This window comes from Rhinatrema bivittatum, chromosome 1 (assembly GCF_901001135.1).
Source record: "Rhinatrema bivittatum chromosome 1, aRhiBiv1.1, whole genome shotgun sequence".
Taxonomy (NCBI): Eukaryota; Metazoa; Chordata; class Amphibia; order Gymnophiona; family Rhinatrematidae; genus Rhinatrema; species Rhinatrema bivittatum.
Genome location: NC_042615.1, coordinates 502,849,558 through 502,993,736, shown reverse-complemented (window position 1 = coordinate 502,993,736; position 144,179 = coordinate 502,849,558). Strand labels below are relative to the sequence as shown.

Below are 144,179 nucleotides of genomic sequence, written 5' to 3'. Positions count from 1 at the left end.
ACGTCCCCTGCGTGGTGCTTCGATCGCAGACTGCACCCCAGCCTGCTAGACTGGCATAGGTGGTCACCACCACCCAATTTGGCAGATCGAGGGACACGCCACGGGCCAGGTTCGGCAGATCCAACCACCAGCCCAGACTGTCCCTGGCATTCTGTGGGAGCGGGAGAATCATCTGATAGTCCTGCAATACTGGTTTCCAACGGGAGAAGAGCGCCCACTGTAAGGTCCTGAGGTGCGCGAAAGCCCAAGGTACAAGGTCGATGGTGGACCCCATCACTCCCAGGAGTTGCAGGTAGTCCCAGGAGGTGGGCTCTGGTAACGCAGAGAACCGTCGTGTGTGATCCCGCAAGGATTGAGCTTTGTCCTGGCGCAGAAAAACTTTGCCCAGTAGGGTGTCGAAAGTTGCCCCCAAAAAAACCCAAGCGTTGCGAGGGCATGAGGGAGCTCTTGGAGAAGTTCACTACCCATCCCAGGGAATGTAGAAACCGTACTACTCGAGTCACCGCTGAGCGTCCATGATCGAATGACTTCGCCCGGAGGAGCCAATCGTCCAGATAAGGATGAACCAGGATGCCCTCCTTCCGGAGAGCTGCCGCCACAACTACCATGATCTTGGTGAAGGTGTGCAGCGCCGGCGCCAATCCAAACGCGAGAGCCGTGAACTGAAAATGCTGGTCCAGAATTTTGAAACGAAACAAACTGTGGTGGTCCGGGCGGATGGGAATGTGCAGGTAGGCCTCCGTTAAGTCCAGGGAGGCGAGGAACTCCCCCCGATGCACCGCCGCAATCACTGACCGGAGCGTTTCCATGCGGAACCGAACGACTCGAAGGGATTTGTTGACTTCCTTGAGGACTAGGATAGGCCGGAAGGAACCGTCCTTCTTTGGTACGACGAAATAGATGGAATAGTGGCCCGAGCCCACCTCTCCGAAGGGCACGGGCGCAGTAGCGCCTATCTCCCGGAGTCTGTCCAGAGTCAGCTGCACCGCTCCTCTCTTGAGGTCCGAGCCACAGGGGGAAAAGATGAACCTTCCCTGCGGGGGGCGGACAAATTCCAATGCGTAGCCATGTTTTATGGTATCCAGGACCCACTGGTCCGAGGTGATCCGTGCCCACTCCGCTTAGAAATACGTTAGTCGGTCCCCAATCCTGGGGACAGGGGAGTGGGCGAGACTGGCATCATTGTGAAGACTTGGTATAGGGGTTCCCGGTTCCGGGAGTAGTGCGTGCGGGCCGATGCCTGCGGAAGGCGCGCAACCAGGGCTGAGACCTGGGGGCGGATGGCCGGGAGCCCGTCTGTCTGTAGCCCCTGTAGCGCCGTTGCGCTCTGGCTCTGGTCCGAGAAGAAGAAAACGCTCTGGATGGTCGAAACCTATCCTCCGGCAGCCGATGAACAGCGTTCTCCCCCAGGGACTTGATGATCTGGTCCAAATCCTCCCCGAAGAGGAACTTGCCCCTGAAGGGAAGAGAGCCCAGACTGGACTTAGAGGACGTATCAGACGCCCAATTGCGTAGCCACAGTAGTCGTCGTGCTGCCACTACCGAAACCATGGATCTTGTGAGGACCCGAAAAAGGTCGTACGAGGCGTCCGCCCCATACGCCACTGCGGCTTCTAGCCGATCTGCCTGGGCAGCCTCATCGGACGGCAGGTTCTGAGACGTGAGGAGTTGTTGCACCCAAAGGAGACTAGCCCGCTGCGCAAGCGAACTGCACATCACCGCCCGCATACCCAGAGCGGAGACCTCGAAAACCCGCTTAAGGAAAACTTCCAACTTACGATCCTGTGTGTCCCGCAACGCCGCACCTCCCGTCACTGGGATAGTCGTCATCTTCGTGACCGCCGACACTGCGGAGTCCACCTTTGGGACCTTGATGAGGTCCAGAAAATCTTCGGGGAGCGGGTACAGCTTTTCCATAGCCCGGCTGCTCTTCAGGGAGGCCTCCGGGGTGTCCCATTCCCTGGTGAGAAGTTGTAAAAACGAGTCATGAATGGGAAAAGCCCGAGCCCTCGGCCGGAGTGCCGCCAGGACAGGATCTCCCTTCCTTGAAGAAGTGATGACAGCGGGAGCTACTGGGGCAGGCGGGTCTGGTGGCGGATCCAAATCTAATTCTTGGATGATCTGCGGGATGAGGTCGTCCAGCTCTTCCCTCTGGAAGAGGCGTAGGGTACGCGGATCATCCCCCTCCTGTGTGCCGTCCCCTTGTCCCCCGTCCGGGACCGCCCCCACTGCCGCGGGCGTGGATCGGACCCAGGTAGGAAGGCGGGAGGCCCCCACTCCCGGAGGGTCGGGGGGGGCCGGCGTCGAGGGCGACATCCGAGGGATCTTAGGAGGGGGGGGTCCCACAGGTGCTTCCAGCCCCTGCAGATAAGCGGTATGCATGAGCAGGATAAACTCCGGAGAGAACCCCGGCCTGCTCGGGTGCGCTTCGGGGGCGGCGTGGTTCCTGCTCCCTGGCTCTGGGTGCTTGGTTCCTGCACCAAAATCGGGGGAACACCCCCGCTGGTAGAGTCCTCCAGGGATCCGTTCTCCCTCGTGGCCTCCAGGGATCCGTTCCCCCTCGTGGCCTGCGCCTCAGGGCGCTCAGAATGTAAAATGGCCACCGTTCCCGCCAAAAATGGCGGAGTGGCCGGCCCGCACCGCCCGGGCAAAAAAGAGAAATCAGTCAGGGACTGTGAGGTACCTTCCCCCCCGGGAAGGCATCGTGCACAGATGCCCTCCCGGGAAATCCGGGACCCCGGGTCTCCGCAGGCCGCACAGCGGGACGGCCGCGGCATCGGGATCGCTGCAGGAGAAAAGAAAAAGCCACGGGGGGGGGCCATGCGCACAAAGGCGCCGCTGCGGGGGGGCCCGGTCGGCCCGCTCTGCCCGCTGTCTGAAAATAGAGGAGGGTGCCGCGGGGGGGCCTTCCTGGCCACACGACTCGCCCCAGACATCTTTCCCTAAATGGCTCAGCAGCCCATGAGGAGCTGTAAAATGGCCGCGGGTGAGGGAGTAAAGAGCGAAGAGGCCGGCTCCACCGGCTTTCGCGGGCACCGGGGGCTGAGCTGTAAAGGAAAAAACTACAAAGGAAAAACAAACTTACCCCTGGCTGCAACGAGAAATAAACAGCAAGGCTGCAGAGAAGAGACAAGGAAGATAAGCCACTCCCCAGAAGTTGAAAGAACTCTGCCTTTTTTTTTTTTTTTTAAACTTAATACAAACTTGATACAAACTTGATCCACAGAAAAAGACAACAACAAGCCATAATCAAGCAAGAAAGTGAAGGAAAAGGAGGGGAAGCCTGATTCCCCTACTCGCATCTGCTGGAGTCAGAAGATACTGAACTCCTGCAGAGGGGGTAGTGGTATATATGGATACGCCCCCTCAAAGCTTGTGCTGACTCCATCTGCTGGATTGGGGACATAACCCACTGTCTGGACTGATCCAGGTACGTACAGGGAACTCCCATTCTCCCGGATCAAGAAGACTGACTGAGAAAATCTGCTTGTACATTTTCGATTCTTGCGATATGAGATTCAGCTATCTGAAACAGGTGATGTTCCGCCCAAAGGATCAGCTCCTGAATGGCTCTTGGTGCCCCCTGCCTGTTGATGTAAGCTACAGCCATCGCATGGTCCGAAAGAACTCATACCGAGCATTCTTGAACCAAAGGCCAAAAAGCAAGAAATGCTAACTGCACTGTCCTGGCCTCCAAGCGATTGATAGACTAAGAAGCCTCCTGTGCCGACCAGGTGCCCTGGGCCGCTTGTCTCTGGCATACTGCTCCCCATCCAGAGAGACTGGCATCTGTAGTGAGGATCACCCAATCCAGGACCTCTAATGTGACCCCCAGCATCAGGTTGGGTGTCTGTAGCCACCAAGACATAGTATCCCTGGAAGGAGGAGGTAGAGGGACAGGTTGGTGAAACTCCTCTGACAATGGACTCCATTGAGCCAGGAGAGCTCTCTGAAGCGGGTGCATATGAGCAAAGGCCCATGGCACCAGATCCAATGTGGAAGTCATCGAGCTGAGGACCTGTGAAAAGTCCCAAGCAACTGTGACAAGCGCAAAACCTGAGCTTGTAACTTGCGCACTCTCTCCTCCATCAGAAAGTCCTTGGCTTGGTTCGTGTAAAAACGCGACCCCAGATAACCCTGTCCCAAAATCTGGAGTAAATTGGGTGGTGAATTTGGCTCTTGGCCAAATTCATCACCCAGCCTAGGGACCGCAGAGTTCAAAGTACCGTCTGAGTGACAACTATTCTCAGACATCGCCCGTATGAGTCAAATCGTCGAGATAGGGATGAACGAGGAATCCCTGGCGCCGCAAAGTCGCCGCTATGACCACCATGACTTTGGTGAAGGTATGGGGTGCTGTGGCCGGTCCGAATAGAAGTGCTGCCCTAAGACCATGAACCTCAGGTAGCATTGATGATCTCACCGAATTGGAATGTGCAGATATGCTTCCGTCAAATCCAGAGACGCCAGGAACTCCTAGGAACATACGGCTGCTATCACCGACCACAGCATTTCCATGCAAAATCGGGGAATCTTCAACACCGCATTCATGCGTTTCACATTGAGAATGGAGTGAAAGGATTCCTCCTTCTTCGGGACGACGAAGTAAATGGAATACAGACATGTTCGGAGTTTGTCCGGAGGCATCGGGACCACAGCCCCTAAGTGCTGCAACCTGTCCAAAGTCTCCTGCACCGCCTGGTGCTTCCTCAGTGAGCTGCAGGGGGAGATCAGGAACAGGTCATGGACGGGACAAACAAATTCTAATGCGTAACGTCCCTTATTACACCGAGGACCTACCATCCTGGGTGACTTTGGGCCACTCCTTGTAAAAACGAGTCAGCCAACCCCCTATAAAAGGAACGATGGAGTGGGCCGGCCTCACCTCATCGTGCCAGCTTGGATCCAGAGGATCCTCCACTAATGAAGGTTCTGAAGGGCCGATGTCCTCCACGAAAGGACTGCCCCCAGGACTGACTGCGAGACGAAAAACCTTCTGCGCCGTTAACGCCCCCCCCCCCCCCCGGTTGACGAGTTCTCCTACTTTCCCGAAAACATGGACGCGTTGGAAAATTCTGTCTGCCCTTAGGTTTATCCTCAGGCAATCTATGCACCTTATTGTCACCTAATTGCTTCACCAATTGATCCAGGTCCTCACCAAACAAGAGTCTGCCTTTGAAAGGCAGAGAAGTGAGCTGGGACTTAGTCAAAACGTCCGCCGACCAGTTACGGGACCATAAGAGACACCTTGCGGAAACTGCAGCCCCCATAGAATCGTAACAATAATTGAATAATTATCACACTAGTTTTTGTGCGATTTTCGTTTGGACACTAGTTTTCCTATAATTGTGTTGTAAGGTATAAAGCTTGGCCATTGCCCTGCCAACTCTCAATCCAGCATCTGTGTTACTCCATTCCTGGTCCACCATTTTTTTGATGGACTCATGATAAGGAAACCCAGAAGGAGGGTTCCTCATGCCCTCCAAGACCGGATCCACCCCTTCCTTGTAAGAGTAGTCAAGCGGAGGCTGGAGCACCAGCTCCTCCAGAACTTGGAAATTGAGAGGTGCCAGTTCCTCCCTACGGAACAACCGGAGGATCTTAGGGTCATCCCCCTCGGCCACAGGCCTGGGATCAACATCATCACCTTGGATCGTATCCGCTGCAAGCATAGCCCCCGAGTCACAGGCATCCTCCTGTGGAGCCGTACCAGGCAAATGCAGAACCCTGGCAGCCGAAGTGGTCTGCAACTGCACAATCAGACCTGATCTGGACTCCGGAAGTAAAGGGGGAGGGTTTTGTTGTTCACCCCCCCCCCCCACCCCCCAGTGGGGCCCAAAGCCCTCCTGTTGCGCCAAAAAGGCTTTGTGCATAAGAACAAATTCTGGCGGTGGCTGCAATCTGCCCGCACCCGTAGGTAGGGGATCTTGTCCCAGGCAGCCCTCAGAGTCCCCCTATCCCCAATAGGACCCGGGTGGACCGGGGAAAGTACAGGGGAGAAATCCTCATCTATCCCCGAAAGTGCGGGCCCTACCGCTGGGGGATCCAAAATGGCCACTGTTCTCGCGGTTACAGCAACGGGAAGCTGCATGCGGACTGAACCACTCAGAGCTGTAGCCGTAGGAGCAGGCGCGGTTTCCTATTTTTGGCAGGTACTGGGAACTCTGAGGGTCCCTCCCTGCCCGAAAAGCAGGCCGAACACAAACCACGGCGATTCAGCCACGCGGGAGCCGCTCCACCCGCACAGCGGCCATCCCCCTCACCACCGGAGCAAAAATACAAAAATCTCAGAGAAAACAAAAACTGAGTGTATCTGAAGAAAAGAACCCCAAAATTGCAGAGTGTGTGGAGCCGTCCTTCGCTGCTCCTACCTGCTTCTCCTTAGACCATCTTTTCTTAAAAAAAAAACAACCAAAAAACAAATTTTAACACAGCCTCACTCTCGTTTCCAGCCCTTAACACTGAAAAGAGCTATCCAGCTCAATTCAGAAAGTTAAGCAAAAGGAGAGGAAAGTGAAGAAAGGCAGGCAAAAAATCCAGTCACCTAGTGAAGGGAAGGGATCTGAACCACCTGATGTATACCCCACAGCTATCCCTGGATCGGGTGTACAAAAGGGTTGCCAACCCCCAGCCCATCTGCCTCGACCCCTAGAAGGAAGGCTCAGGGCAACAAAAACGGAGTCCAAAAATACTGGAAAACTGCAGGTTTATGCATCAGCCACCATCGCCTGAATTTCAAAGCCACTATTAACAAAACTACCAAAGACTGTTTCTACAAACTACAAGTGCTGAAAAGAATTAGACCTCTTTTCCATGCCCAAGATTTTAGAACCATTCTACAAGCAATTATTTTTTCAAAATTAGACTATTGTAACACCATCCTACTCGGCCTTCCCGCTTCATACACTAAACCGCTCCAGATGGTGCAAAATGCAGCTGCACGAATTCTGACAAATACCAGGAGAAGGGACCACATAACCCCCATACTAAAGAGCCTCCATTGGCTACCTATACACTTTAGAATAATATACAAGGCCATTCTCACCACATACAAAATCACCCACCAACTGGCTCCCATCGACCTACAGATCCCCCTCCGACTACACAACTCATCAAGACCGACAAGAGATGCATACAAGGGATCGCTACAGGTACCACCGTCCAAATCTATCAGACACTGCACACTAAGAGACCGGGCTTTCTCTACAGCCATCCCTCCGTTATGGAACTCCATCCCCTCAAATCTCAGAACAGAACCTTGCATCTCAACCTTTAAAAAAAGACTAAAGACCTGGATATTCTTACAAGCCTTCCCGGACGCCAACATAGTCTACTAATCTCCAACTACACCTTGGTTATCCATTCTATTGTTTTACATATGTAATTTAATAACCTATCCTTTCTCTTCCTTCTCATCCAAGTTCTTATCACCCTGTTATATGTAACTGCCTTTTCAGCACCTTTGTTATAGTTATGTTTTCTATGCACCCCTGCTTTATGTGAACCAGCATGATGTGACTGCTGTCTCGAATGCCGGTATATAAAAATTTGAAATAAATAAATAAATCAATCTCTGCTGGAGACAGAGAAATACTTAGGAACTGCAGGTGGCACCAGTGTATATTAAGCAGTGTCAGTTTTACTTTCTCTGTCTCCATCTGCTGGCACGGATGAATAAACTCAGGAGACTGGACTGATATGGGTACATACAGGGAATCAAGGTGCGGTCTCACCATGGAGTGATACAGAGGCATTATGACATTTTTCATTCCCTTCCTAATAAATTCCTTACATTGTTTGCTTTATTGATTGCTGCAGCACACTTAGCCGACAATGTCAATGTATTATCCACTATGATTTCTAGATCTCTTTCCTGGGTGGTAGCTCCTAATATGGAACCTAACATTGTGTAACTACAGCAAGGGTTATTTTTCCCAATATGCATCACCTTGCACTTATCCACATTAAATTTCATTTGCCATTTGGATGCCCAATCTTCCAGTCTCGCAAGGTCCTCCTGCAATTTATCACTATCTGCTTGTGATTTAACTACTCTGAATAATTTCGTATCATCTGCAAATTTGATTACCTCACTCATCGTATTCCTTTCCAGATCATTTATAAATATATTGAAAAGCACATGTCTCCATATGGGCATTTTTACCCCTTGCCACAGACACATTGGTAGCATTTTCCACTGCCAGGAGGCAGCACCTTCCCTTGCAGCAGGTTTGTGCAATCAGCTGTGAAACGTACTTGGACCACGCACAGAAACTGTTCCTGTTCCTCAGTCTCCCTTTTTGAAAGTCGATTTGAACCAAAGGGGAGGGGCGTTCTGTCAGCAGCAAATCCCTGCAGTCAGGGGCTTTTCTGGGTCAAAGCTGAGCTTTCTGGTGCCTGCAACCAGTGAAAGGAGGCAAATGATCGTTCCCCCTTCCCCTTCAGAACCTTAAACTGATTTTGAAGTCCAACTTCATCCTCAACCCCCCAATCCCATCCATAAGAAAATTAGTTCTTACCTGATAATTTTCGTTCCTGTAATACCACTCATCAGTCAAAACCATGGGTTATGCCTCCCTTCCAGCAGGTGGAGTCAGAGATAAACGTCAAAGGCACCCTCAGTTAAGCCAGTGTGCCTCCTGCATCCCTTCAGTATATCGAATATCAAAGCAGAATAGGACTAGCAATGAATCAAGCAAGAACAGAACTATAAACATGAACGCATAAACATGAAAATTGTAGCTTTCTTTCTTAGTATGCTGCAATAATACAAATGAAACTTGCGCGCGTGGACTATATAGATCACCCCGTTACCCATTCCCAGTCTTTGGGCGGGCGTTTGGACTGATCCGTGGTACTACAGGAACGAAAATGATCATGTAAGAACTAATTATCTTTTCCCTGTACGTACCCGGATCAGTCCAAACCATGGGATGTACCAGAGCTTCCTTAAACTGGGTGGGACCTCGTAAGGCCCGTGCACAATACGCCACTGCCAAAGTCTCCAGGCGCCTGAACGTCCAAGCGGTAGTGGCTAGCAAAAGTATGTAGCGTCTTCCAAGTAGCAGCTCTGCAAATCTCGAGGCGATACCAACTGGCACTCGGCCCATGAAGCTGCTTGCGAACGAACCGAAAGGGCCTTCAGGAACTGGCCTCCCCTTACAAATGTATGCAGACGATATGGCTTCTCTTAGCCATCGAGCAATCTTTGTTTTAGACGCCTTGTGCCCCTTCTTGGGACCACTCCATAAGACAAACAAATGATCTGAAAGCATTAGTGACCTCCAAGTAATGCAGCAAGGCACGCCAAACATTGAGCCAACAAAACTCTCGTGCATGCTGTACATCATTTGATAAAAATCAGGAAAGGCCGGAAGCTCAACTGATTGACTTAAATGGAAAGATGAGACCACCTTGGGTAAAAAGGACGATACTGTACGCAGAGAAACTCCCGAGTCCAAAATCCTCAAAAAAAAAGATTCCCTACAGGAGAGAGCCTGTAACTCAGAAACTCTGCAAGCTGAACAGTTAGCCACCAACACCACCGTTTTCAAGGCAAGGTCTTTCAACGTTATCGTTTTAAAGGGTTCAAACGGCGGATCACACAATACGCGAAGAACCAGATTAAGACTCCAAGAAGGACAAACCGGACGGACCGGGGGCTTCAGATGCCGTACTTCTGAGGAAACACACATCTGGATGCTATGCCACCGAGCCACCAACCAAGGAACCAAGGACTGCCACCTGTACCCGAAGGGACTTGAAGGACAAACCTTTGGCCAAACCATCTTGCAAAAAAAATTTAGCATCTGAGCAATCGTAGCATGCCTGGAGAGAATCTCTCTCTCCTGGCACCATGTCTCAAAAACTCTCCATACCCTGATGTAAGATAGGGAAGTAGATTTTTTTTTCTGGCTTGTAGCAAGGTAGTGATAACCTCCTCTGAATATCCTGTCTTCCTCAATCTCCTCCTTTCAAAAGCCAAGCCGCTAGACAGAAGCGAGCTGCCTGGTCGAAATACAGGCCCTTGATGGAGTACACGCAGAAGATGCCCGAGCCTCAGCGGTCATTCCACGGCCAGATTGATGAGATCCACAAATCACGGACATCGGAGCCACTAGGATTACCCTTCCTGGGTGACCCTCTATCCTGCGAAGCACCTTGCCCACCAGAGGCCAAGGAAGGAAGGAATACGTACAGGAGAACTGAGGTTGGCCAGGGAAGTACTAGCACATCAACCCCCGCTGCGCCGTGATCTCTTCTGCGACTGAAGAAGCGAGGAGCCTTGGCATTGTCCCTCGTCGCCATCAGGTCCATGTAGGGAGTCCCCCACCTGTGAAAGATGAGATCCATTGCCTCGTCCAAGAGCTCCCACTCTCCTGGATCTATGTGCCTCAGACTGAGGAAGTATGCTTGTATGTTGTCCTGCCCAGCAATGTGTGAGGCTGCTAGTATCGCAAGATTCAGCTCCGCCCAAGTCATGAGCAGCTCCGCCTCGTCTGCTACTGCTTGACTTCTGGTGCCTCCCTGACGGTTGATATAGGCAACAGTCGTCGCATTGTCGGAAAGAATCCGAACCGCCTGGTGGTGGAAGAGTGGAAGAAATTGTTGCAAAGCCAAGCGAACTGCTCTGGTCTCTAGGCAATTGAGCGACCACCCGGACTCCTCCGGGGACCAACTGCCCTGACAGAATGATATTGGCAGACAGCTCCCCAGCCAGAGAGGCTGGCATCTGTAGTCACCACTGTCCATCTCGGAATCTCCAGACCCATTCCTCGAGACAGATTGTGCGGGCAAAGCTACCACCCAAGACTGGACTTGGCGTGATCAGTGAGTGGTAGAGGGAACTGAAAAATCTCCGACTTGAGATCCCACTGGGAAAGTAATGCTCATTATAACTGTCTCATATGAGCAAAAGCCCAAGGAACCACCTCCAGAGTGGATGCCATCGAACTGAGCATCTGAAGGTAGTCCCAGGCCTTGGGCAAGGGAAGATCCAACAAGCGCTGAACTTGGTCCATCAGTTTGTTTTTCTGGTCCAGCAGAAAAAAACTTGACTGCCGTGTCGAACCTGGCTCCCAGAAATTCCAATGACAGAGGGAACTAGGTTGCAATTTGCCTGACTGATGACCCAGCCAAGGGATTCCAGAAGAGCGGTCACCTTGCAGATCGCCTCCACACAGCCATCCCTGGACTACGCCCTGATAAGCCAATTGTCCAGGTATGGGTGAATAAGCAGGCCTTGCCTCCGGAGAAACACCGCCACCACCACAAGAAAATTATTCCTCACCTGCTGTCCGGGGTGCGGTTGCGAGCTCGAAGGGTAGCGCGCAGAATTGTTAATGCATTCCCAGGATCGTAAATCGAAGAAAGGTTTGATGATCTTCGCATATGGGAATGTGCAAGTATGCCTCCGTCAGATCCAGAGAGGCCAGTAATTCCCCCATTGCGTACCGCCGCAATGACGGATCGCAGGGACTCCATATAAAAGTGTGGCACCTTGAAAGACTTGTTTACCTTCTTGAGGTCCAAAATCAGCTGGAAGGACCCCTCTTTCTTTGGAACTACAAAGTAAATGGAGTATCTCCCTTTCCCCCAGTGCCCTGGGGAGACCAGCTTCACCGCTCCCAGAGCCAGTAGGTGCCTGAGAGTCTGACGAACAATCTGCCGTTTGACTTGTGGGCCACAAGGAGATATTAGGTAGAAGTCTCTTAGAGGCCGAGCAAATTCCAAAGTGTAGCCTCGTTCGATTATGCTTAGCACCCACTGATCGGAAGTAATGTTGGCCCACGCCTTGTAAAATCAGGACAGGCGACCCTCTACCCGAGGGATGGGCCGGCCCCATCTCATTATGTATTCTTGGAGGCGGGAGAGGAGGCGGCACCACCCTCTCGGAAGGCTTTACGCCCCTGAAAGGACGAAGAGCAGGCTTGGTTCCTGGGTACTGCTTGCCGTGGACTGGCTGCTTGCTGCCTGTTCTGCCGAAATCTTCGCTGTCCCTGAAAACAAGAGCGGGATGAAGGAAAACCTCTGGAGGGTTTCGGTCATTTGTGAACCTTGTTCTCCCCCAGGGACTTGATCAACTGCTCCAAATCCTCCCCTAACAAAAAGCCCCTTTTAAACTGCATAGCACCAAGCTGGGCCTTGGAGGAAACATCAGCTGACCAGTTCCGGAGCCACAAATGCCTTCTTGCTGACACAGACAGAGCACGAGAAGAAGTACGGATCAGGTCATACAGTGCATCTGCCCATATGCCACTGCAGCTTCCAAATGCTGCACCTGTTCAGACTCCGCCGGAGGGAGCTCATCCCGAGACGTGAGCAATTGCTGTACCCAGCACAGGCTCGCACGCAGCATATAACTGCCACACACCGCTGCCCAGATACTCAAGGCCGACACCTCAAAAATGCGTCTGAACAGCACTTCCAGCTTGCGGTCCTGCGGGTCCTCGAGAGCCATCGAGCCTGCTACCGGGATCGTGGTTCTTTTGACAACCGCCGAAACTGAAGCGTCCACCTTAGGAGACCGCAACAGATCCAAAAAATCATCCACTAAGGGATAAAGCTTCAGACCAGCACCCAGAGCATCCCACTCCCTGATCATCAGCTGCTGCAGCATGGCATGGACCGGAAAAACCTGGGTCTGTGTTCAAAATCCCGCTAGGACTGGGTCCACCGAGTCCTGTGGCGGAGCAAGCAGGGGTAGCTCCACCCCTAGCTCAGAAAGAACTGCAGGAATGAGAGGCTCTAATTCTTCTCTCTGAAACAGGCAGACCACCTTAGGGTCTTTGCCATCCAGGGGATTCTGTTTCCCCTGATCCTCAGCCAATCCCCCCCCCCCCCCCCCCCCCCACGGAGAGGCCCCTGCATCAGCCGCCGCATGTCCTGGCACTACTAGGGCAGCAGAGCCATCTGAAGCCACAGCGCTTTTTAACTTGGCTACCCGTAAAGATGCGGGTCCGTCCGTGCGCTTGGCTACCTCGGGAGCCGGTCCCTGCGCAGGTCTCACAGGCAAAGCAGCAGCTTGCAGAGACCTGGAAGCCAAAAATGCTTTGTGCATAAGGAGGACAAAATCTAAAGAAAAGGAATTAGGATCAACATACTGTCCCCCCCCCTTGGAATAAATCCTGGTTCTGATGAAACAAATCATCAGGACTGGCAGGGACCGGTGACAGGGCTGGAGGAAACAGCCCCTCCCCCATAGCATCAGCTTGAGCTGCTGCACATGTGCCTAAGATGGCTGCTGTCCCTGCACTGAGGGAAAAGGGATCAGCACTGAAATCATGCTGAGCAGGGCGTCTGGAAGCCCCTCGAGGCTTGGGCAATGCTGCAGACCCTGAAAAAGGAGCTCCCTTCCCCACCAGGTAAGCATCGGGAGCAAATCCCAGCTTTAGAAAGCTGTGCGGTGGCTTCACCACATGCTACACACAAAGATGGCCGTGGCATCTCAATTTTTTTTTTAAAAAGCCAAAGCAGCCCGGGGTAAGAGAGGGACTGGACCACCAGTAATCACTTTCCCTGCTTCTTATCTGCCTGGAGCCCCGTGGGGTTACCAACCCCAGCAACTTTAACCTGCCCCCAGAGAGGATGACCCCGCAGGATCTAACAACCCTCTGGGAGGATAGAGAAAACGTCTCTCAGTAGAAGAACTGTTTTGTTTTTTTTTCTTAAAACTTGCTTGATTCAGAACTTATAGCTAGTTTACTTTTAGATAAATTTAAGGGCTAGCCTACACCCCAGAAACAGGGCAAGACTGCAGGGTTTGCACCACCTCCATCTGCTGGAAACAGAGAAATACTGAAGGGATGCAGGAGGCACACCAGCTTAGCTGAGGGTGCCTTTGAAGTTTATCTCTGTCTCCACCTGCTGAAAAGGAGGCATAACCCATGGTTTGGACTGATCCGGGTACATACAGGGAACCCTTTATCTACCCACAAAACTTTAGTTATTTATAGAGTGAATACTTTCATAACCAAAATTTGCCACCTGTATTCTGGCATTTCTGGTTTCTAGAAATCTGGTGGGACAGAGGAGGCATCTTGTGAGGGGCCGGGTCCATCTGGCGCAGCACCCTAATGGGCTTTTCCCCCTCTGCTCCCACTGACATCAGCCGTGCCTATGGGTTAGGAACTTTACCTGACTCTCCGATCCGTCGTCCGTCGGTTCATACAAGTCACTAATGGCCACGAACCTGAGGGAAAAGAGACAAGGAAGAAGCTTCAGTATCTGCAGGGGCGGTGGCCCAAGAAGATCCATGCTGGCAGGCACACAGATCTAAAACATTAAAAGCATCGATGAAATCACCTGCAAAGGTTTCTGCAACATTTCCAGTGACAAATTAAGACCGCAGCGCACCCTCCTTCCCCACCCCAGAGATTTAATTAAGGGGTCTTACTTCTGATCAATGGGCTCCAGCAGCTCTAGCGCCGGCTCGATCTCCCTTTCCGGTTCAGTCGTCTCCACAGTGGTGCTAACGATGGCAATATACTTGCCCTGTGCTGCCACATTATGTGCATACGAGATCATGCAGACATAGATATCTGTGGGGGGAGGGGGGGGAGAGACAGAGTGAGAGAATTGGGGAGGGAGAGAGGGGCAGCAGGGACCAAGAACCCCCTTTCTCTTTTAAGTTCTCTCTCTTTCAAAATCCCAGCTCACCTGTTTCCAGGCTCTGCTGCCGCCTCGTGCTCTCCTATGTCTCCTTTCCCTTTTGCTGGGTTATTCCTTCCTCGTTCCCTGATTGGTATCCTCTGTCGCAGGAGGCTGGGGGAGTACCACTCACAGCCCCTGAGAGAAGGAGGGTGCGGGGTGAGCCAAGCACAGCCCTTATGCTGACCTCTAGCGACCAACTGCAGATTCGCACTGGTAGAGCCTCTACAGGCACTTGCACTCTTTCCCCCCCCCCCCAGCCTCCCGTCCCCACCATGCTCCCCCAGCTCACCTGACTTCCTGTTGACTTGGTTTTGGGGGATGATGATCTGACAGGAATTGGCGTCGTTGGTGTTCTTGATAGGATGACTGAGGACGCAGATGATACGAATCACTTGACCAGCCTTGCGCACACGGTCAGGAACATAGCTGGGGTCACAGATCACTCGCTTGCACCGGGCTACCTAGGGGGGGGGGGGGGGGGGGGATAACCAAAAAAAAAAAAAGCAAGAAATACACGAGAGCGAGGGAGAGAGAATGAGAATATGAAGAGAAGAGCAAGGACTCCAGTGCAGAAACAGAACCAGCAAGACCGTACCTCTCCTTCCGACTTCACACCAATCACTTTTCCTTCCTCCATCACTATCTCATCCACAGGCTTGTTCAGCATGTAGGTCCCACCATAGATAGCACTCAGCCTGAGTGGCAAAGAGAAAGGGGAGTTATATAGGGTGGGCTCATGCCTCCAAGTCCCCAGTGTAACAGCACACTCAGCCCCCCCCTTCCCCGCCCAGTCCTCGCTAGTCTCAGGGCAGGGCGTGTTACAGGGATGCTCAGCCCTTGCTGCGGTCTCTCTTGGCCGTGCATATTACAAGGCCAGGGTCCAGATCATAGCCCCTCACCTGGCAAAGCCCTGTGGGAGCTCCCCCAGCCCATAGAGGGGGTACAGGTAGGGGCTCTTTCCGTATCTCGCTAGGGACTCGCTGTACAGCTTGATGCGGTTGATGGTCTCCAGGCAAGGCTGGTCCAGATAACTTATCACCCAAAAGGTAAAGAAAAACATAAAAACACACCTTACATTTATTGATTTTTTTTTTTTTTTTACTATATATTTTGGTTACCATACATTTAGCTACAACTCACAGTGCAGACTCTCTCAAAGACAGAGAGACAAACGCATGCCCGAAGCTTCAGACACACCCTTGTGTGCCTGCGCCTCATTTCCCTCAGAGACTCCCTCTGAAACCTCTTCAGATACCTCCTTGTGCACACAAACATCCGAGTGAGACTCCCTCACCCCGCCGCCACACTTACTCGTCGGTGCGATAGAGTGCCAAAGCGTGGCCGGTGAAGTCTATGACATCCTGCCCCAGGTCGAACTTCTTGTAGACGTCCCTCATGGTGGTGGTGGCGGGGTCCACCCCCTCAAAGGTCTTGGGGTCATCCTCAGCAAAATTTGCTACGTAGACCAGAAACCTCCGGAAGCGTCGCTTCTCAAACATGCCCATGAGATCTGGGAGGGGGGTGGCAGAGAAAGTGCTGGTTACACAGAATGAACCTGGAAACAGCAGGCACCCTCACCCCAGACAGGCAGAACACAGAGATGCACATTTCCCCAAAGCTGACAGAGAAAATCAAAAGATTTCCCACAAAGAATAAGCAGGGAAAGAAAAAAAAAAACCAAAAAACTCCTCCTCTATATAATCCTGGGAAAAACAGCACCAAAGTATGTGGTTTCTTCCTGCCAGGCTAGAAAAGTAATCTGACCAGGGAGAATCTGGAATTTGACTCTTATTTCTCTTCTGTACTGTACAATTCTTTCCTTTTACCACTTTATGTATTACTTTGGCAGCACTTGAATTTGAAGCAAGTGACAGAGACAGCGCTCAAGAGATGAAGCGAAGCAAGTGATGCTTGCAACATCAACCTCAACCCCTAGAGAAACAGCGAGACATGCAGTATGACAGAGCACTGCTTTGATTTTTGCAGAAAAGCAGCCATAGACTCTCATTCAGCCCATGCCATAGACCCACCCCCTCTACCAGACCTCTTCCTCTTTCCCCCACTTCTGGGACCTCTAGCCCATTCCCCCTTCCACAGGAGCCTTGCCAGCTCCTCCACTGCCCAAGAGTCACACTGGGTATCCACTGCCATGGTACATGGTGGTACTCACTTGATCCTAGTGCTTCTGTCTCAGTGGAGGGCACTTTGTAAATCTTGCCCCCCTTGTAGACGAAGCTGCCCTCCACCATCTTGAAGTCCAGGTATCTGGTCACCTCTGTGTACAAGAGCATCTTCACCAGCTGACCTGCAGTGAGAGCAGAGACACTCTAGGGACACATATCCGAGTGTGTGTGTATAAAATATATATGCGTGCTGGGTATCAGACAAGAATCTCATAAATCCTACACACAGTTCCCCCTTTGTAGTCTTTCATTGGTATCAGAAGTAACTATAAAACCATGGGTGTGTTACACCCAACCATGTGTCTATAATCTATCTTTTGTAACAAAAAAAAAAAAAGTGGAAAAATTCTGGGTGACAGCTTCCTCAGGTGACCACAAGTTCATTCCTGGTGCTTTCACGGGCTGCTGGAAGGGGGGAGATCAATAAATAAAAGAGGAAAGCAATATCATGACAGCAAAGGCCTGTGGCGGGGACAGTGATGCTATTATGGTGAGAGCTGGGTATAGAAAGGAGGAGAATGATGTCATTACCGTAAGGCCAGACTCCATCTGCTGGACGGGGGACATAACCCACCGTCTGGACTGATCCTGGTACGTACAGGGAATGGTATTATGGTGGGAAGTCGGGCAAGATGGGGAGAGAAGAGCAAGGTCATTTTGACAGGGCCTGGGTAGGAAAAGGAGAGCGCTAGCATTTAAAAAAAAAAAAAATTGTTTTTAAAGGGGTGTTGCTTATTTAACAGAGTCGGCTGACATGCTATATATACTCCCTCATGAATCTTGCACTCTGCAAAAGGAGGATTTCTAGTGGTGCCTTCTTGGTCTATAGCTAAACTGATTAAATCTAGAGAGAGAGAGGGTGCTCTCCAGCACCGTGCACAACACTGGAATAAAATCCTGCTGGAGGCACCAGTTCCAGAAATGTTTGCGTCCTTCCGCAGGACCATCAGGATCAAGGCATTCACATGAATTTCATTGGAGCTCTGCTCCGTACAACCAGTACTGAATATTTACACCAGGGCGGTTTTAAATAACTGGGCACTGCTCACTGAGCCCTGGCATGAGATTATGTTCTAAGGCTCACTTCTTTACTGATGCTGATTATCTACTTTGGTTTTACTGTCTATTTGATTGTGCCTTTTTTTTTTAAATTTAATTTATTAACTGTTTGCACCATAACACATACTCAAATATCCAAAAAGTAAGAACACAGAATACAAAACTCCCCAATTTTCCCCCCTCAAAATCTTCAGTCCATGCAGTCATCTAATCTATGGTCCTTATCCTAACATTTGAATATCGTCCAGGGAGGCACAAAAAAATGCATTGGTATTTCTCCTTATAGCAGTTCAGCTTTTCCATCTGGTAACCCCCCCCCCCCCCCGATCTTTTCTTATAATGAAAGCATATTAGAAGGATACTTTTTCCTCCACTGGGCTGCCACCTCACACCCAGTTGCAGATAAAATCTGTGTAAGTAGTTTACTAAGTCAGTGATGCCTCATCCACCGGGGCATTAAAAAAGGAAGACCTTAGAGTCCCGTACTGCATCAGTATGTGTAATGTCCAAATTAAAATTTTTGCACTCTTCTCCAATAAGGAACAGCAGCTCAAAACCACCGTATTTATGCCCCATAGTTCAAGTTTCCCTCAGGTTTCTCCAACATTTACCCAATCCACCAGGGTATTTTTCCTCGTAATCTGTGTGGAGTACGATACCATCTATAATATTCTTGAAAGTATTTTCAGCCAATTAAGATGAAATAGCAGAAAGCAATCTCCTTTTCTCCCAGTCCTCATCTTCCTCCTCCAGTGTACAATTCAACTCCTGCTCCCATGCTATTTCATGCTTCAGTTATCTTTCTGATAGGGCTGATGAGGCCATATAGGAAAACTGGTTCTTACCTGCTAATTTTCATTCCCGAAATACCACAGATCATTCCAGACTCCTGGGTTTTGTACTCCTGCTAGCAGATGAGACAGATAAACGTTTTACTGCCACTGCTATATGACCAAATGTGCCACTGCAGTCCCTCAGTATTGACCTAAACCCAAGCCAAGAGAAAAAAAAGACTCTATACAAAAGTTAACAGCCCACCCCCTCCCCAACAAACAGGAGGATGGTGACGCTGTAACCTACTGGAAACATAACTATTCCAGAACATATATAAGTAGAACGAAACAGCCTAGTGAACTGCTACCGGTAACAAGTATTTGCACATTTTTATATACCGACCTTCCTCAAAAGATAGCAAGTTGGTTAACAATACATCCAATGCATTTCAGTTAACTCACAATTAAAATAAAGTAAAATGATACATAAAATAGAAATAAAACAAATAAAATTAATACAATAGCGCAACAACTCTGCATGATATACAAACAAACAGAATAAGCGGATGTCACTCCCATCTTTTTTCCAAGGGTGAGTCTCTGGACTGATCTGTGGTACTACGGGAACAAAAATTAGCAGGTAAGAACCACATCTTCCTTTTCAGTGCATACCTAGATCAGTCCAGACTCCTGGGATGTACCTAAGCCCACTAAACTGGGTGGGACCTGGAGAGTCCCACTTGCAGAACACTCTCACCCAAACACACTGCAGCCAGAACCCAGTGTCTGGCGAAAGTGTGCAGAGACTTCCAAGTTGTTGCACTGCAAATTTTCTGTGGCGATACCTGCTGCGCCTCAGCACAAGAAGCTGCCTGCGAGCGTGTCAAATGAGCTCTCAAACCATCTGGAACTGGACGCCCCTTAGAGATATAAGCTGAACCAATCACCTGTTTGAGCCAATGTGCAATGGTAGTTTTGGAAGCTTGACGTCCCTTCCTCGGACCATTCCAAAGGATGAAAAGGTGATCCGACGTACGAAAATCATTAGTGACTTTCAAATATCTTAAACACCTGCCGGACGTCCAAAAGCCTCAGCTCCTTAGCATGAGAAGCAGAGGCATTCAAGTCCGGAAAAGCCGGAAGCTTCACTGTCTGATTAACATGGAACTCCAAGACCACCTTCAGGAGGAAGGAGGGACCATATGCAAAGATACTCCTGACTGAAATCTGTAGGAAGGGATCCCGGCAGGACAAAGCCTGAAGCTCCAGAATTCTCGCCGAATAGCTACCAGAAAAACCACCTTAAGCATCAAAACCTTCAAACAGAGCCGTGCACAAAGCTGTAAGCAACAGATTAAGATTCCAAACTGGACATGTCTTTTGCACTGGCAGCCACAAATTGCTTGCTCTGTGGAAAAAAAAAAAAAAGTGTATGACATCCGGATGTGCAGACAGGGAACCACTCTGTGCCTTGCCATGAAGGCAGCCCAGGGCCGCCACCTGGATCTTCAGAGAATTATAGGCCAGACCTTTGACCAGACCTTTCCTGAAGAAAAAAGTCAAAATATGGGACACTGTAGCTTGCAGTGCCTGCACATCCCTATTCAGACACCAGGTTCTGAAAGCCTTCCAAACTCGCACATCAGACAGATATGGAAGTCCGCCTGGCCTGCAGCAAGGTGATAGACTCAGGATAACCTCTCCGCTTTAGCCATATTCTCTCAAAAGCCAGACCAGAAAACAGAAATGAACTGCCCAATACAAAAATATGGGGCCCTGGTGGAGAAGATTCTCTAAATGGCTGAACCTCGGGGGCCCTGTCTGTCTATGGCCCTGTTGATGAGATCCGCGACCCAAGTACAGTGTGGCCACTCTACAGCCACCAGAATAATAATATCTCCCAGATGCCTCTCTATTCACCGTATCATCTTTCCCATCAAGAGGCCATGGGGGAAAGAACCACCACCACCACATTGCAAGGCCACGGAAGAACCAGAGTGTGGACACCCCCTGCCCCATGGCTCCCTTCTTTGGCTGAAGAACCGCATGGCCTTTGCGGTCTTTCTGGTCACCATCAGATCTATGTGAGGCAAGCCCCACTTCTTGCGAATGAGAGACATCGCCACCTCTGACAGCTCCCACTGTCCAGGGTCCAACTCCTTTTGATTCAGGAAGTCCACTTGTACATTGTCCACCCTGGCAATGTGTAACACCACTATCCTCTCCAAGTACTGCTCCGCCCAAAGGATCAATTCCTGTGTCTCCTGGTGCAAACCTATCAGTTGATATAAGCTACCGTAGTGGCATTGTCCAATAGAACCTGCACCAGATAAACGTGCAACTGAGGAAGAAAGGCAAGTAAAGCGCACGGCCCTCATCTCTAAATGATTGCTAGACCAAGAAGTCTCCTTCTTCGACTACTGGCCCTGAGTGGCTTGACCACGACACAAAGCACACCAGCCCAAAAGACTGGCACCAGTCGTGACCACCATCCAATCTGGGATCTCTAACTCCACACTTCACTCCAGCCTGGACCGAAGCAGCCACTAGGAAAGACTGTCCCTGCTTCCTCCTCTAGCAGCAGAGGGAAATGAAACTCTCCCGACAATGGGTTCCATTGAGAAAGAAGAACCCTCTGAAAAGGCCGCATATGCGCAAATGCTCAAGAACTAATTCCAGGGTCAAAGTCATGGAACTTAGGACCTGTAAACAGTCCCATACCCTGGGCACCGGAAGTGCTAACAGGTGATGAACCTGCCCCTGCAGCTTCACAATCCTGTCCTCCATAGAAAGACTCTCCCCTTCCTAGTGTCAAACCATGCCTCTAGATGCTCCAGGGACTGAGAGGGAACAAGATGACTCTTGGGGCAATTGACAACCTAGCCTAACTACTGTAGGTGCTTCAGCACCTTCTACACTGACTGATGACACAGGACTTCCGACTTTACCCGAATGAGCCAGTCATCTAGGTACAGACACACCAGCATCCCTTCCCCTCCTAAGGTCGCTACTATCACCACCATCACCTTGGTGAAAGCATGCGGCACTGTTGCTAGACCGAAGGGCAGGGCCCGAAACTGAAGATGTTCCCCAGGTATCATGAACCTTAGGTGCTCTTGCTTGATGGCTGTGTGAAGACTGACATCTCTAGATCTGACAGAAGCCTAATACTCTTCCTTGCACACCACCATGATGAGCGACCTTAGTGTTTCCATGTGAGAACGCGGAACTCTGAGGACTGCATTTACCTTCTTTACATCTAGAATGGGTCAAAACGACCCCTCTTTCTTTGGCACCATGAAAGAGATGGATTACCTCCCGGTTCCCTGCTCCTCCAACAAACTGGCACTATGGCCCCCAGTTGCTTCAGACTATCTATAGTCCCTCGCACGGCTACTCGCTTTACGAGAGGACTGCAAGAGTACATGACAAAGACATCCCTGATGGGATGAGCAAAATCTAAAAAAAGGTGTACCTACCACCTCAAGGACCCACTGGGTCCATGATAATCTTGGCCCACTTCTCAAAAAAAGTGCTAACCATCCTCCGACGGCCAGCACCAAAGAGCGGGCTGGCCTTGCTTCATTGCAAGGACTTAGCTCCCCGAGCCGGCCCCAGAGTTGTCCCAGAAAGGACATATGCCAGGACAAGGACCCGGCCGGGGGTTGCCTCTGTGGGACTCTAGAACTCTTAGATTGATGAAACCTCCAACTGTCCCGAAACCTAGCCTGAGCAGGCACAAACTTCCTGCCCTTAGGCTTGTCCTCTGGCAATTTGTGCATCTTGGACTCCCCCAGGTGCTTCATTATTAGCTCCAAGTCTTCACCAAACAGAAGCTTCCCCTTGAAAGGAAGAACTCTCCGTTGCGACTTGGATCATACATCCACTAACCAATTCCACAGCCATAGCAAGCATCTAGGAGACACTGCAAACATCATTATTCGGGAATAGGTCCTGATCAGGTCATAAAAGGCATCCGCTCCATTAGCCACCGCTGCTTTGAGACAATCAGCCTGCTGTGCTGCAGCTCCTGCTGAAGCTTGAGAATCCTGCAACTGCTGGACCCAATGCAGACATGCCCTCTGTACCAAACTACTGTATACTGCAGCCCTTATGGCCAGAGCCAAAACCTCAAAAATCCTTTTGAGATGAAGTTCCAACTTGCGAGCTTGTATATACCCCTAATGCAGCTGATCGTGCTACAGGAATAGTTGTCTTCTTGGTGACTGCCAACACAGAAGCATCCACCTTGGGGAGGGCCAACGACTGCAAAGTCTCCTCTGGTAAAGGATAAAGCTTAGACACAGCTCTGTCAACTCTCAGGCCAGATTCCTGCATATCCCACTCCCAGATCACCAGGTTTTTTACCAACTTATGAAAGGAAAATACCTTCACCTGTCCATGCAGGCCATTCAGCAGTGGATCTGCTCCCTCAAAATCAGACTCTTCCTGTGTCACCTTGATCCAGAGTTCCTGCAGAACCTGTGGAATCAGTGACCAGAGCTCTTCTCTGCAAGAGAGACGTACCACCTTGGGATCATCTCCCTCAGCTATGAGAACCTCCTCTGGGTCCCCAACCAGATCTGGTGTGTGCTGCAGTGGATCAGCCCGAGGAGCTTCCCCGGGACCCCTGCAAATCCTCGGAAACATCAGAATCCTCCTGCGGATCAACCTTCTCTGAGGACAGGCCCAACATGCACTGCACCCCCATCGGCTACTTATGCTTCATGGGGCCTGGCTTGTGACATATCTTGGAGCCCCTCCAAGGGTTGAGAGTGTAACCTACTAGGACCCTCTGATGCCATCTGGGCTAAGAATTCATTACCACCACCACAAAAGAGGACTTTTATAAACTTCAGGTCCTAAAACAATTAAAGACCTCTCCTCCACTTCCATGACTACAGATCTGTCCTTCAAGCCATACTATTCTCAAAAATTGATTACTGCAACGCTCTCCTGCTTGGTCTCCCGGCCTCCTCCACTAAACCTCTTCAGATGCTGCAAAACGCAGCAGCCAGGATCCTTACTAACACGCGCAGGATGGACCACATCACACTGATACTAAAAATACTTCATTGGCTGCCCATACACTTCAGAATACTCTTCAAAACTCTGACCATCATTCACAAATCCATATATCATCAATCCTCTCTGCAACTCACCATACCCCTCAAATTATACTTCTCATCAAGGCCAACCAGATCTGCATACAGAGGCTCCCTACAAGTTCCTCCCAGCAGTTCCACGAAACATAACTCCATCGAAAAACGAGCGCTTTCCACCGTGGGACCACATCACTGGAACTTTCTCCCACCAGACCTACGCCAGGAACATTGTCATCTCACATTCAGAAAAAAACTGAAAACTTGGCTCTTCGCCCAAGCTTATCGCTGAAGAAACCCATGGTACCCGCAAGGACCTCCACCCCTCGGTTGATGTCCTCTTCCAGCTGCATTAAGAATCTGCTATTCTAGAACTGCTCATGTATATTAACTTTGCAATTGAATCTCCATTATGTAAATATGTATTTAAGTTTAACAGAGAAGCAACCGCTCCTTGCTGATCGGCTCTTTTATACATTTAGAATAGAAATTGTTAATCTATCCCTTTTTCTTCAAACAGCCATGTTAGACTTCCCTATTTTAATGTAACTTTCGCTTCCTGTGTTAACTGGTTTCCCCCCCTTGTTTATTGTAAACCGGTACGATAAGACCTTGTCTCGAGCATCGGGATATTAAAAGAATTTAAATAAGAAAGAATTATCCATCAAAAGAACAAACTCCAACAAGAAGGCCTGGGAATCCTTTGAGTTTCGGTCCTGGGCCACATCCTCATACACGGAGTCATTGCCTAAGGGATTTGAAATACCCCATGAAACTACTCTCAATCCACCTCAGTGCTAGACCCTGCTGGGGACAAATGTGGTAGGGAAATGTCAGACTCTCTGGAGGCTGCTGGGAGCCATGTGGCCAATTCCAAGATGGCCACCACTGCCAGAGGTTACCCCTGGCGAAGACCTGGTCCGACATGCCGTTGACACTACTCTAGAGTGAAGAGAGGAACCTGCCGGCACACCCGGAGCAGAGATCCTGCTGGTTAAGGCATGAACCCAACTCCCTGCAGGCCCAACAGGAAGCGCCGCATGGCATGGCCCCGACCATATGCTTAGCGCTGTGCACCTCTGCACACGACCAGAGAACATAGGGCCGCCTGTGGAATCTGCTCCTTGCCGTGAAAATCTCCTAGGCACCAGGCCTGGCCGGCGCACTCTGCACAACCAAGAAAAAGTAAGAATACTTTCCTATTCCTTCCAAGGCTCGTGGGCAGAACTGCAGCAGTCATCAGGCTGTCTCATGTGGGCTGAGGGATCTGAACCATAAGATGTCCGCCCAACAGATTCCCAGACAGGGCTAAAAAAAGGGTCACAAAGCCCCTGCGTATCTGCCGCAACCAGGGAGGATAGCCCCACCAGGACCTCACAACTCTGGGAAGAACATCGAAGAAAAAAAAATCTTCCTTTTCCTCCGACTAACTTTTGCACCATCTACCATCTGTTGGAGACAGAAAAATACTGAGGGACTGGCAGGTGGCATACTTTGTTATACAGCAGTGTCATAAAACCTGTGAGCCTAGTGTAATTATCGCATAGCTTCTCCAAAGTGGATTTACATTTACGTAAAAGTTGCTTAGTAGTTGTGCACCAGATTATATTTCTCAGAGGATGCAAAATCCATCAGCCCATCCTACATAAACTGGGCCGCTCCCATCTTTTAAAGATCCTCCATCTCCTTCCCAGAAGGGAAATCACCATTATAACTGACAGGTATAAGTGGTGAAAAACTGTCCCCAAGAGGATAACTCCTCCCTTATTGAATCCCAAATCCGGAGGGTATGCTTTATTTATTTATAATCTTTTCTATACCGTCGTTCAGTATATTACCGTCACAACGGTTTACATAGAGGCACATATAGTAAATTGTACATGCATCTGTTCCTATTATTAATAATGGAGGTGCCTGATAAGTTCGGTAACATAGTTTCACAATAATGGCTATATGCTTAGTGTTGTCTAACTACAATAAAGACGGTTAGATTATACATTCAATTAAGAGGTGTAGTAAACAAACCATGACGTACATACATAAAATGTGCTAATGCTGTATAAAGATTGTGTGTGTACAGCTTTCAGTGTTTTTCTCCTTCTCGCTCGCTTTGTGAAAAAGCTTCTCTAAAGAGCCATGTCTTTAAGCTCTTTTTGAAAGTTTTGAAATCTCTCTGTAGTCTTACCTCTATGGGCATGGTATTCCATAGTATCGGTCCGGCCAATGATAGTGCTCTTTCTCTGACTTGTGTTAGTTTTGCAGTTTTGACTGAGGGGATGGTTAGGAGGGCTTTGTTGGCAGATCTCAGGTTTCTGTGTGGGACATGGACGCGGAGTGCTGTTTAGCCATTCAGCTTTTTCGTCGTGGATTAGTTTATGTATAGTGCAAAGGGTTTTATATTTTACCCTGTATTCAATTGGCAGCCAGTGTAGTTCAGCTAGCGTTTCAGTGATGTGATCTCTTTCTTTTGCCTGTCAAAATTCTTGCGGCCGAGTTTTGGAGTGGTCTTATTGTCGTGTATGGTAGTCCTAATAGTAGGGCATTACAGTAGTCAGTGCTGGCAAATATTAAAGCTTGTAGCACAGTTCGGAAGTTCGTTTGATTTAGTAATGGTTTAAGTTTCCTGAGGACCATTAGTTTGGCATATCCTTCTTTGACTTTTAATGATATGTGTTTGAGGCTGAGTTCTGTGTCTATTATTACACCGAGGTTCCGTACTCTCTCGGCTATTTCAATTTTCTGATTGTTTTTTAGTAGTATTGGAGATTGGATGGCTGTCATGTTTTTTCGTTCAAGGTGGAGGAATTCGGTTTTTTCTATGTTAATGACGAGCTCCATTTGGTTTAGTAGTTGTTTTATGATGTCAAGGTACATGATTGCTAGGTTTAGTGTTTTTTCCAGTGAGTCTTCGATTGGTAGTAATATTTGAATATCATCGGCAAATATGTAGTGTATGATACCCAGGCCTGCTAGAAGATGGCACAGTGGAAGTAGGTAGATATTAAAGAGTGTAGCGGAGAGTGCTGATCCTTGTGGTACTCCAGTTGCTACATTTATTTTCTCTGACAACGTGTTTTTTATTTGAACTTGATAATGTCTGTTACTTAGGTATGATCTGCCAAATGGCAGATGAAATTTAATGTGGATAAGTGCAAGGTGATGCATATAGGGAAAAATAACCCATGCTATAATTACACAATGTTGGGTTCCATATTAGGTGCTACAACCCAAGAAAGAGATCTAGGTGTCATAGTGGATAACACACTGAAATCGTCGGTACAGTGTGCTGCGGCAGTCAAAAAAGCAAACAGAATGTTGGGAATTATTAGAAAAGGAATGATGAATAAAACGGAAAATGTCATAATGCCTCTGTATCGCTCCATGGTGAGACCGCACCTTGAATACTGTGTACAATTCTGGTCGCCGCATCTCAAAAAAGATATAATTGCGATGGAGAAGGTACAGAGAAGGGCTACCAAAATAAGGGGAATGGAACAACTCCCCTATGAGGAAAGATTAAAGAGGTTAGGACTTTTCAGCTTGGAGAAGAGACGACTGAGGGGGGATATGATAGAGGTGTTTAAAATCATGAGAGGTCTAGAACGGGTAGATGTGAATCGGTTATTTACTCTTTCGGATAGTAGAAAGACTAGGGGCACTCCATGAAGTTAGCATGGGGCACATTTAAAACTAATCGGAGAAAGTTCTTTTTTACTCAACGCATAATTAAACTCTGGAATTTGTTGCCAGAGAATGTGGTTAGTGCAGTTAGTATAGCTGTGTTTAAAAAAGGATTGGATAAGTTCTTGGAGGAGAAGTCCATTACCTGCTATTAAGTTCACTTAGAGAATAGCCACTGCCATTAGCAATGGTTACATGGAATAGACTTAGTTTTTGGGTACTTGCCAGGTTCTTATGGCCTGGATTGGCCACTGTTGGAAACAGGATGCTGGGCTTGACGGACCCTTGGTCTGACCCAGTATGGCATTTTCTTATGTTCTTATGAACCAGTCTTTATTTTTTTCCTTTAATCCAATTTCGTTGAGTCTTTTTAGCAGTATGTTGTGATTTACTGTGTCAAAGGCAGAGGATAGGTCAAGCATTAGAAGGATGTAATGTTTACCATTGTCAAAACCTCATTATGCTGTCAGTCAGTTTAGGAGTCCTCGTCCCATTTAAAACCCATGGATAAAACGTTACAGGGGTATTCCTCCAAAAAGTGCTGTTCCAATTTAACCCATGGTTTCACTTTAAACTTCCGCCTGCCATTCCATCAGAGCCTACAGCTGTGTTGCTTTATAATACATTTCCACTTTAGGTTACTCCTAGCCCTTCTAATCCCCTGGGCCGAAGTAATACCCCTTTAGATATTCTCATAGGCTTTTGCTTCCAGATAAAGTTCAAAAAGTTTTTCTGGATCTTATGCCACGTGATTTTGGAACCTCTATGGGTAACCTCTGAAACAAATAGCACAGGCGAAACAAAAGCGCTCATTTTTATTGGTGCTATCCTACCTACCCATGATAAATTAGTGCCTGGATATCATTAAAAATCTCACTCATCGATGGGGTATAATTAACTCTGGCCACTTGTTGAGCATTCTGAACAATTTTTTCTCCTAGATTTCAGATACTCTTGTGCCCAATGGAAGGGAAAAATTTTCCGCAGATTTTCCACTCAAGCTAAAATATTGATAAAAGTTAATATCAGTAAATCTGAAATTCTAACCCCCACTATCTTCCCATACTGCTTAACCTCTGCAATTAAGACCAGCAGAGACATCACATCATTTAAGAATAATGATATTTTGAATTCGTCTTCCAATACCTTGGTACTGCCTAACTCTTTCCATCAAAGATTCCATCATCAATGCAAGCAATGCAAATGGTATCCCTGTGTAGCTGAATATGCCTCACGGGAGTCATACAATTTTCCTTAGCCAAGTCAAAAATTAGTACCTAGACCCATTTTTCCCAAAACACTGAACATAACGTTTCAATGGACCCTGTCTAATGCCTTTTCGGCATCGATGGCTAGCAAAAGTGAGGATATCTTATTCCCCTGCACCATCCACAGTAAATTAAAGGACCCGACAATTATTATCTGACATACATCCTCCCAGAATGGATCCGGACTGGTTTTCATGCACTCAGTCTGGCAAAATCTTTTGCCAATCTGCCAGAATTTTGGCCAATAATTTTATAACTATATTCTATAACGCTATTAGTCTATAAGACCCACAGCTAGCCCTGCCCCGCCCTTCTTTCAATACATCAGATAATCCCAGCCAACCTTAACACAGGCAGTAAAACTCCTCCCTTGAGCAATAAATTGAACATTTCCCTCAGTGGTTGAATCAAGAACCTCCCAAATTACTTATAAAAGCGTGCTATGGATTTTATTACACAAATGCAATTGGCCAAACAAATATTATGCGCATGGGAATAAAGCTTCAAAACTACTGGCCTTCAAACTGAGGAAGCATAGGGGCCCACAATCCGATCACACAGATAGAGAGACTGGAATGGGGGATTGATTTAGGAGTCCAAGTGAATCTTATAGCGCTTCCAAAATTTTTATCATCAGGAATTATATTCCAGGGAGACATCTATAAAGACATTCAAAATATCCAGGACGTCCGCCCGAGTGGAAACAATATCTCTAGCGAGACACTAGGCTTCAAAGACCTTCCAGACCTGCACATAAGAAAAAGTAGAAACTTTACGGGATCGCAAAAGCATAGTCACCACAGCATCTAAGTATCCTCTGGACTTCAGGCGCTTCCTCTCAAAAGCCATGCCACTAGACAAAAGCGTTCGACCTGGTCGAAACAAACAGGTCCCTGATGGAGTAGATTCGGCATGTCCGGGAACCGTAAGGGAGCCGCTATCGCAAACCAGGGACGCCGTGGCCACTCAGGAGCTATCAGAACTACCTCCGTTGGATGCAACTCTATTCGGCGAAGGATCCTGCCTATGAGAGGCCAAGGTAGAAACACAAAGCAGAACCTCTTGTCGGCCAGGGAAGCACGAGGGTGTCCACGCCTTCCACTCCCATATCCCTGCAACGAGCAAAGAAACGAGGAGCCTTGGCATTCTTGAACGTTGCCATGAGATCTATACCTGGCGTGCCCCACTGGGCACAAATGATTTGAAAAGGCGTCGTCCGCCAGCTCCCATTCTCCTGGGCCTAGATGATTGCGACTGAGGAAGTCCGTCTGGACATTCTCCACTCCGGAAATGTGAGAAGCTGCTATGCAGGCTAAATTCCGTTCCGCCCATGAAATCAGACTAGCTTCTAACGCCACCGGTTGACTCCTGGTTCCTCCCTGACTGTTGATTTAAGCCACCGTGGTTGCATTGTCGGAAAGGACTCCGACTGCCTTGCCCCGAAGAAGTGAGAGGAATGCCTGCAGGGCCAGTCTCACCGCTCTGGTCTCCAGATGATTGATGGACCATCGAGCTTCCTCCTGGGACCACTGCCCCTGCACAGATTTTTGCAGACAAACCGCCCCCCAACCGGACAAGCTGACATCTGTAGTTAAATCAACACTAAGAAAAAGAGCACTCTCATCTGCGGGACCACACCAATGGAATGCTCTCCCACCAGACCTACGCCTCGAACCCAGTCTACCAGAGTTCAAAAAAAAGTTAAAAACCTGGCTCTTCAGGCAAGCTTTCCAATTACCAGAGTGTAACTAAGCACCTCCTCCTGACGTTCAGATCCATTCATTGCAGCATATCACCAACATCATAGACACTTAATTTTATACTTTCTTATTCGCAATTTGATCTTAACAAACATAAATCATATAATATATAACTATTCTTTTATACTGTATGGTAGCTCGGTTGTCGCTACGAAAGTTCTTTGTAAAAAGTTGCACACACATACTCTTTCAAATCACAAATTATGCCAAATGTTAAATATTATGGTTACTTTTCAATGTTCATTGTAATAAGCCCAGGTTAAATATTATAGTTACTTGTCAATGTTCCTTGTAACAAGCCCAGGTTGGACCGTCCCAACCAGGGTAACTTATTGTTTATTGTAAACCGGACTGATTTGTATTGTATACAGGAATTCCAGTATATAAAAATTAAAAATAAATAAAATAAATCTGTAGTGATCACCGTCCAGGTCGGAACTACCAAAAGAACTCCCCTTCGCAAGTTGCCCAGTCCAGGCTGGACCGAGCTGAATCCGTCAAAGGTAAAGGGAGATGGCATTGCTCTGAAACTGGGTTCCATCAGGATAGTAACTCTGACTGTAAAGGCCGCATATGAGCGAAAGCCCAGGGAACCAATTCTAGCATCGAGGTCATGGATCCTAGCAGCTGCAGATAATCCCAGACCCTCAGAACTCGTTTGGATAACAAGGCTCACACCTGGACCTTGCACATGCGTTCCTCCGTGAGGGACACAGTCCCTAGCCGAGTGTTGAACAAAACTCCTAAAATCTCCAGCCACTGGAAGGTACTTAGCCGGCTCTTGTACTTGTTCACTACCCAGCCCAGTGATCTCAACAACTTAAGAACTCTGTGAATCGCCTCCTGGCAGAGCAATTCCGATTTCGTGCGAATCAGCCAATCATCCAGGTACGGATGTACAAAAAAAGTCCTCCTCTGCACAACTGTGCTGCCACCACCACCATAATCTTGGTGAACATCCTGGGAGCGGTGGCAAGACCGAATGGCAGCGCCTGAAATTGATAATGCTGGCCCAATACGGAGAACCTCAGAAACCTCTGGTGATCGGCCCGGATCCAGATGTGTAAATATGCCTCTGAGATCTAGGGAAGCAAGGAACTCTCCCTGTCGAACCGACACAATTACGGATCGTAGTGTCTCCATATGGAACCGAGGGATCCGCAGACATCTGTTGACCCTTTTCAAGTCGAGTATGGGTCGGAAGGTTCCCTCTTTTTTAGGCACCCCGAAGTAAATGGAATACTAACCTCTTCAAAGCTCCGCTGAAGGAACCGTAACAATGGCACTGAGGTTGAGAAGACCTGTAGAGTCTCCTTTACTGCCCAGTGTTTTGTTGCAAGACCGCAAGGGGAGACCAGAAATCGCTAGTGAGGGTCGGCGTGCAAAATCTAACGCATAACCATGTCTTATCACAGTTAGGACCCACTGATCCGACGTGATTTTGGCCCACTCCTCGTAAAATAGAGATAATTTGCCTCCCACCACTGGAACAGAGGAATGGACTGGCCGCACATCATTGTGAGGGCTTTCTGCCCAGCGCAGTCTGACTGGAGCCAGGTCTCCCAAAACGTCAGCCTCGAAAGGATTGAGAATACGCCTCTACCAGCTGGCATTGTGCCGAAAGGAAGAAACAGACCCCCTGGAAGTCAGAGGCCTCCGACCTTCTCAAAATCGAGACCTGGAAGCAAAAGACCCTCTCGACTTTGGCCTATCTTCTGGTAACCGATGCATCTTATTCTCGCCTAAGGACTGAATCAGATCCTCCAGTTCTTTCCCGAAAAGCAGCTTGCCCTTAAATGGCAAAGATCCCAGCTGAGATTTTGTGGAAACATCCGCTGCCCAGTTGCAGAGCCACAACAAACACCATGCCGACACCATGGATCTGGCCGAAGTGCGAAGCAAATCATAAAAGGCATCCGCACTGTAGGCAATCACAGCCTCAAGTCGCCCTGCCTGGAGTGCTTCCTCTTGTGAAAGCGACTCGTTGGCTAGCAGCTGTTGCACCCAATGAAGACCTGTGTGCAAGGAGAAATCACTGCACATCGCCGCACGGATCCCCAATGCAGATACTTCAAAGATCTTCTTGAGCTGAACCTCCAGCTTGCGATCCTGCAAGTCCTTAAGTGCCATCCCCCCCCAGTAATCAGGATGGTAGTCTTTTTTTTTTATGACCACAGCCACCACCGCATCCACTTTAGTAACTCTTAACAGTTCCAAGGCATCCTCCGGCACTGGGTAATGCTTGTCCATTGTCTTCACCAATTTAAGACCCAAATCCGGAGTGTCCCATTCCTTGGGGAGTAAATCCGTTGCCGAAAAGTGGAAAGGAAAAGCCAAAGGCGGACCCCCTCTGGCCTAACACCACTGGGTCCGTAGCCCCTAACCTAGACTCTTCTTGGGGTAGCTGGATACCTAATTCCCCGCGGATAGCCGGGATGAGCAGACCCGGTTCCTCTCTCCTAAAGACGGACAACCTTTGGGTCATTTCCATCCACCCCATGGGATCCCCGCAGACCTTCCTGCAGGTGTACGGCCTCCCCCCTCAACCCCCCTTGGGGGCTGGGCGGGCAATTCTTGGTCGTCCTGGTCATCCGTATCTGACAATGTATCCAGATCCGCCACCGGAGTCCGTATGCTAAAAGGACGCTATCCCCCCAGGGGACCCGGGTCCTGGTTGGGCTTGGCTCGCTTCCGGGGCCCGGGCAGGGAGTCATGACTGTGAGGCCTCTTTTTTCCCGCCTTCCAGGCCTTAAAGGCCTTAAGCATAAGCAAAATGAAGTCTGATAAGAAAGAAGAATCAGAGGACTTATCCCCATCAACATCGAGGTTCACATCGATAGGTTAGCCGGGTCCCGCAGGTTTGTCCCCCTCAGGGACCTTGCGCTGCGGTGACAAGTGTGGCGGAGGGTCCTCCTCCCCGAGCGCCGTCTGCGCTGCGGAGGCCGCTGGTACAAGCGAAGCCAAGATGGCGCCCGCTCCCTCAAGACGCTGACCCCATAGGACCCAAAACGGCACCCGTGCAGCTCCCCAAATGCGCCTGTCACTGTTTGGACCTGAAGAAAGACCCTAGCCTGGGTCGTGGAGGCTCCCTCTCCCTCCGAGAGTTAATTCCAGCATACCCCATCACGCGACAAACGCGGCATGCTGCGACTAAACAAACACTGTCCCCTCCAGGAAATGGCAAAATGGTGCGCAAAGAGCCCCCAACACAAATCGGAGAGAAGGGAGAGTCGAGCCCCGACTGGATCAAACTGGGGGAGTGAGCCGGGCTCCCCAGTATCACCCCCAGCGACCTTAGCAAGCTGGCAATCGGGGTTGTCCACCTAGTACCTCAGCTGTCTCTGAAACCAGGGGGGGTGGTCCCCTCAGGATCTCTCAAACCCACCCCCCCCCCGGGAGGCTAGGACTGTGACCTGCAGGCAAACTCTGCGGTCCCTTGCACTCCAGTGCAATTTAAAAAAACACCATAACTACCCTGTCTCAAAACTAGGCCCTAGCACAGATTGTAGGTTTTTTTTTTGTATTTAAATGGTTTTTATTGAAATGAGGTGCAAGAATTACAAATCCATAAAGGCAAGAGACATAACAAGAACCAAACACTAGGTACGCCATACAAATGGATACCATAAAGCAGAAACAACCTCATAATATGTTACATAACAGAAACATGAAGATTGTAGGTTTTGCACCTCCTCCACCTGCTGGAGTCAGAAGAATGCTGCCAGACTGTTGGTGGCAGTTTTGTTTGATAAACTTCTGTCTCCATCTGCTAGAGGGGGGGGGGGGGGGGGCCAAACCCAGGAGTCTGGACTGATCCGGGTACGTACAGGGAAGAGATTTTTCTGGAATTTGTCCTTCTCCTGCATAAGGCTTTCCTGGTGAGGAAGGAAGGGGGGGAAGCAACCCAGAGAAAGGCAGCCACATTGTTCTTCTAAAAGACCAAAAAGGTAGTGTCTTCAGGAGGCCCTGGAGATCTGCTATGACGCCTGGGCCACGCAGGAACAGAGGCCAATCCCAGGGATTTAGACTATTCTGATGATCTGCAGGAGGATCCTGCAGACCCTCATGGGGCAGAACTGGATGTGGCTCTGAATACGGATCCTGATGTTGTTGTAGATGACCCTGATCCAGATAAGTTACCAGTGATGGAGGGGAATGAACCTCGGGCGGTCTGCCTGTTTAAGGAGGAGGAACTGCAACCCCTCATTCTTCAGGATCCCTTTTTGGGTATTTCTAACGACAGGTGACCGTTGCGAATGGTCCCCTCCTTTTTACTAAAGGTGGTTTCCTCTTTTCATATCAGACAGTAGAGCTTCCGGCCTTTCTGGAGTGGTCTAGGGATTCTCCTCAGGAGAGAGAGCTCCATCGTTTGGATGTGTGGTGGACTCTGTTGCAGTATCTGAAGGTCACTAACAGTTTTCAGCGATTGGATCACCGTTTTGTTGCTGCACCCGGTCGCAGACAGCTGTGACCTCTCATGCTCACCTCTTTTTTCGCTGCAATCATTGGAAGAGTGGCTACCTCCACCAGTCAACGCCAACCTCCCCGGCACGGCGTGGGTGCTGCCGACCGCCATCTTTCTTCCGGAATCATATGAACATAAGAAATTGCCATGCTGGGTCAGACCAAGGGTCCATCAAGCCCAGCATCCTGTTTCCAACAATATCCCCCCTCAGCCATCTTCTCCAAGCCGAACAACCCTAACTTCTTCAGCCTTTCCTCATAGGGGAGCTGTTCCATTCCCTTTATCATTTTGGTTGCCCTTCTCTGTACTTTCTCCATTGCAATTATATCTTTTATGAGATGCGGCGACCAGAATTGTACACAGTATTCAAGGTGCGGTCTCACCATGGAGCGATACAGAGGCATTATGACATTTTCTGTTTTATTAACCATTCCCTTCCTAATAATTCCTAACATTGTTTGCTTTCTTGACTGCTGCAGCACACTGAGCCAACGGTTTTAAAGTATTATCCACTATGATGCCTAGATCTTTTTCCTGGGTCGTAGCTAATAATATGGAGCCTAACAACGTGTAATTACAGCAAGGGTTATTTTTCCCTATATGCAACATCTTGCACTTGTCCACATTAAAATTTCATCTGCCATTTGGATGCCCAGTCTTCCAATCTTGCAAGGTCCTCCTGTAATGTATCACAATCCTCTTGTGATTTAACTGCTCTGAATAACTTTGTATCATCTGCAAATCTGATAACCTCACTCATCATATTCCTTTCCAGATCATTTATAAATATATTGAAAAGCAATAATCCAAGAACAGATCCCTGAGGCACGCCGTTTACCCTGTTCCACTGAGAAAATTGACCATTTAATCCTACTCTGTTTCCTGTCTTTTAACCAGTTTGTAATCCACAAAAGGACGTTACCTCCTATCCCATGAATTTTTAGTTTTCGTAGAAGCCTCTCATGAGGGACTTTGTCAAACACTTTCTGAAAATCCAAATACACTACATCTACTGGTTCACCTTTATCCACATGTTTATTAACCCCTTCAAAAAAATGAAGACTTGTTAGGCAAGAATTCCCATGAGTAAATCCATGTTGACTGTGTTCCATTAAACCATGTCTTTCCCTATGCTCTACGATTTTGATCTTTAGAATAGTTTCCACTATTTTTCCTGGCATTGAAGTCAGGCTCACTGGTCTATAGTTTCCCAGATCGCCCATGGAGCCCTTTTTAAATATTGGGGTTACATTGGCAACTCTCCAGTCTTCAGGTACAATAGATTATTTTAAATGACAGGTTACAAATTTTAACTAATAGATCAGAAATTTCATTTTTTAGTTCCTTCAGTATCCTAGGATGCATGCCATCCGGTCCAGATGATTTGCTACTCTTTAGTTTGTCAATCTGGCCTACTACATCTTCCAGGTTCACAGTGATTTGGTTCAGTTCGTCTGACTCATCACCCCTGAAAACCATCTCCGGAACTGGTATCTCCAACATCCTCATTAGTAAACACAGAAGCAAAGAAATCATTTAGTCTTTCTGCAATGGCCTTATCTTCCCTAAGAGCCCCTTTAACCCCTCTGTCATCTAACAGCCCAACCAACTCCCTCACAGATTTCTTGCTTCAGATATATTTAAAAAAGGTTTTATTTTGAGTTTTTGCCTCTACGGCAAACTTCAGTTCAAATTCTCTCTTCAACTGTCTTATCAATGTTTTACACTTAACTTGAAAATGCTTATGCTTTATCCTATTTTCTTCAGATGGATCCTTTTTTGGCTAAAATAGCCTCTTTCACCTCACCTTTTATCCATGCCTGTAATCATTTTGCCTTCCTTCCACCTTTCGGAATAAGAACATAAGAAATTGCCATGCTGGGACAGACCAAGGGTCCATCAAGCCCAGCATCCTGTTTCCAACAGAGGCCAAAAACCAGGCCACAAGAACCTGGCAATTACCCAAACACTAAGAAGAACCCATGCTACTGATGCAATTAATAGCAGTGGCTATTTCCTAAGTATAATTGATTAATAGCCATTAATGGACTTCTCCTCCAAGAACTTATCCAAACCTTTTTTGAACCCAGCTACACTAACTGCACTAACTACCTTCTCTGGCAACAAATTCCAGAGCTTTATTGTGCGTTGAGTGAAAAAGAATTTTCTCCGATTAGTCTTAAATGTGTTACTTGCTAACTTCATGGAATGCCCCCTAGTCCTTCTATTATTCGAAAGTGTAAATAACCGAGTCACATCTACTCGTTCAAGACCTCTCATGATCTTAAAGACCTCTATCATATCCCCCCTCAGCCGTCTCTTCTCCAAGCTGAACAGCCCTAACCTCTTCAGCCTTTTCTCATAGGGGAGCTGTTCCATCCCCTTTATCATTTTGGTTGCCCTTCTCTGTACCTTCTCCATCGCAACTATATCTTTTTTGAGATGCGGCGACCAGAATTGTACACAGTATTCAAGGTGCGGTCTCACCATGGAGCGATACAGAGGCATTATGACATTTTCCGTTCTATTAACCATTCCCTTCCTAATAATTCCTAACATTCTATTTGCTTTTTTGACTGCTGCAGCACACTGAGCCGACGATTTTAAAGTATTATCCACTATGATGCCTAGATCTTTTTCCTGGGTGGTAGCTCCTAACATGGAACCTAACATCGTGTAACTACAGCAAGGGTTATTTTTCCACATGTGCATCACCTTGCACTTGTCCACATTAAATTTCATCTGCCATTTGGATGCCCAATCTTCCAGTCTTTCAAGGTCCTCCTGTAATGTATCACAGTCTGCCTGTGATTTAACTACTCTGAATAATTTTGTATCATCCGCAAATTTGATAACCTCACTCGTCGTATTCCTTTCCAGATCATTTATATATATATTGAAAAGCACGGGTCCCAATACAGATCCCTGAGGTACTCCACTGTTTACCCTTTTCCACTGAGAATATTGACCATTTAATCCTACTCTCTGTTTCCTGTCTTTTAACCAGTTTGTAATCCACGAAAGGACATCGCCTCCTATCCCATGACTTTTTAGTTTTCATAGAAGCCTCTCATGAGGGACTTTGTCAAACGCCTTCTGAAAATCCAAATACACTACATCTACCGGTTCACCTTTATCCATATGTTTATTAACCCCTTCAAAAAAATGAAGCAGATTTGTTAGGCAAGACTTCCCTTGGGTAAATCCATGTTGACTGTGTCCCATTAAATCATGTCTTTCTATATGCTCTACAATTTTGATCTTGAGAATAGTTTCCACTATTTTTCCCGGTACTGAAGTCAGGCTCACTGGTCTATAATTACCCGGATCGCCCCTGGAGCTTTTTTTAAATATTGGGGTTACATTGACCACCCTCCAGTCTTCAGGTACAATGGATGATTTTAATGATAGGTTACAAATTTTAACTAATAGATCAGAAATTTCATTTTTGAGTTCCTTCAGAACCCTAGGATGCATACCATCCGGTCCAGGTGATTTGCTACTCTTTAGTTTGTCAATCTGGCCTACTACATCTTCCAGGTTCACAGTGATTTCGTTCAGTTCGTCTGACTCATCACCCCTGAAAACCATCTCCGGAACTGGTATCTCCCCAACATCCTCATTAGTAAACACGGAGGCAAAGAATTCATTTAGTCTTTCTGCAATGGCCTTATCTTCCCTAAGAGCCCCTTTAACCCCTCTGTCATCTAATGGTCCAACCGACTCCCTCACAGGTTTCTTGCTTTGGATATATTTAAAAAAGTTTTTATTATGAGTTTTTGCCTCTATGGCCAACTTCATTTCAAATTCTCTCTTCGCCTGTCTTATCAATGTTTTACACTTACCTTGACAATGCTTATGTTTTATCCTATTTTCTTCAGATGGATCCTTTTTTGGCTAAAATAGTCTCTTTCACCTCACCTTTTAACCATGCCTGTAATCATTTTGCCTTCCTTCCACCTTTTTTGATGTGTGGAATACATATGGATTGTGCCTCTAGGATTGTATTTTTAAACAATGTCCATGCCTGTTCAACACTTAACCTTTGCAGCTGCACCTTTCAGTTTTTTCTAATTATTTTCCTCATTTTATCAAAGTTTCCCTTTTGAAAATTTAGTGTTAGAGCTGTCGATTTACTTATTGTCCCCCCCTTCCAGTAATTAGTTTTAATTTGATCATGTTATGATCACTGTTGCCAAGTGGCCCCACCACCGTTACCTCTCTCACCAAATCCTGCGTTCCACTAAGAATTAAATCTAAAATAGCTCCCTCTCTTTTTGGTTCCTGAGCCAATCATTATTACATCCAGGTACTTTATGTCTCTAGCAAGTCCTGATGTTACATTTACCCAGTCAATATTGGGAGTAATTAAAATCTCAGACACAATGGTGCAGGATAAAACTCTCATCCACTGAGAATTTCAAATGTTCTGTTTATTCAGGAAAATTATCAAGCATTCATTGGCAACTCCATCAATAACAACAGAATATTCTTAAAGTCTCCCGACACGGTCCCTTGTTTCGCGACTGCTGCATCGGGAGGGACCAAAGTAACAGTATCAATCTGCAATACAATAAATTAAGTAAGGAGTGGAACAGATAAGGCTACGGTGAGAATTTCATTGTACAAACACATACCTGTGGGAGTAATAACTGGAGCGCAAGCGCCCTCAAAAAGGACAGCCATTTAAACCAGAAAAGGCGCGAAGGAGAAAGCTCTCGCGAGACCCAATCAGATACATTTTCCTGAATAAACAGAACATTTGAAATTCTCAGTGGATGAGAGTCTTATCCTGCACCACTGTGTCCGAGTACTTGCGGATGTGCAAGGTTTATGCTTCATTGGATTATCGGTAATTGAAATCTCCCATTATTATTGCACTGCCAAATTGGTTAGCTTCCCTGATTTCTCTTAGCATTTCATCATCTGTCTAACCATATTGTCCAGGTGGACGGTAGTATACTCCTATCACTATACTCTTACCCAACACACATGGGATTTCTACCCATATAGAATCTACTGAGCATTTATTCTCTTATATGATCTTTATCCTGTTGGACTCTGTACCCTCCCGGACATAAAGTGCCACACCCCCACCAAGTTGATCCTCCCTATCATTGCGATATAATTTGTACCCTGATAAGGCACTGTCCCATTGGTTATCCTCCTTCCACCAGGTCTCTGTGATGCCAATTATGTCACTCATCATTTACTGCTATACACTAACTCTCCCATCTTACTCCTTAGACTTCTGGCATTGGCATACAGACATTTCAAAGTGTGTTTTGTGTTTGTATTAACAACCTGCTTTTCAGTTCTTAGAGATAATTTGAAAATCTTTAGCTCAGGTGATTTTTTCACATATAGGCACATGGACTACGTTTGCTTTTATTGGAACCTCTCTGTCGGGATGCCCTAACTCTCCCGTTTCATTAGTATCCTTCAAGGATACATTTCTCTGAACCATGCACTGCTGAGTGACTGTCTGCTTTCCCCCTTGTTCTAGTTTAAAAGCTGCTCTATCTCCTTTTTAAAAGTTAGTGCCAGCAGCTTGGTTCCACTCTGGTTAAGGTGGAGCCCATCCTTTCAGTAAAGTCTCACCCTTCCCCAAAAGTTTCCCCAGTTCCTTACAAAACTGAATCCCTCTTCTCCCTGCACCATCGTCTCATCCATGCATTGAAACTCTGGAGCTCTGCCTACCTCTGGGGATCTGCATGTGGAACAGGAAGCATTTCAGAGAATGCACAGTTTTAAGTCATGGTGGGAACCTCGGGGGCGTCCCCTCCCGATGACGTCAACCTGCTGGTATACTTAAGCCAACTGGCCCACTGCTAAGACGAGTTAGCAAGAAGTTCTCTCGTTGTTAAATCCGCTCCACATTGGGATCTTCTGTTCCAGTTCTACTTGTGGCATTGGGATGCTCTGGGTACCCGCTCCACAGGAGCCCTTCCGCGTCTCGGCTATCCGCTCCTCGGAGGGCCTTCTGCCTTAGACTTCGCCTAACCCAAACCTCGGGTTCAGCTCCTGGAAACTTCCTTCTGCGAGTACCTTTTTCAGTTTCCTATGCTGTCTACATTGCTGGGATTCCACAGTGTACCCCCCGTACCTCAAACCACTACCGTTCGTCAGCATACCTCTTCTACCTATCCTGAGCTACAGGGTATTGTACCACTACTCAAGATCCTCTACCTGGTTCCTGTATCTTCAGACTTCTGCTACTTCATCTACTGACCAGTTATCCTCGGCTTACCCCGTGCTGCGGGCCACTACTGGACCTTCACATCTATAGCACTACCCTGAGTAGTCCTGCTCAAGAACTGTCTTATTGCATTTCCTGCTCCTCAGGTTGTGCATTATCTTTTCTCCCTAATAAAAGCTCTTTACAGTTGTGTCCTACGTCGCTGAGACCACGCCCACAGACGGTGAGGCCCATAGAGCTCCTCCCTGTGGGCGGAGACATCGCTCATCTCGGCCCAGGGTTCACTATTTCCAACAAAGTCATAACATTTGTATTGCTCGGTGGTGCGAAGAAAGTAGATAAAGCTTCTAAAGCCACGATCTCTCGGTGGCTGAAGGAGACCATTTGCTCTGCTTATATTTGTAAGGGTCGCAAAATTCCAGTAGGCCTAAGAGCGCAGTTTGTGTCTCCTCAGGAGATATATAGGGCTGCGATGTGGTCCTCGCTTCATACTTTCACCTAGCATTACTGTTTGGATGTTCAAGTGCAGGAAGGTGCGACTTTTGGCGAGAGTGTCCTGCGTGTGGGTCCTTCAGGATCCCACGCAGTCTAAGGGTGCTTGGGTACATCCCAATTGTCTGGACTGATCTAGGTATGAACAGGAAAGGAAAATTGGTTCTTACCTGCTAATTTTCATTCCTGTAATACCACAGATCAGTCCACAGACCCACTCCTTCGCTGTCAAAAGACTGAATTTCCTGATAGTTTATGAACCATATTTCAGAAAATTTTGCAAATTGTAAATATGTTTAGTTAAGCGGTTATCAGACTTTTGAGAGACTTCAGTTCAGGGGGTTCCAACCCCAAGTTACCTGTTCGCCCTGGAAAGGGGTTTATTGGCTAATCTCTGGCTTGGGTATAGGACAATACTGAGGGACTACAGGTGGCAATCTCGGTTAAGCAGCAGCGCCTGAAACGTTTTTATTCTCTGCCTCCATCTGCTGGTAGGGATGCAAAACCCACTTGTCTGGACTTCCTTGTGGTATTACAGGAACAAAAATTAGCAGAACAAGAAAAATTGCTGGATGGGGAAATTTCTGATTAAGAGATATTCTTAGCAATAAAAGCACGGAAGGCTGATAAGTCACCTGAATTAGGTGGACAATGCCAATTTCTCCCTCATTTGCTCCAAATTTTTCAAAGATTTTTCTCAATCCGGTGCTTTCATGGGCCCCTTATAAGTCCTTAATTTAATTTCTTAAAGAGGCAGCTTCCTTCTCTGTTAATGCTCAATCTCTCAATTTACCTTGCAACACTACTTTTAAGCCGTCCCAGACCACAGAAGGATTTACCTGACCAGTGTCATTTATCTCCAGATACTCCCAAATCTCCCATTCTGTATTTTTGGCAACCGTCTCATCATATAGTGAAGCATTAGTTAGAAAATCTCCGCTCCTACTGGGCCATCATCTGTCCACACTACGGTTTCAATTTCTGCTCCTTTAATATGCTCCATTAAGGCCACTACCAGGAAAATCACATCCATACGAGAGGAGGAGTGTGGGATACAGTAGTGGTTCTAATCCCTAGAGGTAGGCTTTAAAACCCTCCATATGTCCACTAGGCCCATTTCTGACTCCATATAATTTAATTTTGAAGTTTGAGTCCCTTGGTTTGATATAACAAGGAATTATCTAGGACAGGCTTGAGAGTCAAATTGAAAACTCCTCCTAAGATTACCAGTCCCATGGCAAAAAGTATCAAATGCTCTGTCATAGTGTCAAAACACACCTTGATTATGAAACGATGCATTATACATGTTTACAATGGCAATAATCTCGCCATCAACACTGACAAGCCAAAAAATGTATCTACCCTCTTTATCTCTGCTGATATCCAACACCACAGTCTGAAGATTTTCTATGTAATAAACACACCCAAACCCCACTTTTTTTTTTTTTTAATTTGATGCAAGGATAACTTGAATATAGTCCCTATGACAATCTTTCCTGCAATAAAACAATATCAGCTCTCAACCTACTGAGCTTCTTAAAAAACAACATGTATATTCCTACTTCTAATATTTCATGACACTATTCTTTTATTACACAGCACAAATGCAGGAGCAAGAAACAGCACTTCCAAGGATTCAGTAACAGCAGGAGAAATGCAGTTGATTCAATGAGTCCCCACAGCATCAAAATTAGTTTCATTTGTACTTTTTATTTTATGGCGGCAACTCCATTGCTTAGAGAAGCACAATTTTAAGCAGGGTCTCCCGACACGGACCCGTGTTCCGCCAAACGCGGCTGCATCAGGAGGGACTTTAAACTGGGTTCATAAGCTTTTTACCGCTGTGCTTACATTCAATACTGAATCAACTGCATTTCCCCTGCTGTTACTATTCTTTTATTAGCCATTAGAAATCCCTGCCTTTCATAAAATTATTTATTTATTTATTTTTATTTTTTATATACCGACATTCTTACATCCGATGTAAATCATACCGGTTTACATTAAACAGAATAGCAGGAAATAAATTTCCATAGTCTAATACAATGAACATTTCTAATTAAAATTGTTAACAAGTGAAAAGAAAAAGGTAAAGAATTGGAATAAGGTTACATAACAGAAAAATATAAAAGATTTTTTTTTTTTTTTTTAGAATCACAAGGGTTGCACGAAGGGGTGCACAACGCACGGCTCGCAGCACCTGATGGTGAGGCGCTCTTCAACCGTCGCCGGAGCTCCCAGTGACGTCAGGGGGGGCGTGGTCACACATCGCATCGCAGTCATTCATTTCCCTCACCTCCTGCTGTTAGTTCCGTATCTTTTTTCCCCCTGTCATTCAGTTTGGTGTTCAGTTCATGCTTTGCCCCCCCCCCCCCCCCCCCCCCCCCCCCCCCCCCCAGCATTCTCTACCCTCCTGGCCTCCTTTGACTCCCCGCCCCTTTTCCCATCACACCTTACTCCCTGTGCCCCCTCTTCCCTCCTTCCACTAAATACTCCTCCCCACCCTATTTGCTCTGCCATTAATGGTACTGCAGTCATCCACTTCCAGAATTCACACCTGCCTTCCAGCCCTCATTTAAAAAAACACTTCTAAAATTGCATACCCGCTCCGGCTCACATCACCACCCTGGCAATCTACTAGCACACCAAAAAAAAAAAAGGGATTAAAAATTAAAAACAAAACAGAAAAACCAAAATAATTATAGCCAGCGTAGGTCCACTTTACCTCACATCAGATTAAAAAAAAAACCCACGGGAGAGCCGGCGCTCAGAGTTGGGCACCCGCTCTCCCAACGCGCACCCAGGCACTTCTCCTGGGCATGAGATTCTGTATTTAAAATTAGGGCCCGCGCTAATAAGGAGGCACTAGAGACACTAGTGCCTCCTTATTAGCGGAAGCGGCAGCTATCAGCAGGTCTGACAACCAACGCTTAATTTTACTGATGTCTGTTTTCGAACCCGCTGACAGCCACGGGTTCGGAAAACAGACATCGGCAAAATTGAGCGTCTGTTTTCAAACCTGCGACCGGCAGGCAGATTTTTTTAAATTTTTGGGTCCTCAGACTTAATTTTGCTATGATATTAAAAATCAGAGGGTGTACAGAAAAGCAATTTTTTCTGATTTTCTGTACACTTACCCGGTGCCATCAACGGTTAACGCCTGTCTTTGGGCAGGCGTTCATTTCTGAGAGTAAAATATGCAGCTTGGCCGCACATTTTACTTTCAGTATTTCGAGGAAATAACTAATAGGCTCATCAACATGTATTTGCATGTGATGAACGCTATTAGTTTCGGGGTGGTTCCCTTACAGTATAAGGTATAATAATAGCGCGTATAAAATGCGCAGCCAAACGGGGGCTAATCGGCCTGTTAGTGTCTTGTGGCTCTGTTTATCAGTTGCTCTGTCCATGAGTATAGCTTTTGACAGATCTCTTTTCCCCCCAGCTGCACATGTTGCCATCTGGAAAAATCTCTGTCAGGCAGCGGAGCTGGCATTGACTTCTCTAGCATGCCCCCCTCCCCTCCCCCAACGGTTAATCACTCTTTCTTCCTGTAGGGCCTTTCTGGCTTCCTCCATGGTTTAAATTTACAAATAATCCACTGACATTAAACAGACCAAATGGAAATATCCACTTGTATCTCACATTTAAAAAAAAACAACAAAAAAACCCCAAAACCTTTACATTTGACTTTAAACAATATACCGGGCACAAAAAAAAACACACAACTTTGCATTCAGAAATTCAATGAGAAAAGCATAGAAACATAACATACTTAAAAAAAAAAAAACTGCCCTCATTCTTTCCCACAACACAAAGGTGGGAGATCATAAGAAACAATGAAAAACTAGAGACAGTCCTGACGTGGAGATTCCTGCTATTCATTAAGATTTTCGGGAATGGCCCTGAATGGAAACTGGAGGTATGTGCAACTTTTTACAGTGTAAAAAAAAAAATCATCTGCTAAGAGGCAAAACCACCCCCCATAACCTGCAGTATAGTTTACCAGACATTCACAAGGATATCTTAATACAAAAGCATTCTCTAAAGCACCAACAGCCTGCCAAAGGGCAAGGAAGCCTGGTCTCCTCTCCTGAGGAACTTTTCCCAGATCAGAAGAATGTCTAAGAACTTGACCTAAGAAACTAGTACTCATATTCCTCAAATATTATTATCTCATAAGAATGCTTTAAATCCTGCTCAGAAACAAAAGATCCTAACAAGAGTAGCCCCCCCTTCCAGAAATCTTTGGATTGGAGCTTTCCAGAAAAGTTGTAAAATTTAGCATGTGCACCAGAGAAAGAGCAATCTGATTTGCTGACCTCAAACATGTGGTTGAAGGAAGAAAATACATCCTGTTGGGCAGGGGGGAGAAGGGAAATAACATCTGTCGACATATGCAAGAACATCCAGGACAGGGCTTCCCAAACCTGTCCTGGGGACCCCACAGCCAGTCGGGTGTTCAGGATATCCACAATGAATATGCATGAGATACATTTGCATACCATGGAGGCTCCATGGTATGCAAATGTATCTCATGCATATTCATTGTGGATATCCTGAACACCCGACTGGCTGTGGGGTCCCCAGGACAGGTTTGGGAAGCCCTGCTTTAGGGAAAATTCAGCAACTGCAAGTTCAAGTGACACAGAACGATTTTCCAAAGATTCCACCCTTCTGGAAAGTGCGCCTCACTTTTGTATCACAACGGCATTAATAGCTTGGATATTTTTCCCCCCACCACTCTCCAAAGTTTGAATCTTCTCATTATGTTCCTGCAATTGCTCCTTGTGATTCTAACCCAGAGGTTCAACCCTCTCAAACAGTGCATTAAATCTTATATTGGTATGGTCAGATCCCAAAGAGAATCTGGTGTCACCACAGCCTACTTCACTGGCATACAGAGGGACTCACCAAGAACATAAGAAATTGCCATGCTGGGTCAGACCAAGGGTCCATCAAGCCCAGCATCCTGTTTCCAACAGAGGCCAAAACCAGGCCACAAGATCCTGGCAATTACCCAAACACTAAGAAGATACCATGCTACTGATGCAATTAATAGCAGTGGCTATTCCCTAAGTAAAATTGATTAATAGCCATTAATGGATTTCTCCTCCAAGAACTTATCCAAACCTTTTTTTGAACCCAGCTAAACTAACTGCACTAACCACATCCTCTGGCAACAAATTCTAGAGCTTTATTGTGCGTTGAGTGAAAAAGAATTTTCTCCGATTAGTCTTAAATGTGCTACTTGCTAACTTCATAAAATGCCCCCTAGACCTTCTATTATTCGAAAGTGTAAATAACCGAGTCACATCTACTCATTCAAGACCTCTCATGATCTTAAAGACCTCTATCATATCCCCCCTCAGCTGTCTCTTCTCCAAGCTGAACAGCCCTAACCTCTTCAGCCTTTCCTCATAGGGGAGTTGTTCCATCCCCTTTATCATTTTGGTTGCCCTTCTCTGTACCTTCTCCATCGCAACTATATCTTTTTTGAGATGTGGCGACCAGAACTGTACACAGTATTCAAGGTGCGGTCTCACCATGGAGCGATACAGAGGCATTATGACATTTTCCGTTCTATTAACCATTCCTTTCCTAATAATTCTTAACATTCTGTTTGCTTTTTTGACTGCTGCAGCACACTGAGCCGACGATTTTAAAGTATTATCCACTATGATGCCTAGATCTTTTTCCTGGGTGGTAGCTCCTAATATGGAACCTAACATCGTGTAACACCAGCAAGGGTTATTTTTCCCTATATGCATCACCTTGCACTTGTCCACATTACATTTCATCTGCCATTTGTATGCCCAGTCTTCCAATCTTGCAAGGTCCTCCTGTAATGTATCACAATCCTCTTGTGATTTAACTACTCTGAATAATTTTGTATCATCCGCAAATTTGATAACCTCACTCGTGGTATTCCTTTCCAGATCATATTTTGTATTGTTTTATACTAGATTGGCTGTTTAGATTGTTGTTGTGTTTAATACAAATATAAGTTTATATTTGTATTAAACACAACAACAATCTAAACAGCCAATCTAGTATAAAACAATACAAAAAGGTACAATTATCATCTCCCCCCCCCCCTCCCCCTCCCCGGAGCTGTCCCAGAATAGGTATACAAGAAAAGAATTCTGAATAATGTATATATATCTCTCCCGTAGGATTTCACTGTATGCATCCCTCTCCTTAAATGACTGTATTAGCAGGTCCCATCATGCAACTCTCGCCAACGTAGAAATGTATCCCATGTGTTATGGAAAGCCTGTAGATTTTGTCTTCTAACCGCTGTAATCTTATACATAGTACATACAGAGTCCAGCCTGCGTACCACATCTGTGATTTGCGGACTTTTAGTTGACTTCCATGCATAAGCAATCTCCAGTCTAGTGGCAATACAGGTTTGAAGACAGAACGGATATGCCAGTGCTCCAGTTTCTCCCTCCACGTTGTGCAGTAAGGCATAGTCCATTGAAATGTCCACTTCATCGCCAAGAATTCTGGAAATCAAGTTTTGTAAGCCAGTCCACAGTGCCACGATACAGGCTGTTTCCTGTCTTTTAACCAGTTTGTAATCCACGAAAGGACATCGCCTCCTATCCCATGACTTTTTAGTTTTCGTAGAAGCCTCATATGCCTCATGCCTTCTGAAAATCCAAATACACTACATCTACCGGTTCACCTTTATCCACATGTTTATTAACCCCTTCAAAAAAATGAAGCAGATTTGTTAGGCAAGACTTCCCATGAGTAAATCCATGTTGACTGTGTTCCATTAAACCATGTCTATCTATATGCTCTACAATTTTGATCTTGAGAATAGTTTCCACTATTTTTCCCGGCACTAAAGTCAGGCTCACTGGTCTATATAGTTACCCGGATCGCCCATGGAGCCTTTTTTAAATATTGGGGTCACATTGGCCACCCTCCAGTCTTTAGGTACAATGGATGATTTTAATGATAGGTTACAAATTTTAACTAATAGATCAGAAATTTCATTTTTGAATTCCTTCAGAACCCTAGGATGCATACCATCCGGTCCAGGTGATTTGCTACTCTTTAGTTTGTCAATCTGGCCTACTACATCTTCCAGGTTCACAGTGATTTGGTTCAGTTCGTCTGACTCATCACCCCTGAAAACCATCTCCGGAACTGGTATCTCCAACATCCTCATTAGTAAACACGGAGGCAAAGAATTCATTTAGTCTTTCTGCAATGGCCTTATCTTCCCTAAGAGCCCTTTTAACCCCTCTGTCATCTAATGGTCCAACTGACTCCCTCACAGGTTTTTTGCTTTGGATATATTTTTAAAAGTTTTTATTATGAGTTTTTGCCTCTATGGCCAACTTCATTTCAAATTCTCTCTCCGCCTGTCTTATCAATGTTTTACACTTACCTTGACAATGCTTATGCTTTATCCTAGTTTCTTCAGATGGATCTTTCTTCCAATTTTTGATGGATTTTTTTTTGGCTAAAATAGCCTCTTTCACCTCACCTTTTAACCATGACTGTAATCGTTTTGCCTTCCTTCCACCTTTCTTAATGCGCGGAATACATATGGACTGCGCCTCTAGGATTGTATTTTTAAACAATGTCCAAGCCTGTTGAACACTTTTAACCTTTGCAGCTGCACCTTTCAGTTTTTTTCTGCACAGAGTGAAGTATCCCCAAGAAAGACAGACCCACAACAGCCACACTGATACCAGCACCCCCAGAGGAGCAGGGCCGCCGCTGAACTGAAGGATTTTCTGCAAGTTCCAAAACTGCCAGCCAAGGAAGATGTGGTCCAGACACCAGAACTTCCCCGGCTCCAGTGACCTCATCATCCCGTGCCGTGCTAGACCTGCTGGGAAGTCTGCATCTTTCACTCAGCGATAGGCAAAGACCAAGAGGACTGAGAAGTTTAATCTCTGGGATACAGAGCTGGTAATGGACTGCTGGCCAGGACCTTCTCCTCTCTCTTAGAAGGCATATTCCAGAAAGGAAACATGGAACAAACCAGGATAGCCAGACAGAAAACTGTGGCCACCTCAAGCCACCATCTTGACTCCGCCTCTCTCCCCATACCTCACATTTCAATGTAGTTGTTACTTCCTTCAGCTCTCTCTGCCTTCTAAGAGAGACCGGAGACAGATTACTGTAAACCTTCAGTTTGTGGCCCTCCCAACTAGAGGTTCTCTGCACTCTTGCTTTGGCTAAGATCTTCGCCTTAGTTAGAAAGCTCCGAAAACAGGCCTCCATATCTCTAGGCATGTTCTTCCGTCGAGAGCCCAGAGCCCTATGCGCTCTCTTGATGTGTATGGGAAGCAATGCCCCTTATCTTCACCTTTGCCCCCAAGCAAGGCTTTGCGGATACTACGCATCGCCAAGGAGTAGTCCTCATTAATTCATGTCTGGCAGGTCTCAGAACTGAATGCTGTTCCATTCTGACCTGTTTTCCAGGTCCTCCAATTTATCCAAGATGTCAATAGTCGATATATTCAGTTCCTTGTTATATTTCATCATTTTCATGGGTGGATTTTCATGTTCGTCAATCTACTATTTGACCTCATCGATCCTGCCTACAAATTCAACCATTTTGCCCTTCAGCTCAGAAATCATTTCCAAGATCTCTCCTTTAACAAAGGACAAGTCCTGTTTTAAATAAGAACATAAATTGCCATGCTGGGTCAGATCAGGGGTCCATCAAGCCCAGCATCCTGTTTCCAACAGTGGCCAAACCAGGCCACAAGAACCTGGCAATTACCCAAACACCAAGAAGATCACCTGCTACTGATGCAATTAATAGCAGTGGCTATTCCCTAAGTAAAATTGATTAATAGCCGTTAATGGACTTTTCCTCCAAGAACTTATCCAAACCTTTTTTGAACCCAGCTACACTAACTACCTCCTCTGGCAACAACTTCCAGAGCTTAATTGTGCATTGAGTGAAAAAGAATTTTCTCCGATTAGTCTTAAATGTGTTTCTTGCTAACTTCATGGAATGCCCCCTAGCCCTTCTAATATCCAACAGTATAAATAACAGATTCACATCTACTTGTTCAAGACCTCTCATGATCTTAAAGACTCTACATTATCCCCCCTCAGCCGTCTCTTCTCCAAGCTGAACAGCCCTAACCTCTTCAGCCTTTGCTCATAGGGGAGCTGTTCTATCCCCTTTATCATTTTGATCGCTCTTCTCTGTACCTTCTCCATCGCAACTATATCTTTTTTGAGATGCAGAGACCAGAATTGTAGGCAGTATTCAAGGTGCGGTCTCACCATGGAGCGATACAGAGGCATTATGACATTTTCCGTTTTATTAACCATCCCCTTCCTGAACCATGCTTTAAGCTCCAGTAGGGAGAAATCTTTAGCGGCCACACTGGCCTTGCTATCTGCCTCCAATCCTGCTGGAACTTGCTCCCATAGTCTTGCTTGCACACTTCAGGCCTGAATTCCCTGCTTCAAAAGTTTGAATTTCTGTCATCTTCTGATGGGTAGCCATTCCAATAATCAGAGCCTTCACCACACCGATGAGTGCAAATTTTCATTAAAAAAGGATAATTTTAAGTTATTTGTTAACATCTGATCAGAGCCCACATTTTAGGCAGCCATCTTACCCAGTGACATCACTTTCTCCTTCCCTAGTATCTTATACTGATGAAGTTATGATTAGTTTTTGCAACTGTACTATTCATGGCTGCTGTTTTTTAATCTGGTTTTAGAAACCAGAATGGGACATCCAATCACTTCCAAACTATTAAACATGAAGATAATAAAGAAAAAAAGAATCAAGAAACTATATTGCCATTTAACATTAGTTCACCTAGATAGAAGGGGGGAGAGTGAAATTAATATGAGAAACCAAAAGTGAACAAAATAGCAGTAAATAGACAATAAACACACAGACATTCCTGAAAATAACAAAAAAAAAGACCAAAAACGATCAATTAGACATTTACTCTGGCAGTCACTGGAGTTGAAATGGACAGCTTTGTAGTATCCAAAAAGAATCTAAATTGATTTGAGGCACACAAAAAAATGCAATTTATAGCATTACACTTCACCAAGCATTTACACAGATACCATAGAACAGAAGATGCCCCAAGAGCCCACATCTCCTGGCACATTCCCAAAATATTTTTCCTGCTCTTGAATGATTTTCACCAAGTTTGGATAAATCCAAAATTAAGCCTTAACATTCCGAAAACATAAAACCGCATGATTGCGCTCAAGTCTTGCTCAAAGACTGAGAATACCAAAAGTGTAAGAACATGCCATACTGGGTCAGACCAAGGGTCAATCAAGCCCAGCATCCTGTTTCCAACAGTGGCCAATCCAGGCCATAAGAACCTGGCAAGTACCCAGATTTTCACTTCCTTTTCTGAACTGGACTTCTCCAAGAAAGCCATCAAATCAAGAATACCCATGGATTACCGAACCAAGTTTTGCCCTACAGCTTGTGTTTTCTTGCATTTTCCAGTCCAAAAAAAAAAACAAACCCAAGAACTTGACAGGTGGAAGGGTCTCAGTTGGCATATACAGGATCTCAATTAAATTATCTTTTAGAGATCTCATGAGGGGTCACCCCAGAAATCTTTAGCAAAGTCAAAAACCACAGACAAACGTCTCACTCCGAAAATTCCAGTTTACGATGCAAATCATCCCTTTCTTGAATTGAAGCACCATTCAATGGATTTTAAACTCGGTCCTAAACAACTGGACCTGTTCAGCTGACCCATGTCCCTATTGTTTTTAATTCAAGCTTCTACTGCCACTCTGGGCCTTGTTGAAGGTGTTGAGCCAAATAAAATTTGTATTCTGATATGAAGTCGTTACAGTGGGGCCTGGGGAAAAACGTTGTTACGGCGGCGGGCCCCAGAAAGGATACAGATGTTATGGGTGAGGGTGGGGCAGGGAGAGGGTGAAGTTGATACAGCAGAGCCCAGAGAGGAGAGGAGAGGGACATGTTACAGAAGGGGGGGCTCAGGAAGAGAAAGATGTCATTACAGCTGGGGTGGACAGAGAGATGCCGGTGCGGTGGGAACTAGGGAGGAAGATATTATGGAGGTCCTGGAAAAGAGATGTTGTTATTGGGGGGGCAGTGCCAGGAGACAATGTTCCTTGTGCACTCTGCATGTGCACACAGGAACATTGCACGCACATGAAAAAGGAAACTAAAATGATGTTTCACAGCACACTGCACTGTACAGAACCCCCCCCCCCCCCACACACACCCATACACTGCCCACAAAATATTAGAGGAACATTGCCAGAAGGAGAAGGGAGAGATATTTTTTATTTTATTTTTTTTTTTAACAGTGAGGCTAGAGAGAACAGATGAGAGAGATATCGTTACGGGGTTGCTTGGGGCAGAGATTTCATTACAATGGGGGCCCAGGGAGATAAGAGATGTCCTTATGGTGGGGCAGGCTTGGAAAGAGGGGGGCTAGAGATGTAATTACAGGGGCCTGGAGAAGCTAGAGATGTCATTATAGTGGGTGGGGCACAAGGAAGAAAGAAGTGGTTACAGCGGGGGCCCACAGAGGTCATTAAGGCGGGATCACAGAGGACAGGGGAGGGTGGCCTTCTGGGCTTCCAGCTCATTAGGTGAACAGGGAGATTGGGAATAGAAAGTACAGAAAACCAATATAAAAATCCTGCAATTACTCCCCTCCCATTAAAAAAAAAAAAAAAGAAACCTACACAAAAAAAAAAATTTAAAGAAAAAATAAAACAGGATGTTTTCCATCACCATTTTCCTGGCTCCTAGCTTTTTAAATTATTTTTCCACCCCTGTATATCTACATTCATTTTGGACAGGGGAAGGGGGACACACCCCCCCCCAGCAGCTGCGATCTTCCCCTCAGGAGCCTGTCATTCGAGGCAATGCATGCCACTTTCCACCTTACTCACCGTTTGCCATCAGAAACTTGGGGATGAGGTCCACATTCCAATCACGTCCCCGCCCCATGCACTCAGGGGGTCCTTCAGGGATCTCAAACCGTTTATAGAGCTGTAAGGGGGGGAAGGGGGTCAAAAATGGAGAGAGAGAAATGGATCAGTGGCCCTGTCCTCTACCTCTGTCCTGGCACCACACCACAGGAGGTAGTGAGGGATACAGGGCAACGTATACTCGCTGACCCATGAAGAAAATATATGTGGGAACAATTTTGAAACAACACACCCTATGTACAGATTAGATATTCAAAGCACCTCAAACTCCCCCTCCACCCCCAATTCTAAAACATTGGAGCACACACCCATGAACCCCCCCCCCCCCCCCCAACACCCCGAGATCACAATAACTTTACAGTGCAGGCTTTACAGCCACAGGGTTCACTGCATCCTGGATGGACAGATACCCATTCCCCGATTACAGCAGCAAATGTACGAGTCCAGCTCTCCCGGCCTTGCCATTTCTAGCAGGACCTCAGACTGGGAGTGCTGTCATTGCTTAAGGACAGTGAAATACAAAACTGTTGCTGTAACAGCCCCTTATCTCCACCTCTCCTTCCTCCTTACCTCTTCTAGGGGGGTAATGGAGGAGCTTTCCCCACCATAGTACGGATTCCTGTCCATGTGCAGCACCTTCATACCATTGACCGACATGATCCCAGACAGGATGCATTCCTGCAAAAGACAGCAGGTCAGCGATTTGCTGGGCTGAGCCTGAGGCCCTGCAGGCTGGGAGGGTCAGTGACTTGCTGGCCTGAACCTGAGGGCCCTGCAGGCTGGGAGGGTCAGTGACTTGCTGGGCTGGGGCTAAGCCTGAGCCCGAGGCCCCACAGGCTGGGAGGGTCACTTCCTGGGACTAACACTAGTTTAAAAGAAATGCAAGCAAGAAGTCAGAGCAAGGACCATAGATACATTAACATACAAACTAAAAATAAAATTCTTTGGATTAATACTATGCCCTTTCTTGCAAATAAGATTTTTTTTAAAGTATATTACAAAATGTAATAATTAAAAACATGGAAGCAGTCACCACAGGTATTAATGATCACAATCAGCTATATAGCACCTCGATTTTATAGAACCTTCCACTGGCAGCACAGAAGAATAAATGACTTATTAATATAGATCACAGCTGCAAAAACTGAGACACAGGGAGATAAAGGTCACACACAAGAGTCAGTGACAGAGTTGGGGCTTAGTACTCAGAAAATAAAGTGACTTCCCCCCCCGAGATCACACACACGGAGTGTCAGAAATTCTGTTTTCCAGAATTTCTTCCGATTCCCAAGCAGACAACGCCTATTTCCTGCATTCTGTGGCATCAAAACACAAAACAGCCAAAGCCTGGAGGACAGGAAGGATAAATTCTGCAGTGCTTAATATAACGGGGTCAGTGATAGTGATGTGGCAGATTACAAGCAGCAGGTAGGTTAACACCACGATGCTAGTCAGGGATCCTTATAGACAGAGGTCTGGATTATGTAAATCCTACTTTACAGCCACACAAACCCAGACTCCAGAATAAAACGGTTCTATACATGTGTACGAAAAACACACACACTCACGCCCTTTCAAAGTAACAGAAAGGCTGCAGGGTCTCCAAGTCCTGTCCTACATCGCCTCCTCTCCCTTTATATTCCGATTCCCTAATTAAATTTCTCTCCCCCCAACTCTGAAGGGAAAACAATAAAGGCAATGAGGGAGAAAGGCTGGGTTACTAAACCACTGGCCTCAGCAACTGGTGAATCAATAAAAGAGCCTCCATTTTATCACTCAGCCGCTTCTTATATATATATTTTTATAAGGGGGAAAAATATTCATGGTTTCAGCCCATCCCTTCTGATAAAAAAAGAGTATGTTGCCGGTTGCAAAACCACATTTCCTTTTTGACGTTTTTAAATAAACAAATCATTCAGTTTGCACAGCTCTCCCCACCCCCACCTGCTCCATCCCCACCCTATAATCCAACGAAACAGTTCACTGCAAAAATAAACAGAAAAGGCAGAAGGAGCAAACTGATGCAATATCTGTAAAAACTACTGCATACATTTTCCAGTCCCTCTAAGGCATCCTTACTAATTGCATGGAGCCTTTTTTAATCCCGGGAAAGGCTTGTTTATCGGAGGCAGGGGGTGTCACCGTGTCTTCTGGCTCTAATTGCAGATCGGGTTAAGGTTTTTTTTTTTTGTAATTCCAGGAATGGATACTCACAGTCAGGCCAGTGCCCAGGACGATCACATCGTACTCTTCATCCATACTCAATGCCGAGTAAGAATCTGCAGCACGAGCCAAGCAAGCGGCTGCTGGCAAATGGACCAAAGATGGCTCAGGGGCGGCAGCAAACTCTAGCAGCCTCTACAATCCCTCCGCGACGTCAAAGAGTCTCGCATCCCTCCTTGCACTGCAAAGCCGTGGGCGGGAGGACAGGGGCACGGCTGCGATTCCGGCATCACTTCCCTGGCTCCTTCTATGTGTCCAGCCCCTTCTTCTTCCCCATAACCCTGCCCTACTACGGATGGGGAGAAAGGGGGGTGGATGACCTTGGTGAGGAGGTCCAAGATCCCTGCGCTGCCCGCATCAGCCTGCAAGGAACTGCCACCTCCCTGGGTTTTTCACTATGCAAATAGTCAAATAAATGAAACATATGTGTGCATACAGATTTTTTATATACTATACGTATTTTCTTCTGTTTTATTTTCTGACTATAAAGAATTGAACATAAATAATGATAATATATACAAATTAATACACAGAGAACATGATCAATTCCATTACTAAAAAGTAAACCTAGAACAAAATATTTAAATATAGATAAAGTTTCCGTGTTAAGTCGCACAAGCCAAATAACTAATACAAAAAAAAAAAAAATCCCTAGGAATTATAGACTTTTAAGTGATGACTACATGATCAGGTCTTTCACTCCCTAGGTTCGCTGAGGTTGGAGATGCCACAGAGGCAGTGCTTGCGTCCCCCGTGGGAAAAGAACACGTCATTGTGCAACCATGACACTCAGTTTTAGGGCCCAAGATTGCAAGGTCATGGAAGGAGCGCTGGTGCGTGGCCCAAAAGTATTTGGTGCCCTAGGCGAACCTTCAATCATGCACCCCTTCTTCCCAGCTTACCTATCAGCGGCAGCTCCAGCACAGCTCTTCCTCCTACCGGCAGTATTGGCTCCAGCAAAGCACGCCCTTTTTTGGCGGTATTGGCTCTGGAAGGGATTATGCCACCCCCAAAATGTGGTGTTCAAGTTGACTGCCCAGTTTGCCTAATAGAAACACTGGCTCTGCATGGCCCCCAGCCAAAGACAGTGACTGGGCTAAGTGATTTGGGAGGGGATAGAAAATAGGCAGTGCCAGGATAAGGGGGGGCCTGACCTAGGCATTACACCTAAAGGGGTATCATCGTGCCTGTTCAATGGAGAATTAAATACTATGTTACCATGTTGACCCACAAGCTCATAACTTTATAAACAACTGCCATGGGCAAACACAATACTCCGGGCATACGAGGCAATAAGACCTCTGAGGTCTTCACAAAGGACAGTACTTGATATTCCTTCCATTAAACAGGCAAGGCTTCATGCTACTCCGGATCACACTTTCTCCATTAGAGCAGCCAGCCTTTGGAACTCCCTTCCTTTAGAAATCAGGGTAATTGGATGCCCAAAGTTGTTTAAATCTGCATTAAAAACATTTTTTAAAGCAAGCTTTTTTTTTTAATAATTTTAATTTGGATTATATTTTAGTGCAAAGTCTTATGGCTTGTTTTAACTTTTAAATCTTTTGAGTAATTGTGATCTAGTTTACAGATTTTATATTTACTTATTATAATATACTGGGGGTTTTTTTTAATGGTTTTATCATTTCATGTTGGACTGTATGTCGGGCTAAGGCATTAGCGGTCTATAAATGCAAATAAATAAACAAAATCATAGTCTCCTAGTAGCAGAACCAAAAGAGAAATCAGCGTAGGACTTGCGACCCAGCATGTGTTCACAGAACCTGCAATGGCCTTGCGCCTTGTATGGGTCTCCTTGGTAACAGGCAGCCCATGAGGAATGAGAGGTTGGGGGCCATAGCAGGAAGGGGAAGAGAGGAAGAAAGAGAGAGGGGTGTCAGGGAAAGCATAGATGCTATTTCAGGGGCAGTGAGAAGCAGAGGAAGGATAATGGACAATGGAGATAGGATGAGGGGAACTGATACTGCAGGGGAGAGAGGGAGATGGATGTAGCAGGGTGGGGGAGATATTGGGAAGCCACTAGGTTCTGGGGGGGTAAAGAGAGCGAGAAGGATATGCAGGACAGGAGGTGGGGAGGAGAGAGAGAGAGAGAGAGATCGAGCAGGGACAGAGAGGGGGATGCTGCCAGGAAGAAAGTTGTGGGGTGGGGAGAATGCTGATGGGTTGAATGTGAAGTGGAGAAAATGGGGATGCTGCCAGGCATGAGGGGGGCGGGGGGAGGAAAAGAGGGTTACTGCAGAGCAAAGGGTGGAGGGATATCATTGAGCAGGGAGAGAGAGGAGGATGCTGTTCTGGAGCTGCCGCGTTCCAAGGAGAGAGCATTGGGCCAGAGCTGACACTGGAGATGGTGTAATTCTGAATATCAACATGCACAGATCTCCAGCTATGCACCTCACTCAATATAACAGAGGAATTCTTTTTATATACAAGGAGAAGAGTTCTATATAATACAGACCGCAGCTTTCAAATATTTCACTTTTCTCTTTCAAACATCTTTGAAAGGTTGTCACAGCTTGAGGGGTGAAGCTGCGAGGACAGATACCTCCACCTTATCTAACAATAATACCTAATGACTCAAAAGCAGTGTCTAGTATAAAAATAAATAAATCTACTACTCTTAATTGATGGCAGAAAACTGCACCACAGGCCCATTTTAAGAAAATAAAAGTCAAGCATGCCATGCCTCTGATTCTTTGGTGCTGGGCCCACGCTGGCAGGGAAGGATAGGAGCACTACCCCAAAGGAAGCTTTCCTTAAAAGTGATAGGAGAAAGTCCGCTTTGTAAGGGAAGGGCAGGGAGCTGGTGCATAGAGGGTTTCAAGTTTCGGGGAGCAGATGCAGCAACATATTTAATGAAGATGGGAACTGCAAAGTGATAACATTATTAAAAAGGAAACCAATCCCTTTGGCAGGCATTATACCATGACATTACAGGAGAAATGGGAAATGGCTAATTTGCAACCACTAAATTGATGTGATGGAAGCATTTATACAGAATGAAACCTCACACTCCGTACCTAGTGTGGACACCGACAGTAGCACTTATCTGCATCTCAGCCTCAAGATAAGAGCATAAGAAATTGCTCTACTGGGTCAGACCATGGGTCCAACAAGCCCAGCATCCAACAGGATGCTGGACTTAATGGACCAAACATTAAGTAGATCCCATGCTACTGATGCCAGTAATAGCAGTGACTATTCTCTCACACAACTTGATTAATAGCAATTAATGGACTTCTCCTCCAGGAATTTATCCAAACCTTTTTTAAACCCAGCTCCACTAACTGCACTAACCACATCCTCTGGCAACAAGTTCCAGAGTTTAATTGTACATTGAGTGAAAAATAATTTTCTCTGATGTTTTAAATGTGCTACTTGCAAACTTCCCTAATCCTTCTATTATCCAAGAGTAAATAACCAATTTACATTAACCTGTTCTAGACCTCCCATGCTTTTATAGATCTCTGTCATATCCCTCCTCAGCCATCTCTTCTCAAAGCTGAAAAGCCCTAACCTCTTTAGTCTTTCCTCATAGGGGAGCTGTTCCATTCCCTTTATCATTTTGGTCGCCCTTCTCTGTATCTTCTCTGTTGCAATTATATTTCTTTTGAGATGCGGCGACTAGAATTGTACACAGTATGCAAGATATGGTCTCACCATGGAGCGATACAGAGGCATTATGACATTTTCCGTTTTATTCACCATTTCCTTCCTAATAATTCCTCTAACATTGTTTGCTTTTTTTGACTGCCGCAGCACACTGAGCCAACGATTTAAATGTGTTATCCACTATGATGCCTAGATCTTTTTCCTGGGTTGTAGCTCCTAATATGGAACCTAACATCGTGTAACCAAAGCAAGGGTTATTTTTCCCTATATACATCACTTTGCACTTGTCCACATTAATTTTCTTCTGCCGTTTGGATGCCCAATCTTCCAGTCTCGCAAGGTCCTCCTGCAATCTCTCATAATCTGCTTGTGATTTAACTATTCTGAATAATTTTGTGTCATCTGCAATTTGATCACCTCACTTATTTTATTCCTTTACAGATCATTTATAAGTATATTAAAAAGCACTGGTCCAAGCACAGATCCCTGAGGTACTTCACCGTTTAACCTTTTTCCACTGGGAAAATTTGACCATTTAATCCTACTCTCTGTTTCCTGTCTTTTAACCGGTTTGTAATCCATGAAAGGACATCACCACCTATCCCATTTATTTATTTGCTTTTCTATACCGCTGTTCATTAGAACATCATATCTGTTTACATTAAGACTTTTCTTAGAAGCCTCTCATGGGGGACTTTATCAAACACCTTCTGAAAATCCAAATACACTACAGCTACCGGTTCACCTTTATCCACGTGTATTAAGTCCTTCAAAGAAATGTAGATTTGTGAGGCAACAATATGGGTTAGATGCCAAAGTATAGTCCAAGTATTGAGCTTTATTTGAATGGAGACTTAATTTTGCAAATATGCCCGACTCCGGCCGAGTTTCGCCCCACTCAGGGGCTGTATATAGTCGATCACTATATATATATATATATATATATATATATATAAATAAATGACCACTCTTTAGATTTAATGCACCAAAAATCTAGTAAGTTGGTGGTTTTAAAACTATGAAGGCTCGGTGTTGTCTCCGCTCAATTCAACAGGGAAACTCAGCTGGAGTCGGGCATATGTGCAAAATTAAGTCTCCATTCAAATAAAGCTCAATACTTGGACTATACTTTGAGCAACAATATAGGTTAGACGCCAAACGGCTTTTTTAGACAGCCTACCCTCTTGCTTCATTAGTCAGATTTGTGAGGCAAGACTTGCCTTTGGTAAATCCATGCTGGCTGTGTCCCATTAAACCATGTTTTTCTCTATGCTCTGGGATTTTATTCTTTATAATAGCTTCCACTATTTTTCCCAGCACTGGAGTCAGGCTCACTGGTCTAGTTTCCTGGATCGCTCCTGGAGCCCTTTTGAAATATTGAGATTACATTGGCCACCCTCCAGGTACAACAGACAATTTTAATGATGTTACAGATTTTAACTAATAAAGCTGCCAAGTGATCACCCCTAAGACAGTTGGAGCTTACAGTTTCTCTTCTTTACAGCAGATAAGACCAAAACGACTCATCCAGTCTGCTTAGCAAAGTGTTTAGGGTTGCACCTGCCATCATGCCTTCTCTTTGGGGTTGTAACTAGTTATCTGGACACAAACCTCTCTGCACAGACTACTAAGCCTTAGCAGTCCTATTTGAGTAACTAGACAGTGGCCTAGGGTAATTTATAAGGATCCCCCAATCCATTAATTCACACCTTTCTTTGCAACTTTTACCACTCAAATTTGCCTGCTCTCCTCTCAACCTTTATGATCCTCTTGCTCTCTTTCTCAATACCATCCTTCCACCTTCTAGCCTCCTTGTATTCTCGCTCATCCTTTTACCTCCTCTGCTTCTTTATACACACCCATCTCCATTCACTCACTCCTGGGCCACCCCCTCCCCAAAAAGCTGCCAGCTCCTACCAGCTATCTCCTTACAAAGATCAAAACACAGAATTTGATTCTGTATATGTTAATTCAAAGTGTAGAAGATAAAAACTACCTAGCGAAGAACACTAATTTGAAGAACTTAAAAAAAGGACCAGCACCATGCGTTGCTAGGTGGAAGGTCCCCAATTTGATCTTCAAGTCGGGTCTTCCACATCCCGGGCCAGCTGGGACTGTGAATTCTGCATTCAGAGCCCCCACATTGTGATTACTGCCACTGGTGACAGCTCATGGCCACATTTAAGGAGGGAGTACGGATCCATGACCCCACCCCCCAAGCAGAAGATTGGACTAGGTATATTGGGAGGGAGATGGGTTATAAAATGGGAAAATTCCCAGATTATTATAAATGAAGGTACAGGGTGCCAAAATGCTGGCTTTGGTTCCTACTGAGCTGGAACCATACGAAGAAAGGAGGAAACTGCCAACTCAAAAAAACCCCAAAAAAACAAACCCCAAAAATCCAAAATTTAAAAAATATACAAACACATTCAAGTCCTAAAATTCAAAGAAAAACCTTTTATACTCATTTTCTCTCCAACTATCAATTCATTTTCCTTTTCACATCTTTCTCCATCTCTCTCGTGTTTCTTTCCACCCCTAGTCTCCTCTCCATGCCATCTATTCTCTCCTAGCCTCTTATACACATTGTACCTTGCTAGCCCTCCATCTTTTTCTCCCACCCACCCAAAAAAGCAGAAGGATCAGTCACCTAGCTGAAAATCCTGCTGTAACACCTCACAGCCCCTGTAATTTGCCCTGCATTGCACCCACCGCAAATCAGATTCCTGTGTGCCTGCTCTACCACCAGATTGTTGAATAAACCTGCAAGAGTCCCTAGAGAAATTGTCTCTGCTGGAAGAGCACCAAGTACTCCACCCTGATGGAAAAGAATACACAAACTTGAGCTCATAAGCCCTGATGCCCGAATATCTCCCCTCCCCCCCCCCCCCCCATTTCCCATGACAGCTTATTCACTTTATTCTCCCAACACACCTCTGGCACTGCACCCATGATAAACAGTTGAAAACATTTCTTTGCACACTATTAAGGCAGTGTGTTTACACGTGGTTACAAAGTTATTACTGTCATGCCCTGATTTTTTGCAGCCAATCTCAGCACAGAAGAGCAGCATCACCCACCCTACAGTAGCCAGTGCTCCTGCTCAAGGATGCCCCCCTATTGCCAGACCATGTAAAAAAAAAAAAAAAAAGAGCCAGGAACACTTCCCCCCAACCCCATTCATCTAAGGGGAGCACGTCATCACCACAGGAAATAAAAGTATGAGTTGGTCATTCGTTTAATTTTCTTTTTTAAGTTACAGAATCAAGAAATTGTGCATGAAATTCTGGGTTCAGAAGAGGGAGGAGGTACAGTGATGAACTACTGCCATTTCAGAGATTATCATTTACTATAAATTTGGACTGAAATTTTATTAAAAAAGAACAAAGTAAAAAAAAAAAATTACTTCTCTAAAAGGGAACACAGATACTGCCTGCTATACATTCTATAAAGGCTATTTCTGAGGCCTTTTAATCCAGAAAGGAGAGGCAGTGGGTAAGCTGCAGTAGTTGAAGCCAAGAAGCTTGAGTTGTACAGAAGCTGGAGTTTTAATTCTGGTCACGTGCATCCTAAGAGCAGACTAGGAATCATGCTGGGAGACACAAGGTAATGTCTATGTTGATATGGATCCTCCTCCTTCTGTCTTACTTAAGTAGATAGAGGCCTCCTCTAACACTTCTGAACCAGGACAAGACCTACAATATTCCTCTTTTTAACACACACACACACGTTTGTATAAGAACTATGATGAGGTCAACACAATCTTGAAGTAGACACCAATAAATAGATCTGCTTGTATCATTAACATCAAAACAGGATTCACCTCTCTATATCCTACTATATACAAAATTTTTCAGCAGCCTGTTACATAATTTGTACATCTTTTGCATTCTTGGGGAGGACTGCCTTGCCAGAAGCTAAGGCAGAGTTATTAGAGTGAGACACAACTCCCCCCTTCCCCTATTGGAGGTATCTGTCTCACTGGCTTGGCCTAACTACCAGCTCCACAATAATTTAAAAAACACATGATACACAAACAGGAAGCAGCTCTCACTGCTCCACTCTCCCTCCCCACCCCCATACTCTGGACCATGGAATGCAGAAGGGACTGGATACAGCTATGTCTTTGGCCCAATAACACCCCCCCCCCCTTCTCCCCCAATAATTTGTGGGGCTAGGATAAGCCACGCATTCTAATCACATCACCTTGATATTTTATACCAGGGGAAGGGAATGAGGCTAGATAGGAGGAGAATAACTTCCCAGTCCAGTGACCAGCCAATGGATAGAGGGGGAACTTCTACCAGGGAAGGAAATTCCAAGGGTGGGATGTAATGCAGGTAGCCAGTGCTCCAGAGAGAAGCTGCAAACCACAACCTTCTGCAAAGGCTCAGTCAGTACTGGGCCAGACCTAGGTTCACAAGCAGCACTGGATATTAACATTTGAGGCTGTCCAGGTTTAAGCCTGAAATTGCTGCTCACTGGCCTAGAAGCCCAGGGGCTAAACTCTATATGAACCCTTCTCTCAGGACACAGCAAAGGCTACAGAGGATACAGGGAGGGAGGTGGAGCAGTGAAAGCACTCTCTCCCTTCCTCCAGCATTCAGGGCCCCATTTCCAAGGGCAAGTGTGTACCGGGTAAGCTACTGTGAAACTCAAGCTAGTGTATCTTAAGCTCACATTCTTAGGTACAGCAGTAGGGGACTTGAGGCAACCTTGAAAAGGCTTTCAGTGGTAGCTCTGGGACTGGAGTTAAGAGATCCCCCTCTCTCTGTTTTGGGATTGTTCACTTGAGATGTCATTGTCTACTGCTTTCCCTTCCCAGCCCCATCCCCCTTTCCCCAGAAGGTTATTCAGTCTGTGGCACAGAGATGGAGGGTCCTTTGGGGTCATCAAAGCGGTCCATGGTCTTGAGGCTCATCACCATGTGTAGACCATAGGTCAGGATGAGACCAGGAGGAAGGTGGTGACCAGGCCCATCCAGATGCCAGCAGAGAAGAAACCGGAGCAGTCACTGGCATAGGAGAAATTGCCACTGGTCACATTAAAACCCTGGATCTAGGGAGAAAGGGGCAAAAAGTAAAAAAAAAAAAGAGAAATTAGAAGATGAACATAGAGCTCCTCGAGTTTAATGGTATGTTTCATACGATCAGATCACTGCTCTGCTCAGATGTTGTTCTTTATATAGCATGACCTAACCCACTGGGGCTTAGGTGGTGGCTTCTGAAGCACTAGTCTCTGGCAATCTTAAAGTGCAACAAACTAATGCATCCCTTTTACTTGTAGAAGAAACAGACTTCCACCTTATGGAATCTTACAGTGGCCAATCAGATTACTAGACAAGGTCCTTATTTTCTCATTACAGGAACACACACAGACTGCACTGCCTTTATGAAGAAGTCATCTTCCAGTATGATTGAAGAATAAGGCCAGTTCCATCACTACTATATCTACAATGCATTAAAAAATTAAAATCCCACACAGCTGCCTGGTTTTGGTACCTGGAACTCCTCGAAGTTGACCAGCCAGAGTTGTGTGAAGGCATCAGAGTCCTTGGGCACCAGCATGGAGCCACGGCCTGGCAGGTTGCTTATGAAGCCACAGTGAAAGGAGTAGTTGCTGGGGGCAGTAACCTGGGAAGCATTGAAGAAGGCAATCTCTCTGTTGAAGTGCACCTCCAGGCGGTCTAGCGTGAACCATGGCCGGCCAGACACTGGGTAGTGGCGGTTGTTCATTCGGAAGCTGAGTGGAGGAAGCCAAGATTTACTAAAACTTAACAGCAGATGCTCTCTCAGCCCATTCCATATGCCCAGCTACCGTTTGACTATTGTGTCACCACAAACCTTACTCAACCTCTGGTCAATCTGCCTCCCTCATCTTCACCCTCTATATCAACTATGACAATCCTAGCACTTTCCATTTCCATTTAAATATAGGCCGTTTTAAATTTCTCAAGCTGGAGAGTGTCACATTGGTGTGGTCTGCTTATCAGATAGAACTGGGAATGAGAAGAACTCCTAAGATATCTAGGCTCACTGTCGCATAATTTATGAGATGGCAGGAGAGAGGGTAAATTATGTAGGCAGTACTCACATCAAGATAACAGGCAAGCCTTGGAAAACATTATTGTAAGTCAGCGCAAGCCTAGGACAGAGGAGTAAAGAAAGCAGAACAGTAAGCAATAGCAACACACAATCTAACACATCTGTTTACAAGTAACCTGCGGGAACCACCCCTTTTGTAAAGTTGTGAGGGTACTGGGCAATCGTACCATATGCCCACAGACCCCTCCCCCCCACCAGCAGTCACTGCCTGCTCTGCCAATTAAAAACAGCTTTTATTTGCCTCCTGGTTGTGATTCATCCTCTCTCTTGCACAAACTCATGCATGCAGGACATAAAGGTTTCTGGGTCCTGATGCTCCTGCATGAGAAAGTGCGGTCCAGTACTCACACAGCGCTCGCGTTGGTGCAGCTGGAGCCATCAGTGCTGACAGTGCGGGTACGGAAAGTCTGATTAGTCAGCTCCACCATACTCTCCTTGTCATAGGCCAGGGAGATGTTCTTGGCCCAAAAGAGGATGCAGGGGTTAGCCGCAGAGGGGTAGGCCAGTGGAGGGTAGGGGGCTGGGGTCACAACTGCTGCCTGCAGCAGTTGCCGGCCAGTGTTCCCCACAGAGGAGACATCTCTGGATGCCTGAGAAAGAGATAAGACATATTTCAGTATGCGTGGAAGAAGATGGAGATGGCTTGATGGTAATTTGTGTGTCTCTTAGCAGAGTGGTCAGCAAGAGGAGTTCTGCTGGAGTTTCTTGGGTGAAGGGGGCTCTCACATACCCGGGAAGGCCTTGTGGCTGAGAGTATCGCAGTGTAGGGCACATCTTCTGCATTCAGGACACTAAGCACCTGACCCAGAACACCATCTGCCGGCAGAAAAAAAAAGGTGAAAAAAAAATAAAAATCAGGTAAGTCTGCAGTTATGAGGGAAATGCAGGGAGTCAAACTACTATTTCCAATCATGCCTGTAGAGCTGCAACGTGTATGCAGCACTTGACAATACTCATGCAGGAAAAGTGTCTGGGCTCCGTGGAACTTAGTGTCTTACTTAAGACACACATACAGCACAAATAAGAGGTTTCACAGATCTCATTTCTTACAGTGAGCATGGATAAAAATCAAAAGGGCTAGGGACTGGCAGGAGCTGGGGCTGAAGAGTTTAAGTTTCTTTATTTAATCTTTAAACATATATTGAAACATACAGAACAAAAAGAAACCCAAAAAAGCAAAAACAAAGGAGTCCTCATTTACCATAGATTCGTACGGCGTAGCTACATCCTCCACATCCCAGAGAACAGCATGTGGCTCCCAACTCAATCTCCCACATTCAGTTTGAAAAATGTAAGCTAATCTGTCAATATTCACATCCTACCTAAAACGCCACCTTTTTCACAGCAAATTTTCTTTTTGTCAAAAGACTAAAAAAGCTGTTTATTTGAATAGAAGTTGTATGGTGAAATTTCTTCTTACCTGATAATCTCATTTCCTTGAATACAGTCAGACCATTTCAGAGAAATGGGGTTATGCACACCAACCAGCAGATGGAGACAGAGAATAGGCTCACTGATGTCACCTCTTGGATACCTCAGAGCTGACACCAGGCTGCCAGCATTCCTGTGTCAAGCCAACTGAGGACAACGTTAATAGAACCATAATAGTTATTACAATTGCATTTATCATTACCATGAGCATTATCTTAAAACTAGTGCTCTTCCAGAAAAAACTAAGGAACAAGCAACGAATGAAGAGTATCCAATAGAATAAGAAACAACTCATCTGCGTCAAAGTACAGGAAGCCATAATGCTTTCCAGCCCTATTTATTTACCTGTGAAAAAAATTTGCTGTAAGGCATAGAGTGAACTAAGACACAAACAGCAGTAGCATAAAGAGGGTCCTGGACTGGCCCGATTATATTCAAGGAAAGGAAGTTAATCCATCTGGCTACACGCTAGGAAACTGGTATTAAACACTTCAAAATGAGAGATTTTAACCATCAACTCTCCGAAGGAGTTAGAACTTACCATTGCCACTGAGAACCTCTTTGGGACTTATCAAGCTGGTGCTGGGAAACAAAGAAAAGGGTTTTACTGTGTGACAAGAGAAGTTACTCAGAATCTAACTCTAGAAGTGGGATCTACAGGCAGGATTATTCCTAGGGTAAGATGAATCAAGGCAACCCTTCTGAGCCACCTAGTGATTTCAGCAGCACACTAAGAACCAAGCAAACTAGGACTTAAATCCCACTTCTCCCACTGACTCGGCACATCACTTTGGGGAAAATCACTTCAGCCTCCATTACACCTCAGGTACCAACTTAGATTGCAAGCCCTCTGGGGAAAGGAAATACCTTATGTGCCTGAAATAAAACTTGCCTTGAATTCGGGTTTGGAAAGGTGAGTAATCAAATCCCCAAATATCCAAATCTAAGTGCTATCCCACCGAGCCACCCACAGCAAAGTCCTTCCTGTGCCAGAGCACTGGCAATGTCCACCCTCCTCAATGGGCAGGACTGTCCCTCATCCCTCCCAATGACAGGAGAGCAGTACTTCTTACCTGTGTCTGCCCCTTTCCTCTGCTGGCTTCAATCTGAAAGCGCATTGCTAGCAGGTCACATGCATTCAGACTTCAGCTTGAAGTTGGCAGAGGAGGCGGCAAGCAGTCATTGGTAAGAGAATACTCATCTCCTTCTGCCAGTGGTAGGGGGGGGGGGGAAGAGGCTGCTACTTCTGTGGTAAGCAAGGACTTAATTACATAAAAATGTTAAGGATGCCCCTCACAGGCTGATTTTTCTGGGGCCCCACACCCTCAAGGATTGGCCTGTGTGCAGGAGAGTCACAGACCAGTCCAACCACATAGATCTTAATCGGCCTTCTCCTAATGCTCATGGGAAAATCAATAAGCATTTGAGAACCATACACTCAACATCCTTCTCCAATGCTGCTCTTTCCTCTAATCGAGTATAACAAAAGTTATGAACCCCCATTAACAAACCTGGTTTCCTACACAAGTTCTGCTCCATTCCCCCCCCCCCTGCCAGCAAGCACCACACCCATACATGAGAGCACTGGGTCAATACCTGGTACTGTAGGGCAGTCTGATGACCAGCAGGGAGGGGATGCTCCCATTCAGCTTCAGCTCCCGCAGCGTGGCCTGATCAACATACAGGGGGCTGGCACCCAGCTTCTCTTTCAGGTAAGCAGTAAGGGTGCTGGCAGCATACCAATCTACTGAGGGCAGCACCAGGGAGGAGGGTGAGGACGTCAGAGCACTCTACAAAGCAAGGAGAGGGGCACTGACATTCTGCAACTGAGACCCCTCCTACACACACCCAGCTCTCTAATTTGTAAATCACTTTTGGGAAGGCAGTCAAATCATAAAATGTATTGACTGCCTTCAGTATTTATTTGGTTGCAGCTAATCAATCATAACAAGACTAGGTGCAACCTGTGGAACTGCACAGAATTTGTGCGGCCCCCTCCCCCATACTTTTTGTCTAATTCCTAAAAGTCCCCCAGGAGAGAGTCCTCAGGAAATTAAAAGGTCATGGGACAGGAAACTGAGCTGGATGAAAGGGTCAGTTTTCCCACTGAAGGGGGATGAATAGTGCAGTACCCAGGGATTTGTACTGGGACCAGTGTATGAGCTGGACAAGGGAACAATGAGTGAGGTTGTCAAATCTGCAGATGAGACAAAATTCAAAGTTGTGAAAACACCAGCATGACCTTGCCAGACTAAATGGCAGATGAGCTTTAGCATGGACAAATGCAAAGTGATGCACATGGGAAAAAATAATCTCAATAGGTATCAAATGCTGGGTTCTGTATTGGGAGTCACCAACCAGGAAAAGGATCTTGAAGTCACATTGAAATTCTCAGCTCAGTTCACAGCAGCCATAAAAAACAAATACAAATAGAATATCAGGAATGATTTGGAAAGGAATGGAAAATAAAATGCAGAATTGTTTCCTTATCCTGCTTTACTAGTCCAGATATGTGGGTGCACTTCCCCCTATGAGCAGATGGGAGACAGATAATGCCATTTCCTGTGACATCACTGGTACTTACAGTGATGCAGTCCATGCAAAAGACCATTTTCTCTGTCTTCAGAAGAAGGTAGGACATTTGGTCTGGTGCAGCAGGATCTGGGCTCCCAAGTTTTGGCCTTATCTTGTCTGATGGAATAATTCGTGCAGTTCTATGTTTTGGCAATTTAAGTCCTTTTCAGGGAACTGCAGACCAAGCTGGTGGTTTGCTAGCTCAGCAAGCCTATTAGGTGACTCCCAGCCCCAGAGGGGCCTTGGTAGAGCCAGGAAGTGAAAGCCTATTTTGAGCTTCTGAGGATCCTCGGAGAAATCTGCCCCCCCCCCCCCCGATTAAAGTTTAAAGAAAAAAATGAAGAGGAGAAATCAGGAGATCAGCAGCTGCTTCCCCTGTAAGGCTCCAGCAGCAGGGTGGAAGTAAGTGGACTTTGCATGAGGCTGGTTGAGCAGCAGTTCAAAGAAGCATTTAAGATCTTCTTTTCATGTCCGGCGGCTGTCCAGTTCTGTCTGTCCCATCCTGATGGCTAATCATGGCCGACGCTGAGCGGTCTGTGGGAGCTGGTACTCTAGCAGCGCTGCCAGTTCTCAATGCCCTATGTGTCAGAAGAGTGGTGATGTTTCGGGGCAGCCTCTGAAACCAACATGGGATCAATGCAGCCCTTTTGGGGGCTGCATCCTATGTTTTCTTTTCAGCAGGCACAGCCACCATTTTGAGTACGTCTTGCAATTCCCTCTTGCTGTGCTTTTTTCTCTTCGGCCTGGGGGTCCTCGTGTTAACCCTGATAGGGGATCTCAGTGCTGACACTTTCCCGAGCCCCGGCACCTCTTCCCAAGGGGATTTCTTCCCAGGATTTTTTTTTTTGCACTGGGCCTTCTGTGGCATTCAGAGGCCTGGTGAGGGAAGGGGGAACTACTCTCTCAGTGGGACAAGGCCTGGCCCCAAACAGCCAAGAGCTGTTAGACAGTGAGGCAGGCCAAACTGTGCCTGGAGGAATCTGGGGCAGGAAATATTTCTGTTAGGGTGCTATCTGCTTTCTACCTGGAGGAAAGCATGGACATACGATAAGTGTCCTTTCTCCAAGGAAACACAACTATCTCTAGAGGTTGAGGATGACGCGATTATGCACCTGTTTTATACAATGACAAAATCTCTTCTGACTCAGGTAATTGGGACCTTGGCGTGATATGTCTGGTGATTTGAAAGCAGTGATGCAAGGCAATAGCTAAAGACAGAAGAATGCTGTGCTATATAGAGAGAGAGGAATAACCAGCAGGAAAAAGGTGGAGGATAATGCCCTTGTACAGGTCCTTGGTGAGGCCTCACCTGGAGTACTATGTAAAGTTCTGGAGTCCGTGTCTTAATAAGGAAAGAGGAGGTCCAAAGAAGGGTGACCAAAATGGTGTGGGGGTCAGTATAGGATGACGCAAGAGAGACTGAAGGCTCTAATCATGTATACCCTGGAAGAGAGGAGGCATAGGGGAGATGATACAGGCCTTCAGATGCCTGAAAGGTTTTAATACAGATACATCAGCGAAAAGAGAAAGGTCCAAAGTGGTATAGTGAAATTGAAAGGTGGTAATGATCAATGTGTAGAGAGAGACGAAGAAATGGCAGAAATATTAAACAAATACTTCAGCTCTGTGTTCACTAAAGAAGACCCTGGAGAAGGACCATCTCTAAACAACAAGAAACTGGAGGGAAGGGGAATAGATGAAAATCCTTTTACAGTAGAAAATGTGTGGGAAGAGCTAAAGAACCTGAAAGTGGACAAAGCCATGGGGCCTGATGGGATTCATCCAAGGATATTGAGGGAGCTCAGAGATGTTCTGGCGGGTCCGCTGTGTGACCTGTTCAATAGATCCCTAGAAACGGGAGTGGTGCCGAGTGATTGGAGAAGAGCGGTGGTGGTCCCGCTTCACAAGAGTGGGAACAGGGAAGAGGCAGGCAACTACAGACCGGTTAGCCTCACTTCGGTGGTGGGAAAAGTAATGGAGTCACTGCTGAAAGAGAGAATAGTCAACTATCTACAGTCTGGAGAATTGATGGACCAGAGGCAGCATGGATTCACCAGGGGAAGATCCTGTCAGACAAATTTGATTGACTTTTTTGACTGGGTAACCAAGGAATTGGATCAAGGAAGAGCACTAGATGTCATCTACTTGGATTTCAGCAAAGCTTTTGATACGGTTCCGCACAGGAGACTGGTGAATAAAACGAGAAGCTTGGGAGTGAGTGCCGATGTGGTGACCTGGATTGCAAATTGGTTGACAGACAGAAAACAATGTGTGATGGTAAATGGAGCCTTCTCTGAAGAGAGAGCGGTTTTAAGTGGTGTGCCGCAAGGATCGGTGTTGGGACCGGTCCTGTTCAATATCTTTGTGAGCGACATTGCAGACGGGATAGAAGGTAAGGTTTGTCTTTTTGCGGATGACACTAAGATCTGCAACAGAGTGGACACGCCGGAAGGAGTGGAGAGAATGAGACGGGATCTAAGGAAACTGGAAGAGTGGTCGAAGATATGGCAGCTGAGATTCAATGCCAAGAAGTGCAAAGTCATGCATATGGGGAGTGGAAATCCGAATGAACTGTACTCGATGGGGGGGGAAAGGCTGATGAGCACGGAGCAGGAGAGGGACCTTGGGGTGATAGTGTCCAATGATGTGAAGACAGCGAAACAATGCGACAAGGCGATAGCAAAAGCCAGAAGAATGCTGGGCTGCATAGAGAGAGGAATATCGAGTAAGAAAAGGGAAGTGATTATTCCCTTGTACAGGTCCTTGGTGAGGCCTCACCTGGAGTACTGTGTTCAGTTCTGGAGACCGTATCTACAAAAAGACAAAGACAAGATGGAAGCGGTACAGAGAAGGGCGACCAGGAAGGTGGAGGATCTTCATAGGATGACGTACGAGGAGAGATTGAAGAATCTAAATATGTACACCCTGGAGGAGAGGAGGAGCAGAGGTGATATGATACAGACTTTCAGATACTTGAAAGGTTTTAATGATCCAAAAACAACGACAAACCTCTTCCGTAGGAAAATAATCAGCAGAACCAGGGGTCACGATTTGAGGCTCCAGGGAGGAAGATTCAGAACCAATGTCAGGAAGTATTTCTTCACGGAGAGGGTGGTGGATGCCTGGAATGCCCTTCCGGAGGAAGTGGTGAAGACCAGAACTGTGAAAGACTTCAAAGGGGCGTGGGATAAACACTGCGGATCCATAAAGTCAAGAGGCCACCAATGAAGAGTGGGTGACTCGCCAGAATGATGGCTATTGACACAATACCCTTACTAAATAAACATACACATGCTTACTGTGACTCCTACATCGCTCTAAGCTTCAACAGCAAGAGGTAACGGAAAAAAGGATTTGCACTCATAAAGAGGGGAGTAGCTGGCTTGTTACGGCGGTTACTACCCCAAACCAAATATGCCTGATACTTCACTTTCAATGCATATACAGCATAGCTCTCTGCTTCAATGACAGGGGAGAAGAATAACTGATACTTCACACATCCAGCAGAGCTCTCTGCTACAACGGCAAAGGAGAAGAAAAAGGGTTCGCACTCAAAACGCGGGGAGTAGCTGGCTTGTTACGGCAGTTACTACCCCAAACCAAATGTGCCTGATACTTCACTTTCCATGCATATCCAGCATGGTTCTCTCCTGCATCGGCATGGGAGAAAGACTGATACATCACGCATTTCCAGCATAGCTCTCTGCTTCAAGGGCAGGGGGAAAAAAAAAAAAAAAAAAAAAAAAAAACCTGATGCTTCACGCATATCCTGCATAGCTTCAACGACAGGGGTGAAGAAAAAAAAGGATTCGCAATCACAAAGCAAGGAGTAGCTGGCTTGTTACGGCGGTTACTACCCCAACCAAATGTGCCTGATACTTCACTTTCAATGCATATCCAGCATGGCTCTCTGCTTCTACAGCAGGGGAGAAGAAAAAAAAAAAAAAAAACCAACAAGAGCTGTACAACATAGTCTAGGTAAAACAAATAAGCATGGGTGTAGCTTGCTTATCGCGGCGGTTACTGCCCCTACTACCCCTAACTAATCAAGCTAGATATTTCACTTGCATGCAGCTCCATCACCTGCTCTCTACATTAATGGTGGGGGTGGAAGGGGAATAGAACAAGGAGCTAAGAGTAACAGATAAGAATGAGAGAAAAAATGTGTGAGGCTTGCTGGGCAGACTGGATGGGCCATTCGGTCTTCTTCTGCCGTCATTTCTATGTTTCTATGTTTCTATGTTTCTATAATAATGCACGAACCTCAAATCTTTTCCATTGGAAAGCAGGCAGTAGAACTAGGAGTCATGAAATTAAATTCCAGGGGGGATGACTCAGAACCAACATCAGGAAATATTTCTTCACGGAGAGGGTGGTGAATATCTGGAATTCCCTGCTAGAAGAGGTGGTGAAGACTAACAGTAAAATTCAAAAAGGAATGGGATAAACACTGGATATCAAAAGGCTAGAGTTGGAAATGAAGAAAGGGGTGCATGGGATTAACTTGCATAGTGCAGCAGCCTCTACACCTAACAGAAGGCATGGGGATTACAAACCTTATCCAATTAACTTACATAATTTTTATTCAACTGCAATATTGTTCCCCGCTTCGATTGTGGAGGGAAAAAGTCAGGGTCCTGACTTTTATGGTCTGGGGTACTGATATACAGACATTAGGGAAAAGGCACAGGACTGCTTCTATGGCCAAGTCCAAAAGCAGAGCATGTTCAAGCAGCATTGCCTGAATCAGCAAGAAGGCTACTCATCCTGTAAAAATGTTGCTAGCAATAATTTTGATATAGATTTGACACTGCTTGGTTTTGATTGTTAATATTACTACTTTTAACATAAGGCTTGGGGGGTAACCAGCACGGAGCGGCAATTACTTCCATAAGAAACTTGCAGGGTAGAATGGATGGACCATTTGGTCTTTTTCTGCTGTCAATACTATGTTACTATGGTCTCTCCATGTATATTCCCCACCAGGTGAGAAGTGGTACAGGTTATGCTCAAAACCTTTTGCACTTGCAAGCAATGACTCTTGTACCATGCAAAAAATAGGGTCATGGCCAGTATTCCATTTATTCTGAGGTTCCAAAGACAACCTATCCTCTATCTAAAGGGAGTGAACAACAGTCTCCACATTTCACTTTTCCATATAGAAAAACTTGGATCTGTGTTGGTGGCCATATGCCAGGGTGAGTTTCTTTCAGCTCTAGATCTTTAAGAGGCTTACTTCCATATTCCCAAAGAGAGGAACAAAAGTTTCTATATTTTTGCATCTTAGAAAAACACCTTCAGCTCAGAGCACTTCCTTTTGCTCTCATGGCCCTAAGAACCTTCACCAAGACGACGGTATAGTAGGTTTCTTACAAAAGGAAGACATTATGGTCCATCCTTATCTCTGCGATTGATTGATTAGAACCAAGTCCCATCAGGAAGGCTTCATGGTGTCAAACAGGATTGTGCAGGCTTTAGAAGGTTTAGATTGGGTGAGTAGTTTTGCCAAAAGCAAGCTCTCTCCTTCCCACTCTTTAGAATATTCTGGGAGCTCTTTTCAATACCAAAACTGGTCAAGTGTCACCGACTTGGGAAAGCGTGATCAAGATTATGAGTCTGGTGAAGAGGTTCCTTACTCAGGGAGCTCCCTGGGTTTGTGATTACCTACAGCTCACAGGTTCCTTGGCAGCCACCTTAGATCTTGTCCTGTGGGCCAGGATTCACATGCATCCTCTGCAGATTTCTCTTCAGTTGTGCTAGTCCCTTTAAACTCAAACCACGAAGGTCATTTGATTCTTCCAAGACTGGCGAGGTGGAGCCTATTGTGGTTATCACTGCTAAACTTGCCGAAGAAAACAAGTCTGGAACCTCCTTCATGAGTATCCTCGCAACAGATGCAAGCTTGACAGGGTGGGGAATTCACTATCGGAATCAGGTTTTTCGGGGTCTTTGATCAAAGAAGGCGGGTTAGAAACCAGAGTCATCAGGTTAGTTTTGCTTCTTTTGCTTACATTTTGAAGGGAATGGCGATCTGGGTTTTCTCCAATGCCATGGTGATAGTGTATGTGAACAGGCAAGTAGGCACCCGAAGAAAAATCATCTTCAAAATTTCTGCAGCTCATATTGCAGGATTGAAAAATACCCAGGTCAACTTTCTCAGAAGAAACATGCTTGATCCTGGAGAAGGGATAACTCAGCCTGGAGGCCTTTGAGAAGACAGTGCACCAATGGGGTACCCCTCACATGGATCCAATGGATTTTAAGAATTCATTTTAAAAAATGTCTAGACCAACAATCACCATTTCTTGGCAGTTTACAATAGAATATTCATAATCATGAAACAAACATACATAAATTCAAATACTACATAAAATCCAAATTAAAAAATCATAAAACAGTTATCTTCCCTGTACTCATCTGCTAAAATATTAAACTGAGCTCAATATTATTTTATTTTAACATTTATGAACAGTCATATTCCCTTAACTCTAAATTCCCTCGCAGCTAGTCAGTCTCTCTTTTTTTTTTTAAACTGTTAGCCTCATCCTAAACTCAAGAAACAAATAATTAAAAGTAGCACAAAAATATAGCCTTAATACAACAGCAGCTAAAAAAAAGCTTAAATGCCCCATATGCAATCTAAAAACGTTATCAGATCAAACCAGAAAAGGCTTGCTCATAAAAGCAAGATTTAACTAGTTTTCAGAATTTAAATATTGAGAGCTCTGCCTTGACCACATCAGGGAGAGTATTCCAGATAATAGGTTACTGAATGTAAAATAAACACTCTAAATTCGTCCAGTCTAATTGCCTTAAAAGAAGGAATGCAAAGCAAGTTTTTTGATTCGGACCGCAAACTCCTAACTGGCTAATATAATTTCAAGATTGCATTAAAGGATGGAGGAGCATTAAAATCTTAAATTTAATATGCCAAATTATGGGAAGCCAGTGAAGTTTAGCCAGAACAGGAGTACTGTGACCCTGAAGAGGTGTCCCACAGATAATGTGAACAGACACATTTTGTACCAATTGCATGGCATGAACAGTAGAATTAGGTAAGCCCAGATATATCGAATTACAATAATCAAATGCCAAGGCTCTCGGGTAGTTTAGTCAATGCAAAGAATACAATACTGAAGAAACAGATTTTCCAATTCAGCCAAGGCCACAAAGAGATGTTGTAAGTGTTTCCTCTCCAGCTTCTGATAAGGATCTCCCTAAGATAGAGAACCAGTGTTCGCTAGGAATTCGGACGACTCCAGATTGGTCAAAATGAAGCTGGTAGGCGGATTCTGTAAGGCTACAGGTCAACTCTCTGATCCAGTTCCTAGGGACTCAGGGTCAGATTTTTACAGATCTGGTTCTATTTTATCATATGACCTGGCTCTTGAAAGATCACAGCTACACCAGAAAAGGTACTCTCTCTCAGTAATCTCAATACTGTTGAAGGCCTGTACGGATTCTACTTCACTGGCTTATGTCAGGGTTTGGCATCTTTGAGGTATGTTGCAAAAAATGGTCTGTTTCATCTTAGCAAACATATTTCTAACATTTCGACTTTCCTTCCAAAAACGTTGAACAAAGGTTTAGCCTTAAATTCACTTAAGGTCCAAGTGGTAGTGATCTCCTGTTCTAAAAATACAATCTAGGAAGTCAAGAGCATCTCACCCGGATATCTCATTTCTTCTGGGGAGTGAAATGTGTTCATCTTCCCTTAAGATATGTAGTTCCTCAGTGGGATCTTAACTTGGTTCTCGGTTTTAGCAGCATCTCAGTTCGAACCTTTTAGACAGGCTTTGCTGAAGGACTTAATCATTGAAGGCGATCTTTCTGGTAGCTATTTGTTCAGCTAGGCGTCTCTCTGAATTACAGGCTTTATCTTTCAGAGATCCTTTCCTGTTTTTTTTTTTTGGCTTGGATTGTCTCTTTATGTCACTCCCCTCCCTTTTTATCTAAAGTGGTTTCTTCGTTCTATCTATAATCAGAATTTTTCTGCTGGAATTCTCACAAGAGGAATGTCATGATAAGGATAGACCACTCCGGTTATTAGACGTCTGTTGAAGCCTCCTGAGTTATCTGGAAGTCACTAATCCATTCCAGAAGTCTAATGGATTGTCTTATTTGGAGGGTCAAGTAAGAGCAAGGCAGTTTTGAAAGCAATGTTGGCCATGTGGATTAAAGACATAATTGTCAGCTTACCTTTTCAAGATAGTCAAGCTTCAGGTCCATTCAACAAGGGCTCAAGATTCTTCTTGGGTAATCATCAGCTACTTCTCCAGAAGATGGACTTCCTTATATTCTTTCACAAAATACTACAGATTGGATGTTCAGCTTTTGAAGCCAGCATTCTCAAAGGAGCCCCAATTCCTTCCTTCCCAATCTAATCGGGCTTGGATATTTCCCCACATGTCTGGACTGGTGCAGCAGGATAAGAAAGTTTACTCTCATCTGATAATTTTCTTATTTTGAATCCTGAAACACCAGTTCAGGACCCGTCCGAGGAGTTCGGGCCTCGCCATATTTTAAAAGGTATTCTTTTGTTTGCAGAGATATTTGTACTCATAGAAGAGAACCTGAGGTTCACTCATTGCTTGTTCATCTTTATCTTATTTTCCCTCCTTTCTGTTCCAAAGGTTTACTTAGGTAATATTTCTACAAGGATTTTCCTGCAGGTACTTATATTTTATTATCTGAACTTTTAGACTTGTATAGACCAAAATGATCATTGCATTCTCAAAACGATATTTTGCCTTTACCTTCTCCAAAAACATTCCACTCTGCAGAAACTGGTAAAAGCTCTCTCTTTAGTTCGACCCCCAATTGCCTCGATATTTGAGAGTAATTAAGAACATACGTAAACAGTTGAAAGCATATTTATTCGAGAGCGCTCCACAAGGCTGGAGAGGAAATTTGTGGCTGGCTATTACTAGGGCAGAGATTTACCAGCCCTCCGCGGGAGAGGCCATTATGCCTGACATCATCGTTGGGTGCCCCTTCCTACTATAACATTGAGGGGGCTGTGGTGCGCAGCTGCCGGCGTGCTGCAAAAGCTGTGCAACCCTTCTGTCGCCTTTCTTCTTACTTCCCTTCTGTACTTATGGGAAGAGAACGAAAACCCAAGATTTCTTTTTCACCGGTGACTTCTACCCCAGTAACTGGACTCATGAATGGCTTTGTCCACTGTTCTGGGGTAAACATCAGTTGATAAGACTGAGGGCTTTGTAATTTCTTAAAGCAGAGGATAACGAACCCTGCTTCCTCCGTGTCAAGTATCAGTTTTACTTTCTTTGATATCTGATAAAGAAAAATCTTCACAGTGCAGAGTGTGGAGAAAGTTCCCATTTGAGGGCTATCCCTGTGCCGGTTCCTATTTTGCTACAGTAAATATAAGGTTTGAAGACTGGAGATAGAGCTGCCAAACCAGTGAATGTTTTCCTCCGTGATATATGGTAGGTAGTATCTCGAACCAAAAGCACCTTGGTGTGGACATGACCAGATTATGTGAATTCTCTGCAGGAGCATCATCCAACTTAACTTGAGAGCCATTTAGATGGGGTACAGCTGCAATCTAATAATTTAAAAGAACAAGTTGGAGTGCAGCATGTCACATGGGGATCCAGTATCAATGATAATTTGTATTATTTTGTTTATTTTATTTAAAAATATTTCTATACCGTCTTTCACAAACACAGTTTGACCAAAACGGTTCACAACAATTCCAACAAAAACAAAATAAAAAAAATATAAATAAACATAAATCAACTAAAACAAATATTGTGTAGAAAATTAGTAAAATAGAATAAAAAATAAAAAAACCCCAAAAAACAGGTTAAAATCCCTTGAAAATGTTATATGATCGAAGAATTTACGCCTCCTAACCAGGCTTATGTCGCCTTTTGAATTGTTTAAAAAATATATTTATGAAGTATTACAGATTACTCAAGACAAGGCGATCTCCCTGTCAAAATATTTGCTGCTATCTAAAGGTATGCCTATTAATAGGGAAGGAAAAACAATTATTTGCTTCTTTGGTAGTAGTGAGGTTTCTGGCTTCTTACACACCTCTAATGATATTATTTACACAAGGGCTACTTTGCTAGTATCTTTTCCTCTTGAATCAAATAAAGACCTGGTTATTCATCAACTTTGTTTATATTTAAAGTACTATTTTGTGGGTAAAAGTTACCAATTTTTCCTGATGTTTCTAAGTCAATCCAAATGAAGAGGAAAGCTTTCCTTCAAATGAAACAGCATGTCCTGGATATTATGGGTACATTTTACTTTCATGCAAGTGTTTAACATAACATATGGTAATAAATTTGTTTTTTTTTTATATAAAACTGTTTATTAAAGAAAATATCACAAACATATGACATACAAGATTCTGAAGCATGTCATAGCAGTCATTTGTTCAAAGGCAAACTTTTATACATAAACCCCTCCCCCCCGGTCCAGACTGTTTTTTGTTGGCCAAGTCTCTTAGACAGCAATAGATGGAAGAACTAAGAAAGCTAAAACAAAATCTAAGACAGAAAGAGAGCGACTGGCGCAAATCCCCAAGCACCAATACACGATCCATCTACAAAGCCACCCTCCATCAATACAAGTCAACTACCTCTAAATCCAAAAGGGACTACTATGCATCCAAGTTTCACCACTTAATCTTCGACGCAAAAGCCCTCTTCGCCTATGTCTCCAATCTCACCCAAATCATCCCACAGGAGATTCCCAACGACCTAGCACAACCCAAAGCTGAAGAACTTGCTCTTCATTTTCACAACAAAGTCAACAGCCTTCTAACTCATCTGCCTTCTAATCCCACCGACCCTGCTCTTTACCAGTCTCTTCAACAATCATCCCTCAACAACAATGGTCTGGAAACACTTGAACCCATCTCTATCTTAGAGATACAAACTCTTATAAGAAGAATGAAACCTTCCTCCCATCCTTTGGATACTATCCCCACCAAACTGCTCCTGGCCATCCCTGACTCCATCGCTAAAACATTGTCGGACATCATAAACTGCTCACTCTCCCAAGGACTATATCCTGACGACCTCAAATTGGCCTCCATCAAACCTCTACTCAAGAAACCCAACTTGGATCCTAAAGACCCCAACAACTTCCGTCCTATCGCCAATCTCCCATTCATAGCCAAGATTCTAGAAAAAGTTGTCAATACTCAACTCTCCAAATACATAGAAGAAAACAAAATCCTATTCCAATCACAATACGGATTTCGCAAATCACTGAACACAGAATCCCTCCTCATCTCCATGTCTGACTTCATATTAATGGGCCTTGACAAAGGCCAATCCTTCCTCTTAATTCTACTGGACCTATCAGCCGCCTTTGATACGGTCAATCATTCCATTCTCACTTCCATTCTGGCTTCTATAGGTATCTCAGGCACCGCTCTCTCATGGTTTAAATCTTTTCTCTCCAACAGAGGCTTCAAGGTTAAGATACAGAACAAAGAATCTTCACGAACGGACGCATCCATAGGAGTCCCTCAGGGCTCCTCACTGTCACCTACACTCTTTAACATTTATCTTTTACCTATCTGCCAACTCCTCTCCAACCTTAACCTCAAACATTTCCTCTACGCCGACAACATCCAGATCGTGATACCCATTAAAGAATCTTACACAAAAACATTGGTTCACTGGGAAAACTGTCTCTTCGAAATTAAACATCTCCTGGCTAACCTAAACCTAGTTTTAAACTCCTCTAAAACAGAACTGCTTCTCATCTCCCCAGATAACAATGCCATCTCTAATCCTCCAACTATCCCAACTACTACACAGGTGAGAGATCTAGGAGTATTAATTGATAACCGGATGAACCTTAAAGCTTACATCAACAGAACCACCAAGGACTGTTTCCACAAACTCCAAGTTCTGAAAAGAATTAGACCACTCTTCCACACTCAGGACTTCAGAACCATTCTACAAGCTATCATTTTTTCTAAGATCGATTACTGTAACTCTATCCTTCTGGGCCTACCTTCCTCCTATACTAGACCCCTCCAGATGTTACAAAACGCTGCGGCAAGATTACTGACAAACTCCAGGAGGAGGGACCATATATCTCCAATCCTAAAAGATCTCCACTGGTTGCCTGTTCACTTTAGAATCCTCTACAAATCTCTTTCCATAATATACAAAACCATCCATCAACACACCCCACTCGACTTACAAGTCCCATTCCAAATTTATAACTCCTCCAGACCAACAAGAGACACACTCAGAGGATCTCTTCAAGTGCCCCCAGCCAAAACTACCAAACACATTACCTTGAGAGATCGGGCCTTTTCAACAGCCGGCCCCCTTCTATGGAACTCCATCCCACCGGACCTTAGACAGGAGCCCAGCCTCCCAACCTTCAGGAAGAGACTTAAGACCTGGCTGTTTAAAAAAGCTTTCCCGGACACCGATTAATTCTATTCAGCCAGATTCTACCACTTCCACATGTAAAAATGTTATTACTAATGTAAATACCTATACCTAATGTTATTCTCTCCCTTTTCTTCTCTCCTCCCAGTTCTATTACCTTGTTATTTGTAACTGCTTCCTTCTACACAAATAGGTTATTGAATTGTTCACTGTACACCCCTGTTATATGTAAACCGGCATGATGTGTTTGCAACATGAATGCCGGTATATAAAAATTTTAAATAAATAAATAAAATAAATAAATGGAAGTTATTTTTTTTAAATAAAGAGAGGCTAGATAAGATGGTTACAAATTTTTTGTTTCTATTTTCATTGCTTTATCATACTCCTTATACTCCATCCTGCACTCTGCATTCCTACCAAAAGCATCTCCTTTATCTCCTCCCTCTTTTGGTTATTAGGCTTGATGTCACTGGACACCGTTCATTTATTTATAAAACTCCACTGCTCTGAAACACTCCACCTCTCGACATCCGTAATGAGTTGAACTTCATGAAGTTCCAAAAAGGAGTTAAAAAAAAAAAAAAAAAAAGGAAGGCTGCTTACTCAGACCTATGACTGTTAACTTGTAGCAGAACTTGTTCGCTGGGCTATGTGTTATGTCTCGTAATGTCACCATTGTATACGACGATTTTGGTTTTTCTCTATGTATTTTGACTGATTTTATGCACAGTTATTGTAAACTGCTTGCATAATACTCTGCCTGTAAAGCAGTATAAGTTCAATAAATAAATAACAATACTGACATTTGCCTGGGCTGCACCACTTTAAGAACTAGTAATGTCGTCACGGAAAAGGTACGATCTGTGTCTCCATCTGCTGGTAGGTGGAGTAAGTCCAAGCATCTGGACTGGTGCAGCAGGATTCATGAAAAGGAAATCAGCTAAGGGTAACTTTCACCACTGCCTCGGTATCATCTATGGTGTGACTGCACCTTGAGTATTGGGTACAATTTGGGTTGCCTCCATCTCAAAAATGATAAAGCTAGAAAAGGTACAGAGAAGCAACAAACACAGAGGGGAGTAGCTGGCTTGTTACGGCGGTTACTACCCCAAACCAAATATGCCTGATACTTCACTTTCAATGCATATACAGCATAGCTCTCTGCTTCAATGACAGGGGAGAAGAATAACTGATACTTCACACATCCAGCAGAGCTCTCTGCTACAACGGCAAAGGAGAAGAAAAAGGGTTCGCACTCAAAACGCGGGGAGTAGCTGGCTTGTTACGGCAGTTACTACCCCAAACCAAATGTGCCTGATACTTCACTTTCCATGCATATCCATCATGGTTCTCTGCTGCATCGGCATGGGAGAAAGACTGATACATCACGCATTTCCAGCATAGCTCTCTGCTTCAACGGCAGGGGAAAAAAAAAAAAAAAAAAAAAACAAAAACAAAAAACTGATGCTTCACGCATATCCTGCATAGCTTCAACGACAGGGGTGAAGAAAAAAAAGGATTCGCAATCACAAAGCGAGGAGTAGCTGGCTTGTTACGGCGGTTACTACCCCAACCAAATGTGCCTGATACTTCACTTTCAATGCATATCCAGCATGGCTCTCTGCTTCTACAGCAGGGGAGAAGAAAAAAAAAACCAACAAGAGCTGTACAACATAGTCTAGGTAAAACAAATAAGCATGGGTGTAGCTTGCTTATCGCGGCGGTTACTGCCCCTACTACCCCTAACTAATCAAGCTAGATATTTCACTTGCATGCAGCTCCATCACTGCTCTCTACATTAATGGTGGGGGTGGAAGGGGAATAGAACAAGGAGCTAAGAGTAACAGATAAGAATGAGAGAAAAAATGTGTGAGGCTTGCTGGGCAGACTGGATGGGCCATTCGGTCTTCTTCTGCCGTCATTTCTATGTTTCTATGTTTCTATAAGGGCGATGGAACAGCTCACTTATGAAGAAAGGCTAAATAGGAAAGGATTCTTCAGCTTAGAGAAGAGACAACATCCCCATAACACCTGTTCCTGCAGCTTCTGTATGGCTCTGGAATTGCTGGCAGTGTGTGTCCCAGCAAGACAGCAAAACTGTGGCTGTGATGTTCAAGGGTCCATGTGGTTTTGTGTGTCAATCCGAATATCATTTTGCGAGGGCACGAGTTAGAATGTGAATTTGTATAGTAATGGAGGAGCACATATACCATCCAAATAAGATGCTTTAAAGGGCTCACAGCATCCCCTTGGCAGCCACAGGAAAAAAAAAAACCAGTGGGGACAGAGAGGGCCCAATGTAAGAAGGAACATGGTATAACTGTGCACTGTGTGACTTAAAAAAACAACCCAAACACTAATCCAAATGTAGTAAGCAAATTTAACTCCAATTGCATCAGGAGTTAAAATGCACCCACAGCTTTTTGCAAACTGAGCACATGTTTTAACTCCAGCAGGGAAAAAAGAAGTCTCTTAGACTCATGACTTATGCACACAAAATACAAGCACTTTTGTGCATATAAAAGTCTCATGCACAGAACACACACATTGTGTGCACAAAGTATATTTTATGCACATAAAATTCCGATTACAGGTCCTGGCAGCACAGCTCCAGCTTCCGTCCATATTAGTCCACCTAGGACCAGAAGCTAAGTTTCCAGTGTTAAAAACACACAGGTTAAGCCAGTGCCCCAATCTACACTGGTGGGAAGGTGGGGGGGTGCATGAGGGGTAATAGCCAATGTCTTGATTAGCATGGAATTTGCATGGGAGGGCATAAACCTGTATGCACATTTGTGTGTGCAAAACTCCATGCTGCATTGGCAGTAAGGTTTGCACACACAAAAGTGTGCACAACTGCGAGTTGAACTGTGTGTTCTGCCAAACACATCTTATTACACAGGCCCCAGAACCAGTAGCCAAGGCTATTAAATACAATGACTGATGATCCATTACCTCCAGATTGGGAAAAACGCTGTCCTGCTTGTTTCCGAACACACCTCCATATGCTGTGAAATCTTCAAGGCTGAGCTGCGAGGGTAAAAAAATTACTATTAAAGTTAAAAGGTGGAGCAGAGGAAAGCGGTGTTTGTCCTGATAAGCTATGACCCGTTCTGTAAACTACAATGCCAGCTGTGCTCAGTTTATCAACAATAATTTGCTTTCTTGCCAGTCTTGCATCTTACAGAGCCAATCTGACTGACAAAGAGCAAGACATGCTTTTGTTCTTTTACACATCTTTCCTTCAAATAAGAACCCTATACATTATCCCTACCCTCACCACCCTACTTATCCGATTCATATATGGCATGAGTGTGTAGAATACAATTTGTGGCACTACTGCAAAAGATGCCAGGCCCGACAGGAAAACAGAATAAAGAATTTCCAAAGAATAAATGAACATTTTAATCAGTACAAACTTGCTGGCTGGATTTTTGAGATATTTCCTAGAACACAAACAATGCAATTTTCCTTTACCTTGGATTTTACATTAAAAGTCAAGATGGTGTTGATAAAAGGTCACTCATTTTACTGGAATCAGGGAGAAAGCAGAAGACAGACTGGATTGAGGAAATGAAACAATCCTATCACTATTTTTCATGACTGTCATGCCCATGTCGGAGAGAGACACTCATCAGCTGTGAACAGGCTGAACAGCAGCTCCATTCAGTCTCGTTTAAAGATTATGCTATGGTGGAAAGGAGAATCAGCTCAAGGCCAGCCTTATACAGGACACTGAATAGCAAAAATGGTAAAGCTATACAGAAATGAGGAGGAGAATGCAGCTAGGGAAGTGGCCGCTGAAAGCTGCCTGACAAGGATGTATGTTGACACCAGGCTAGAGGAGGACATGTGAACGTGTGAGCAAGAGGCAGGCATCACTGACAAGGAAAACAGATTCCCATCAGCCAGAGTTCAAATGAAAAAAATCATTTTGCATCCTTATAGTGGGGAAGATCCCCATCAGTACCTTTTCAACAAGGAACAGCAGCACATTATGGGACCTATTAGACAGCGCAAGATCTAGATAAGAGGCGAGCTGGGAGTCCGTAGTCACGTGACCCTCATGGGAGGCAGCAACGCTGTTCCAAAGAGAGCTAGGGAGGAAAAAAAACACATAGGGGGGTCACAGAGTCAGACAAAAGCAGGGGGCACGGCTATAAGAACATAAGAATTACCATATTGGGTCAAACAGAGGGTCCATCAAGCCCAGTATCCTGTTTCTAATCATGGCCAATCTAAGTCAGAGGTACCTGACAGGATCCCAAATAGTAGATAGATCCCATGCTGCTAACACCCAGGGATAAGCAGTGGCTTTCCCAAGTCTATCTCGTTAATAATAGTTTATGGACTTCTCCAGCAACTTGTCCAAACCTTTTTAAATCCAGCTATGCTAATTGACTATCATATGGTCTGGTAATGAATTCCAGAGCTTAAATGTGCATTGACTGAAAAAAGTTTCTTTTATTTGTTTTAAATGTGTTATTTACTAACTTCATGGTATGTCCCCTAGTTTTTGAATGAGTAAACAGATTCACACCTGTTCAAGTCTTTTCATGATTTTATAGACCTCTATCAAATCCCCCTCTCAGCCACCTTCTCCAAGCTGAAAACTCCTAACCTCTTTAGCTTTCCCTCACAGGGGAACTGGTCCATTACTTTTATCACTTTGGTCGCCTTTCTCTGTACCTTTTCCACTTTAACTATAACTTTTTTGAGATGCAGCAACCAGAACTGCACACAGTACTTCAGGTGTGGCCTCACCATTGAGAAATACAAAAGCATTATGACACTCTCCATTTTATTAATCATTCCTTTAATATAGAAATTACTTACCTGATAATTTAATTTTCCTTAGTGTAGGCAGATGGACTCAGGACCAATGGGTATAGTGTTCTATAGTGTGCTCCTGATAGCAGCTGGAGACTGAGTCAGATTTCAATCTGACGTCAGCACTACATATACCTGTGCACGAGGCTTTGCACTCCAGTTTTCTCCTCGAAAAGCAATTATGGATATGTTTGTGTTTAGATAATTTTGATTAACTTGATTACTCGGATTGGTTGACATGGTTTCTAGCTGGAGACCGCCAGAGCAGTCAACCGAGAAGCGCCAAAACCTGGTAATATGGGTGTCTGAACTAGAGATAAGGGTTGGCTTACCCGTGCTTGTGTTGCACTCAGGGGGAGGTTCCCCCGAGGATTCTTGATTGCGAGGCAGCCATGGACAGGGTGCTGAGTCCATCTGTCTACACTAAGGAAAATGAAATTATCAGGTAAGTAATTTCTACATTTCCTAGCGTGTAGCACATGGACTCAGGACCAATGGGATGTAAAAAAGCTACTCCCAAACCGGTTGGGAGGCTGCCTGTGGCCCATTTAGTATTGCCCTTGCGAACGCTGTGTCCTCCTTGGTCTGAACATCCAGACGATAGAATCTCGAGAAGGTGTGGATAAAAGACCACGTTGCCACCCGATAGATCTCTGTGGGTGAGAGCATCTTGGTTTCTGCCCAGGACACTGCCTGGGCCCTTGAGGAATGGGGCCTTGACTTGCAGAGGTAGAGGCTTGCCTGCCTCTACATAGGCCGCCTTGATTACTTCTTTGATCCAGCGGGCTGGATCAAAGAAGTAATCAAGAACAACGAACAGATGGTCCGTCTTTCGTACAGGTTCCGATGTTTCCAGGTATCGAACTAGGAGTCTGCCAACATTCAGGTGGTGAATGTTGCTCGTCTGGAGATGGCAGCGAGATGGTTTGGTTTAGATGGAAGTTAGAAACCACCTTTGGCAGGAAGGAGGGTACAGTGCGCAACTGTATGGATCCCGGCGTGAATCTGAGGAACGGCTCCCGGCATGATAGTGCTTGAAGTTTGGAGATTCGACGGGCTGAGCAGATTGCCAAGAGGAACGCCGTCTTCAAGGTCAGGAGCCATAGGGACAGACCGCGAGTTGGTCTGAACGAAGCCCCCTCTAGGAAGTCTAACACTAGATTGAGATTCCATAGGGGTATCGGCTACTTAAGGAGGTGGCCAAATGTGCTTGACCCATTTTAAGAAGAAGGAGACATCTGGGTGGGCCGCTAGGCTGGTGCCGTCCACCCTGGGTCTGAAGCTGGCCAGGGCAGCCAGTTGCACCTTGATGGAGCTGAGGGACAACCCTTTGTTCACGCCGTCCTGCAGAAATTCCAGGATCATGGGGATTTTGACTGTCCGTGGAAGGATGTCGTGGTCCTCACACCAGGCTTCGAATATTCTCCATACTCGTATATATGTTAAGGAAGTGAAGAGCTTGCGCGCTCGGAGCAGTGTGTCAATCACTGGTCCTGAGTATCCACTGTTTCAGGTGAGACCTCTCAATGGCCAGACCGTAAGAGAAAATCTCGTTGGGTCTTTGTGGAGGATCGGTCCTTGCTGGAGTAGATCCCTGTGTGAAGGTAGGCGTAGAGGGTTTCCCGCCAGACGTCTTCACATGTCCACGTACCACGGTCTTCTTGGCCAGTCCAGGGCCACTAGAAGTACCAGCCCTCTGTGTGTTCTATCTTGCGGATGATTCCGCTCAGTAGTGGCCATGGAGGGAAAGTGTACAGTAGGTCCTCCTGTGGCCAGGTCTGGATGAGGGCGTTGATTCCCTGGGACAGTGGTTCCCATCTTCGGCTGAAGAACTTGGGAACCCGGGTGTTGGACCCAGTTGCCAGAAGATCCATGGCTGGGGTTCCCCAGTGGTTTACTATCAGCTGGAAGGCTGCTGTAGACAGTGTCCATTCCCCTGGATCCAGACTCTCTGCTGAGGTAGTCTGCAGTGACGTTGTCTTTTCCCACGATGTGGGCAGCTGATATCCCTTGTAGCTTTAATTCTGCCTACGTCATTAGGGGCTCTATTTCCAGAGACACCTGCTGGCTTCTGGTTCCCCCCTGGCGGTTGATGTAGGCCACTGTTTTGGTGTTGTCCGACATGACTGACTGATTTGCCCCGGAGTCTGTGACTGAACTGTAGGCAGGCTAGTCTGATTGCTCGGGCTTCCAGTCGGTTTACGTTCCATGCCGACTCTTCTTTGTCCCATTGCCCTTGAGCTGTTAGCTCCTGGCAGTGGGCTCCCCATCTCCGCAGGCTCGCATCCATGGTGAACAAGGTCCATTCCGGTGGGGACAGGCTTGTTCCCTCGCTTAGATGATCTTCTTGTAGTCATTGTAGCTGGTTCCAAACCTTCGCCAGTAGCCGGAGGGGGGGTGGAGTAGTTTTGAGACATTGGGTTCCACTGTGACAGTAGGGAATGTTGTAGGGGGCCGCATGTGGGCCCTTGCCCATGGGACAACTTCTATGGTTGATGCCATGAGTCCGAGGACTTGGAGATAGTCCCATGCCTTGGAGAGAGTGGAGTTCAACCATGCTCGTAGTTATTCCATCAATCTCCTAGGGGGAAGGGTGACTTTGTTCCATTTGGTGGCTTTTGGATGTATTGATGACCCACCCAAGGCTCTGCAGTAGTTCCTTGACTCTGGTGGTTGCTTGATGGCTTTCCTCTGGTGATTTCGCTCTGATCAGCCAATCGTCCAGGTATGGGTGCACAAGGATTCCTTCTTTCCTCAGTGTCGCCGCTAATACCACCATGATCTTGGTGAACGTTTGGGGAGCCGTAGCTAGCCTGAATGGTAGGGCCTGGAACTGGTAGCGATGGCCCAATATCACGAAGCGTAGGAAATGCTGATGGATGCTATGAATTGGTATGTGGAGATAGGCCTTTATGACTGAACGCAGGGTTTCCATGTGGAAGCGGGGTACCTTCAGGTAGTGACTGACGGTCTTGAGGTCCAGTATGTTCCCTCTTTCTTGGGCACGATGAAGTAGATGGAATAGTGCCCAGAATTTTGTTGGTGCATGGGCACTGGTGTTATTGCCTTTAGGGCGAGCAGTTTTGATAGTGTGGTTTCCACTTCCTTCCTCTTGGAGGGGTCGTGGCACGGAGGAATCACAAACTTATCCGGGGGATGCTGTGGAAGTCCAGGTAGTATCCCTCTTGGATGATGGATAGGACCCAATTGTCAGACGTTATTTCGACCCATCTTTGGTAGAATAGGGCGAGTCTGCCCCCTATGATCTCTTCCTGTAGATGGGTCTGCTGATTCTCATTGCGTGTTGCGGCTGGGGCCTGGTCCCGAGCCGGCTCCTCTTTTGTTGTGTCTGTTCCGAAAGGACTGTCCCTTGCTGGCGGGGCGAGGGGCTTGGTAAGTGTTTTTGTATGGTCTAAAACGCTGGGATCCTCTGCCCTTGGCTCCTCTTGTTTCTGTCCTCGAGTAGACGGGGTACTGGGGACTCGCCCCAATTGTCGGCTAATTTGTCCAGTTCGCTTCTGAACAGGTTAGAGGTCGCGTCGGCTGACCAGCTACGAAGCCAGAGCTGTCTTCTGGCTGATACTATGGATGAGAGGCTCCTGGCTGAGGTGCATACCAGGTCTGAGGTCGCATCCGTGAGGAATGATATTGCCGGGTCTAATGCCTCGATTGGCGTAGTTGCGTCCCTGGCCATAGCCAGGCAGGCGCGTGATACCACGACGCAGCAGGCAGCGATCTGTAAGGTCATAGCTGATACATCATAAGACTTCTTGAGGATGGATTCCTGCCGTCTGTCATTGGCATCCTTGAGTGAAGCTCCTCCCTAGACTGGTATGGTAGTGCGCTTTGTGGTGGCGCAGACCAGGGCGTCAACCTTGGGAAACCTCAGGAGTTCCTTCGCTGCGAGGTCCAAGGGGTAGAGAGCTTCTAGGGCTCGCCCTCCCTTAAAGGTGGCCTCTGGAGCGTCCCATTCCAGGTCGATCAGTTGTTGTACGGTCTGTAGTGTAGGAAAATGGCGTGAGGTCTGGCGGAGCACAGCCAGGAAGGGGCTCGCCTTGGACTCTGCTGCATTGCATGTGTCCGGGATGGCCAATGCCTTCAGACTCGTGGCTACGAGATCTGATAATTCGTCTTTTGGAAAGAAGCGCATCATGGTTCGATACGGTACTGTTCCTGAAGGGATTTTCCCCTCTTCCAGGGGTTCTGATTCCTCCTCCGAGTCATCTGTGTCCCCTAAGGGAAGGTATTTGTCCAGGGGAGGCTCATCTGGTGGAGGCCGGGAGGGGCCTGGGAGGTTCTGGACCACTGGCGGGGGTTGTGGTTGTGCTGTTGGTGGCCCTGTCTGTGCGTGGATGTAGGATTGCCGCTCAGCGAAGAATCCCACCCAGGTGAAATTGCCTGGGACCGCATTGGATCTGACAGCACTCCCCTGAGGGCCCCCACTGTGGAGGGGCCGAGTCGGGAATAGAGAGGTCCGGGGTAGTCTCGCTGGTGGATCTGGAGTCCTCTACAGGCTGAGGGGGACCTTGTCTCGGTTTCCCCCTCCCCCCCCCCCCCGAGCTTCTTTGCATAGCAGGCACAGGGCGGAAGTCACCTTGGGCTGCGCCGCTCTCAAGTGGCATGCTGGAGAGATGGCTTGACTTTTAGCTGTCTTGGACAGTGGTGCCATGATCCTGTACAGGTGCGCGTGCCGGGAGGCCTGGTTATGCGCTCCGGGTGCGCGTGGTCCTAGTCATGTGTTCGGCACCCTTGAGCGTGTTGCTGTGCGCCCGGCCCCGATGTGCGCGCGCTGCTATGCGCACAAGTATTTTGTGCGCCCAGCTCGGTTGTGCGGACGATGCGGCACACGCGGTAAGATGGCGGCCCCCCTCAGGGGATCTCCACGTGGGAGAACCCTCTTGCCGGATCTGGGTCCAGCCCGGACGGGGCTGCTCAACCCGATTGTACAGACGCCGGAGGGACGATCTGTGCGGCCTTGGAAACCTAAGACTTAGAGAAAGTTGTCTACCTTACCTTGTCTCGGCGCTTCCCGGTCCTCTGCCGGGCGGTCTCCGGCTGCGGGGGGAGAGGGAATTACCTTCATCGCCACGCTCTGTTCTGCACCCGCTGCCTCTCAGCCACTCCCTTTTCAGGGGGCTAAGTCCAAGCTGGGACCGAGGCTTACTTCTGAGGGATCTCGGAAATCACCTCAGGAAACCTCGACAGGGGGAGGGACCCTTAAGTATCACCGCAGGAGAACAGGGCTCGTTTTGGAGGTAAGTTTTCTGTTTCTTCTTTAAATTTGGAGTTTGGTTTTCTAACACTGTGCAAGCGTGTGTGAAGTCCCGAACTGCTATGGAGACGGAAAAAACTGGAGAGCATAGCCTCGTGCACGGATATATGTAGTGCTGATGTCAGATTGAAATATGACTCCGTCTCCAACTGCTATCAGGAGCACACTATACAACGCTATACCCATTAGTCCTGAGTTCATCTGCTACACGCTAGGAAATAATAATTCCTAACATTGTTTTGTTTTTTTTGACTGCCGCCATACAGTGAGCCGAAGATTTCAAAGTAGTGTCCATGATGACGTTCAGAATCTTTTCCTGGATGGTAACTCCTAGTAGGGAACCTAATATTGTGTAACTACAATGTGGGTTACTTTTCCCATGTGCATCACTTTGCACCTGTCCACATTAAAATTTCATCTGTCTTTTGAATGCCCAGTTTCCCAGTCTTGCAAGGTCCTCCTGCAATTTCTCACTATCTGCTTGTGATTTAACAACTTGGAATAATTTTGTGTCATCTGCAAATCTGATCATCTCACTTGTCGTACCCTTTTCCGGAGCATTTATAAATATATTAAAATGCTCTGATCCAATGAACAGATCCCTGAGGCACTCTACCTTTCTCAAAAGATGGACTACTTAGTCCTAATCTATTTCCTGACTTTTAACCAGTTTGCAATCCACAATAGGACATTTCCTCCTAAACTATGACTTTTTAATTTTCTCAGGAGTTTCTCATGAAGGACTTTGTCAAATGCCCTTCTGAAAATCCAAATATACTATTATCCACTAGCTCATTATTATCCATGTTTATTAACCCCTTCAAAAAAATGCAGCAGATTGATGAGGCAAGATTTCCCTTGTGTAAATAAAATTATAGATGTGCCATTAAACCATAGAAATGATGGCAGAAAAAGACCAATCGGCCCATCCAGTCTGCCCAGCAAGCTACCACACTTATTTTCCCAAAACCATGTTTTGTCTTTTTTTTTTTTTTTTTTTATTAATTTATAAGACATACAGAATGCCAAAACATAAAAGTTCCAAACCCTGCAAAAAGCTACAAACAATAAATATAAAACTATGTACCTCCAATTTACACACCCTAAATCGCACATCTTAAATGTTTTTTTGTTTAACCCGAAGAACAAAGTGTTGCCTAGGCATCACAAAGCATAAACACAAGACACCCATTTATCCACACAATAATACATTTCCTGGAGCCCTACTAGGTTATTCCCACCGGTTAGAAAACCGCAACAGCTTCAAATGATCACAATAGACAGAAATCATATAAAAAGTTATCCGGCACACCTATAATCCCTTTCCAAAAGTCTCTAGAGAAACATCCAAAACCATGTCTCCCTATACGTTCTGTGATTTTGCTAAGCGCATCAAGGCTCTAGTAGTTTGCATTTCCTCCCTGTTCTTTTGGGTCTCCAGTTTAATGGAAGCTAGCTTCTGCTGGGCTTTGGAATCATGATCCTACATTTGCAGCTATTTTGGGGTTTCCCTAGAAATTAACTGTAAGAGTGTCCCTTCCTCGTATACACACCCTCATACAGGCTCCCTCACTCTCTGGCACACACACACACACATCCCCTCATATAGGCTCCCTCTCTGAAACCCACACTCAAGCATCCCCCCCCACCCACCCTCTCTCACCTCCCATACTCTCTCTCACACCCTCCCCAACCCCCTCTCACCAAACATGCTCTCTGTCACCCCCCTCGCTCACACACACATTCTCTCTAACCGACATCCCCCCGGCTCTCTCTCACCCTCCCCGACACACATTCTCTCTCACTGGCATGCTGCGGGACCTGCGCCGTTCACGGCGAAAATGGAAGGCCCCCGTGTGCCGCGAATGGCACACCGGGCCTTCATCTTTGCCGCGAACGGCGTGTGTGCCGCGGGACACGCTCTGTTCGCGGCATGCCAGGGTCTCCTCTGCTATATTCTGCCTGTCCGCGATGGCCGCTGTCCTTCGTACCTCTGGTGTGTTTGAGCCACCTGCGCGAGCACTGACAGACACACTACCAAGCCAGATATATTATGGCGCCATCTATCGGCAGGCTGTGGAACATGTGTGAGCACTGATGGGACACACTACCAAGCCTGATATATTATGGATGTTGAGTATGAGCTTGACCCTCAGAAAGCTGAGTAAACTGAATTACAATTGCAAAATACATGTTCTGATTTTTATCTCAGAAGATTGTAGTTTGAATGTACTTTTTCATGTAAAATCTATTATAAATACAATAATTTTTAATTGTGTGTGGGAAGCGCAGAGCAGGAAGTGTGCAGTTAGAAGGTTCGCCCAGAGCATTCAATATCTTTACACCAGCCCTGGCTCCATGTGGGAAGGCAGGATTCCACCTGGAGTTGTGTTGCTTGCAGTCAGTGGCTCTCCACAGTCTTGGCCAAGATTTAATTTTCTTTTTTTTTTTTTTTTTTTTAAACTCAGGGAACAGCATGGATCACTTCTGGTCCTCCCTCTCCTGGACTAGATATGCAGTGCAGGGCCTGGGAAATCATAAAAGTACAGGGCTGTGTAGAAAAGTTTCTATGGAACTGTGGTGATAGGAGGGGGGCAAGGCAAAAAAAAAGAGGCAGCAAGGTACAGGCATGAAAAGGAAGGGGGCAAGCCAAGAGTAAGTGCCTGTACACTGTTGGTGAGGCTTCTGACTGACATGGTTGGGCTAAGCTCTGAGAGGGGCAGCTGACTGTAGACCCAGTGAGTCTCTTGGAAAGTGGGGGTGTCAAAGAGTGGGAAAGGGAGGGGGGCTGATGCAGGATGGGAAAGGGATGGCAGCAAGCAAGAACTTTACATGATGATGCAGCAGTTCTGGGGCAAGGGGCACTCACTGTGTGAGCAAATGGGCAGCAGCACAACAGAGTGTGTATGTGTCAAAGAGAAAAAGAGGGAGTGTGTATATATGTCTGTGTGTCAGAGTGAGAGAGCCACCCACACATACACTCTTTCAGACACAAACTGTATGCATGCATCTCTCTATGACACAAATCCACACACACTGAAAACACAAAGATACACCCACACAGTGAGTGAGTATTTCTTGGTGTGCGTCGGTGTGTGTGTGTATGTACCAATAAAGTTGTCTCAATCTGAAAATCTGTATGACAGTGCATGTTTGATACTGGCTGACAATGTGGCTCGCTCTCTGTTGGGCAGCTGGTTCAAGAGGTGGTTGGTTGACAAGAGAATTTAACACCAGACCAGGATATATATCTATGAGAGATGTAACCAAACTTGTGGGGCACCCAATCGAATGCATAGATTGAAGAGGAACTGCAGCTCTGTTTGCTCAGCCCTGGTCTGGAGTGTGCTCTACTTCCTAGTTATGTAGGAAAAATGTTACATTTGTTTTGTATAATTTTTTGGCTCTAGTCTGCTCCAGGTCACATGATATTTCTTTGTTTAATTTAGATGTTTTATATATCATTCCAAAAGATCACAATGGTTTACAAAGTCAATATTCATATTTTTACAACATTCATATTCTAGGTCAACACAACAGCAAATCAGCTACATGTACAAGTTAGCTAGAGGGCTACTATCATGGTTAATACTCCATAAATGATATTTCATTATCCTTCACGTATTAATCAGTAAGTTGTCACGTTCCACATTACATTGTTCAATACTTATTACTTATTCTAGTAACATTATTTATGGTTTTGACAGTGACTATAATCGGCATATTGGTATTTTAGGTTAGATTATATGCATGCCTAAAGAGCCATGTTTTCAGTTCACGTTTGTTATCTGGTGTAATGATTCTGGCAGAGAGTTCCACAACTTGGGGCCCGCCGTGGAAAATATTTAGTCTCTTATTTGTGTTAGATGTGTACTCTGCGATGTAGGCACATTTAGAAGTCCTTTTGTTTTGTGATCTTAGGGCTCTCTGCGGTGTGTATGGTTTCAGTCTTACTCCTAATTGCACGGGTTAATGTTGTTGATGATATTAAAAATATGTACCTCTCAAGGATCAGCTTGACATGCATTTGGGCGCTGATGAAACACATGATGCTCAGAAAGCCCAAGTGGGAGTCAAACAGATAACCCTGTGGGCCGATTTTGAAAAGGATTCCCCATATTAGTATTTTCTTACAATCCACCTCGGGGGTCAGCCCCAGCCAACCTTAGCATCAGAAGCCCAGAATTAGTTGCTGTCCCACCCCAGCTTTGCCACACAATTTTAGCCGTCCCCGCACCCAGCGATGACAGTGACAGCCCTCCACCGAGAGCCGCAGCCGCCTCCAGAACCCAGTCCTGTGCGCCCCCCGAGTCTGCAACGGCAAATTCCTCCTCCTCCTCCTTCCCCGCGCAGCAGCCCAGGTCCTCGGCAGTGCCCCTCCCCTCGCTGGATCTTGCGTCGGAGGTGGCCCCGCCGGAAAGAAGCGCAGAAACGTCCAGATACGGAGCACGGGTGGCCGTGCACGCCTCACTCACCCCTGACTCGACCAGAGAAGCATCGGCACTTGCTGAACGCACAGCGCCGGAGCCACGAGCAACAGCAGCAGCGACGACGACGAGACAAACGCTCCAGCCCTCCCCAGCGCCATCTTCCCGTCTACCGCTCACCTGACCGACCATCGACCGTCACCTGACCGAGCCCCGCCCTCCTGACGCGTCACAAGGCGACGTCCCTAGGCCGAACCCTGCCCCTCCCCCCCCGAACGTCACCGGCTGCCGATCCACCCCGGCGCTTCACAGGCCGTGGGCCACGCACCGTCCCTGTCCCGCCCCTTCCCGGTACCCCAGGGGCTGTTAATCCTACCCAAGGTCCAACGCCATCGCTGTTCCTGGCTGCGGTGGAGCGCAGATTACTCAGTCCGAGCCTCCTAGGGCAGCCCCCTGCCGCTCAACGCAGCGGAAGAGGAAGCTCCAGCAGTCGCGGGGTTACAAGGAGGCATCTCAGAGCCGGGGCCAGGATTTTTCTGTGAGGGGACGATATACAGAATTACGTTCCCGCCCCCTTCTCCTTGCCTATACCAGCGTCTGCTTTGACATAGTACTTTCTCCTTTAGCAACAAAAGGCACAGCTGGTGGCAGATTCAGCAAAGCACCCCCCTGACCCAGCCTCCACCTTTCTCTTCCCCCATCCCAAGCCCACCAACCCCTTTCTCTTCCCCTGTATCTCCCTACTCCCCTCTGCGCCTTGACTCCCGATTTCTGCTCCACATCGTGGCCTGAGACCCCCCCCCCCCCCTTTTCTCCACCCACTCCTTGTCCTGCATCCTGGGCCGTGGCTACGTTTTTTGTCCCCTCCCCCCCCCCCCAATTGTCCCAGCTCATCAAATAAGCCCAGCTCGCTCCTGCAATCTATATTTTTAAAAACTGGCATGCTCCTACCCCCTCATCTCTGTCAGATGCAGAACCTCACCAAATACAGAATAAAGAAATCAGAAAGTATAAACAGAAAAGTGCTGAGAAGAACTGAACTGGAACCAACAAAAAACAGCCTCTACATGCAGAGCAACAATGGAAAAACAGACACAGTACCAATCTTCATAAAACATTAAATGATAAAATCAAGAAATATAAAATATCAATTATAATAGTAAAATCATATTCATAAAATTAATAAATATTTCAAACCAGTTAATAAGAGTATCCAAAATTTCCCAAACACCAATAAAATATTTCAAAACATCTCAAGATTTAAAAAATCCAATAATTAAAAAATGTTCTAATTTCCCCCCAAATTAAATATTTCAAAAGAGCAGAAACATCAAATTACACCCAATAATTAAAACGAATAAGGATTTAAACATTTCTCCCTACCTGGGATTTTTTGACTTCCAGTCTCCCCTGAGCTCATCGTGGAGTGGGGGAGGTAGGGCCATACACATTTTATCTTCCCTCTCACCCAAGCACAATAACACATTCATTCTTACACATTCTCACATACACAGGGGCCTTCTCCCTCACAGGGACCTTCTTGAGGGGCTACTGTTTGATCCTGAGAACTGCCCCTGTTTTGGGACTGAGTAGCTAGGAATTAAAAGTATGTGTATTTTGTGTATTAAAAGCACAAAGTCTAGAGAAAAAGTGGCTGGGGCCAGACCCATCCTCACTAGGTGATCGGGCTCGCCATCAGAATAATCCTGGAGCGAGTTCTGAGGGCCCTCAGGACTGCCATGCACCAGGGACAAATTGGGCGGGAGATCCCCGCCCCCCATTGCTTTAGCCTGAGCATCGGAGAAGAATTTCAAAATAGCCACCGTTCCCGCACTCAGCAGGAACAGATCAGTCCTCATTTTGTGGTTGGCTGATCGCTTGCCCGCACCATGGGACCGCGATCCAGACCCTGGCCTCACCCCTGACATACCCTCCCCTCCAGGGAGGCAATGCAGGCAGAGCCCTGTGTGGGAGAGCTGCGAAGCAGACTCCCCGTATGCCACACAACACGTCGGACGCATCAAATGGGCTGGCGGGGACGGATTAGACTCCCAACAGAACTGAAGGCGGCTAACGCAGTCCCGGAGGTCCCCAGCAGCAAAAGGGGACCGAGCTTGACCTCCGCAGCGCCGAAGTGCTGCCACACTCTTTCCTGCCTCTTTTTTTTGTATGTGGCCGTGGGAAAATTAGTAAAGGAGAAGGCTGACAGACCTTTCCGAATTCAGGCTGTGACCAAGGGGGAGGGACCGGACTACCGGTATCACCCCTGACACCTTACCAGACCAAAGGAGCCACACAGGGCAATAGCCCCAGCTCCACACGACCTGCGACCAGGAGGGATAGCCTCACTAGGGCCTGCCTATCACCTGGGAGGTATATCCCTGTAAAAGCTTACATGATCTGCCCTGAGAAGTAAAATCAACTTTCTGTTTTTTTAAGTGAAGAAATGGTCAAAGACCGCAGGTTTTGCACCACCTCCATCTGCTGGAGACTGAGAAATACTGAACAGATGCAGGTGGCACACAAGATTAAGAGGAGGTGCTCTTCAAGTTTTTCTCTGGCTCCATCTGCTGGAAGGGAGGCAAACCCAGCAGTCTGGACTGATCCGGGTACATACAGGGAACACATGCTCTCACACCCACACACATGCTCTCTCACCCAAATATGCATGTGCCTTTTCTCACACACACATACTCCCATGCACATGCGCTCTCACAAACACACAGCTGGGGGCTTCATTTTCTCTGCTGCCAGCAGCAGATGGGCTTCCTCCCTTCTTCGCCACCAGCAGGTTGGGCTCCACTGGCAGCCCAGTTCTTTGGCTGCTACTGGGTTGGTATCTAATGGCACACCACTGGGCCTTCTCAATTCTTTGGTCGCCGGCAGGCTGGGAGCTTTTCCAGCGATCCACTTCCCTTCATTGGCCACCGGTGAGTTGGGCTCTGCCAGCAGCCCGCTGGACTTTCTTTCTTCTTCAGTCACCGGTAGCCCACGGGGCCTTCCTTACTCTTGCCGCGGGGCTCTTCTGCTGCAGGCACGAACGTAAATCCTTATCTGGTGGCAAAGTGAGGTAGCTGCTGGAGGAGCGTTTTGAGGGGTACTTTTTGCTGCTCTAAAATTTTGCCGCCTGAAGCAGCTGCCTCACCCTACATCATTATAGAACCGCCCCTGAATGCAACCAAACTCTCAAGTCTTCTCCATCCCGGTCTATGCTAAGAGGATCATGAATGCTAGAAAAAAAATTCTCAGGACAGAGCCAGGTCTTGAAAATCTTTATTGAAAAGAATTTGCATATTATTAAAAAAAAGGCTTAAAACCCACAGTGTTAGTCAATTTCATGGTATCTGTGAGAAAACAGACAACAGTTTAAAAACCCAAGGTTTAGATTTTACCTAGGGATTTCTCCTCTCTGGCTACGGGAACAATATTTACTACATCTGGCCCCCAAAATTCTCTGCTTCTTTTCCAACCAAGTACAAGGATCTGGAACACTATTCCACAGGACCCAAAGTACTGTTCTCTGTGCTTTACCAGTGGGGGTGGGAGGCAAGAAAACACTAAAGGAAAAACTTCAACTATTGCAGCCAGGAAATTAAATAATAAAACAAAAAGATGTAATGGCCTGGGAAAGCTTCAATGAGAGCTGTGGGGCTGCAGCTTTCCCCAGAGGATGGAGCTGTGATCACTGAGGGGTCGATTTAAAAAAGTCCGCGCGTGCATCCATGTGCGCACATGGACACGCCAATTTTATAACGTGCGCCGGATTTTAAAAGTTGCATGCTAATGTGCGGGCGGCCCGCGACTCATGCATACAAGGGGGGGTGGGATTTTATAACCGTGCGGCGACGCAATCGGGCCTCCCCCAGTTCCCTCCCAGTCCGCACCAATTAAGGAGTGTACTGGGAGAGAACTTTTCTATCCCTAACCCTACTCTTCCTACATCTTCCCCTCTCCTCTCCTCCCCCTAACCTAACCCTACTTATTCCTAATTTTTTAATTTTGTTACTTACTGTTTCTCCAGAGCAGAAGTAATCTGCGCGCACCGGCCGACTGCCAGCGCGTGCTTCCCCGGCCGGCCCTTCTGCATGTACCGGTGTTTACGCGCATGGCCGGGCCTATAAAAAATGTGTGCAGTGCGCGTAAACCCCAGTTTTTAATGTGCGTAGCCCTTTGAAAATGTACTTGTGAATGTCTCAGGTCCTGCTCCTGGGACGGCTGCAATGAGTGCTGAGGGACTGGGGTTTTTCTCTCTTGGATAGAGCAGTGATCACTGAAAGCTGTCTCTGGCTCAGCTCTTGTAGGAACTGCTGACTTTTTCACCACTGGATGCAGCAGCAGGTCAATGAACATTTGTTCTTAGGTCGCACAAACTCTCATGAGACTGTTCCCCCTGTCCCCACTTCCTCCCCTCCCCAACCTGACATCTTTCCCTGCATTTTTGGGTTCTCTAGCTCTTTCATCCTTGCTGTAATCAACATTACAAAAAGCATGCAAATAGAATTAATTTGATTTGCAAATTCTAGATTTATATATATATATATATATATATTTCTCTCTACTATAGCACTAAGATTTTTAAAATGAGGAAACACAAAAAACCCAGAAGCCTGGAGATAGCACCCCAGCCTGAGGCCCTGCTGTAATAAAACATGAGTGCTGGACTTCAGAGTCCAGAAATACAGTAAGCTAATGGTATGATAATACATCGGGAATTAAATAATAAAAAAGCAAACTGAGCCAAAAAACGTGTATCCAAAAGTAGGCTTAGAATATTCAAAACATGGTTTATGCACATTGTAGTGTGCAGAAGACATGATTTGTACCCAGACAACAAGAGTTAGGGACTCAAAACATATTTTGGGGCCGATGCAATACCGCGTGCTAGCCACAACACGGCTTAACACACGATTGGATGCAGGTTTCCGACATGCGTCCATAACTCCTGTTCTAATATGGGGTTTAGCATGTCCAAATCACCGCATAACTAATAGCACTCATCACATGTAAATTCATGTAGATGAAGCTATTAGCTAATCCCCGCGATCCAATACATTTTCCGCAAGGTCAATGGACCCTTGCAACGTGGCAAATTTTATGCCAGCCCAGGGCTGGCGTAAAAGTTTACCACTCTCAAGGGCGCATTGAAAAAAAAAATAAATCCTGTTTTTTATGAGTCCTCCTAATAGTACAGTCACAATAATAAGTAGGAGGAACCAAATAAAGCAGTATTTAGTTTAAAAAAAAAGAAAGTTTGAAAATAAAATTTTTTGAAAAACAAAATTCTGAACTCCCAACACACCCACAAGATACACAGCCCAGGCCACATATAGGGTTGTGTCTATGCCGGTAATGGGAGAAAATAGACGTTCGCAGATTGAGCGTCCGTTTTCCCAACCCGCTTCACGGTCACCTCTCCTGTGCGCCTGATGCTGAGGAGGTGCTAGGGACGCACATTTTTCCCTAGCATCTCCATTGTAGTGCAACCCCTCATGTAAATATTGGATCGTGCACCCAGGAGAGGTAGTTGGGTGCGCATTAGGAAAAGGGACGCTTGGCAATGAGTATCTGTTTTCTGTGCACAATTATTGCATCGGCCCCTTAATGCACATAAAACTCGATGTGACACAAGAAAGAAAGAAGACCATAAGAAATAAATGCCAAATACAGGACCCCCACCCCCAAACCATGAACCCCAGGTTCAATCCCCAGAAACCTTACTCCACCAGCATCAAGAAAACCAGAGTTAAGCCTCTGCGCCTCGCTGCATGGGGGAGGTATAGCTAATGCCCGATTTGCACGGAGGAGCACTCATTTTTGGAGACATTTGTACACTGAACTCCTTGTTTAAAATTGGAGCAAAGTTGTATGCGCCTACTGCACCTGCTTACAGTGGAACCTCAGTCAGGTTTCACAGGATGCCCCTGGGAGGTTCCTGAATGACAGGACGATCTTGGGGGAACTTGCTCATTGTCTCTGACTGTACCAACTCAAAAAACTGGACAGGACGCAGGAGTGAAATTAAGTCGCCCACAACCATTTAAAAATGACTCAGTGACTACCTAGCAGCTTGACCAGCTGACACTCAGGTTTTTCTCCATTTGCTTTGTGGTTTTTTTTACTTCCTCCCCTCCATTGAAATCAAACTTTTCCTACAAGTATGTATTTTAAAACTTCAAACTCATATGCAAAATAACATGTCAAATAATTCCACCTCCTGACCAGAATTAAATGCCCAGGGTTAACTGTGCCAGGAGGTCACAGCAAGCTGGAAAGCTGACGTTTCTGTTTGAAGCAGTGGAAGACAGGAGCATTTTTGCCTCTCAGTTCGCAGGACCCTTTCTTGTGGCAGATCTTGGGAGAAGAGCATCTGTTCAGAGAAAGGGCTTGTGACCTGCGAACCACCACTGCATCATGCCCTGGAGTCGACCGTGGAGCCTCTTCTCATCCTCAGACAATTACAGTACACCTGCCAGACACCATAATGATGATGGTAAGGAGTCCACACAGGCTTCTGCGCTGACCCCTGTGGTGATGAGGAAGGACCAGGGATGGCAAGGGGACAGTCAGGAGAGATGGGGAGGGAGGGGAGTGCCGGGTTGCGCTGGTGCCATGGAGGAGGCAGACGGGGACTTTACAGATTTACAATCCACCCTTCTCATTCTGGATGTCCAGCTCCTCCTGCCGCTATCTGTGGGGCTGGAAGTGATGATGCAGGGACTCTGCCTGGGATTTCAGCTTCTGAAACTCCTCCTGAATAAAGTCTGTGATTGCCTTCCGCATTTCCACCTGCAAGGGAGGTGGGGGAGGGGAGACATGAAAAGAGATGGTCACAACCAAACCCGTGCTAAAGAATGGTGTCTCACATGCCCGTACATAGACGCACACCAAGCTGGGGGTGAGGTCCCCTCACAGACATGTTAAAGTCGAAGGGGGAGACGCGGATTAGGAGGCTCCTTACCGTAGATCTGTTTTCCGATCTGAGGCATTCCAGCAAAGGCGACACACTGAATGGATTTCCAATCAGAATGGTGATTTTCTGCAAAAAAAAAAAAAAAAGAACAGGTTAGTGGACAGGAAAGAAAGCTCAGCACACAGAGAGCAGAAGCAAGTCTGCAGACTTTCACTGAGATGTTCAAACTCCCAGTTCAACTCACAGCACAACAAATAGGTGGAAGAGATCTCTAGAGGCAACAGAACTCAAGAGAGGAGGTGGTGAGACCGAGAAGCATCCAGGAGAATGAGGACTACATCGTTGAAATGCTTATCAAGACATCTAAGATGGAGAACTCAGGCAGATATAGTGGTGAAACTGAACCACAAGATGACAGCTGAGCCCACATTACTATGGCTACTAGACCCTAGGCTCCAATTTCCCTTAAACTGAAGAACCGGTATGCAGCCCTGGAAATGGATATAACATCCCATGAGGAAGAGGAACCAAAACATGCAAACCCCAAAGATGCAGCTACAACCAGCACTGCACCTAGGAGGCAGAAGGGTAGGGATGATTGGGACTCATTTCTGAGAGGCATGGAAGCATCCATCTGCCGAACAGACATCTTGTCCCGGGATGTGTGCTGTCTGCCAGGAGCCAAAATCCAAGACATTACAGAAAGATTGCCGAAATCCACAAGCCTACTATCCACTCTCTGATGCTGCTCATCCATGCTAGCACAAATTATACTGCTAGGTACTAAGCAGGTTGTATCAAAAGTGACATCATGGCTCTGGGAGAGAGGGTAAAGCAGCTAGGTGGACATGTGGTATTCTCTTCAATCTTCCCAGATAAGGATAAAGGCCCAGGCAGGGAAACATATTCTAGAGATAAATGAATGGCTGCGTAGATGGTGTCCATGAGAGGGTTTTGGCTTCCTGGACCATGGGATGATGTTTCAAGGATTGCTGAGCAGGAATGGGATACACTTGTCAATGAAGGAGTGCAGCATCTTTCAACACAGAATGGCAGTTCTACTGAGGAGGGCTTTAACCTAGAATCATCAGGGATAGATGAACAAAACTCCAAGGTAAGTAAAGCATTACATACTTGTATAGAAATGGGAAAAAAGGGCAATATTTGAAAAGCTATATACACTAATGCTCACAGTATGGGGAATAACATCCCAGATCTGGAGGCAGTCATGGAAGAAGCTGATTTAGATATAGTAGCTGTCACAGAGAAATGGTACATGGAAAGCCATGACTGGATGATAATTATACTGAGCTACAATCTATTCAGGATAGACAGGGTAGGAAGAAAGGGAGAAGGTGTAGTGTGTATGTGTGTATATATGTATATATATATATATATATATATATATATATATATATATATAAACTATTAAATCAACAGAACTGCAGGGTTTATAAGGTAAGGCGGAGGCACTGTGGGTTAATATTAAACCAATATGGATGATCCATTTCCTCCTTCCAGATTCCCTCTTTCCAGATCATTATATACAGACCTCCAGCACAGACAGAAGAAATTACGAAAGATTTAATGGAGGATATTCACAGGATTGCTATGAAAGAGGAAATGCTTCTGCTAGGGGACTTCAATAGGAAAATTAGTTCTTACCTGTTAATTTTCATTCCTGTAGTACCACGGATCAGTCCAGACCATGGGTTGAGCCTCCTGTCCAGCAGATGGAAATAGACTAAAACTGAAAAGGGTATCCTATATCAGGACAGAGCCTACCCTGCAGCCCTTCAGTATAACCATTGTCAAAGCAGATAATAACTAAGATAACCCCGAAAATAGATCAAGCAAGTAAACACGACTCAAATGAGTAACAAACGAAACAATTATCAACGAGGAATGGACTCTGTAGAATAGTGCTCTTGCCTATCCTTGGTCATCAATACAGATGCTTCCAGTGTCCTTAAGAGAATGACAGGTGATATACATCCAGAGACCTGTAGGAAAAACTTCGAGCGGACGGCAGAAAAGAAAGAAACCAGGGAAGGGCGTCTGGACTGATCCGTGGTACTACAGGAATGAAAATTAACAGGTAAGAACTAATTTTCCTTTCCCTGTACGTACCCGGATCAATCCAGACTGTGGGATGTACCAAAGCTTCCCTAAACCGGGTGGGACCGAGACAGTCCCGCTCGAAGCACCTGCCGCCCAAAAGAACCAAAGACCGGTGCATGCACATCTAGACGGTAATGCTGAGCAAAGGTATGCAGGGATGTCCATGTAGCGGCCCTGCAGATTTCTTGTGGAGAGACCGGCTGACTCTCCGCCCACGAAGTAGCCTGAGAACGCAAAGAGTTAGCCTTCAAGCCCTCAGGAACTGTCCGGCCTTGGGAAAGATAAGCCGAGGCAATCGCTTCCTTCAACACCGAGCAATAGTAGTCCTAGAAGCCTGTTTTCCTCTATTTGGACCACTCGAGAGGACAAAAAGATGATCGGAGATTCGAAACTCATTGGTGACTTGAAGATAACGGAGTAACACACGTTTCACATCAAGGCGGCGAAGATCGCCCCCATCGGGACCTGCAACGTCCTCAGCAGAGAATGCAGGAAGCTCCACCAACTGATTAACATGGAAGGAAGAAACGACCTTCGGCAAAAAAGAAGGAACAGTCTTGAAGGAGACTTCCAAATCCGAAAAACGCAGAAAGGGCTCCCGACAGGACAGCGCTTGAATCTCCGAAACCCGACGAGCGGAACAAATAGAAACTAAGAAAACTGCCTTAAGCGTAAGATCCTTTAGAGTAGCCCGTCGGAGAGGTTCGAATGGAGCCCCACAGAGAGCCCGGAGGACTAAATTGAGATTCCAGGATGGACAAGTGGGACGGACGGTGGGCCTCAAAGGTTTGGCGCCCTTTAAGAACCGAGCAAAGTCCGGGTGAGACGCCAAGGTGTGCCCTTCAACTCAACCGAGAAGAGAACCGAGAGCGGACACTTGGACGCACAACGAATTGAAGGAAAGACCCCTGAAGAGGCCTTTCTGAAGAAAGGAAAGAACCACGGAGACCAGTGCCGAATGCGCCGAGACACCCGATTCAGAACTGGCATTCTCAAAGACTTTCCAAACGCGAACATAACCCAAAGAAGTAGATGGCTAACGTGCCCTCAGGAGAGTGGTAATCTCCTCCTCCTTATAGCCTTTACACCTCAGACGTCTCCATTCAAAAGCCAGGCCGCTAGAAAAAAGCGATCTGCCTGGTCGAAAAATACAGGACCCTGTCGAAGCAGATGAGGAAGATGGCCGAGACGAAGAGGGCCGTCCGACGCCAGGTTGACCAGATCCGCGAACCACGACCTGCGGGGCCATTCGGGTGCCACCAGGATGACCGGCCCCTCGTGAAGTTCTATCCTTTGAAGCACTTTTCCCACAAGAGGCCACGGAGGAAACACATAGAGGAGGACGTCCAAGGGCCAGGGGAGAGCGAGAGCATCCACTCCCTCCGAACTGTGTTCCCTCCAACGGCTGTAGAACCTGTTGGCTTTGGAATTGCGCAAGGTCGCCATGAGGTCTAGGTGCAGGGAACCCCACCTGCTGATGATCAATCCGTTCGCTTCGTCCGAGAACTCCCACTCTCCCGGATCGAGATGCTGGCGACTGAGGAAGTTGGCTTGTACATTCTCCTTGCCCGCTATGTGGGAGGCCGTCAGGCAATCCAGGTGACGCTCCACCCAGGCAAGGAGCCGGCTGGCTTCCAGGGCCACCAGGCGACTCCGAATGCCCCCCTGTCAGTTGATATAAGCTACTGTCATGGAGTTGTCAGAGAGGACCCTCACCGGCTTGTCCCGGAGCAGGGGCAAAAACTCCTGTAGAGCCAGTCGAACCACCTGGGCTTCCAGCCGATTGATGTGCCAACAGGATTGGACTGGAGACCAGTATTCCTGCGTGGTCTGAGACTGACGGACTGCTCCCCAGCCGGAGAGACGGGCATCCATAGTGACTATGATCCACTGTGGAGTCTGAAGAGGCATTCCCCTCAGAAGATGTGGAAGCGAAAGCCATCACTGTATGTCGGCGATGATAGAGGCCGAAAGCGGAAGAACCATTTGAAACTGTTCCGACGCCATCTGCCAGCGGGATAGCAAACCTCTCTGTAACGGTTGCATATGCGCAAAGGCCCAGGGGACTAGGTCGATGGTGGAGGCCATAGTCCCCAGGACCTGAAGGTAGTTCCATGCCGTCGGGAGCGGGAGCCAGATAAGGTTGCGCACCTGGTCAATGAGCTAGAGTGCCCAAGCATGGGGCAGAAACACCTTGCCGATCCAAGTACCGAAGCGGGCCCCCAGAAATTCCAACACCTGGGAAGGCTGGAGATGGCTTTTGTGGAAGTTGACTATCCAACCTAGAGAGGTAAGAAGAGCTAGAACCCGGTCGACTGCCTGCCTGCAGAGAACCCTGACTTGGCCCTCACGAGCCAGTCGTCCAGATAAGGATGGACCAAGACTCCTTCCTGGCGGAGAGCCGCCGCCGCCACCACCACCATGACCTTGGTGAAGATGTGCGGCGCGATGGCAAGACCGAAGGGAAGCGCCCAGAACTGAAAATGCTGGCCCAGAACGTGGAAGCGGAGGTATTTCTGGTGTTTGGAGCGAATCGGGATGTGTAAGTACACCTCCGTTAGGTCGAGAGAGGCCAGGTATTTGCCGGGATGAACAGCTGCTATGACCGCCCTCAGGATCTCCATACAAAAATAAGGGACCTTGAGGGCCCGGTTGACCCTCTTGAGGTCCATGATCGGGCGAAAGGAATCTTCTTTCTTTGGTACTATGAAGTAGATGGAATACTGGCCGGCGCCAAGCTCTTCTGCTGGAACTGGGACAATGGCGCCCAGCCGCTGGAGCCTGGTAAGGGTTTGGGGCACCGCATCCCACTTCAGATATCCGCAAGGAGAGACTACATAGAGGTCTGGCAGATCTCGAGAAAATTCTAAAGCGTAACCGTCTCGGATAATCTCGAGAACCCACTGGTCCGACGTGATCTTGACCCATTCCTTGAAAAATAGGGAGAGGCGACCCCCTAGATTGGGAACTGAGGAATGGGTTGACAGAATCTCATTGGGAAGCGGGTTTCGGGGTGGTATGCTGAGATGCCCCCTTGCGGAAGGGCCAACGACCTTGAAAGGGCTGAGACCAAGGCTGAGACCTGGAAAGGTAACCCCAAAGAAGAAGCACCACACCCTCAAACCGTATATCTACATTGGCCCCGAAACCGGGAACGGGAAGGCACAAACGCTCAGGATTGTTTCGGTCGGTCCTCTTGCAGCTTATGAACCTTGTTCTCACCCAAGGAATTAATGAGCTGCTCAAGGTCCTCGCCAACAAGCAACTTACCTTTAAAAGGCAGAGTGCCCAACTGCGCCTTGGACGACAGGTCTGCTGACCAATTGCGTAACCAGAGGAGCCTTCTGGCGGAAACCACTGAGGCCATCGCTTTCGCCTGGACGCAGAGAAGATCGTACAGAGCATCCGCCCCATACGCAATGACGCCTTCCAACCGTTCAGCCTGCTCTGCCTCTGTGGACGGGAGGTCCTGGGTGCCGAGTAATTGTTGATCCCACCAAAGGCCTGCCCGCTGCATGAGACTGCTGCAAATAGTCGCCCGGACCCCCAAGGCCAGCACCTCGAAGATAGGCTTAAGGTGGAATTCGAGCTTGCGATCCTGCACGTCCTTCAAGGCTGTAGCACCCACCACCGGAATAGTGGTGTGCTTGGTCACAGCGGAGACTGAAGAATCCACCGTGGGAATTTTCAGCATTTCCAAGCAGTCCTCCGGAAGTGGATAAAGTTTGTCCATGGCTCTCCAGACACGGAGCCCCGCCTCGGGAGCCTCCCATTCCCAGAGGAGCAGCAATTTGTGCATAGGGTGAAAAGGAAAAGCATAAGCCGGAGCCTTGAGTCCCGCCAGGACTGGGTCCATGTGCTTTGGTAGCGCGGCCGTAAGAGTATCCACCGGGGACCCCTCAATCCCTAACTCCTGAAGGACAAAAGGAATGATGGGTTTCAACTCTTCTTTCTGAAATAAACGGAGAACCCTGGGGTCATCCCCTTCCAGAGGGGGGAGCATCTCCGCCAGGTCCAGATTCGGATCGGGGGTCCCCGGAGGTGCTGGAGGGTCTGGGAGAGGGGGGCCCCGGGACCACCCGCACCTGGACAGACCCCTGCGCATCCGGAGCCACAGGAGTGAGAGGGGGGCCAGCCGCGGACGTTTGGCCGGCAGGGGACCCGGTGAGGGATCCTCCTCCTCCTGCAAGCTGGCCAGATAGGATTTGTGCACGAGAAGCACAAATTCCGATGAAAAACGTGGCCTAGACTTGCTGGAGGGGGAGGGGGGGGTCAGGGACCACGTTCTGGGGCCGCACATGGCTCAAATCGGGAGGAGACCCCAAAAATTTTGGATCGTCTGCGCTGAGCAGCTCTGAATCGGGAGCTGCTGAAACCCCCAAGATGGCCACCGTTCCCGCGATTTGTCGACCCGGGAACAGCCTAGTCACGTGCTGTGAGGAGCGACCCCAGGCTGGATTTGACCACTCTGCCAGAGAGGGACCTTCACCTCCCAGCAAACATGAGGAAATACACGTCGAGGGCTCACCACAAGCCAGGCAGCAGCAGTGTGATTGCAGCATACTAGCTGAAGAGGAGTCGCAATCTGAAGACAAAAACAGCTGATAACTGACCTTTGCTGCCGGGAGGAGCAGAGGCAGAAGACCGAACCCTGCATGCTCCTCTTCCAACACCACACTGGCTGCCGGCCCCCGAAGTGAAAATAGAAAGGCTTGTGAAGGTTTTTTTTTTACTTCATAAATTTGAAAGCAGTAGCATACAGATTCCCTGAGGGAACTGTCAGGAAAAGGGGCTTCCCTGAACAAAGAAAAGCAGCCAGGGGAGGGGGGAGTGACTGGACCACCAGTTTCAGCCCCAATAGGATCACCGGGCACAGGGGCTTAGGCTATGTCAACACAAGGGGCTAAGCCCCCTAAGCCCCGCAAGAGCGTAGGGGCTTAGGGGGGCTTAGCCCTGTACTGTCTCCTGAGAAACTAAAACAGAGCCAATTGCCTTTTTCTTTTTTTTTTTTTTTTAAATAAACCCGAACAAATTAACAGTACTTGCTTGATCCTTTGAAAGAAAGTACCCAAACTGGGAAAGGGCTAACTAGCCAAGATCAGGGAACCGCTGGTTGAGCTGATGCATCTGCCGGAGACAGACAAATACTGAAGGGCTGCATGGTAGGCTCTGTCCTGATATAGGATACCCTTTCAGTTTTTCTCTGTCTCCATCTGCTGGACAGGAGGCTCAACCCACGGTCTGGACTGATCCGGGTACGTACAGGGAACTGCTGGATGTTCTTTGGGGCATCCCAGCTGCAGTGTCTTCCAGAAGCAGGAGATCCTGGATTCTCTGCAAGGAGAATTGTTCTGTCAACTGGTAACAGAGCCCACATGGGAGGGGGGTGATACTGGACCTGGTGCTTACCAATAGAGACAGTATTTCTGATCATCTGGGAACCAGTGATCACGGGATGGTGTGGTTCAATATTAGGACTAAAGAGATGAAGGTTCACTCTAAGGCAAGGGTTCTAGACTTCAGGAAAACTAATTTTGTGAAAAGGGGAGGGGGGGGTAGAACCTCAAAGAGTCGTTAGCTGGATGAAAAAATCTAGGGGAAGTAGAAGGGCAGTGGGCAAATCTAAAAGGAGATATCACAAGGGCAACTAATCTTTTTGTTAGGAAAGTAAATAAAGGAAAGAGGAAACAGAGACCATTATGGTTTTCTAAAGAAGTAGCTGAAAAGGTAAGGGAGAAAAGGGTAGCATTCATAAACTACAAGAGATCGCAGAAAGAGGAAGACAGGCAGCAATATCTGGAAAAATTAAGAGAAGCTGGGAAAGTAGTAATCATGAATGCAAAAATGTAAATAGAAGAAAAATAGCAAATAGGGTAAATCGGGGAAGGGGGGGTCAAGATTTTTTTTTTTTTTAAGATATGTTAGTGATAGAAGGAAGTACAAAAGTGGCATTGCAAGACTCAAAGGTGAAGGGGAGGAATATGTAGAGGCTGACAAGGAAAAAGCAAAATTGCTTAACAAATATTTCTGTTTGGTGTTCACTGTGGAAGGGCCTTGAGCAAGATCACATAAAATGAACACAAATAAGTTGGAAGTCAGGTAATTTGCATTCAATTTTCCAAACCATGTGTTTGTGAGGAGCTAACTAAACTTGAAGTAGATAAAGCAATGGGGCCAGATGGGATACACCTGAGGTATTAAGGTAAATTAAGAGATGTCCTGGCAATTCTGCTGGCTGACCTTTTCAATGCTTCTTTAGAGTCGGGAGTGGTTATGGAGGACTAGACATGGGCGGATGTGGTTCCTTTTCATAAAAGTGTAAATACGGAGGAAGCTGGGAACTATTTGCTGACCTCTGTGTTGAGTAAATTAATGGAACTTTTACTAAAACAGAGGATAGTGCAGTTTCTGGAATCCAGTGGATTACAAGATACAAGGCAAAGATAGGTCTTGCCAGATGAATTTGATCAATTTCTTTGATTGGGTGACTAGATGTATTGTACTTGGATTTCAGAAAGACCTTTGACACAGTTCTGCATAAGAGACTTATAAATACATTTGAACACCCTTAGTATGGGCTCTAGAGTGACTGGCTGGGTTGGAAACTGGCCAAGTGGGAGGCAACAAACGTTAGTGGTAAATGGAGATTAATCTGAGGAAAGGGGCATTGCTAGTGGTGTGCTTAAGGGATCAGTCCATGGACCAATTCTTTTCAACATTTTCATGAGCAACACAGCAGAAGGATTGTCGGAAAAGGTTTGTCTTTTTGCTGATGATTCAAAACCTACAACAGGATGGACAGCCAGGAAGGTGTGAAAAATAGGAGGGTTCTAGCAAAGCTTGAGGCATGTCTAGAGACTGCAGCTAAGATGTAATACTAAAAAATACAGAAAATGCATTAAAGATGCTAAAATCCAAGGGAGAGGTACATCATTGGAGATGAAATACTTCTAAACACAAAGGAAGAGCGGGACCTGGGGGTAATTGTATCTGATAATCTTAAGGTGGTCAAACAGGTGGATAAAGTGATGGAAAAAGCTAGAAAGACGCTTGGCTGCATAGGGAGAGGAATTGTCAGGAGAAAACGGGAGGTGATATTGCCCTGTATAGGTCCCTGGTGAGATCTCACTTGGAATACTGTGTACAATTCTGGAGACCGCACCTTCAAAAGGATATAAACAGGATGGAGTCAGTCCAGAGGGTGGCTACTAAAATGGCCAGTGGTCTTCATTCTAAAACAAATGGGGACAGACAAAGATCTGAAGGGGAGATATGATAGAGACATTTAAATAACTGAAAGGTTTCCATGCACATGAGGTGAGTCTCTTTCAATGGAAAGGAGCTTTAGAATGAGGGGTCATGAAATAAGGTTGAAAGGAGGTAGGCTCAGGAGTAATACAGAGAAAAATTTCTTTTCAGAGAGGATGGTGGATGCATGGAACAGCCTCCTAGTGGAGCTGGTGGAGAGAAAACCAGTATCTGAACTCAAAAAAGCATGGGCTAAACACAAGGAATCTTTGAGGGAGAGATGGGAATTGTAAAGCTAAATTAATTGGGGGGATGGTCAGAGTCATATGTTCTTTTTCTGCTGTCATAATCTAGAAACATGAAAGATGTAAATAGATGGGGGAGGACACCTTGGTACAAACTCCACAGGATTTCTACCCACCAGCAGTTTTGCTTTGATTATTGCTCAAAGGAAAAATTATGTGCCAAGCTTTGTGCCTGCTTTCTCTGTTGGCAAATTTTCGGCATAAAGCAGCGCACATAGTTCTAAATCATCAAAACTGCATGCGTTCTGCAGTCCACAGGTAAAAGCAGGCACAGTTCTCAACCATGTGTCTACTCTTACCCGCAGTCTTCCAATCAAACTGGGGCTCATGATCCTGGAGCCACGGAAGTCCTAGAACAATCGGATGGATGGAATATTCCAGGACGTAAAACGAGATTTGTTCCTGGTGCAGGGCCCCAGCTCTGAGCTGGACGGGAATCGTAGTGTGTGTCACTTTTCTGGGAGGGGCTTCCCCTGGATCGAAGAGATGACCATGGGAACAGGAAGGCGGACTTGTGGGATCTTTAGATGTTCCACCAGGCCTTTCATTATAAAATTGCCGCCGGCGCCGGAGTCCACCAAAGCTAAAGTGTGGAAGTCTCCTTCGGTCGTGGTTAGTGACACTGGCAATGTTAGTGGAGGTGCAGGTGTGGTTCGGCCCAGGAAGAGACCTCCTCCAGGTCCTAGGCCCGAGAGTTTCCCAGTCGTTCTGGACAGGCGGCTACTCTGTGGCCCGCTGTGCCGCAATAAAAGCAGAGTCCCTCCTTCGTGCGCCGCCGCCACTCCTGCGGAGATACTTTCCCGCGACCCAACTCCATGGGTTCGTCGGCGGGTGCCCGAGGGACTTCAGGGGCACTCTTGGACGGAGGAGAGGGTCTCCTTGCTGCTTTAGTCACCGGGATGCGAAACCTCATGCGACGGTCTACACGATTGGCCAACTCAATCATGCTGTTGAGATCGTCGGGGAGTTCCTTCGCCGCCAACTCATTTTGGAGGCGCAAGGCTAGGCCCTCCAGGAAGATACTATGCAGGCAGTCCTCTCTCCAATTCAGCTCCGCGGCCAGGGTGCGGAATTCTGTGGCGTACTCAGCCACAGTACGGGTGCCGCAACCGGAGCAGTTCGGAGACCGCAGTGAACTTGCGGACTGGTTCGTCGAACATCTGCCGAAACGCAGACAGGAACTGGGTCAAGTCTCTAAAGATCGGATCACTTCTTTCCCATAGGTGAGAGGCCCAGATCAGGGGCTTCCCGTCGAGCAGGGACATGATGTAGCTGGTCTTGACCAGGTCGCTGGGAAACTGCGCCGGCACTAAGGAAAAGCGAACCTAGCACTGGCTGAGGAATCCTCGACACAACTTTGCATCTCCGGCGTATCGAGAGGGTGCCGGGAGTTGTGTGGGAGTAACTTGCCCCTGGTCGCCTCCGGAGACCTGGACGGAGTGAGGTTGGGCAGGGCGACCTCCTTGTGCCCCAGGCGGAGACGGAAGTGCAGGATTCATAGGCCCTAGTGCTTCCAGGCGTTGGGTCAGGCCCTGTACCGCAGAGACCAGGGCATCGAGGGTCTGTTGTTGGTCTTTCAGACGCTGGGCCATCCCAGGAATGGCCTGGCGGGCAGATACCTCTGCCGGGTCCATAGACTTGGCAATCTGTTATGCTCAGGCTTGTGGACCCTTGGCCGACGAGAGGATGGTATACCTTTCGGAGGGTCCGTAGGCTCTCTCGTCGGGTGGCGAGGCAGAACAGGAGGCAGGACCAGCTGGACCCTTGGCACTGGAGGCTGAGGCGAACACGGAGGCAATGAAGAGACGAGATGAGGCGCTGTGTCTTCACCACTGGTGGTCTGTGGTCCCCCCGGGAGGAGCCCGTAGGGACCCGACCGCTGGGACTTAGGTGGACCTAGGGAGGTCAGGGTAACGGTGCAAGGACCAACTGGAGCTTCACTCTGGAAGCCCGCAGTCCCCCGGGCCGCTGGGACTTAGGCAGGCCCTTGGAGATGGTAGTCTTGAAGAGGTCCTAGGTCGAGTGCCAGAGGGTCGTCGCAGGTTATGCCTCTCAATCTGCTAGAGTCAGAGAAAATACTGGGGGATCGCAGGTGGCACACCGGTATATCTAGGGGGTGCCCTTTCAGCTTTTCTCTGACTCCATCTGCTGGAGGGGAGGCATAACCCAGCAGTCTGGACTGATCCTGGTACGTACAGGGAACAGGTGAGTATCACTGAAGGGCTCAGGTCCCTTTAAATCCAGCAGGGGGGCGTGGCCTCGCGCCTAAAGATGGCGGTGGCCATCTTGGATTTCCTCCGAGGAGGAAAGCCAGCAGAGCGCCGCGAGGGAGGAGCAGGGACGGCTCCCCCAGCGGGCGGCCAGACTGCGGACCATCTCCGGGGTGATGAGCACCGGCCCCGGGGAGCGTTTCAGGGGTTGCCGAGGCGGGTCGCCGCCGCGGTGGAGGTAGGGGGCCGCGCCCGTGGCCATCCACGGGCGCGGGACACAACAATAATGGGCTTGATGGACCTTTGGTCTGACCCAGTATGGCAAATCTTATGTTATTACAGCTCTTTCAGTCTTTAAAGGCCTTTTCTTGTTTTTCATGCCTCCCAGTGTATCTACTTTGTTATAGATTTTTGTATCATCTGAAGACAAGGATAGTTTCCCTCATGTTCCTCAGTGATAATCTCTAATAAAGATACTGAAAAAAAAAATAGTCAAGTTTCTTTGACAAGATCTTTCCCTTGTGAGCCATGTGGTCTGCGGTCTTGCAATCTTCTCACTTCTAAGCACTGCACTATCCTTTCTTTTAGTGGTGTTTCCATAGCTGTACCAACTACAAATGTTAGACTGCTAGATCTGCAGTTGTCCATCTCCTTGCTCCCATTTTTTGTGGAGTGCAACTACATTTCCTCTCCTCCAGTTTCTTCAAACCTCTCATCTCTAGACAGCATCCTAATACTTGCACATCACTTTCCCAAGAGATACGCCTACATACACTCATAGACACTTACATCTACATATCTCAACTGAGAAAGCACACAAATATACACAGCAAGACGCAGACACACAACATACCTGTCCCACACGGGGCACGTACGGTGGATTGTTGGGCAACACATCAGTCATGCCTGAAAAAGCAAAGGGAAAAAAATAACCCAAACAATAGAGGCACAGGCAGCCACCAGCACCACTGGCAGTGGAGAAGGGGAGTGCAGCTGCTATCTCCCCCTCCTTTCAGTTGGCCCCCCCCCCCCCCAACTGGTTCCCCAAGATGGTTAGGACCTACCACCTCCTGAGAGATTCTTGGGAAATCCTGGCCCAAGGTGATCGTATCCTTCCGCCCCCTCCTTCCATGCAAATTAAACCCATTCATCTCTTAAATTTGTGTCCATCCCTTCCCAAAGGGGACTTTTACAGAGATGTTTAGAATAAGGAACCAAAGAAAATTAAATAGAAAGAGACAAAGGATAAGGCACTTGGGGAAGGGATTCATCAAAAATGTTGCTCCTGTGCACAAACCTGCTCTAGATTTAATCAGGAGACATACCCTGGGGTCCAGTGCAAGGGAAAAGCCTGGGGGTAAAACTGGAGAGGACAGTCAATGAATTCCCCTCTGAATATCAAAACTGACAGACACACAGCACTTATATTAGAAAAATGGTATAAGGGGAAGAAAATAAAAATAATTATACACCAAACCCTGTGCAGAAATGTTTGTAAAAGGAGGTAAAGTGCTCAATGCTCATCATACCAGCAATCTGGCAATGTAACACTAATTTTTAAAAAAGGTTCCAGGGGTGCTCTGGGAAACTATACACCGGTGAGCCAGATATCAGTGCTAGGCAAAATGGTAGAAGCAATTCTTGGAAACAAAATTAGTGACCACACATATAGACATGAGGAAGAGTCAACATGGTTTTTGCAAAGGAAAGTCTTGCCCTACCAATCTTTTAGATTTTTGTTTTCAATTTTTATTTTCAAACTGTGAGACATATTTAGTATAGAACAAAAAAACACCATAAAATACAAGGTAAGAAGAAAATATATAAATAGAAAAAAAAGTATAGCTTGTCAGAGCAAAATGCATCATCTTCCACTCATTGTAAACCAAGTAGAGACAAGGAATTTCAAGCATTCCTAACATATACACAAGACACCCATTCACGTAACACACAGTCATTTGTAAATACTCAGCAGCAGTATCAAATTAAGTCCAATGAGTAGTAAATCCTAGTAACTGTAAATGGACTTCAGCCTCCTTAGACAACAACAAATCATGAAAGCCTTCTTATAATCCTGTGAAACAAATTGTTGCATAAAAATGATATCCAATTTGTCATAACAACATTAAAACCTTCAAAAAAGACCTAAAAACTTTACTGTTTCGCAAATTTTTCACGGACCCCCAATAATCTGCTCATATCTACTCTCAAATGAACTAAGAACCATATTTCCTATCTAACTCATTTCCCTCCTCTTCCAACCTTACTTTATTTTCTAGAATTGTTATTCTATGTTTTTACTGTAATGTTCGCAATGTTATAATAATATCAAAATTTTCCTTGAATATATTTGTTCGCTATGTAAACCGTTATGATGGCTTCACCGAATAACGGTATATAAAACTCTTTAAATAAATAAATAAATAAATATTGTAGATTTCCCCATCCTCCAGAGAGTAAGGATCGGCTTCTTCATCATCCGTGCCATCTGGATCCCTCTCGGGAAGACCGGCTGCCAATCTAGGTGTGTACTTCACTGCTTAACAGCAGCATCAGGCGTGCAAGATGTCACTACCTGAGACTCTGACCTGGCAAGATTGGTCGGAGCAGAGGACGCTGCCTGAAGAAAGGATTGTAATTCCTGAAAAAATTCTACCCAAGAAAAGGCAGAAGGATCCATGCCAAAATCAGAAGGCACCTGTGCTGTGCCCCACTGGGCTACCTCCCCCCGCTGATAAACCAGTTAAGGGAGTTGCAAGATCAGGCGCCCCTTTGACACATCTTTACGCAGGCCCTTATCAGGCTGGGAAGAACCTGGCTTAGTAAAATCAGATGAAGGCAATTCTCCCTGAGCCTCTAAGCAGCGCTAGCACAAGTTAGAGGGAACGCCAGGCTGAAATGCCCGAATATGACTGGTAGCACAGAGGGAAAGGCGCTTAGGTTTCTTAGCTATAGGTGCCATCAGTCTGTCAGCACACTGAATTCACACTGTAAAAAATATATATGTCCCAAAATTTAAGTGCACAATCCTGTGCTGATGGGTGCCAAAACCCGAGTGCCCTAGCCCAGATCATGCATACAGGCAAGCACATGGCAAAATCAGATGCCGCTAAATAGTTGGTCGCCCAAGTAAGTGTCCAATTACGTGTCCAAAAATTGGACGCACAGCTGGTCTCATTCGCACAAACCGATGGAAGAAAAGGGAAGCTGCCCCTTTAAGGCCTCCCCCCCTCCCCACGGGGGGGGGGGGGGGGAGGCAGAGCTCGGAGGGAAGGTAGACACTGGGAGCCGCTGTCTAACAGGGCTCAAATTCGGCGGGGAGAGTGGAGGAGGGATCTCCTGCATCCAGCCCTACACTGGAGCATGGTGGAGGCAAAATGGCCGCCGTTCCCGCGCTAGACGGCGGGAACACAGTGTATAGAGGCCATCGCAGGAGAGCTGCGCCACGGGCTCCCCACATGCTGAACACGCCGAACCCCCGCAGCATACCAGCGGAGAGGGAGTGAGCATGAGGCCGAAAAAATTGGCGAAAATTGCCCCTCTGGAGCCCCGGGAAACTTGTGCGCACGGTAGAAAAATAAATTTATTTTTTTTTAAATGCTGACACCCAGCCACCCAGGGGAAAAAATGCCCCTGGGACCTCAATCGCGGCACAGGCAGCCCCCCCCCCCCCCCCCGAGGAATTATGCCGTTTCAGGGTGCAAGGGGGAGGGCCCGGCCCATCAGTAAATCCCCCCTACTCACCGGTAGAAGAAGTGACTCCGGGAAAACGGCTAACGGGGTATCTAACCCCAGCCGTGCCTCAACCAAGGCCACAGCCTCGGGAGAACTGAGTCTGCTCACCTCCAGAAAGAAGACAACTTTTTTTTTTTAAACAGCTTGATTTAGCCACTGGTAGAAACAAACACCATTAGGTCTTATAATTTCTAGTTTGCTTTGTTTTCCTTGTTTTCTTTTTTTTAAAGGATCAGGACCGCAGGTTCTGTCACCTTCATCTGCTGGAGTCAGAGAAATACTGAAGGATCGCAGGTAGCACACCAGTATAAGAGGGGGTGCCTTTCAGTTTGTTCTCTGACTCCATCTGCTGGAAGGGAGACACAACCCAGCGGACTGGACTGATCCTGTACGTACAGGGAATGTAAGATTCTATGGTTTAAGTCCTCCTGTGGTACCTGATTCTAATAGTGTTCTTGGTGAAGCAAAATTGCCAGCTTGCTGGTTTGATGAGCACTGAGCACTTTACATGATGGCACCTTTTATGTATATGCCTGCCCAGGATTCAGGGTATAAATGAGTTTATTTTCTCCACCTTTTTTGGTGTACTTATTTTTGACAGGGTGGAGTTTGCTGCCCTTTTTGAATATAATATGGGAATTAAGGACATGCTATAGAGAGTATATCTGGGCCTGTTTTCTGATGTTCATTCTGCCAGAAACTCACTCTGCAGAAAACGCCCATCTGAGAGGAGCAGGAGGATGGAGCAGATAGTGTAACCATGTATTGTACAGGGGAGGAAGACTTACCCACATGCCAGAGAGGCAGGATGACAGGATTGAGGTGGCACTCGCAGATCAGTCGGCCGATACCTGAGAGGCACAAAGACAGAGTACAGGCTGAGAAGGAGGAGGATCAACACGACATCCCAGAATCCAGTGCCTCACAGGAGATAATTAAAGACTTCTCCACTGCAGAATATTTTAGCCATTCAAAGTTTTACTATACTCCTAATTAGGCACCTGCTCAACAACAGGAGTCTTAAAACATTCCCTGCTGGGAAAGCTGGCATGATTTCCTCCCTCCTCCTAAGCAGCAAGGGCACACCATGCTCTACCCCTGTGCTTCAGTGCCTGAAGTCCTGACCCTTCTCTTCTCTCTACCTCCCCACCCAACCTTAACATCTTTACAGATGTTACAGAATGCCGCAGCACATGTATTATTAACTGGTAGCAAAAACATTGACCATATAACTCCCAAACTGATGTCATTACGTTGGCTACCGATAAGATTTTGGATTCAATACAAAACACTTTTATTCTCAAAATCATTAAAAATTTTGAATGGACGGGAACAGTTTTACATTTACACATTCCTCAAAGAACATTAAGATCAGCTAATAAAGGGCTACTGAATATTCCATCATTATGCAGTGCACACTTAAGTGAAGTCCAAGAACAGGCCATCTCTGTAGCAGGATCCAGGCTGTTGAATACTATGCCTGAAGCATTTCACGTGACTTCCTAAACCATAAGCTTTAAGAGAGATTTAAAAACCTGACTGTTTAGAATAGCCTACGGAATCACGGGACAGCTACAAGTTGCTAATACTACTGGTAGATTCTGTTTTGATTCGATAAGACTTTGCAAATCTCTTATGTTTTATTGCTTTTATTTTATGTATGTTTTAACATTGTAAACCACCCTGATCATGTTTGGAAAGACAGTATATGTACATAAATAAATAATCCAACCTGGGGCTGTTCAAGTAAGGGAGGAACGTTTTGTACGATGCATCCCATGACACAACTCAATGGCTCTAGAGGCTACAAGACCTGAGATATTTCACACTTATGCCCACTCCTTCCCGTCAAAATCTCCCATAAGGCAAGATCTTCCCTCCCTCTCCTTGTGCTTACCCCACTTCAGCCGCATATATTCCTGAGTTAAGTTCACTTTTCCTATGGGGAAGACAGAAGACCTGTTATCAGAGATTTCATACCACATACATAAACATGAGCCCATCACCTTGGTTTGGCGCTGGTACATCATGCTAACAGGCATGTCACAGGAGGCCGACACATGCCATCTGAAGTCTAAATGTCTAGGTCTGGGCTTGAGAGTGGGGGTGCCAGGAGGCGATACTCTCCTCTACTGCCCCAGTGAGGTGGGGCAAGCAGCACTGCTAGCTGGGATCTGAAGAGAGACTCCCAATGCGCCCTCCCCCCCCCCTTTCAACCACAGGATACTAGGGGTGGGGCACAAAAAGGCTTTAAAGTGCATCCCATTCATACCATTCTGTCACCAAATCCCAATCACTTCATCCCATTCCACTCATGGCCATGGTACCTTCAGGGAAAATGTGCACCCAGTCTCCATGATTGAGTTTCTCCAGGATGAAGTCCATGCCTTTCTGATATACACCATCTCCTGGAAATTTAAAGTGGTGTATCAGCCATGCTTAAGGCAGGTTCCTCACCCCCTGCAGCCCCTTTCATCCTATGGATTTCTTTTCATGCATGCCACTGGTTTGTGCGTGCAGAGTCCTCCGCCTCTTCTCCTCCCCTTTCCCCTTCTGGGCCTGCAACCTCTTACCTCGGCACACAGGAACGCATTTTCCCCGGCTGAAAAACATGGAATGCAGTTCTCGGGTGAAGCAGATTTCTGTGGCTGCGGGAGTCCTGAAGATCAGGGGGAAAGGAGAAAGAAATGGGCTTTTTCTAATGAACTGCAACACATACAAAATATTTAGGAAGTAATTACAAGGATTAAACAACTGAGGGAGGATTTGTCCTTTGCAGCAGGCCTTGAGGGGCACTCCTGCATGCATCTCCCTCCCCCCCCTCCCCCGTTTATAGATCATAAGCTGTTTTGAGGCAAGAAAAGAACATGGTACTATAAGAACACGTTCCTATAGTACCATGGATCAGCCCAGACCTCTGGGTTATCACTCCCTTCCAGCAGATTGAGACAGAGAAAAACTTGAAGGGCACCCCTGTAAGTAGAACGCACCTCCTGCAGCCCCTTCAGTATAAACAGTATCAAAGCAGAATTAACATGGAAACAGGAATCCAAAATTTAAATGGTCAAACCAAAATTATGAGACTCAACTATGTACAAAATAAGCACATTTGTGAAATCTTCATCCTGCTATATAGTATGACAGGAAAAAAAAAAATTGACAAAACTCTCAAGCGGAATCAAAAAATCGGGCGGGCTTCTGGGTTGATCCGTGGTACTACAGGAACGAAAACTAGCAAGTAAGAACCAATTTTCCTTTCCCTGACGTACCCGGATCAGCCAAGACTGCTGGGATGTACCCAAGCTGCCTTACATGGGGTGGGACCTAGAAAGCCCGCTCGAAGCACACCGCTACCAAAACTCTCTGAGTCAGGAGCCCGAACATCCAAACGGTAATGCCGAGCAAAGGTATGCAAAGATTTCCAGGTCGCTGCCCTACAGATCTCCTGAGGGGAAATCAACTGACTTTCTGCCCAGAATGCCTGAGAATGAGACTTAAGACCCCCTGGAACTGCTCGCCCGTGACATATATACACTGAAGCAATAGCATCCTTCAACTATCGAGTAATAGTAGACTTGGAAGCTTTATGCCCTTTCCCAGGACCGCTCCACAAGACAAACAGGTGATCCGACAGGCGAAAATCATTAGTGAACTCCAAGTAACGCATCAGCGCCCGCCTGACATCCAAACGCTTCAATTCATGAGCATTGGAGAATTCTGATCCAAATCCGGGAACGCAGGCAACTCAACCGACTGGTTCACGTGAAAAGCCGATACAACCTTAGGCAGGAAAGATGGCACAGTTCTAAGAGAAACGCCACAATTGGAAAACCTACAAAAAGGCTCACGACAAGATAGAGCATGAATTTCCGAAACCATCTGAGCCGAGCAAATAGCCACCAAAAACACCATTTTGATCCTAAGGTCCTTCAGAGTGACACACCTGAGTGGTTTAAAAGGTGGTTCACACAATGTCCTAAGGCCCAAATTCAAATTCCAGGATAGTCAAACTGCTTGACATGGTGGATTCAAATGCTCTGCACCTCGAAGGAAACGAACCAAGTCCGGATGAGCCACTATGGACGCACCGTCCACCTTCCCATGTAAACAGCCTAACACTGCCATTTGATCCCATAGAAAACCGAAAGCTAGCCCCTTCGCCAAACCCTCTTGCAAGAAGGCTAGAATGTGGACTATCGAGGCCCGCCTAGGGGAAACATTCGACCTGCTACACCAAGAGTCAAAAACCTTCCAGACTCAGACATAAGTAAGAGAGGTGGAAGTTTTGCGAGCCCGCAAAAGAGTGGAAATTTCCAAATCTGGATACCCCTTCTTTCTCAACTGCTGCCTCTCATAAGCTAAGCCGCTAGACAAAAGCGATCCACCTGGTCGAAAAATACTGGACACTGCTGCAGGAGATTCGGAAGATGACCCAGATGGAGCGGACCGTCCACTTCAAGGTTGAGGAGATCCGCGAACCACAGCCTTTGTGGCCATTCTGGAGCCACAAGCACCACCTCTCCCGGATGGGCTTTTATCCTTCTCAAGACTGTGCCTACCCAGAGGCCAAGGAGGGAATGCATAGAGCAGAATGTCGCGAGTCCATGGGAGGACAAGAGCGTCCACCCCTTCTTCTCTGTGCTCTCTTCTGCGACTGAAGAAGTGTGGCACCTTGGCTTTCCACCGAGTTGCCAGTAGGTCCAAACGGGGAATCCCCCACCGATGAGATATCAAAACGAACGCCTCGTCAGACAGCTCCCATTCTCCGGGATCCAATCTCTGATAGCTCAGAAAATCCACCTGTACTTTGTCTACTCCGGCAATGTGCGAAGCCGCTATCCTGAGCAGTGTAGAAATTACTTACCTGATAATTTCATTTTCCTTAGTGTAGACAGATGGACTCAGGACCAATGGGTATAGTGTGCTCCTGATAGCAGTTGGAGACGGAGTCAGATTTCAATCTGACGTCAGCACTAAATATGCCCACGCACAAGGCTTTGCTCTCCAGTTTTCTCCTCGAAAAGCAATTATGGATATATGTGTTTGGATAATTTTTTTGATTAACTTGGATAAGTTCATTAACTTGAGTAACTTGATTAACTTGAATTGGTTGACTTGGTTTCTAGCTGGAGACCGCCAGGACACTCAACCGAGAAGCGCCGACACCTGGTAATATGGGTGTCTGAACTAGAGATAAGGGTTGGCATTCCCGTGCTTGTGTTGCACTTGGGGAGAGGTTTCCCCAAGGATTCTTGATTGCGAGGCAGCCATGGGCGGGGTGCTGAGTCCATCTGTCTACACTAATGAGAATGAAATTATCAGGTAAGTAATTTCTACATTTCCTAGCGTGTAGCAGATGGACTCAGGACCAATGGGATGTACAAAAGCTACTCCCGAAACAGGTGGGAGGCTGCCCGTGGCCCATTTAGTACTGCCCTTGCGAATGCCTGAACATCCAGGCGATAGAATCTCGAGAAGGTATGGATGGAGGACCACGTTGCCGCCTGACAGATCTCTGCAGGTGACAGCACCTTGGATTCTGCCCAGGACACTGTCTGGGCCCTTGGGGAATGGGCCTTGACTTGTTGAGGTGGAGGCTTGCCTGCCTCTTTGTAGGCCGCCTCGATTACTTCTTTGATCCAGCGGGCTCTGGTTGCCCGCGAGGCCGCTTCTCCTTGCTTCTTCCCGCTGTGAAGAACGAACAGATGGTCCGTCTTTCGTACAGGTTCTGATCATTCCAGGAATCGGACTAGGAGTCTGCCAACATTCAGGTGGCGAAGAAGGCGTGAGTCGTCAGAGTCCTTATGCTCATCTGGAGATGACAGCGAGATGGTTTGGTTTAGATGAAGTGAGAAACCACTTTTGGCAGGAAGGAGGGTACCATGCGCAGCTGTATGGATCCTGGCGTGAATCTGAGGAACGGCTCCCGGCATGATAGTGCTTGAAGTTCGGAGATTCGACGGGCTGAGCAGATTGCCACGAGGAATGCCGTCTTCAAGGTCAGGAGCCGTAGGAACAGACCACGAGTTGGTCTGAACGAAGCTCCTGCTAGGAAGTCTAACACTAGATTGAGATTCCATAGGGGTATCGGCCACTTTAAGGGTGGCCAAATGTGCTTGACCCCTTTTAAGAAGCGGGAGATGTCTGGGTGGGCTGCTAGGCTTGTGCCGTCCACCCTGGGTCTGAAGCTGGCCAGAGCGGCCAGTTGTACCATGATGGAGTTGAGGGACAACCCTTTGTTCACGCCATCCTGCAGAAATTCCAGCATCATGGGGATTTTGACTGTCCGTGTAAGGATGTCGCGGTCCTCACACCAGGCTTCGAATATTCTCCATTCTCCATACTCGTATATATGTTAAGGAGGTGGAGAACTTGTGCGCTCGGAGCAGTATGTCAATCACTGGTCCTGCATATCCACTCTTTTTCAGGCGAGACCTCTCAATGGCCAGACCATAAGCAAGAATCTCGTTGGGTCTTCGTGGAGGATCGGTCCTTGCTAGAGTAAATCCCTGTGTGGAAGTGGGTGTAGAGGGTTTCCCGCCAGAAGTCTTCGCATGTCCGCGTACCATGGTCTTCTTGGCCAGTCCAGGGCCACTAGAAGGAGCAGCCCTCTGTGGTGTTCTATCTTGTGGATGATTCCGCCCAGTAATGGCCATGGAGGGAAGGCGTACAGTAGGTCCTCCTGTGGCCAGGTCTGGACGAGAGCGCCGATTCCCTGGGACAGCAGTTCACGTTTTCGGCTGAAGAACTTGGGAAACTGGGTGTTGGACCCGGTTGCCAGAAGATCCGGGGGGCTGGGGCTCCCCAGTGGTTTACCATCCGCTGGAAGGCTTCTGTAAACAGTGTCCATTCCCCTGGATCCAGACTCTCTCTGCTGAGGTAGTCTGCAGTGATGTTGTCTTTTCCCGCGATGTGGGCGGCTGATATCCCCTGTAGGTTTGATTCTGCCCTCGTCATTAGGGGCTCTATTTCCAGGGACACCTGCTGGCTTCTGGTTCCCCCCACTGGCGGTTGATGTAGGCCACTGTTGTGGCGTTGTCTGGCATGATTTTGACTGATCTGCCCCGGAGTCTGTGGCTGAACCGAGGGCAGGCTAGTCTGGCTGCTCGGGCTTCCAGTCGGTTTATGTTCCATGCCGACTCTTCTTTGTCCCATTGCCCTTGAGCTGTTAGCTCCTGGCAGTGGGCTCCCCATCCCCGCAGGCTTGAATCCGTGGTGAGCAAGGTCCATTCCGGTGGGGATAGGCTTGTTCCCTCGCTCAGATGGTCTTCTTGTAGCCACCATTGTAGAAGGTTCTGAACCTTCGCCAATAGCCGGAGGGGGGCGAAGTAGTTCTGAGACATCAGGTTCCACCGTGACAGTAGGGAATTTTGTAGGAGCCGCATGTGAGCCCTTGCCCATGGGACGACTTCTATGGTTGATGCCATGATAGAGATAGTCCCATGCCGTGGGGAGAGTGGAGTTCAACAATGCTCGTAGTTGTTCCATCAATCTCCTTCTCCTTGTAGGGGGAAGGATGACTTTGTTTCTTTTGGCGTCGAACCGGACTCCCAGGTACTCCAGGGATTGGGAGGGCTGCAGGTGGCTCTTGGGTGTGTTGACAACCCACCCATGGTTCTGCAGTAGTTCCATGACTCTGATGGTTGCTTGATGGTTTTCCTCTGGCAATTTCGCTCTGATCAGCCAATTGTCCAGGTATGGGTGCACAAGGATCCCTTCTTTCCTCAGTGTCACCGCTACTACCACCATGATCTTGGTGAACGTTTGGGGAGCCATAGCTAGCCCGAACGGTAGGGCCTGGAACTGGTAGTGATGGCCCAATATCGCAAAGTGTAGGAAACGCTGATGGAGGCGATGGATCGGTATGTGGAGATAGGCTGCTGACAGATCCAGTGAGGTCAGGAATTCTCCCAGTTGTACCGCCTTTATGACCGAATGCAGGGTATGACCGAACGGAAGGGTACCTTCAGGTAGCGACTGACGGTCTTGAGGTCCAGTATGGGCCGGAATGTTTCCTCTGTCTTGGGCACGATGAAGTAGATGGAATAGTACCCAGAATTTTGTTGGTGCATGGGCACCGGTGTTATTGCCTTTAGGGCGAGTAGTTTTGAAAGTGTGGTTTCCACTGCCTTCCTCTTGGAGGGGTCATGGCACGAAGAAATCACAAACTTGTCCGGGGGGATGCTGTGGAAGTCCAGGTAGTATCCCTCTCGGATGATGGCTAGGACCCAACTGTCCGACGTTATTTCGACCCATCTTTTGTAAAATAGGGCAAGCCTGCCCCCTCTGATCTCTTCCTGTAGATGGGTCTGCTGATTCTCATTGCGTGTTGCAGCTGGGGCCTGGTCCTGAGCCGGCTCCTCTTTTGTTGTGTCTATTCCGAAAGGACTGCCCCTTGTTGTGCCAGTAGGAACGGAAGATGTGCGCGTGGCTGTGCGCACTTGGCACCCCAGGGCGTGCCACTGTGCGCCCAGCCCCGATGTGCGCACCACTGTGCGCATGGCGTAGATGCAAGCGCCGCTACGTGCACAAGTACTTTGTGCGCCCGGCTGGCCGCTGTGCGCATGGCTCAGTTGTGCGGACGATGCAGCGACCAGGGGGGAAGGCGCCGGCAACCATGCGGTAAGATGGCGGCCCCCCCAAGGGGTCTCCACATGGGAGGACCCTCTTGCTGGATCGGGGTCTAGCCCGGACGGGGCTGCTCAACCTGAATGTACAGATGCTGGAGAGACGATCTGTGTGGCTGTCCAAGCCTCGGAGACCAGAGACTTACAGAAAGTTTTCTACCTTACCTTGTCTCGGAGCTTCCTGGTCCTCTGCCGGGTGGTCTCTGGCTGCGGGGGAGAGGGAATTACCTTCACCGCCGCGCTCGGTTCTGCACCCACTGCCTCTCAGCCGCTCCCTTTCCCGGGGGCTAAGTCCACACCGGGACAGAGGCTTACTTCTGAGGGATCTCGGAAATCACCTCAGGAAATCTCGACTGGGGGAGGGACCCTTAGGTATCACTGCAGGAGAACAGGGCTCGTTTTGGAGGTAAGTTTTTCTTTGTTTCTTCTTTAAATTTGGAGTTTGGTTTTCTAACTCTGTGCAAGCGTGTGTGAAATCCCGAACTGCTAAGGAGACGGAAAAAACTGGAGAGCAAAGCCTCGTGCACGGGTATATGTAGTGCTGACATCAGATTGAAATCTGACTCCGTCTCCAACTGCTAACAGGAGCACACTATACCCATTGATCCTGAGACCATCTGCTACACGCTAGGAAAATGAATTTCTGCCCAGGCCATGAGCTCGTCCGCCTCCGCTGCTACGGGACTACTCTTTGTGCCTTCCTGCCGGTTGATGTATGCTACCATTGTTGCGTTGTCGGAGAGCACTCGCAACAACAGACAATGAACCAGAGGCAAGAACTGCTGCAAGGCCAACCGTACCGCCCTGGTTTCGAGATGATTGATGGACCATTGCGCTTCCTGCTGCGCCCATTGGCCTTGTGCTGCCTGAAATTGGCAAACTGCCCCCAGCCGGAAAGACTGGCATCTGTCATCACAATGGTCCATTGAAGGACCTCCAGATCCACCCCGAGGACAAGTGTTCGGGGCTCAGCCACCACGCTAGGCTGGACCTGGCCGGTTCCTGGAGGGGTAAGGGGACTTGAAAAGCCTCCGACATGAGGTCCCAACATGAGAGCAAAACCCTTTGCAACAGCCTGATATCTGCGAAAGCCCACGGGACCAACTCCAGAGTAGACGCCATAGAACCAAGAACTTGTAAATAGTCCCACGCCCTGGGAACTGGCAGGGACAAGAGACGCCGAACCTGCAACATGAGTTTGTCTATCCGTTCCTGCCTCAGGAAGACTTCCCAATCCAAGTATCGAATCTCGCCCCCAAAAAATCCAGGACTTGGGCCAGGGACAACTGGCTCTTGTCCGCATTGATGATCCAACCCAGGGCGCGAAGTGTCTGCAAGACCTTGGCAACCGCCACCTTGCATAGTTCCTGTGACTTCGCTCAAATGAGCCAATAGTCCAAGTAGGGATGGATCAGGATCCCCTGGCGATGGAGAGCCGCCGCCACGACCACCATCACCTTGGTAAACGTGCGCGGAGCAGTAGCCAGCCCGAAGGGAAGCGCCTGAAACTGGTAATGCTTGCCGAGGACCATAAACCGGAGATACTGCTGATGGTCCTTCCGAATTACAATGTGTAGGTACGCTTCTGTCAAATCAAGGGACGCTAAAAAGTCCCCTTCTCTGACGGAGGCGATTACGGAACGTAGCGTCTCCATACAAAAATGGGGCACTCAGAGCCCTGTTGACATTCAGATCTAAAATCGGACAGAAGGACCCATCCTTCTTCGGAACCAGAAAATAAATCAAATATCTGCTGGTCTGAAGTTTGTCCGAAGGAACCAGGACGATCGCCCAGAGGTCTAACAACCGGAAAAGCGTGAGAGACACCTGGCACCTTTTCTCCAGGGACCCACAGGGTGACACCAGAAATAGATCATGTAAGGGACGAGCAAAATCTAAGGCGTAGCCGTGTTCTATAATGTTTAGAACCCAATGGTCTGAAGTTATTTTCATCCACTCCTCTTAAAACAGGGACAGCCACCCCCCAACAACCGGAACAGGGGAGTGGGCCGGCGCTATTTCATTGGGAGGACTTGACTCCTGTGGCCCCTGCGGCATCGCAGTCTCGGGTGGGTCTTCGGCCACGAAAGAAATGAGACCAAATCTGTGATATCCCGGATGACTGTCTTTGGCCAAACGGAACCAGCTTAGACTGGCGAAAACGGCGCTGCCCCCAAAAACACAACCGGGAAGGGCCAAAACCTCTGGAAGCCTTTGGTCTATCCACCGGGAACTTATACACCTTATTGTCCCCCAAGGACTTAATGAGCTTCTCCAAATCATCTCCAAAAAGTAGTTTTCCCCAAAACGGAAAAGCACCCAGTTGCGACTTGGAGGAAACATCGGCCGACCAATTACAGAGCCATAAAAGCCTGTGGGCTGACACCGCAGAAGCCATAGTACGCGAAGACGTACGAAGGAGATCGTACAAAGCATCCGCCCCATACGCTACCGCCGCCTCCAAATGATCAGCCTGCTCAGACTCCTCCGGGGAGAGCTCTCTGGCACTCAGGAGTTGCTGTACCCACCGGAGACTCGCAAGCTGCATTAAACTACTGCAAACAGCTGCTTGAACCCCCAGAGCTGACACCTCGAAGATACGCTTGAGAAGCACCACAAGCTTACGATCCTGAGGGTCCTTAAGGGCAGCCGCCCCGACCACCAGAATAGTCGAACGCTTAGTGACTGCGGATATGGCCGCATCCACCTTGTGGGAATCTTAAGAAGGTCGAGAGAGTCGTCCGGCAGCGGGTACAATTTTTCCATAGCTCTGCCTACAAGAAGCTAGCTTCCGGAGTATCCCAATCCCGAAACATTAGCTGGAGCAACATAGGATGAAAAGGAAAAGTCCTAGCCAGAGGACGAAGACCAGACAGCACCGGATCCACCGTGCCCTGATCCTGAGGCGTCTGCGTCTGACCAGCTGGTATGCCCAACTCCGCTAGGACATGTGGAATCATCGGCTCCAACTGGTCATCATCCCCTTCCACTGGAGCCACAGGCTCGGAATCCTCATCCACGTCCGCCTGAAGCGGATCTGCCAACGGCAACGCACCCGAATCCAGGAGACCTCAGGAGGATCCGGCCTAGGAACCAGCACGGGAGGAGAGGGCCCTGCCCCAGGCCGCCCCGGAGGGGGCTCAAGATCCCCCATGGGCATAAGGCAAGCTAAATATGCCTTATGTAATAACAAAATAAAATCAGCCAAAAAAGGATGCTGGCCCTTTAAATTTTCCTGAGGGGGGTACCCAAGGGAGCAGGGAAGGCTGGAAACAAATAGTGAGGAGACCCAGGGCAAAAATCCTGCGGGAATAACTGAGGAGGGAGATCCCCTCCCCCTGCCAAGCTATCTGCATCTGCAGCTCCTAATTAGGCTGCCGTTTCCGTGTTCCGCGGGAGCAGGATAGGCGGAATACCACGGGGCAGCATCGGGGTGCCTGCACCACGGGACCGATGCGCCTGCCTCCCCCTTCCGCCAGCTGCTGCCGCTGATGAGCCCTCGCCCCCGGGAAGACACCGAGGAGAAATAACTCGTCTCCTCAGAAGGCTCGGCTCTTCTTTTTTTTTTTTTTGAAACTTTGTTTCAGCCAGACAAATTTAAAAGATTCCTGTCACAGCGACTTTTTTCTTTTTTTTTGTTTTATAGAATCAATTAGCCAGGACTGTAGGTTCTGCCACCTTCATCTGCTGGAGACAGAGAAATACTGAAGGGGCTGCAGGAGGTGCATCCTACTCACAGGGGTGCCCTTCAAGTTTTTCTCTGTCTCCATCTGCTGGAAGGGAGGCATAACCCAGCATTCTGGGCTGATCTGGGTACGTACAGGGAACTTGATTATTTATTACACCTGACTTACGCTAATCATTCATTATATGCTCACTTTGAAGTATGTGCTGTAAATTTATAAATAAAATAATTATTAAATATGTTCTCACGCCTAAATCTATAGTCTCAGTCTGGAATCCCAGCCATCACAAAGAAGAAATCAGATACAACAGATTCCACTCACCAAAACATTTCAACTCAATTCACCTAAACCCAGCTCATTCAACCTAATCCAATCCAATCTAATCCATTTCATGCAATTCAACTCAACCTGACCCAACCAAACCCCACTTCACCTCCTCTAACCCAATGTAGCAGCAAATAAGCTCTGGCAGGCTTCTAACCAGCGGACTGTTGGGATGGGAGGCTGAAGCTTTGCCCGTGAGTCACCGAGTGGGTCTGATAATTGAGGCTGAACAAGCCAGAAGGGCTTGCTGACAATATAAAGCCTGCCTCTAATGAACCGGATTGCTCTTCAGGGCTACTAAAGGGATGCTGGAACTCTAGGAAGTCATTCCTGGATATTCAAGGGCTAGAGAGAGACAAGCTGTGAGAACCCAGAGGAGACTCTTGAAGTTTAGAACCTGAAAGTAAGGGTGTTTGTGTCTGTAAAGGCAAAGTAATAGAATACTGTGCAACTGGATAATCTGACCTGGATCGGACTGGATTGTAAGTTATAATTAAACATATTTAAATTATTTGAACCTGAAACTCCCATTTGTCCATGAAGGAAGAGAAACTGTGTCTTCTGTTAAATCCTGCAAAGTGTAAGCCAGGATGTCATATTTCCGTTGAAATGTATTCTGAAATAAAGTCCAACTTGGAATTCTGAACAGCATGTGGTTTACACTTGTCAGGGGCTCCCATCCTGAAACCCAGTCCCATCCAATTTAAATAGCTCAATCCAATCCATTCCAATCCCATTAATTTAACCTCAACTTCATCCAATGCAATCTATCCCAATCTAATCCTATCAAGTCCAATCCAACCAGTGAAGCAGTAGTCTAGTGCAGTGGTTCTCAACCAGTATGTTGGGACACATTGGTGTGTCACCAAAAATTTGACTTAGTAAGCCTATGCTTTCTATAAGAGCCACATGTGCTTGCTGCTTGAGAAGACTGCAGAGTAAGGAGCTGGTACTTAAAATTCTTCATCACGGCTCCCTGTTGCTGCTTTTCCCTCAACCTTGGCAATCACTGCCACCATCAATCCAAGTCAGAAATGTTGCAGGCATGCTGTATCCTGCCTCGCCATACCGCTGTACCTCCCCCTCCCCCCTGCTTCTTGGTGATCAGCTTTTCTCTGAATGATTGTTTATAATTTATGGCCTTTTATTCCATATTAGATAAGAGTCAGTCTGCATTCTGCATGTTTGATAGAGGTGAGGAATTCTGCTAACTAGGATGTAGATTCTGTGTAGGAATCTACAGCAGTCTGGCTTTGTTTTTCTAATAGTAAGTGTTCTGTGTTCTATATTAGCAGTCTTGCTTTTTCATAGGCGAGGTTGTTGCTGTTCAAATCCTGGGTGTTAGTAATTTTAAGGTATGGCTGGTATGCTATATAATTTCTATATGTCTTTTTATTTTATTTATTTAAAAACTTTTCTATACCATCGTTAAGTTAAATAACCATCACAACGGTTTACAGAAGGGCACGATAAAGAGAAATAAGGGTAGTATAGATTACAAATTACTCATGTGCCATCATAGTACGGTAACAATTTAGCACGTTATCATGTTATTTCACAAAGTGGCTGGCAGGGAAGGATTTTCAAGTACTATTAGTGAGGGGATATCAGAATCTGAATATATTTTTGCATGGTGAGTTGAAAGGGGAAGTTTCCTAATTGTGCTCTGTATAAACTCCAGAAGAGGTCAGAACTTTCTGAGGTTGATAGTGAAATGCATGAGAGTTTGTATCAAAAAGCTGTTTGCTGCATATGCATATCAGTCCTAGATTTCTCACTGATGCAGTAAGCAAAGATTAACATTTTTGTGAAACAAAATAACCTTTAATAATATTTTATAAGCAGTTATTGAAATTAAAGAATGTTATCTTTCTCCTGCATCATTTTCAACAATAAAATATTTAGGATGTTTTTTAGTATAGCTGTTAAATGTAGTGTGCTATGCGACACGCACGTGAGCATGGTCTGTCAGGTGTGTCATGATGGAAAAAAGGTTGAGAACCACTGATCTAGTGATTAGAGCAATGAGCTGAGAACTAGGGAAGTCAGAGTTCAAATTCCACTGATGCTCCCTGCAACCCTGGGCAAGTCACTTCACCTTCTTTGCCTCAGGTACTAACTTGGGGCCTCATTTACTAAGCATTTTTCCCATAACGACAGAATGGGAGACAAGCCTTAGCAAATCCGACCCTTAGATTGTAAACCTTTTGGGACAGAGAAATACCTACTGTACCCAAATATAACTTGCCTTGAGCTACTTTTGAAAAGGTGGGAGTGAAATCCAAAATAAATAAATACATAAATCCAATACAAGCCCATCACATCGAATGTAATACAGTCCAAGTCAATCCATCCCCAAGCTGTCCACCCAACACAACTCAACCCAATGTAGCCTACTGGCTGGAACTAGGATGTATGTGTACTGCATTCCAGAGGGAATTGTTAAGATCTCTCCCGCGGCCTCTCACCTCTCTTCAGCGTTCAGAGTGGCAGGGAGACGTTGCCGACGTCATTGCCATGCCGAGGCCCAGAAGCCGCTGTCCCTGGTCTCGCCTGTGCAGGGAGCCGTTCTCAGCCTCCTCTTCAGCAGTAGGACGCCGCCTCTTCTCCGTCGGGGCCTGTTTCCGGCCCAGCCCTGCTCCTGTACACTCAGTGGCAGCATGGCCGCTGTCCATGGTCCTGCCCCTTCTCCTAGGGGCGGGCCCACATCTTCCTCTTGGATTTAAAGGGCCCGCAGCCGGATATGCCCTGGGCCCCACCTGGACTCCTCCCTGGGCGTCTTCTCCTCTTCTGCCCTATAAAAGGGCTCTGAGTTCATTTCTTCGTTGCCTTTGCAAGGAGTTAGTCTTCCCTAGGACTTCTCGTCTTTGCTCCTGCTTGGTTTCCTGGTTCTTCATGGGATCCCTTGTCGTTTTTGTATGTTCCTGGTTTCTTCTGGATATCCTTCATCTATGCTCCTGATGTTCCGTGATCCAGCTTTGATATCCTGAACCCCTGGTTCCTCTTCGCCACCTTCCTGGCCTGCCGTCTCGTGGCAGAAGGCCACCTTCTCGTCTGCAGCACAAGCCTCCGAAGGGTCATCCTTGCCTGAAGCCAAGTTCCGTATTGGTCCTGTGTTTTTAAATTCCCTCTTTGAAGCCAAGTCCCATCTTAGTCCCTTGTCCTGAATCTCGTTCTGGCCATCGGATGTTCTTGTAGTTGCTCCGTCCATGTGTTAGGCGCTGCTGGAACCTGCGCCACTTCAGCGTGGTCCGTGACCAGCCATGGGAGGCTGTGTAGGGCGCGCCCCGGTGCAGGCCTCTACAGTATCTGGGACATGTTCCTTGCATTTGCTTCACTTCTCATCTGGAGTCTGCCTCGCATTCAGCGTGGTCCGTGGGTGGGCTGTGTAGGGCGTGCTGCGTCGTAGCCTCAACCTAGTACTTGACTTTGATCCTGAGTTCCTCTTTTGAGTCTCCACGTTCCAAGTTCTTGGTCTGCCCTTGCCTCTTCTCCGGCCTGCCGCCTTTGCCGTCATCCAGCGGCAGGTCCGAAAGGCCTTGGAGTGGTTGGAGGACCACTCAGAGACCAACTTTGCATGGTTGGCCTCACTGAGGTTGTGCAGGTCGGCAGGGCCCTGGGCTTCTGTCTCTACCCAGATGTGGATTCGTCTCACCAGCCTCGGCACTTCCACGGAGCTCCTCTCCTGGTTCGCCAAGGTCCAAGGGCACACTTTCCCGTTCCCGCGCAACAGCCACTCATGGACTCCTGCACGTAACAACTTGCCAAAGCCCGTGTGCGCAACAGGAATCAATCTGTGTGGCTCCCATTCAAGGACCATCACCACATTGGCTGGGATAGGGAAGGTTATAAAAAATAAAGGGAAATAGCCCAGGTAATTGTAAATGAAAGCTCATGGTGAGCATTGATCAATCAACGATGGTTCTGATTGAGCTAAGAACCTAAAAGGAAGAGGAGGAGATAACTGCCAAGTCAAAAATACAATAAGAAAAATAATAATTTTCCCATTTTGTGTGCATATGCTCTTTGTAACAAGAGGCAGTGGCATCTGAACCACATAACTATGTCCCTTCCCAAGTCCAGCAAGGTACTGAGTGTTTAGATTCACCCTCCAAAGACACAAACTTACCATCTCATTCGCCTCAGATTCCAGAGGTGCTTCAGCTTCAGGATACCTAGAACCAAGCAGGTGATGAGATGACAAATGTTACAGCATGGTGAACCAGAACCTTGATCTAAGAACTCTTCTTCAACTCTTTATTTAGTAAACATTTTCAGGCATACAAAGCAGATAACAGAAATCAACATATCACAATACATGGCACTGTTGCTGAAACCACTTACATAACAAATCACAATGGAGCCAATGTCCCATGTATCAACCAATTCATAAACAATCAAAGAATAAAAAATAAAAACAGATAAGAATCCCGTATCACACCATCCTATAGTAAAACTTATAATAGTCACATACTTGGATATATTTGTAGCCTTACGCCTTTAAATCATAATGCAATTGTTCAATATCTGCAATATTGCTGATTTAAGCCTGCCAGTAATCAAGATTAGGGTTAAACTTTCAGAAGGCAACAATTATGGACCTCACAGTTAGTATAAATTGACCTACCAGAGGTCTGAACTTAACGGGCATTAATGATCCTGCGATAAACTCAACAAGGAAGATGAACTTAGGTTGGAGATGGATAGGAAAATTGGTTCTTACCTGATAATTTTCGTTCCTGTAATACCTGGATCAGTCTAGACTCCTGGGTTTTGCCTCCCCTCCAGCAGATGGAGACAGAGAAGTTTTGACTGACTCTGCCCTATATCCCAAGGTGCCACCTACAGTCCGTCAGTATTACTCAGTAGCATAGCAGAATGGTTCAAAACCAAACTAACTATATGTAACTAACATGTAACCTGAACTGGATCACTAACCCCAAATGGGAAAAGAACCCATTGAACACGGTGAACAAGATTGATCTGCAGACCCCAAATAAACAAATGATGAACAAGCGGACTCTCCGTTACCTCTATACATAAAACAGACGGGACTCTGGACTGATCCATGGTACTACAGGAACGAAAATTATCAAGTAAGAACAAATTTTCCTTTCCCTGTACATACCCGGATTAGTCCAGACTCCTGGGATGTACCAGAGCTTTTTTTTTTACCTGGGATGGGATCCATCTGCTTGAGGGGAAGCAAAACCCAGGAGTCTGGACTGATCCGGGTACGTACAGGGAACGGAAAATTAAGAATGTTAGAAATCTCGAGTGAGGAGGGAAGTGATGTCAACCCTGCGAGATGGATGCCTGACGAGAGTTTCCCCATCTCATTCATAAATATAATCTTGAATGAGCGGATCTGTAGAAATAAAAAGTGTTCCGGAATATAAAATAGGAACCGGCGCTATTGGCGGACATAGCAAGGCAGAAAAAAATGGTGGATCTAAAACAGTTTTCTTACAATGCAAGCAGATCCCACTATGGGACCTTGAGCGGCATGGATAAGCCATCAGACGGTATTTCTGGTAGGGAGGGCTCAGAGAATGAGGGGGTTATTTTGTATCGCAAAAGGGTGAAACGCTTACTAAAGAAGATTTTCACCTCTGGTTTGCTGACATACAGGCTGATATTAAGTCTATCAAAGATGAAATACAGGAGCCTATCAGCAAATTTCATACTGACTTAACTTGAGTAAGGGCGGCGCGTGGAGGAAGTGAAAACCAATATAAAGGAGCAATCCTCTGTAGTAACGTAGCTTCAGAAAGAGATGTTTGACCCCCAGCAGTCTAATGTGGAGTTAAATAATAAATTAGAAGATTTAGAGAATAGATCTCACCAATCCAACATAAGAGACGACCCTTGAAAGGCAAAGAACCTAACTGGGCCTTAGAAGATACATCCGCAGACCAGTGACGGAGCCAAAGTAAAAGTCGGGCCACGACTGCCGAACTCATAACACGTAAGCGAACGCACGAAATCATACAGCGCATCTGCGACCGACGCCTCCATGCGATCTGCAAACGACGTGTCGGAACCAGAAGGTGCATCCTGAAAATTCTGCCCCCATCTCAGACATGCTCTCTGCATAAAGCCTGAGCAAATGGCGGCCTGAAGCCCCAAAGCTGCACTCTCAAAAATCCTCGAGGTGAAGTTCTAACTTCTAATCCTGAACATCCTTGAGGGCTGCGGCTCCCGCTACCGGAATCGTAGTCTTTTTCATGACCGTGGAAACCGCCACATCCACCTGCGGAAGCGCAAAAAGCTCCAAGGTCTGTTCTGGCAAGGGGTAGAGTTTGGCCATAGCCCTACCCACCCTCAAACCGGAGTCTGGGAATCCCACTCAAGCTCAATCAATTGCTGCACCGACCTATGATACTGGAAGGCAGAAGGAGGAGCCTGAAGACTGTCCAGGACGGGGTCCGCTCCATCCAATTCTGGAACTTCCTGAGGAGATTTTAAACCTAGCTGCTCAAGGACTATGGAAGCAGAGGAACCAACTCCTCCCTCCGGAACAACCGGAGAATCTTGGGATCATTCCCTTCTGCCACTGATGGCTTCCCTATGTCATCACCTTGATCCAAGTCTGGAGAAACCAGATCCTGCGCTGAGGAGCCTGGCGCTGCCCTGCCGGAGGGACCGGGACCTGTAAACCTCCTGTTGCCCACCCGGAGCTGAGCACCATTCGGGATGTCGAGTCCCGCAACTGCGTGGACCCTGCATCGGAACCCGGAGGCCGCAGACCTGGACCCCTGAGGAGCCAGAGGCAAAGCTGCCTCCCTAAACAATCCTGCTGCGCCAGATAAGCTTGGTGCAGCAGAAGAATAAAATTTGGCGAAAAAGGGTGCGAAACCCGGAGACCAAAATGGGGGTCTGGTCTCCCCCAGGTCCCTGAGGTAAGAACCTGGATGATTTGCCCCCCTGGAGAGCCCCCTGCGCATCGGGGGGTCCGGGATGAACCGGGGAGAGCAACGGTGGAAGATCTCCCTCCCCCTCCAAAGATGGCGGCGCACACGAATCAGTGCCCAAAATGGCCGCCGCTCCCGCCTCGAGGGAGCCGGCAGCTCCGGGGTCCTCGGGAGGCTGAAAAAAATGGCTTGACCGCGGCAGCCATGCGCTTACACAGGCGCTGGCGTTTAGAAACCCCTGGGAGGGGGGGCACTGTCGGCGTCTGATGCGTGCGGATGTGTAAAGGCTCAGCTCCGATTCCCCTCCAGCCCTACAATCCATGGAAACGGTCCCGGAACTGGAAGCAGCCTCCTGAACCCAACACAGGCATACTCTCTGCATCAGGCTAGCGCAAATCACCGCTCGAAGACTCAGAGCAGTGACCTCAAATGCCCGCTTCAACTGGATCTCGAGCTTCCAGTCCTGCATGTCCTTCAGGGCGACCGCCCCAGCAACCGGGATAGCGGTCTTCTCAGTGACCACCAAGACCGCAATGTCCACCTTAGGAATCATCAGCAGGTCTAAAACTTCAGTCGATAGGGGATATAGCTTCGCCATCGCTCTGCCCACCTTCAGCCCTGCATCAGGAGCTTCCCACTCCCGGGTCATCAATTTGCATACTTTCTTCGGCAGAGGAAAGGAAGTTGTGGGACCCCTAATGCCATCGAGGACGGGATTAACGCCCTCATTGTCAGACTCCTCCTGTGAAACCTTAAGCCCCAGGACCTCCAGGACCTGTGGGAATAAGGGGCCGTGGCTCATCTCTTTTAAATAGGCGGACCACGCTGGGATCGTCTCCCTCCGCAGACGGGGTATTGGGGTCATCTGTATCGTCCGCATCCCCATCTGCCTGATCCGGGTCCGCCCCCGCATCCGCCCGTGAAGGTGGTGCTGATCCTGACCCAAGAATTGGGTCTTGCTGTCCCCGGGAGCCATCCTCCCTCAGGCGAGTCTGTTCCATAGGGCGCTGACTAAGCTCCGCGCCCGACTTCTTTTCCCAGGTGGTTCTACAACATCTCCCGGGTGTCCGGGACTCTTAACCCCCGAGCACTTCCGAGCAAGGAAGGCTTCGTGCATTGCCAGCTCCCCCCGTGGGGTACTCCCCCACTGGAGCTAAAACAGGAGAAGAATCCTCCTCCCACGATGCTAGGCCCGGGGCACCTACACCCTTCCCAAGGGAAGGGACAGCCAGCCCCAACGAGCCCTCCAACCCCGGAGCACAATTTGCGCATAAAGAGGCCGCATCCAGAGCCTGACCGCATGTACCATGTGCGCGGCAGGCCAGCGATTTTGAGCGCAGCCCCACCCGGAAGAGTGTGCTGCCTCGCGGTTTGATGGGGAAGAAGGCCGCAATTGCCACAAAGCCGCTCGCAACTCAGTCAGGCAGGGAAGAAAAAATCTGCTCCAAAAAAAACCAAAAAACCTCAAACTAAGACTGCAGGAGTGCATCTCTACCACCTGCTGGAGTCAGAGAAATACTGAGGGACTGCAGGTGGCACTCTTGTATATATGGCAGTGCCCAAAGTTTTTGTTCTCTGACTTCATCTGTTGGTAGGGATACACAACCCACTTCTCTGAACTGATCTGGGTATGTTCAGGAACTGCTGGTTCTACTTTGAGTCTGTCCACTATGACACATCCTAGTATGAGCAATTTCAGATGGCAATGCATGCAATCCGGAGGGAAGCATCTGCGGAGAAACTCTTGAGGGGGGTCTCAAGATGTATTGCTGAGATCTGCTGATGCTGGTCTTTGGCTAGTGAGCTTGTTTTTCATGGGTCTGGACATTCCTGGACTTTGTGGACTCAAGTTGTTTTGGAGATTTTTATTTCTCTGGTGTTTTGTTTGATTGCTGCTTGCTGGGCTATTAAGGGGAGGACACATGAGGATTTTGTATGCGGTGTGTTGGTTGGGGGGGGGTGCAAGAACTGCTGGGCTAAGATGAGTGCCGTCATTCCTTCAGGTGTGATTTGGGAGGGGAAGGGGGTGCAGAGGGGGGGGGGGAGAGTTCTGGGGATATTGGGTGCTTCCTTTTGTTGGCTAGGGCACTTGTGGGGGGATACAATAGTGATTGCAGTATCTATGGGATAATAGGAAGGATTGTACCTGCTATTGTATTGGGGTGGATTTTTGGGGGAGTGGTAGGTGGAGTTCTGTTAAATGGGGGGAGCTAAAGATTATGTCTTGGAATGGTAAGGGCCTGAATACCTATATTAAGAGGAAGCCTTTGATGCAAGATGCTCTAAGACAGTGGGTGGATGTGTTGTTTTTGACAGGAAACACATTTAAAAAGGAAATACGAAAGGTTACTGGCCTCTACCCACTATCCCTTAGTTTTTTGCTGCTGCTCCAGTAACTAACAAATATTGTGGAGTGGGTATTCTGTTCTCCAAAAATGTGGTGGTGGCTGAGATTTCAGTTTGAGGGACTTGCCCAGCCAGGTGTCGAATCTTACCCCCAGGTACTCCAAAGTCTGGGCCAGAACCAGGTGACACTTTGCTAGGTTCACCACCCAGCCCAGAGACTGCAACATCTCCAGTACACTTCAAATAGACCAACAACATTCCTCCTCTGACTTTGCTCAGATAAGCCAGTTGTCTAGATACAAACGAACTAGAACCCCCTTCCTTCCGGAGCACTGCAGCCACTACAACCATCACCTTCGTGACAGTTTGTGGCGCCGTGGCTAAGCCGAAGGGGAGAGCCTGGAACTGAAAGTCCTGCCCAGCACCGTGAACGTAGAAACTTCTGATGGTCTACCCGAATGGGAATATGGGGGTAAGCCTCTGTCAAGTCTAACGATGCCAGGAACTCCTCTCTGCGGACTGCTGCTATCACTGTGCGCAACGTCTTCACGTGAAAACGTGGAACCAGCAAGGCCAAGTTCACCTTTTGCAGATCTAGAATGGGATGGAAGGTGCCCTCCTTTTTTGGGGACCACGAAACAAATCGAGTACCTCCCCTGCCCCAACTCGGAAAGTGGGACTGGAACAATTGTGTCTAAACTTAGTAACCTCCGCAGCATATCCCTCACCGCTTCCCACTTGCTTCGAGATCAGCAGTGGGAACTCTAGAAAGGCCTCCAGGATGGGATGCGAAAATTCTAATGTGCAGTCGTCTCTTACCACCTCCAGAACCCACTAGTCCAAGGTGACCTTGGTCCATTTTTCATAAAAGCGGGTTAATCTTCCCCCCTACTGCTTTCACGGAGGAATAGACCCCACTGGCTTCATTGTGCTGACTTTCCTCCTCCGGTTCCCTGACCGGCGGGATCTCTGGAGGATCTGCGGGCACCATGAAAGGGCTGCTGCCATCCTAAAGACTGCTTTGGAGAAAACATGGTGCATTTTTCCCTGCTTGCACTGATCTTGTTAGCATCACCTCAGTTAACAAGGTGAGAGTCAGGAATGTCTCCCCTACACCTCCCTCTCATTTCCCAATTGTCATACCCCAGAGGTGTGGGTCATCCATGCAGGACACGTGGTTGGATATGGTGATAAGTGGAGAGTACCCACATCTCGTTTCTCGATCAGGTCATATAGTACTTCTTTGTTGTGCACGGTGATCCGGTTCAAGTATTCTGTGAACAAAAAAAGAAAGGAGAGGGTAGGAGGAGGGAAGAATCAGCAGAGCAATACCAAAAGGAAGTGGAAAAGACTCTTCCCATTGCTCAATTCAAAAAGAGATGTGGGAATCAGGCAGCTCAATGACTAGAACTTATACTCTGTAGAGATTTCCAGACATACACAGGAAGTTGGAGGCAGATAGGAAAATTGGTTCTTACCTGCTAATTGTTGTTACTGTAGTACCACGGATCAGCCTAGACTCCTGGGTTTTACACCTCGTCTCCAGCAGCGGAGACAGAGAAGTTTTTGAGGACTCTGTCGTATAACCCTGAGGTGCCATCTAGAGTCTGTCAGTATTACACTGTACCCAAGCAGAATGAGAATAAACTGTCAAAATCTTTCCTGAACAATATCCCCCCGAAGAGCAGAGGAAATGAAAACATGTAACTGACGAGAACCCAACTATGCCCAAAATCCTTTCCCTGAAAAGGGGGGCATTATGTAACTTACAGCAAATAATTCGCTAACCACCGGCCGAGCAGACTCTCCCTGGGTGGGACTCTGGGCTGATCCGTGGTACTATAGGAACGAAAATTAGCAGGTAAGAACCAATTTTCCTTTCCCTGTACGTACCTAGATCAGTCCAGACTCCTGGGATGTACCCAAGCTTCCCTAACCAGGGTGGGACTGTAGAGTCCCACTCGGAGGACACTAGCTCCGAATGAACCGGGCTCTGGTTGCCCGGACCATCAAGTCGGTAATGTCTCGTGAAAGTATGTGTAGATTTCCAGGTAACCGCCCTACAAATCTCGAGGCACCACCTGTTGGTATTCAACCCATGAAGTCGATTGCGAGCGCATTGAATGAGCCTTAAGCCCGACCAGAATCGGACGGCCCTGTACAAGGTATGCCGAAACAATAGCCTCCTTCAGCCAATGTGCGATAGTGGCCTTGGAAGCTTTATGACCTCCTCCTGGGTTCCACTCCATAAGATGAACAAATGGTCCGAGAGAAAAAAACTGTTGGTAACCTCCAGGTAACGCAACAACAACTCTCTTACATCCGCTTCCGTAAATCTCTGGCCTCTGGCGGAGAGGAATCCAGACCCGCAAAGGAAGGCAGCTCCACTGACTGATTCAAATGAAAAGCAGAAACCACGTTCGGGAGAAAGGAGAGAACCGTTCTTCAAGGACACTCCTTGTCCAGAAATCCGTAGAAAGGCTCTCTGCAAGATAAGGCCTGAAGCTCTGATATACTCCTCGCCGATATGAAATAGCCCATTTCAATGGTTCAAAGGGAGCATCACAAAGGACACGGAGAACCAAATTAAGTTTCCACGAAGGACAGGGATTCTGGACCGGAGGGCGCAAGTGTTTAACCCCCTTCAAAAAACCGAACCTCATCCAGATGAGAAGCTATAGTAACCCCCCTGTACCTTACCACGAAAACAACCTAAAGCCGCCATTGAACTCGCAGAGAATTAAAAGCCAAACCCCTTGGACAATCTGGCCTGCAGAAATTCCAGAACCTCCGGAATAGAAGCCCTGGACGGGACGAACATTACGCTCTAAACAAACAGGATTCAAACACTCCCGAAACTTGGACGTAAGCTCTGGAAGTGGAAGTCTTACTGGAGCTGCAGCAAAAAACTGTAAGGAATAGTGGGTAGAGTCCAGTAACCTCTCGTATTTTCTTTTTAAATATTTCCTGACAAAGGGAATAACCCCTCGTTTTCACACCTCTGTCTTTCAAAAGCCATGTCGCTAGACAGAAGTGATCTACCTCACTGAAACAGACGGGACCCCTGGTGCAGAAGAGCCAGAGACCAACGAAACCTCAGTGGACCGTCGACTGTTAGATTCAAGAAATCTGCAAACCACGGGCGTCATGGCCACTCCGGAAGCCACTAGAATTACCTTGCCCGGATGAACTGCGATGTGGCGTAGCACCTTTCCAACCAACGGCCACGGTGGAAAGAAGTACAATAGAACGTCCCTTGGCCAGGGTAGGACCAGAGCATC

General features: G+C 47.0%; 3 protein-coding genes across 4 annotated transcripts in view; all 3 read right to left on the bottom strand.

The window, feature by feature from the left end:
- The window catches only part of LOC115095931 (rab GDP dissociation inhibitor alpha), a 63,024-nt gene extending 7,034 nt beyond the window's left edge, over window positions 1-55,990 (bottom strand). Inside the window, exons 1-10 of one of the 2 annotated variants that reach the window (XM_029610286.1) lie at window positions 55,798-55,983; window positions 54,154-54,261; window positions 53,545-53,644; window positions 16,823-16,957; window positions 15,964-16,162; window positions 15,552-15,683; window positions 15,248-15,347; window positions 14,942-15,113; window positions 14,396-14,540; window positions 14,137-14,191 (exon numbers count right to left, since the gene is read on the bottom strand). In XM_029610286.1, coding sequence (XP_029466146.1) covers window positions 14,137-14,191; window positions 14,396-14,540; window positions 14,942-15,113; window positions 15,248-15,347; window positions 15,552-15,683; window positions 15,964-16,162; window positions 16,823-16,957; window positions 53,545-53,644; window positions 54,154-54,261; window positions 55,798-55,842 — 1,191 coding nt within the window. In that variant the 5' untranslated portion in view covers window positions 55,843-55,983. The other variant, XM_029610295.1, reaches the window with a different exon arrangement.
- A 6,666-nt stretch (window positions 55,991-62,656) lies between these two features.
- LOC115095924 (V-type proton ATPase subunit S1-like) lies at window positions 62,657-96,659 on the bottom strand. Its single transcript, XM_029610274.1, is given in 11 exon segments — window positions 62,657-64,386; window positions 64,389-64,494; window positions 64,938-65,178; window positions 65,530-65,580; window positions 65,889-66,130; window positions 66,271-66,356; window positions 67,513-67,553; window positions 68,568-68,761; window positions 84,899-84,973; window positions 85,914-86,040; window positions 96,521-96,659. Coding segments are annotated over 11 exon segments (1,377 nt in total). The 5' UTR covers window positions 96,634-96,659; the 3' UTR covers window positions 62,657-64,285.
- Window positions 96,660-99,728: 3,069 nt separating this feature from the next.
- On the bottom strand, window positions 99,729-142,188 carry LOC115095917 (tafazzin-like; the record flags this gene model as incomplete). Its single annotated transcript, XM_029610263.1, is given in 10 exon segments — window positions 99,729-103,258; window positions 103,431-103,508; window positions 116,120-116,172; window positions 119,790-119,852; window positions 120,899-120,940; window positions 121,329-121,409; window positions 121,575-121,660; window positions 135,768-135,813; window positions 142,042-142,096; window positions 142,099-142,188. Coding segments are annotated over 10 exon segments (696 nt in total), but the record flags the coding sequence as incomplete, so codon positions are not given.
- Window positions 142,189-144,179: the final 1,991 nt, after the last annotated feature.